Source organism: Oncorhynchus keta, chromosome 23 (genome assembly GCF_023373465.1).
Source record: "Oncorhynchus keta strain PuntledgeMale-10-30-2019 chromosome 23, Oket_V2, whole genome shotgun sequence".
Taxonomy (NCBI): Eukaryota; Metazoa; Chordata; class Actinopteri; order Salmoniformes; family Salmonidae; genus Oncorhynchus; species Oncorhynchus keta.
In genome coordinates this window covers 16,861,764-17,003,525 of record NC_068443.1, presented here as the reverse complement: position 1 = coordinate 17,003,525, position 141,762 = coordinate 16,861,764, and the positions used below count along the sequence as shown (strand labels likewise).

The 141,762-nt window shown below is 42.6% G+C and overlaps 9 protein-coding genes and 2 long non-coding RNA genes across 20 annotated transcripts in view; 6 read left to right on the top strand and 5 right to left on the bottom strand.

The window, feature by feature from the left end:
- The window catches only part of ftr66 (finTRIM family, member 66), a 5,022-nt gene extending 4,095 nt beyond the window's left edge, over positions 1-927 (top strand). Inside the window, exon 6 of the mRNA XM_035799569.2 lies at positions 1-927. This exon is cut by the window's left edge and continues 370 nt beyond it. Within this exon, the coding sequence (XP_035655462.1) occupies positions 1-160 (160 nt within the window). The 3' untranslated portion in view covers positions 161-927.
- A 14,504-nt stretch (positions 928-15,431) lies between these two features.
- Positions 15,432-23,295, bottom strand: nfatc4 (nuclear factor of activated T cells 4). The gene is made up of 13 exons (XM_035799568.2): positions 22,799-23,295; positions 20,985-21,148; positions 19,197-19,706; positions 18,930-19,105; positions 18,647-18,809; positions 18,435-18,535; positions 18,225-18,326; positions 17,874-18,061; positions 17,235-17,375; positions 17,004-17,059; positions 16,790-16,916; positions 15,916-16,614; positions 15,432-15,757 (listed from the first exon to the last, which is right to left on the bottom strand). Exons 1-13 carry the CDS (start codon positions 22,977-22,979, stop codon positions 15,687-15,689), a joined length of 2,679 nt encoding a protein of 892 aa, XP_035655461.2. The 5' UTR covers positions 22,980-23,295; the 3' UTR covers positions 15,432-15,686.
- Positions 23,296-31,432: 8,137 nt separating this feature from the next.
- On the top strand, positions 31,433-33,756 carry ltb4r2b (leukotriene B4 receptor 2b). Its single transcript, XM_035799565.2, has 5 exons — positions 31,433-31,505; positions 31,865-32,487; positions 32,790-32,990; positions 33,105-33,148; positions 33,277-33,756. The coding sequence occupies exons 1-5, from the start codon at positions 31,493-31,495 to the stop codon at positions 33,530-33,532; spliced, it is 1,137 nt and encodes a 378-aa protein (XP_035655458.1). The 5' UTR covers positions 31,433-31,492; the 3' UTR covers positions 33,533-33,756.
- Positions 33,757-45,193: 11,437 nt separating this feature from the next.
- LOC118401895 (uncharacterized) lies at positions 45,194-46,351 on the bottom strand. Its single transcript, XR_004829383.2, has 3 exons — positions 46,189-46,351; positions 45,533-45,570; positions 45,194-45,350 (listed from the first exon to the last, which is right to left on the bottom strand). It is a non-coding gene; the product is annotated as an uncharacterized LOC118401895 (long non-coding RNA).
- Positions 46,352-47,165: 814 nt separating this feature from the next.
- On the top strand, positions 47,166-50,939 carry sdr39u1 (short chain dehydrogenase/reductase family 39U, member 1). The gene is made up of 6 exons (XM_035799564.2): positions 47,166-47,542; positions 48,298-48,404; positions 48,724-48,806; positions 49,779-49,900; positions 50,024-50,176; positions 50,321-50,939. The coding sequence occupies exons 1-6, from the start codon at positions 47,527-47,529 to the stop codon at positions 50,749-50,751; spliced, it is 912 nt and encodes a 303-aa protein (XP_035655457.1). The 5' UTR covers positions 47,166-47,526; the 3' UTR covers positions 50,752-50,939.
- Positions 50,940-51,157: 218 nt separating this feature from the next.
- Positions 51,158-54,458, bottom strand: mettl17 (methyltransferase like 17). Of its 2 annotated transcripts, none has more exons than XM_035799562.2 (14): positions 54,259-54,458; positions 53,916-54,057; positions 53,602-53,751; positions 53,333-53,420; positions 53,144-53,225; positions 52,968-53,041; positions 52,787-52,881; positions 52,627-52,697; positions 52,432-52,539; positions 52,263-52,331; positions 52,113-52,163; positions 51,929-52,021; positions 51,602-51,792; positions 51,158-51,514 (listed from the first exon to the last, which is right to left on the bottom strand). In XM_035799562.2, exons 1-14 carry the CDS (start codon positions 54,325-54,327, stop codon positions 51,427-51,429), a joined length of 1,371 nt encoding a protein of 456 aa, XP_035655455.1. In that variant the 5' UTR covers positions 54,328-54,458; the 3' UTR covers positions 51,158-51,426. The 2 variants fall into 2 exon arrangements, with proteins under 2 accessions (XP_035655455.1, XP_035655456.1); XM_035799563.2 differs by having other exon boundaries at positions 53,333-53,414.
- A 33-nt stretch (positions 54,459-54,491) lies between these two features.
- parp2 (poly (ADP-ribose) polymerase 2) lies at positions 54,492-61,671 on the top strand. Its single transcript, XM_035799561.2, has 17 exons — positions 54,492-54,712; positions 55,029-55,238; positions 55,320-55,487; positions 55,740-55,810; positions 57,627-57,677; positions 57,764-57,860; positions 57,944-58,019; positions 58,143-58,245; positions 58,594-58,747; positions 58,820-58,958; positions 59,050-59,113; positions 59,266-59,400; positions 59,553-59,680; positions 59,820-59,919; positions 60,019-60,117; positions 60,421-60,545; positions 60,765-61,671. The coding sequence occupies exons 1-17, from the start codon at positions 54,637-54,639 to the stop codon at positions 60,922-60,924; spliced, it is 1,956 nt and encodes a 651-aa protein (XP_035655454.1). The 5' UTR covers positions 54,492-54,636; the 3' UTR covers positions 60,925-61,671.
- A 5,257-nt stretch (positions 61,672-66,928) lies between these two features.
- si:ch211-284o19.8 (protein lifeguard 1) lies at positions 66,929-75,866 on the bottom strand. Of its 3 annotated transcripts, none has more exons than XM_035799556.2 (8): positions 75,253-75,866; positions 73,360-73,477; positions 72,782-73,047; positions 72,458-72,540; positions 71,950-72,150; positions 71,431-71,559; positions 71,136-71,279; positions 66,929-70,991 (listed from the first exon to the last, which is right to left on the bottom strand). In XM_035799556.2, exons 3-8 carry the CDS (start codon positions 73,029-73,031, stop codon positions 70,842-70,844), a joined length of 957 nt encoding a protein of 318 aa, XP_035655449.1. In that variant the 5' UTR covers positions 73,032-73,047; positions 73,360-73,477; positions 75,253-75,866; the 3' UTR covers positions 66,929-70,841. The 3 variants fall into 3 exon arrangements, with proteins under 3 accessions (XP_035655449.1, XP_035655447.1, XP_035655450.1); XM_035799554.2 differs by having other exon boundaries at positions 73,360-73,430; XM_035799557.2 differs by having other exon boundaries at positions 73,360-73,397.
- Positions 75,867-76,002: 136 nt separating this feature from the next.
- Positions 76,003-90,181, bottom strand: zgc:66427 (uncharacterized protein LOC406256 homolog). 4 transcript variants are annotated; one of them, XM_035799559.1, is made up of 5 exons: positions 89,420-90,180; positions 87,257-87,352; positions 84,534-84,639; positions 78,295-78,394; positions 76,003-78,141 (listed from the first exon to the last, which is right to left on the bottom strand). In XM_035799559.1, exons 1-4 carry the CDS (start codon positions 89,934-89,936, stop codon positions 78,337-78,339), a joined length of 777 nt encoding a protein of 258 aa, XP_035655452.1. In that variant the 5' UTR covers positions 89,937-90,180; the 3' UTR covers positions 76,003-78,141; positions 78,295-78,336. The 4 variants fall into 4 exon arrangements, 3 of the variants coding, with proteins under 3 accessions (XP_035655452.1, XP_035655453.1, XP_035655451.1); XM_035799560.1 differs by having other exon boundaries at positions 76,003-78,126; XR_004829382.2 differs by lacking the exon at positions 76,003-78,141 and adding an exon at positions 87,065-87,138 and having other exon boundaries at positions 78,351-78,394; positions 89,420-90,181.
- Positions 90,182-103,304: 13,123 nt separating this feature from the next.
- Positions 103,305-123,571, top strand: LOC118401888 (uncharacterized). 4 transcript variants are annotated; one of them, XM_052476653.1, is made up of 17 exons: positions 103,305-104,131; positions 107,628-107,705; positions 107,812-107,875; positions 108,012-108,065; positions 109,856-109,921; positions 110,271-110,351; positions 110,430-110,489; positions 113,942-114,082; positions 117,069-117,149; positions 117,258-117,311; positions 117,423-117,539; positions 118,125-118,184; positions 118,368-118,424; positions 119,086-119,160; positions 119,343-119,382; positions 119,475-119,526; positions 119,668-123,571. In XM_052476653.1, the coding sequence occupies exons 4-17, from the start codon at positions 108,030-108,032 to the stop codon at positions 120,569-120,571; spliced, it is 1,824 nt and encodes a 607-aa protein (XP_052332613.1). In that variant the 5' UTR covers positions 103,305-104,131; positions 107,628-107,705; positions 107,812-107,875; positions 108,012-108,029; the 3' UTR covers positions 120,572-123,571. The 4 variants fall into 4 exon arrangements, with proteins under 4 accessions (XP_052332613.1, XP_052332612.1, XP_052332614.1 ...); XM_052476652.1 differs by having other exon boundaries at positions 119,340-119,382; XM_052476654.1 differs by lacking the exon at positions 108,012-108,065 and having other exon boundaries at positions 103,307-104,131; positions 119,340-119,382.
- Positions 123,572-140,823: 17,252 nt separating this feature from the next.
- On the top strand, positions 140,824-141,278 carry LOC118401665 (uncharacterized). Its single transcript, XR_004829321.2, has 2 exons — positions 140,824-140,987; positions 141,090-141,278. It is a non-coding gene; the product is annotated as an uncharacterized LOC118401665 (long non-coding RNA).
- Positions 141,279-141,762: the final 484 nt, after the last annotated feature.

The following is a 141,762-nucleotide window of genomic DNA, read 5'->3' as shown; positions in this document are numbered from 1 at the left end:
AGTGTACCTGGATCACAGGGCAGGAAGTCTGTGTTTCTACAGTGTCTCTGACACAATGACCCTGCTCCATAGAGTCCAAACCACATTCACTCAGCCCCTCTATCTTGGCTTTGAGTTTATGTGTTTCGGAGTCTTCGTTAAATTGTGCCAGATGGAGTGAAAGCGAAACAGCTGAGAGAAAGGCAGTAGCATGTGTGAGAATGTGTTTAATGGTGAAGTTAATAATTGATAGTCTCAAATCTTGCTCACCCCAGTTTGTATTTGTTTATTACTGAAGAGTTAAAGTATAGTTTAGTAGTTTAGTTACTGTAGAGTTTTTATAATTTGTATTTTGCTGGCAAAACAAAGTACAATAATTTCAATGCAAATTCTGCAAATACCTTCTTGTGAAATTAAAAGAAAAGTCTATCCTGTTCCCCCATTCTCTAATCTGACTGTCATCACATCCCCATTATGTTGATTCGAAATTGTCATATTAAGGGCAATATCAATAGCACTGATATTTGTGTTTTTAAAACACATTTATTGTGCTATGTTTTTATCAAAAGTATCACAAGAAACCTCCGTGGCAACAGCACAGCAGTGTGCAAAAGTCCAGTCTGTTGCGAAATTGTCACGCCCTGACCTTGGAGATCCTTTTTATGTCTCTATTTTGGTTTGGTCAGGGCTTGAGTTGGGGTGGGCATTTCTATGTGTTGTGTTTCTATGATTTTCTATCTCTATGTTTTGGCCTGGTATGGTTCTCAATCAGGGACAGCTGTCTATCGTTGTCTCTGATTGGGAACCATACTTAGGTGTCTTTTTTCCCCACCTGTCTTGGTGGGAAGTTAACTTTGTTTGATGGCACATAGCATGAAGCTTCATAGTTTGTTTGTGTATTGTTTAGTCGGTGTCATTTTGAGTTAATAAAGAGAAAATGTACGCTCACGACGCTGCACCTTGGTCCAGTTCCTTCAACAGCCATGACAGAAATAGACATGAACAAATGTCATACTGTCTCTCATGCACACACTCACGAACAGGGCCGGAAGTTCCTTTTTCTTTGTTACACAGTAACCACACCTCCTGTAAGTACAACATAATTCCTACATTTTCTCTATCAAAAGAAATCAATACGGTTCTCTCCCTCTCCCTCTCTGAAATGTCGCAGGCAGAGGAACTCATCTACCAAGATCAACTTCTCTGTCCAGTGTGTCTAGATGTGCTAGGAAATCAAGTGACTATCCCCTGTGGACACAGTTACTGCATGCCCAGCTAACAACAAACACTGGAGAATGGAGAATGTTCCCTTAAGAGTCTCATTAGGTCCTTAACTAACGTTTTCATAGGATGTGCAAGGTATTTTTCCAAGAGATCATTCCCTTAATGTCAAATAGAACTCACCCAGAACGTGGTTACCATGTTCTCAGAACTTAAGATATTGTTATAGACATGTTTAATGGGAACGTTTCATGAACATTCATGCCCAGTTTTCTGAGGGTTAAGAGAGTATTCCATCAACATCCACAGAACATGGTTGCCATGTTCTTAGAACGTAAGATATTAATGTTCTAGACACGTTTCATGAACATGTATGTGTCTGCCCAAAACAGCTATACACATCACTGTTGCTGAGCCAATCAAGGCCCTGATTAGTGAACCATTGATAACTTTTTTTCTGTTGGTAAGGATATTCACACACAGTGCTTTTAACTTACACATTTGGCATACATGATTACATTGTGCATGTTCATTCATACATGAATTATTATTAAACATGTACTCACCTGGGATTTGAACTCACATCCTCTTAGTTCACAGTACTCCGATCTCTACACCACCATGTCCATGTCAGGTATCAGTTAATCTGACTATTCGCTCATCATTGATTTCCTTGACTTATTTCAGCAATTAAAGTGCTTTCTGTATACAGATGGATCTTTAGTTGATCACTCTTTGGTTGATGAGAATTTTCCTCCACAGAAGGAAATGCAAACTTGTTATGTACTCAAGGTTTAAAAAGGCTTCTGAAGTTTGTAATTTTAACTATAAAATATCAGACTTGATTGGCCCTAATGTAAAATGTGTCAACCCCTACAAAAATATCCATGAATTATAATCCACATAATAATTCTCACTACCTGTAGCTGCAGGATTATTTTCCTGCTGTAGCAAACTGGCTCAAATTAACATCCTACATCTGTAGTTATCTAATATTTGTGGGGCATATTAACCTGTTTTAATAATACTCAATCACTATGATCAATAAAATATTTTCTTGAGTGTACTTTTAACAGAGCTGAGATTTAATTTAAAGTGCATTCATCCTATTGCTTACACCTATCAAGTTGTTTCAGATCTACCCAAGTACTGCCTAGGGAGGAGGGGTTAGGGTTTCTTCTGGACAGGGCCTACAGTGCCTTGAGAACGTTTTCATTCATTTTGTTGTTACAGCCTGAATTCAAAATGATTAAATATACTTTTTTCTCACCCATCTTCACACAAAACCCCCTAATGACAAAGTCAAAAAACATGTTTTTAGAAATGTTTGCAAATGTATTGAACATTAAATACAGAAATATCTAATGTATGTAAGAATTCACACCCCTGAGTCAATACTTATAAACTCTGCAAAAAAAGAAACGTCCTCTCACTGTCAACTGCGTTTATTTTCAGCAAACTTAACACGTGTAAATATTTTTATGAACATAAGATTCAACAACTGAGACATAAACTGAACAAGTTCCACAGACATGTGACTAACCGAAATTGAATAATGTTTCCCTGAACAAAGTGGGGGGGTCAAAATAAAAAATAACAGTCAATATCTGGTGTGGCCACCAGCTGCATTAAGCATTGCAGTGCATCTCCTCCTCATGGACTGCACCAGATATGCCAGTTCTTGCTGTGAGATGTTACCCCACTCTTCCACCAAGGCATCTGCAAGTTCCCAGACATTTCTGGGGGCATGGCTCTAGCCCTCACCCTCTGATCCAACAGGTCCCAGATGTGCTCAATGGGATTGAGATCCGGGCTCTTCGCTGGCCATGGCAGAACACTGACATTCCTGTCTTGCAGGAAATTACGGACAGAACGAGCAGTTTTGCTGGTGGCATTGTCATGCTGGAGGGTCATGTCAGGATGAGCCACATGAGGGAGGAGGATGTCTTTCCTGTAACGCACAGCGTTGAGATTGCCTGTAATGACAACAACCTCAGTCCGATGATACTGTGACACACCGCCCCAGACCATGACGGACCCTCCACCTCCAAATTGATCCCGCTCCGGAGTATAGGCCTCGGTGTAACACTCATTCCTTCAACGATAAACGCAAATCCGACTATCACCCCTGATGAGAGAAAACCGTGACTCGTCAGAGAAGAGCACTTTTGCCAGTCCTCTCTGGTCCAGTGAAGGTGGGTTTGTGCCCATAGGCGACATGGTTGCCGGTGATGTTTGGTGAGGACCTGCCTTACAACAGGCCTACAAGCCCTCAATCCAGCCTCTCTCAGCCTACTGCGGACAGTCTGAGCACTGATGGAGGGATTGTGCGTTCCTGGTTTAACTCGGACAGTCGTTGTTGCCATGCTGTACCTGTCCCGCAAGTGTGATGTTCGGATGTACCAATCCTGTGCAGGTGTTGTTATACGTGCTCTGCCACTGTGAGGATGATCAGCTGTCCGTCCTGTCTCCCTGTAGCGCTGTCTTAGGTGTCTCACAGTACAGACATAGCAATTTATTGCCCTGGCGACATCTGCAGTCCTCATGCCTCCTTGCAGCATGCCTAAGGCACGTTCACGCAGATGAGTAGGGACCCTGGGCATCTTTCTTTTGGTGTTTTTCAGAGTCAGTAGAAATGCCTCTTTACTAAGTTTTCATAACTTTGACTTTAATTGTCTCCTGTCTGTAAGCTGTTCGTGTCTTAACGACCATTCCACAGGTGAATGTTCATTAATTGCTTATGGTTCATTGAACAAGCATAGGAAACGGTGTTTAAACCCTTTACAATGAAGATCTGTGAAGTTATTTGGATTTTTACGAATTATCATTGAAAGACAGGGTCCTGAAAAAGGGCCGTTTCTTTTTTTGCTGAGTTTAGCATTGAATCTAAGAGCTTTCCACACCTCTGTCAAATTGGTTGTTGATCATTGCTAGAGAACCATTTTCAGCTCATGCCATAGATTTTCAAGTAGATTTAAGTCAAAACTGTAACTCAAAAACATTTTCTTCTTGGTAAGCAACGTCAGTGTAGATTTTGCCTTGTGTTTTAGGTTATTGTCCTGCTGAAAGGTGAATTCATCTCCCAGTGTCTGGTGGAAAGCAGACTGAACCAGGTTTTCCTCTAGGATTTTGCCTGTGCTTAGCTCCCTTTCATTTCTTTTTTATCCTGAAAAACTTTTACAAGCTTACCCATATCATGATGCAGTCACCACAATGCTTGAAAATACATGTAGAGTGGTACTCAGTAATGTGTTGTATTGGATTAACTGCAAACATAACACTTGTAGTGTTGCTTAAGTGCCTTGATGCAAACAGGTTGCATGTTTTGAGATATTTTGTATTCTGTTCAGGCATCCTTCTTTTCAATTTGTCAGTTGTGGTGTAACTACAATGCTGTTGCTTCATCCTCAGTTTTCTCTTATCACAGACATTAAACTATGTGACTGTACTTTTTTAAAGTAACCATTGGCCTCATGGTGAAATCCTTGAGCGGTTTCCTTGCTCAAGTTAGGAACAACGCCTGTATCTTTGTAGTGACTAGGTGTATTAATACACCATCCAAAGTATAATTAATAACTTCAACATGCTCAAATGGATATTCAATGTCTGCCTAATTTTTTTTTACCCATCTAACAATAGGTGCTCTTCTTTGCGAGGCATTGGAAAACCTCCCTGGTCTTTGTGGTTAAATCTGTGTTTGAAATTCACTGCCCGACTGAGGGACCTTACAGATACGTGTGAGGTACAGAGATGAGGTAGTCATTCAAAAATACTGTTATTAACACACTGTTATTGCACACATAGTGAGTCCATGCAACTTATGTGATTTGTTAGGCACATTTTTACTCGTGAATTTATTTAGGCTTGTCATAACAAAGGGCTTGACTACTTATTGACTGAAGATATTTCTGCTTTTCATTTCTTATGAATTTGATCTAAATTGAATCAATTTCAAATTCAGGCTGTAACACAACAATATGTGGAAGAAGTCAGGGATATTTGGACATTCAACAGACATTCGCCAAAAGCCCTTTCAAAATGTAAAAATAAATAACTTAATTCACCGTTTGTCACAGAATCATCAAACTAATTGTGTTTTATTTTATTAATGTCTAGTATACTTTACAACCTTTGTTTTGAGTAGAAATTCAAGTTGTGACTTGATAGAAATACGTAATCTATAAAATGCCATTTAAAGTGGTAAAAATCAATAACTAACTCACTGTTTGTCACAGGAACATCAAACTAGGTATGATTTATTCTATAAATGTCTAGTATACTTTTACAACCTTTGTTTTGAGGAAAAATTCCAGTTTTGATTTGATAGAAATACATAAAATCTCAAATTGTATTTAAAGATGAAGAAATGGCGAATGTCTGTTGAATGTCTGTTGAATGTGTGAATATAAAACTAACTTTACCTTGCTATTCTTTGGAGATATCCTTTATTGGGAGATTAGTTAGGGTGTTTGTCATTGGTGCTCTCAAATTCTTATAAATATATGTTAATGTCATCATTGCAGTTTGGAATAGCATTTATCAGACATTTCTATTGTTTATATGGAAATGTGTTTTTTTCCAAGAACACTTGGAAATATGATTTATGCATCTTTGTTTATTACCATAATGTCGAAAGATTTCTCCTCTTTCATACGTTTCTAGAACTTTGGCTACCAACTTTGTGCCTCTGAGAAACAGATGCTTTTCAGGTTTGATATGGTGTTTCTAGATGGAGAGATCAATGCTGCCTTTGCAGTTTGTCTAAAATGTTGATCTCTTTCTCCTCAATTAACTCAAAAATAATGGAAGCACTTCCACAAGGAAAAAGTTAAGTGTGGACACAACACATTTGACATCTTTCTTAGATTTCCGGCTTTAAGATAGTCTACAGCATGAATTCCGTTAGCATGAGACAAGACCTTAAAAAATATATATAACACGCCGGTAGAGAGATGTTTCTGAACGTAATATACGGTTTACTTGAAAAAGTAACTTTAATAATATTAAAATGTTTGAATACTGTAACTTGTCATAGTACTCCGTTACTCATAAAAGTAATACAACTGTAAGTAATATATTACCCCCAACATTGGTCCCCAGTGAATTCTTTGCAATTTGTCTATTTTGTCACGTAAAAACTTGGAGATGGACCTATGTATTGTGTATTGTTTTGGTATAACTGACATCATCATTGCTTAAATGGCAGGTGTGAGAAAGTACAGACATGCAACTGCAAAGTTATGATATTCTGAGAATATGGAAACAATGTTCTGGGTATGTTTCTATCAGAAGCAACACTACCAGCAACACTACCAGCCTCCAATTGGCTCATTCATCCCTCCTCCCTTCCCCTGTAACTATTCCCCAGGTCGTTGCTATAAATTAGAATGTGTTCTCAGTCAATTTACATGGTAAAATAATGGTTAAATAAAATAGAAATACCACCTGGGCCATGCTTCAGTTACAAATGAGGAATGTTAAAGATATAAATGCAGTGACGAGAGCTGAAGTGATTACGTATCAAAGACACGTTTGTTCTACATGGTATACTGTATGTGGTGTTGATTTCAAAAATGTTATCTTTGAGATTCTCAGTTATCTAGAGTTCTATCAATTCCCATCTTTCAATGAGAAACACATTTTAATTAGATCAGATAGGTTTGTTGTAACTGTTGCCAAATAATGACTTTAACATATAATGCTAAGAATACAATGAGTCCCTAAGTGGGTCTCTAACTGAGCCCACCAGCACCAATGACAAACACTCTAACCACTGTACCAATAAGGGATATCACTATGTGTTTTAACAGAGCTGAGATTTAATTTAAAGTGCATTCACCCTATTGCTTACACCTATCAAGTTGTTTCAGATCTACACAAGTGCCGCCTAGGAAGTAGGGGGTAGGGTATCTTCTGGACAGGGCCCAACTATACTGGCCCAATAAAAGTACACTCAAGAAAAACTTGTATTAATCATAGTGATTCAGGATTATTATTAAAACAGGTTCATATGTCCCACCAACAGCCCTTAATTATATTGTTGAAATAAGTAAATCAAATGATTGATGAGAGAACAGTCATATTAACTGATAACTAACACAGACATGGTGGCGTAGCAGGGAGATCTGAATGTTGTGAACGAAGAGGTGTTGTTTTCAAATTCCAGATGAGGACACATTGAATAATTATTACTGTTTAAATGAACATGCACAACATAATCATTTATATCAAAGTGTGTCAAATACGTAAGTTGAGAACGCTGTATGTAAAAATCACTGTGTGATTATGCCTAAACTTGCCAACAGACAAATGGAGCTGTGGGTGGTTCAGTGTTTCACCAATTATGGGCATGGCAACAGTAACAAGGCGTAATGTGTAATTTAGGGGGGGGGGGTCTCTTTGGACATCCTGACAACTGATACACAGAAATGATCTTGCAACGTACCCATGAAACATGTCTAGGACTTTAATATCTTACATTCTGAGAACTTGGCAACCAAAGTTCTGTGTATGTTTAATGTGAAAATTATTAAATATTCTCCAATCCTCAGAAAACTGGACAGAACGTGAACATTATTGTTGTTTAATCTGAGAACATTGTAACTATGTTCTAGATAAGTTATGTTTGACTTTAAGGGAATGTTCTAACTTTAATTCCAAAACATGCAACAAAAAGTCATTGCTAACATTGAGAGAATAAGGAAAAACTGGACATTCAAACATTACGGGGTAACGTTACCCCTAGAGATATTATCTAGGTGGTCTATATTGAAGGCTGCTGGGACCAGGCTGAACAAAGCTGAGGAGAATATAGCTGCCCTCAGTGCAGCGCGGAACTCCTTTTTCCAAAAGACCAGAACTGGAAAGGAATACCATTTTGGCAGAGATGGTTAGGAAAGTTAAGGCCTTAGGAGTCCAAACTCCTCCTCCTGTTCAAAGCTATGCTGGGCCTGAAGATGCTGCTGCTATGCTGGGCCTGAAGTCTTGTCCGGTGTGTCTGGCTGTATTTTGTGAGACTCACCTTCAGCGCCATTTGGAATCACCCTCTCTAAAGAAGCATTCACTGGTTGATGCCATCAGGCAACTACAGGATAATATCTGCTCTCATCTACTGTCGTACTGATCAGCAATTTGTCTGTATGCTGTGTGTGATGGATGAACACAGGAGCCATGCTACCGTCTCAGCTGCAGCAGAGAAGACAGACAGACAGACAGACAGACAGACAGACAGACAGACAGACAGACAGACAGACAGGTGGGGCTTGTCATAGCATTCACACACCCCATAGAGCCCATTGGATATGACAGGGAGACAGGGAAGTGCTGTATTTTTTAAAGGGCGTGTTCTTTTTGTGTGTAAAAGGAAATATTGTCATCAAATGCATGGTCTTAATTTGGAGACTGGAGAATAATGCATCAAACATACACGTTTATGCCTGTCTGTAACACTAAAGCTATCAATAGAGGGAGACAAATGACTGCAGTGTTTTGGGGAAATTCACAAGACAACAATCAAATCATTATTTTCAATAAATATGTGGAAATGTATATTTTCAAACAATGCCTGGAAAGCTGACATGAAATGTCTAGTTCCCTTTCAGTCGGTCACTCGGTATAAAATACTATGGGGAATCAACGACCAATCATATTCACCTGAAGAAAACTGTCACGCCCAACGGGCAAATGTTATGCCTAGCCCGCCCTCGAAGCCCCAGTATTATGCCCAGGAAGTGGGGCTTCGAGGGCAGGCTAGGCATCCATTCCCTAAATTCTTTGCTCTTCAGCTCGCCTGAAGGAAGAATGTGTCATGCAATTTGCTAACTTTTCAACATTTGTACTTAGGTGTCTGTTAGTGGGGAGAGGGTACTTGTCCCCCTAGATGTTGTGAGTTTTGGGTGTTGGTATCAGTTTTTGTGTTTGCTGAAATTGAACTACTTTTTGCACTGCTTGTGTAACCAGTGCTTCCTTGCTTGAGTAAGACAGCCAGTGGTAAGAGTAAGTTCAAAAAGGCTAACCAGCCGAGTTTGAACCTCCGACTATGGCCTAGGACAAGGGTACTCAACTCTTACCCTACGAGGCCCAGAGCCTGCTGGTTTTCTGTTCTACCTGGTAACACACCTGGTGTCCCATGTCTATATCAGTCCCTGATTAGAGGGGAACAATGAAAAAATGCAGTTGAACTGGCTTTGAGGTCCAGAGTTGAGTTTGAGAGCCCTAGGGCATGTAAAGATACTCATGAGTGCTGTCTGGGGTGGAAACACGCACAAGAGGCTTTGGCTCAGACCAGTTTGTGTGACCATTGTTTCCGGCTGGGCTCAACTTCCATTGGGTGTCGGGCTGACTTTGTGGAAAAGATTGGGGCTGCTGGCGAAGGGTCTTCGGGTTAAGCAACCTCAAGAATGGGGTTGTCGGAGGTCAGGAGAGAGCAACAGCGGTGGTCGGAGTTGATAGGGGTGTCATCCCAGGGAAGTGAGGCTCCATCCAGTGTGAATAGGATTACATCAGTCCGGGGCAGCCTAAAGCCCAGCTTTGGATTCAGTGGGGGAGAGTGACCATTGGTTGTTAATGCGCCTTTGATGGAGCTGTGTCGTAGGGCGGAAACAATCTGGGGATGGATTGTACATCTTCTCCCCCAGGTTGGGGGAAGGTATTTACTTTCTGTCCATGCAGCGGTGAAGCATTGCTTACCCCTGTTTAAAGATTTCTCTCATGACCTAAAGGCAACCTCAGATTCCCCTCATTCAGCCAGGCTGGTGCTACCAGGTTATGGGGAGTTTATGAATGTAGAGGGTATGGAGGAGGCAAGGATCGTTTGCACATCGCCAATGGATGGAAAGCTGGCGAGTTACTTAGTTCCAGAGTCTAACAATGGGGCTATTCCTAGCACGGTGCTTCTGAATAAACAATGCCGTTTATCAGCAGATCAGCTGGTTGCAGTTCTTGAGAGGAACAGGCAGATGTATTTGGATGAGTCAGTTTCGTCAACAAGGTTGTTTGGCTCAGTTATGGAGTCCTTACAGGCCCGTTTCGAGGAGGTAAAAACTGGTTCTTCCACAGCGCGGGGAAAGAGCAGATCTCATGACCCTAGCTGCAGGGCGAGGGAGGAGTTATGTTTTCGGGGCCCACCTCCCCAAGAATTTACTGTGCCAACAGTGCTCCCAAGTGGCTCGGTCAATGGGGGCAACTTACTGGTTTCCGAAGTTCCCAAATCCGGTGTGGTCTGGGTATCAGAATGGCTGTACCACGTAAGCACATTGTTTCTACCCAAGGTTCCTCAGTGTTCAGGGGTATCAAGAGTGAGGTATCGTCCAGGTGTGGACATAATAAAAACAGATCCTTCCCCACATTCAGACACATAGTTGTCAAGGGTGGTGGAGACTAAAAAAATTGATGACAAATAAATTGAATATCCCAGTCCTCAGGGTGGCGCTCTGCCTCTTAAGGACACAATGTATGGGAGACTGGGAGCATGTTCCGTCCAGTGGCGGGCATATGCAGTTTCACCTTGGGTGACAGTGACTAAGGGGTACCACCTGGACAGTGACTAAGGGGTACCACCTGGACAGTGACTAAGGGGTACCACCTGGACAGTGACTAAGGGGTACCACCTGGACAGTGACTAAGGGGTACCACCTGGACAGTGACTAAGGGGTACCACCTGGACAGTGACTAAGGCACCTGGACAGTGACTAAGTGGTACCACCTGGACAGTGACTAAGGGGTACCACCTGGACAGTGACTAAGGGGTACCACCTGGACAGTGACTAAGAGGTACCACCTGGACAGTGATTAAGGGGTACCACCTGGACAGTGACTAAGGGGTACCACCTGGACAGTGACTAAGAGGTACCACCTGGAAAGTGACTAAGAGGTACCGCCTGGACAGTGACTAAGGGGTACCACCTGGACAGTGACTAAGGGGTACCACCTGCCGTTTTCTGTGCGTCCTCCTCCTTTCATGGTGGTCCTAGCACCTGTCGTCTTCAAAAGCAGGCTATTCGGGTGGTTCCAGTGTCAGAAGTATAGAGCAGTTGGTGCAGCCGGTACTTCTTAGTTCCCAAGAGCGATGGAAAGTTGTGTCCCATCCTGGACTTGCGTGTTTTAAACAAGCACCTCAACGTCCGCAAGTTTAGGATTGACAGCCCTACCCCGGGGTCTCGTACTCTGGTGGTGCGGTTCCTGAAAGGCGTGCGCCGGTTCAGGCCAGTTTCTAAGCCTTTGGCACCTTCCATGGAGGGAAGCCTCTATTTGAACCATTGGAGTCTGTGGACCTGAAGGTCCTTTCCTACAAGACTGCCCTGCTCATGGCCTTGGTGTCGGCCAAGGGCGTTGGGGATCTCCATGCGCTCTCAGTACACGTGGAAGGGAGCCTGGCGGATAGGAGCGTTGGGCCAGTAACCGAAAGGTTGCTGGATCGAATCCCCAAGGTAAAAATCTGTTATTTTGCCCCTGAGCAAGGCAGTTAAACCGCTGTTCCACCGGTGCCAAGGACGTGGATGTCGATTATGGCAGCACCCCACACCTCTCTGATTCAGAGAGGTTGGGTTAAATGTGGAAGACACATTTCAGTTGAATGCATTCAGTTGTACAACTAACTAGGTCTTTCCTTTCCTGTTTGGAACTTGTGCCTGGCGACTCCAAAGTGATGTTACATCCTAATGCAGGTTTTGCTCCCAAGGTTATGCCTATGTCTTACAGGTCCCTGGATTTCAAGCTGTTCACTTTCTCACCTCCTTCATTTGCTTCCAGTCAACAATGGAGGTTGCATAGCCTGTGTCCGGTGCATGCTTTACGCACATACAGAGCCTTCGGAAAGTATTCAGACCCCTTGACTTTTTCCACATTTTGTTATGCTACAGCCTTATTCTAAAATTGATGAAATGTTTTTTTTTTCTCTCTCATCAATCTACACACAACACCCCACAATGGCAAACAAAAACAGGTTTAGACATTTTTGCTAATTTATCAAAATAAAAAAATGAAATATCACATTTACATAAGTATTCAGACCCTTTACTCAGTACTTTGTTGAAGCACCTTTGGTAGCGATTACAGCATTGAGTCTTCTTGGATATGACGCTACAAGCTTGGCACATCTGTATTTGGGGAGTTTCTTCCATTCTTCTCTGCAGATCCTCTCAAGCTCTGTCAGGTTGGATGGGTAGCATTGCTGCACAGCTATTTACAGGTCTCTCCAGAGATGTTCGATCAGGTTCAAGTCCGGGATCTGGCTGGGCAACTCAAGGACATTCAGAGACTTGTCCCAAAGCCACTCCTGCATTGTCTTGGCTGTGTGCATAGGGTCGTTGCCCTGTTGGAAGGTGAACCTTCGCCCCAGTCTGAGGTCCTGAGCGCTCTGGAGCAGGTTTTCATCAAGGATCTCTCTGTACTTTGATCCATTCATCTTTGCCTCGATCTTGACTAGTCTCCCAGACCCTGCTGCTGAAAAACATCCCCACAGCATGATGCTGCCACCACCATGCTTCTCCGTACGGATGGTGTCTGGTTTCCTCCAGACACTTGGCCTTCAGGCCAAATAGTTCAATCCTGGTTTCATCAGACCAGAGAATCTGGTTTCTCATGGTCTGAGTCTTTTGGTGCCTTTTGGCAAACTCCAAGCAGGCTGTCATGTGCCTTTTACTGAGGATTGGCTTCCATACGGCCGCTCTACCATAACGGCCTGATTGGTGTAGTGCTGCAGAGATGGGTTGTCCTTCTGGAAGATTTTCCCATCTCCTCAGAGGAATTTCAATGCTGCAGTCTTTTTTTGGTACCCTTCCCCAGATCGGTGCCTGTCTGGGAGCTCTACGGACAATTCCTTCGACCTCATGGCTTTGTTTTTGCTCTGACATGCACTGTCATATGTGGACCTTATAGACAGGTGTTTGCCTTTCCAAATCATGTCCAATCAATTGAATTTACCACAGGTGGACTCCAATCAAGTTGTAGAAACATCCTAAGGATGATCAATGGAAACAGGATGAACCAATTTCAAGTCTCATAGCAAGGGTCTGAATACTTATGTTAAAACCTGTTTTCACTTTGTCATTATGGGGTATTCTGTGTAGATTGCTGAGGAATTTGTTTAATTTAATCCATTTTAGAATAAGGCTGTAATGTAACAAATGTGAAAAGTCAAGGGGTCTGAATACTTTCCTGAAGGCACTGTATATGGATAGGACCAAGGATATCCCAGTTCGTGACCAACTTTTTGTGTGTTTCGCTAATCCAGCTCAAGGTAGGGTGATTTTCTAAGCAGTGTCTTTCTCATTGGATTGCGGAGGCTATCTCAATGGACTATGACAGCAAAGGACAGGGGTTGGTGTACATGCTCACTCCACTAGGGGTGTGGTGGCTGCTTGGGCGTTGTTCAGGTGCATGATGATTGGTGATATCTGTGCTGCAGCAAGTTGGGTTTCCCAACATGACTTTGAGGATTTATCGCTTGGATGTAACTGATCCCAGTGTGCCTCACATGGTTCTCATGGCTGGGTCCAGGAGTGGGTATTAGGCAGCGCACAGGTTGCGCATTTATCCTGGTTACCACAGTTTCCTCTGGGTTTGATCCTTTGGCTGCCATGGTTGCGCACGAGTACACAGTCTCCAGGTTACTGCAGGTTACTCTCTGCATCTCCCACCAGCACTCTGCACAGGCAACAATGGAGTACAGTGAGAGGATCTTTACTGAGCTGATACACTCCATAGAGAGAAGGTGCTGTGAGGTGTGAGAGCTGATCAGAGCCCAGGAGAAGACTGCAGTGAGTCAGCCTGAAGGACTCACACAGAGACTGGAGCAGGCAGCTGAGCTGAGGAAGAAACACTGAACTGGAGCATCTTTCACACACAGAGGATCACATTCCTCCAGGTATTATCAAGTATTACATGTAAAAAAAAGTTTTTTAAACACAATGATTGCATGTTGATGGATTTCTAATTTGTATCATTTTGTATCCTCTCACTGTTCCCTCTGTAGATATGGCCGTCTCTATACGCCCCTCCTGAAACTCCAGACCAATCCAGTGTCCCTGTGGGTCAGGCCTATTGGTCTGAACTAACAGAGAGACAGGAAGACATCCTGAAAGAGAATTGGCTTCAGATTTTAAGAGCAGGTGTGACACTGATATGTCTGATATTCCACACCACTACATAAATAGAACTTGGCAGTGGTACATAACCTATTTCATAAAACTGGGGGGAAAATGATATTGCTCTTCAATCGTTTTTCTAAAATGGATTGGTGCATAATTGTTGATAGCCCTTTGTTGATCAGGGGTGTGGGCATGGGTGGGCCTGGGTTGACACAGGCCCGCCCCCTGGGGAGCCAGGCCCTGCCAGGTCCACCCAATCAGATTGAGCCCTTTGTTGTTATTAATTGAAAACTTTCCACATCTGCAGTCAATACAATGGAGATTATGTACACCCCAGAGCCCCTCTCAGAGAAATACTTCACAAATATATCTAAAATCAATTATCTATTTCATTCAATTGTGCATCCATGTCTTTCTTCGCTGTCACCAGGAGACACTGTTGCTAAAAAAAACAGCTAAAACGAAAGTATAAATGTATGTTATTACACAAAATGTAAGGTCTATTCTACACTAATCACATGTCGTAAGTACCTCTGTTCTGTTTCCTCCCTCTCCTCTCTCCATAGATTTCTGTCAGCTCACATTGGATCCAAACACAGAATTCTACAATCTTCACCTGACTGAAAGAGACCAGGGAGTGACAATGAAGGAGCCCAAACCGTGCCTCAACCACACAGAGAGGTTTCACAGTATCCAGATGCTGTGTAGAGAGGCTGCTGTTACTGGGAGGTAGAGTGGAGCGGGAAGAGGCCCTACATACCAGTCTTATACAAGGACATCAGGAGGACGGGCTTTGGTCCAGAAGCCCAGTTTGGCCTCATAATGAGAAGTCCTGGAATTTACTCTGCGTCAAATAAGCCTGTAGTTTCCTACATAACAACATAGAGACTAAACTATCTGACCCCGAGTCCTCTAGGATAAGAGTGTACCTGGATCACAGGGCAGGAGATCTGTCCTTCTACAGCGTCTCTGACACAATGAGCCTCCATAGAGTCCAGACTGCATTCACTCAGCCACTCTAGCCTAGCTTTAGGCTGTATGCATACATGGGCCTAATGAAACTTACTTCTCTTCAGTGATAATAGATGTTACCCTCAGGAGGAGAGAGATCGGCTATTCAAGCACACACAAAACCATATCCACAAACAGACCAATAACACACATTTACTTGTATAATTTATATTGAAAACTGGTTAAAACATTAGTCTCCCTTATATAAACGGTAAAATGTATCTGTAATCATACTTACAACTGTGCCCTTGCCATTTAATCCCCATTCAGTATTGTCATATTTGAGCAATACATCATAAACCAAGTGCATAGAAAAAGGTGTGATATGGTAGCAATAAAGCGCTTCATACTATAACAACTGAACCAGACAGGACAGTACTGAGCTTGTCATCCTGGTTGGCTGTCCGTCTGTGAGCCCGACTGGAACGATCTGATGTCTTCTCCTATGAACTCATTCACTGTAGTCAAAAAGACACAGCAGCCAGTCAGAAGTTTAGACATTCATTTATGCTGTATATCAATCCATCAAACATGTTATATTATATGTATTGTTATTCTTGTAACAATGGAGATCAATACCAATTAGAACTTCGTACTGTACATGCAAACTTCTCACCTTCCTCTAATGTAATGTGGTGAATAGATGATGAGCTGGCAAATTCCAGGGGGGTCGTCTGCATTTTAGACCCAGCCTGAGCCTCCCTTTCCCGAGGTCCCCTGCCCTGGTGGTCCCATACCTCGTTGTGGGAGTATGGTGGTGGGTAGAAGTCCTGATACGGGCTGGAGTTGGAAGGAGGCGAGTGGCAGACCTCCTGAGGGTAGGGGTAGTGGGGGTAGGGTGAGGTAGTCATGTGGGGAAGAGAGGAGGAGGAGATGGGGCTGCCTGCGGGGAAGGGACTCAGAGAGGAGGAGTGGGAGGGAGAAGGAGAGGAGGACAGGTATGGGGAGTCCAGCCATGGGGAGGGAGAGGGAGGTTGGGAGACTCTGGGGTACAGGGGAGGCAGTAGCTCGGTGAAGCCCAGCTCCAAGTTCTCAAAGCTGGGGCGTCTTTCTGACAGAGAACCTCTGCTGTCACCCACAGCTTCAGGCTTGTGGCAGTACTCCTCCTGGTAGCCATGGCCTTGGTAGGGGGGAGAGTAGGCTGAAGGGTAGGGGGGCAGGTGCAAAGCTAGCCCTCTCTCCTTGGGCGTGGGATCATTCCTCAGGTGCAGACCCCTGTCCACCCTGCTGCCCCCCCCCATGGAGCAGAGTGTCACCTCCTCCAGGGGCAAGACAGAGGGATGCGAGAGCAGAGGGTCGTCCTCTTTAAACATGACTGAGGGCGAGAGAGAGAGCGTGAGACTGAGAGAGGGAGAGAAAATAAGTGGTAATAAGCCCCTAACCTCGTAGATAAATACCATCAGGATAAATTGTTCAAAATGAACCAAAAACAACAAAGATAGTTCCAGTTTAAGCTGAGAGACTGATGGATGAAGTGAAGGGAGACTCACCCGGCAGGTACTTGAAACAGTGAGTGCTGCTCCTTTTCCTCTTCCCGTTGGAGACATAAAGGCACACAGATACTGGGTGGTTCACAGACAGGTCACCATAGGCTGGAATTTGCACACACAGCAAGCACTGTGGGATGACAATATGAACAATGTACATTACAGTTTTAATACATATGCGCTGAAACACAAATAGACCCAGAAACATACTATTTACCTCACTACTGTTGTCACGGTCAACATGTGCCTCCTCTTCCCACTGTAGCTTTCCATCTGGTAAATATGGATATTAATTATACCTAATTTCATGGATGGTGCACATTGAAGAAAAGAAGAACACGCACACACAAATGTTATGTTATCCTATCTTTGTGGGAACCTAAGATTAATTTTAATTAAAAATTCTATATTCCCTAACTTCTAACTTCCCCTATCCCGAACCCTTTACCTGTCCCTCTTTCCATAAAAAGCACTCTGGACATGGGCAGGAAGTTAGATCCACCCAACAGTAGCTCCTCCCCTCCTTCCACAGAGCACGATATGACACTGACTGACTCCACCACTGGCAGCTCCTGAGCAGAGCGCTGGGCTGAGGAGACACAGAGAGACAGAGAAACACAGTGAGACACAGCGAGACACAGAGAAACACAGCGAGACACAGAGAGACACAGAGAGACAGAGAAACACAGCGAGACACAGCGAGACACAGAGAGACACAGAGAGACAGAGAAACACAGCGAGACACAGAGAGACACAGAGAAACACAGCGAGACACAGAGAGACACAGAGAGACAGAGAAACACAGCGAGACACAGCGAGACACAGAGAGACACAGAGAGACAGAGAAACACAGCGAGACACAGAGAGACACAGAGAAACACAGCGAGACACAGAAAGACACAGAGAGACAGAGAGACACAGAGAGAGAGGACAGAATACAGATGATTCACTAGGATATTCAGAAACCTTATCAAAATACAAGCTCAAAGTAAGAGACTGGACAGGGAGAAAAAAATAAGTTTTGCATGGTCACAATGTGTTGTTTTACAGGGTCAGCTCTAACCGTTAGGCTACCTGCCATACTCACAGCACTCAATAGGCACGGAGGTAACCTGCAGGGCCAGCATCCGTCCAGGCGGGGCCACGGGAAGGCCAAGGGGGAGGTGGGTACGGAACACTAGGCGCACACGTGTGTTTTTCCTCCCTACATCTGTCTCTCCTTTCCTCAGCTCGATGTCCGAGTTCCTCAGCTTCAGAATGCCAGCGCAGTCAATGCTGAAACAGAGATAGGCTGTTATACTCAGCACACAGACAGACACTCACACAGTGCAAAATAGCATTTACACACATACAGGAAAGCTATTCTTTCTGCCTACTCAGTTACCCCCATACAAAGCCGTTGATATCTATGAGCTTTATCTCTCTGGTAGATACTCACAGGGCAGTCATGTTGGTCTCTGGGTTGAGGGGGATGTCCAGTATTTTGGTGCCAGCCTGTACACTCTCCTGACTGGCAGTACCCACCATCTTACCTGTTACCCTGAGGATCAAAAGAAGCATCTTAACAACAAAAACAAAAACACATCAAAACACTGATGTAGCACATACTATCATAGCTTGATTGGTGTATTGTTGCACGGTAACCTACCTGTGTATCTGATAGAAAGGATGAGGCCGGATGGACCTGTCATCAGCTGTTCCCACAAACACCTGCAAAGAGAGGGGCTGTCTCTCTGTGTACCCAGTCAGCTGGGAGAGACAGAAAAAAGAGCTGTTGTTTAGATATATACTGTATATGTTAGTCTGGGATTGACGCCATAAACAAATCAAGCTTTCTTTAATTGAATCCATTTATTATACCGTAACAACCGGATGTCCCCCTGGTGATGCCTTGACGGCTCCTCTGCTTCCTTCTGTCTCGTAGTGGGCTCGGTGGTGTGGGCGGGGCTGCACCTCGATACGCAACTCATATTGGTCAAACTGAGTTGGCAGTGGCCAATCAAGTGGCGGTAGAGCATTGGATCTGTAAGAACAATGGACCTGTCAGATGTGTGGGCGGAGTAGGCTATCCTGGCCAATCCAAACAATAATAATGGCAAGTCAACACAGTGTTGAGGGATACTGTATAAACATAGTGTGTAACCTGAACATAGGGCTGTGGGCGCTGGCTCTGGTCCTCCCCCAGCCCAGAGCAGGGGGCACAGACAGGTAGTCCATGCCCATGGTTGCAACCTCTCTCCTTTGCTGCAGTGGCTCTGGCAGTGGGCAGTGGGAGCTATGGGCTGGACTCTGCTCCTGCTCCACATCCCTGGGGGAGACCTGGAGGACACAAACAATGGATTTCTGGTTGAGCATCAAGACAAACCTCTATGGAACCTAATTTCTAAGAACCACCAGCCAGCCACCTTACCTGCTCCAGTGACGTCTTCCTAGTTTTCTGTGGAATGCTCAGCTCAAAGCTGCTGTTGTGAGCTTGTGACTGAGAGGTGGAGTCTTCTCCCTCCAGGGTACAGGAGTGGTCCTCAGAGTAGCTGCTCCTGCGGGACGTGCAGGGGGAGGCCAGAGGGGAGTTCCTGCGCTTCTTACCCCCCGGTGAGGTGGGCCGGGAGGAGGGTGACAGGCAGAAATGGGAGGTGACCTCATTGAGCTCCTCCTCCTCCACCAGCAGCGAATCACAGCTGGACGCAGGACTGAGCCAGCCGCGAGAGGAGGGGCTGGAGGCAGGGCTTGGGCTCAGGGACCCAGCGCCGGTGCTGCCTTCGCGGTAGCAGAATGGGTCCATTAGGGGAAGGTAGAGGCGCTCCCTGTCCCATCCACCCCCTGTGTCCCAGAAGTTACTTCCTACTGGGGCAGTAACATCCTCTGGGGAGATAGTGGTGATCTGGATGCTAGGGCACTCCAACACATGGGACTCTGACACCTGAGAGAGAGAGAGAGAGAGAGAGAGAGAGAGAGAGAGAGAGAGAGAGACAGAGAGACAGAGAGAGAGAGAGAGAGAGAGAGAGAGAGAGAGAGAGAGAGAGAGAGAGAGAGAGAGAGAGAGAGAGAGACAGAGAGAGAGAGAGAGAGAGAGAGAGAGAGAGAGAGAGAGAGAGAGAGAGAGAGAGAGAGAGAGAGAGAGAGAGAGAGAGAGAGAGAGAGAGAGAGAGAGAGAGAGAGAGAGAGAGAGAGAGAGAGAGAGAGAGAGAGAGAGAGAGAGAGAGAGAGAGAGAGAGAGAGAGAGAAGTTAGAACATTAACAATAGAGAAATGCAGGGACCATAGTGTTTGCCTGCCCACCCAACCGGTTCCGGTCAAACGCTACGCCACGCCCACGGCCGATAGTTTCTTCTCCGCAATGAGTGGGGATCTGAGTACCTCCCCAAAAATTTCTAGAATGCAAACACATTCTAACTGTTCTGATTGCTGATTGGTCCCATAAACCGATGGGTTGGGCCAGAGCCAGAACACACATGGGTAAAGTGGCATTTAGGAAATTTGTCGGGGGCGCAGCGCTCAATGGCACTGCGTCACTACAGACCCGAGTTCGATCCCAGGCTGTGTCACAACGGCCGTGACCAGGAGTCCCATAGGGCGGTGCACAATTGGCCCAGCCTCGTCCAGGTTAGGGGAGGATTTGGCCGGGGGGGCTTTACTTGGCTCATCGCACTCTAGCGACTCCTTGTGGAGGGCCGGGCGCCTGCAGGCTGAATTCGGTCGTCAGGTGAACGGTGTTTCCTCTGACACATTGGTGCAGCTGGCTTCTGGGTTGAGAGGGCAGGTGTTAAGAAGCGCGGATTGGCAGGTCATGTTTCAGAGGACGCATGACTCAACCTTCGACTCTCCCGAGCCCGTTTTGGAGTTGCAGCGATAAGACAAGATCATAATTGAATATCACAAAATCATTCAAATAAAATATCACTCAAATAAATAAACATTCGTAATTGGCTTTTATACTCTGATTGGTTACTGATGATCCAATCGCTGATGACTTTCTTTTGTACAACACCATGAATTTTCATCACAAATGACTTCAATGATGACAGTCTCAGACTGAAGTATGTTGCGAACATAGAGCAGCGGAAGAATTGTTGGAGTCGTCAGGCAACCATACTGTAGGGAACTGTATGGCTTTTAGCATCATTTATGACATACATTTATGAGTCACTGTCCCACTCTCACTGACCAGGAGAGTAACTGGACATCTCCGATTCGCTCACCTGTACAGATCTCGCTGGAAGGCTCTCATAGGTCCCACTGAACTCCCTCACCAAGGCACGCCTGGGGGGCGGGGAATGCATCCCAGCCCTTTGACTGGCTGAAGAATACGTTGGGGTAGGGATGCCGATTGGCTGGCCTACGTGAGTGGTATCCAGGTGGCTCTCTGTGACCAAACAAAAATGTTGGAGAGGGTTGTTAGTAGTCTCCCAGTTACAGGTTGACATGGTAAGCTTTAGCCTACTGAGTTCACTGTAAAGAGATGGTACAGATCTAGAATACATTAAAGTTTCAGAGTAACCAGTTATGTCCACTACAACTATAAAAAACATACCCTAACTCTATTGCTTCAGAAATAATGTAGAGGGGGCTTAAGGTTGTTTATAAAATAGGTAAGTAAATGTTCCATATTTGTGTTTTTACATCAAACATTTCCCTGCTGTGGTGCAATAGACAGTACGGGACAGTTAGGTTCACTGTAGAGCACTGTGTGCATCACTTTCCAGTATGGATCATTGGTCAGCCTAGTGCATCAGTTATAAGGTACAATATACACTGTGGTAACATCCCTAGGTTGGGGTGTGGTATACGTGTTGTATGCCAGTGTGGGCAGGAAATAAATGCTTTAGTGGGTGAGAGGGGTGTGTATCAAAAGCTGAAAGGGGAAAGGAGTGAGGGGAGAGGAGAGGGAGAACGGAGGGAGAGGAGAGGGAGAACGGAGGGAGAGTAGAGGGAGAATGGAGGGAAAGGAGAGGCAGAACGGAGGGAGAGGAGAGGGAGAACGGAGGGAGAGTAGAGGGATAGTAAATGGAGAGCAGAGGGAGTAGAGGGAGAGGAGAGGAGAGGGAGAGGGAGAACGGAGGGAGAGTAGAGGGAGAACGGAGGGAGAGGAGAGGCAGAACGGAGGGAGAGGAGAGGGAGAACGGAAAGAGAGTAGAGGAATAGTAGATGGAGAGGAGAGGAGAGGAGAATGGAGGGAGGTGTGTATGTGGTGCATGCTCAGTAAACAGAGATTGCGGTTCCATCCAGATGGCAGCTGTTAACTCCACTCACACGCACAGCTGATTAAAACCACATTGAGTTCTGCTCTTACACACACACACACACACACACACACACACACACACACACACACACACACACACACACACACACACACACACACACACACACACACACACACACACACACACACACACACACACACACACACACACACACACACACACACACAAGCATGCAATACACAGCACACATAGTAGGCTACAGAACACAAGAACTCCATGCACATGAACACACATCCCCCAGACACAGATAAGCACGTGTGCACATACAGTACATCCAGACCGGGGCTCTCTAACCCTGTTCCTGGAGAACTACTGTCCTGTAGTTTTTCAATCCAACCCCAATCTAGCGTGTCTGATTCTAATAATAAGCTGGTTGATCAACCAAATCAGGTTAGTTACAACTGGGGTTGGAGTGAAAACCTACAGGAGGGTAGCTCTCAAAGAACAGGGTTGGAGAGCCCTGATCAGACACACAAGTCATCTATCTATACCTGGGTAGAGAGAGAGAGAACATTAGGCCAAATAATTGTACAAATAAATGATAAACGTACTCAGAACAAGTCAACTAAATCATTCACATTATATACACCACACACAGAGGAATGTCTCTACGTTGTGGATGAGTTGCCTACATTGGGGACCATTGAACGGCCTTCAATCTTCCTTTCCTTATCTGTCAATCTCTCTCTCGGTCAATCTCTCCCACATTCACAAACAGTCACACACACTATTCAAGAAAGGGTTCTAACCAGTATTGCTCGACTCTAGGAGCGACAGGGCGCTCTCTGTCCTCTCCCCCACGATAGTGTGCTCCTGGTCCGCGTTGCACAGCGGGGATGGGCCCCGGAGTTGGCGCGTCGGGTCCTCCTCAAAAACCAACTTGAACTCGAACTCCCCCTCCTCCCAACCAGAACCCGGCGCAGCCCCCATCCCCACAGCAAGCGAAAAAAAGTCTGCGAAACGGAAGAAGAGAACTCCCAGTTGAAAAGAGTGTGTGATCTGCTGTGTTATTTCATAATGATAATTTCCTTGGTCCTTTTCATTCGAAGTTTTGGAGAAGACAGATTTAAATAAATATATCGTTGAGTTCTTTGAAGTCCGTTAGCCATAGGACCGGTATCTATCTATTCCATCACAGGCTATCTATCAGTCTTTAATTCTAATACTCTGTCGCCATCCTTTCTTCTATCCGACCAGAAAAAAAAGTGTATCAAATATTTTGTCGTCCTTTACCCTTAATTGCCTTTGGGTGAGTTGCCCAGCCCAGTTTGGACCGTTACTCGATCTCAATTGGACATTTCGTTTGTCAGTCAATGAGACCCTCTCACCCTCCCCTCTCCCCTTTTCCCCCTGCCTGTGTCCATGAGCCGGGATGTTTCTTTTCACATACTGTGCTTAGTTTACGTTTAAAAAAAAACTTTTTCCCAGGTCTTAACATAACTAATATGTTAAGTAGGCTATAGCCTATAGATTATTGCCTACATTTCCTCTGACAGTTTGACAGTACATCCTTGTATTTCCAGAAGTTTTCTGTTTTCGCTCCCTCCCTCAAACACCAGACTTTTTAAAGGTATCAACTCGAGTGTAAAAAAGTAATGAAGTGACCCTCTTGAGCCAGATGTTTGGCTGGTGGGCTGTTCCTCCTTGCTGTGGCCTCACTGTATGTCCCTGTGCTCTCTGTCATAAAAAGGACCATGGTTCTTCGCTGTCATTCAGAGAGCATAAGGAGGCCAGGCTGTTTCCTGTGGTGTTTACATGATTTACCCCCTCTGTCTTGTCATTCTCCTTTCCTACTCCCATTACCCATCTCAGCCTTTTTCTTTTCCCTCCCCCATGTTACTCCCCTTGCTCTCCCAGGCTCACCCCCCTCCCTCTCTCCCTCCCTCTCTCTCCCTCCCTTGCAAGATCTGTTTCTCATTATCCTCTGTAGTCTGTACTCTGTCTGAGACGGGAGATGAAAACTTAAATAAACATGCTCTCTCCCACCCTCCCTCAATCCCTCTCTTTCCCTAGCCCCCCCCTCTCGCTCACCCCCTCCTCCAGTTCTCACAATCATCATGTTATACTGGAGCTGGATGCTTTTTTCTTTCATACTCTTGGAGATGTGGGTATCTTCTATCCAAATGAACATGATTATATTTGGTAAATGTTTATGCACAATCAATATTGACTAAAGACTGCTCATTATTTAGGGTAAAATATAGTTTATATTGTGGGGGATTGGGATTTATTCTATAGGATTGTAGAATTATCTCGCCTTCATAAGGTCTTGGCAAGAGATAAAAATAGTTTTTTGGAGTTTATATAACCAGTAGGGTTTTATTTGGGAGGCATATGAGTGTTACAAATTAAAAGGATGCTAATGTGGGTCAAATCCTCAGGCTGGTTTTCAGTTGCTGTTGGATGTCAACGGTTGAACGTCAAATTAATTGACAGAGGAAGGAGGATATAACAATGTGGATATATTGCCACCATGTGGTAGAAAGGTGGAACAGTCTTTCCACAGTATTGGAGATGATGGTGTAAATGCCTCAGTTTTCAACATATTACTACTTTATCTGAAGGAACGTTTTGAACGCAGTGAACATTCCAGACAAAATAACTCTCATCACATGTTCAGTATCTCCAAACACCAGTGGGAAGCATTTATGGTAATATTTTAATATTTCAACTCACAGAGGAAATAGGCATACAGGTGATAACGACAGAGATGGAAGGACTGAACTAAAACCAGAGAAAGATAAGAACTGGATGGATGTTTTGGTGGCTGGGTGTATGTGTTAGACGGGAACTGAAGAAAGATATCACATGTGTGTGATGCTAAGGACAATGCTTCTATACGCCTGGACAAGGGAGTATCAATTTTCACTCACTTCTTACCTTACCCTCACTGCATCCTGTTCTTACCTCGTGCCCCAAACCCAGGATATAATCAACATTCCTGCGTAAGTGTCAGAGCTCCGTGAGTGAGTGTGTGCAAATCAAAGTTTATTGGTCTTGTACACAGATTTGCAGTAATATCTAGCAAAACAATACACACATAATCCCTTTTTTTATAAAACATTTTTTATACATAATGCCGGAATATATATATATATATACAGTGCCTTGCGAAAGTATTCGGCCCCCTTGAACTTTGCGACCTTTTGCCACATTTCAGTCTTCAAACATAAAGATATAAAACTGGATTTTTTTGTGAAGAATCAACAACAAGTGGGACACAATCATGAAGTGGAACGACATTTATTGGATATTTCAAACTTTTTTAACAAATCAAAAACTGAAAAATTGGGCGTGCAAAATTATTCAGCCCCTTTACTTTCAGTGCAGCAAACTCTCTCCAGAAGTTCAGTGAGGATCTCTGAATGATCCAATGTTGACATAAATGACTAATGATGATAAATACAATCCACCTGTGTGTAATCAAGTCTCCGTATAAATGCACCTGCACTGTGATAGTCTCAGAGGTCCGTTAAAAGCGCAGAGAGCATCATGAAGAACAAGGAACACACCAGGCAGGTCCGAAATACTGTTGTGAAGAAGTTTAAAGCCGGATTTGGATACAAAAAGATTTCCCAAGCTTTAAACATCCCAAGGAGCACTGTGCAAGCGATAATATTGAAATGGAAGGAGTATCAGACCACTGCAAATCTACCAAGACCTGGCCGTCCCTCTAAACTTTCAGCTCATACAAGGAGAAGACTGATCAGAGATGCAGCCAAGAGGCCCATGATCACTCTGGATGAACTGCAGAGATCTACAGCTGAGGTGGGAGACTCTGTCCATAGGACAACAAATCTGGCCTTTATGGAAGAGTGGCAAGAAGAAAGCCATTTCTTAAAGATATCCATAAAAAGTGTCATTTAAAGTTTGCCACAAGCCACCTGGGAGACACACCAAACATGTGGAAGAAGGTGCTCTGGTCAGATGAAACCAAAATTGAACTTTTTGGCAACAATGCAAAACAGTATGTTTGGCGTAAAGCAACACAGCTCATCACCCTGAACACACCATCCCCACTGTCAAACATGGTGGTGGCAGCATCATGGTTTGGGCCTGCTTTTCTTCAGCAGGGACAGGGAAGATGGTTAAAATTGATGGGAAGATGGATGGAGCCAAATACAGGACCATTCTGGAAGAAAACCTGATGGAGTCTGCAAAAGACCTGGGACGGAGATTTGTCTTCCAACAAGACAATGATCCAAAACATAAAGCAAAATCTACAATGGATTGGTTCAAAAATAAACATATCCAGGTGTTAGAATGGTCAAGTCAAAGTCCAGACCTGAATCCAATCGAGAATCTGTGGAAAGAACTGAAAACTGCTGTTCACAAATGCTCTCCATCCAACCTCACTGAGCTCTAGCTGTTTTGCAAGGAGGAATGGGAAAAAATTTCAGTCTCTCGATGTGCAAAACTGATAGAGACATACCCCAAGCGACTTACAGCTGTAATCGCAGCAAAAGGTGGCGCTACAAAGTATTAATTTAAGGGGGCTGAATAATTTTGCACGCCCAATTTTTCAGTTTTTGATTTGTTAAAAAAGTTTTGAAATATCCAATAAATGTCGTTCCACTTCATGATTGTGTCCCACTTGTTGTTGATTCTTCACAAAAAATACAGTTTTATATCTTTATGTTTGAAGCCTGAAATGTGGCAAAAGGTCGCAAAGTTCAAGGGGGCCGAATACTTTCGCAAGGCACTGTATGGCTTTTTCTTTGCAACTCTGCCTAGAAGGCCAGCATCCCGGAGTCGCCTCTTCTGGTGACGTTGAGACTGGTGTTTTGCGCGTACTATTTAATGAAGCTGCCAGTTGAGGACTTGTGAGGAATCTGTTTCTCAAACTAGACACTCTAATGTACTTGTCCTCTTGCTCAGTTCTACACCGAGGCCTCCCACTCCTCTTTCTATTCTGGTTAGTGCCTGTATGCTCTGTTCTGAGAAGGGAGTATGCCATAGCGTGGTACGAGTTCTTGGCAATTTCTTGTATGGAATAGCCTTCATTTCTCAGAACAAGAATAGACTGATGAGTTTCAGAGGAAGGTTTTTTGTTTCTGGCCATTTTGAGCCTGTAATCAAACACACAATTGCTGATGCTCCAGATACACAACTAGTCTAAAGAAGGCCAGTTGTATTGCTTCTTTAATCAGACAACAATTTTCAGTTGTGCTAACATAATTGCAAAAGGGGTTTCTAATGATCAATTAGCCTTTTATAATGATAAACTTGGATTAGCTAACACAACATGCCATTGGAACACAGGAGTGATGATTGCTGATAATGGGTCTCTGTACGGCTATAGATAGATATTCCATTCAAAAGCAGCTGTTTCCAACTACAATAGTCATTTACAACGCCTACACTGTACTCTGATCAATTTGATGTTATTTTAATTGACAAAAAATGTGCTTTTCTTTAAAAACAAGGACATTTCTAAGTGACCCCAAACTTTTAAACAGTAGTATATATATATATATATATATATATATATATATATATATATATATAGTGGCAGACCAGGGGGTTGTGTCAAAACATTTGCACAGATCAGACACAGAGTAGGATTAGCTCAGTTTCAAAGGTGTTAATTAAAATAATAGTTCAAAAGAAAAGAATAGGTCTCCCCCAAGAGACCCTCTCCGGGATACCATCTTCTGGGCTCCGGGTCTTACTGTATCCCCCATGAGACCCTCTCCGGGATACCATCTTCTGGGCTCCGGGTCTTACTGTATCCCCCATGAGACCCTCTCCGGGATACCATCTTCTGGGCTCCGGGTCTTGCTGTGTCCTGTGGGGATCAAAATCTGAACTCACTCCTGTTACCTCTGCAACCGTCCCCAACTATACAGGTGTCCTTTCTTGCTATTTCCCTTACATAGACTGACCAGGTGAATCCTGGTGAAAGCTATGATCCCTTACTGAAGTCTCTTAAATCCACATCAATCACTGTAGATGAAAGGGAGGAGACAAGCTAAAGAAGGATTTTTAATCCTTGAGACAATTGAAACATAGTGTGCCATTTAGAGGGTAAATGGGCAAGACAAAAAATATAAGTGCCTTAGAAGGGGGTATGTCATGAGTGAGGATGTTGAATCAACGTGGAAAACTGATTGGATTTGCAAAAGTAATCGACTTTAGGGCATTTCGTATTTTTAACCTAAATCCAATGACATGGTGACATTTTTTGTTGATTTCACGTTGAATTCACGTTAGTTGACAACTCAACCAAATGTAAATCAAATCTAGACATTGAACTGATGTCTGTACCCAGTTGGCAGACACAATGCGTGCCTGACTACCTCTAAAGGTGGTCAGGAAGATCACAATCAGATCACAATGTGTCTTTTAATTTTCTACACCTGTCTGATAATGTGGGTACAATCAGAATATTGGCAAGATCAGGACAAAGGGGGGAAGGTTAGTACCAGGAAAAACACCGCTGTGGAGGGTGTGTGTGTGAAAGAGAGTGAAAGGTTGGAGACTAAAGGAAGGACACACCTCTCTCGCCCTTCAGAGCATGTTACAACTTGTGGGGCAGCACATTTATTAGACGCAGTAGCAGGGAAAGACAGGGGAAACAAGCAGTTGTAAAGAAAAAAATAGAATGAGAGAGGGAGTTGGATACAAGCTGTCAGAAAAGAGAGATAAACAAAGGGTATAGATAAACACAAAACTATTACCACCATATGGTTACACACCCTACTCAGATCCATTGCTCTTCATCACCTTCTTCGTCATCCTCTGAAGTCTTGATTGTGTAGTAAGGTGAGTGGATGCAAATATCCTCAATTATACTCGATTCTCATTTTCAGTCTCTCTCTCAGTCTCTCTCTCTCTCAGTCTCTCTCTCTCTCATTCTCTTTCCCTTTCATTCTCTCTCTCTCTCTTTCTCTTTCATTCTCTCTCTTTCATTCTCTCTCCCTCTCTCTTTCATTCTCTCTCTCTCTCTCTCTCTCTCTCTCTCTCTCTCTCTCTCTCTCATAAACATTCCTAATTCATTTCCAATTTTCTTATTTTCCAATTCCATCCTCTTCCCTCTATCTAACTTCTTTCCCTCTCATCTCCATGTGTTGATGAGTGAATCCTGTCTCTGTGTGGTTCTGTGTGTTCCTTGCTGTTGACGTAACTCTGCCTTGATTCTTATGTTGACACATAAGGTCAGCTTTTGAAATCCACTTCAAACAGTGTAGATGAAGGGGAGGAGATCATTCTTGTGATAATTGAGACAGGGATTGTGTATGTGTGCCATTCAGAGGGTGAATGAGCAAGACAACAGATTAGGTGTTCCAGATGTTTTCTACACTCAGTGTATAATACAATGCACTTTCCACTGCTGTTCACTTTTTTTATTTGTCAAAATAACTGCACAAGTGGAAACTTGTTGCCCTGTTCATAGCCTGATTGACAAAATGTCCACTTCTGTGAACCATTATTTGGTGTCCTTCCTCTTCATAGCTTTACAGAAATATATTTTTTGGGGGGTAGAAATAGAAATTACACCACGGAGGAAGACAAGCATAATGCCTGTGATGATAAGAGGAAATTATTTTGGCAATGTGGAGTACAGAGAGCGATACAGAGAGATATACAGAGAGAGATACAGAGAGAGAGAGCAGAAGGGAGGAAATCAAGAGAAGTCTATGACTATCGAAGTGGAGTCTTTTAAAGGAGCAGCGTTAATATTTGGCATGTTTTAGCACGCCATCTCTGTGTTGTGACAATATACTGTTGGCCAGGAGGGCTAATGTGAATATTTGCTTGCCTGTGTCAGTGCCAAAATGTTTTATGTGTGCTGCAAACACATTGTCTAACGCAAAGATACAACAGTGAGTGAGGGTTGAGCGACATGTAGCCCCAACCTCAAATATAATTATATCCCAAAGCTATTTCTATCAGTGTAAACATGACCTTGGATGCCCATGCTTCACTCACGTCAATGAGGTGAGATTTGGAAGGATGGACTCGTGAAACTAGTGTAAACCATATGCAAAACAATCCACCTAATTTTGAGTTGGTGACAGTTCCGTGATATGCTACATGCATGACCAAAACTATGGGGACACCTGCTCGTCGAACATCTCATTGCAAAATCATGTGCATTCATATGGAGTTAGTTCCCCCTTTGCTGCTATAAGAGCCTCCACTCTTCTGGGAAGACTTTCTCCTAGATGTTGGAACATGGCTACAGGGACTTGCTACCATTCAGCCACAAGAGCATTAGTGTGGTCGGACACTGCTGTTGGGCGATTAGGCTTGGCTCAGAGTCTGCGTTTAAATTCATCCCAAAGGTGTTTGATGGGGGTAAGGTCAGGGATCTCTGCTGGCCAGTCAAGTTATTCCACCCCTCCCTAACCCAGACAACGGTAGGCCAATTGTGCACCGCCCCATGGGTCTCCCGGTCACGGCCGGCTGTGGCACAGCCTGGGATAGAACCCAAGGCTATAGTGGCACCTCAGCACTTCGATACAGTGCCTTAAACCACTGCGCCACTCGGGAGGCCCACAGAAAGCCCTTTCCTGTTGCACATGGTGATCTTAGGCTTGTGTGCGCCTGCTCAGCCGTGGAAATCCATTTCATGAAGCCCCCCCGACGAACAGTTATTGTGCTGACGTTGCTTCCAGTGGCAGTTTGGAATTCGGTAGTAAGTATTGCAACCCGAGGGCAGACCATTTTTACGCGTCACGCACTTCAGCACTCAGTGATCCTGTTCTGTGAGCTTGTGTGACCCACCACTTCGCGGCTGAGCCATTGTTGCTCCTAAATGTTTGCACTTCACAATAACAGCACTTACAGTTGACCGGGCAGCTCTAGCAAACTGAAATTTAACAAACTATTACGGTGCCACATTGAAAGTCACTGAGCTCTTCAGTAAGGCCATTCTACTGCCAATGTTTGTCTATGGCAATTGCTAAATTTTATACACCTGTCAGCAATGGGTGTGTCTGAAATTCAGTAATTTGAAGGGGTGTCCACATAGTTTTGCATATAGAGTGTACTTCCCAAACATATGTCTCTTTCTCTCTACCCTCGTTTACACCTTGTGCTATCGTGAGTTTTGTGAGATCTGATCAATATGATCCGATCACTATCTGATCAAGGTTTATCGCGTCTACACGTTGCATTAAAATGTGCCTCTTATCCTTCCACTGTGTCAGCACTAAGTTGGTGCCTCCCTGTATGGAAACTATTTGACAGATATTCTTTAAAAATAATCGGAGTTTATTTAAGACAATGATATCATAAATCATTGGTGCTACCTGGGTCAATGATTTTAGAGTGATGATTATAATGATGATTTAAATGATTTCACCATCCAGGTCTGTTTGATATCCAGACACAATGTGTGCCTGATCACAATCAGATCACAATTTTATTGTCTACACCTGTCTAGAAATTTAGCCTGGGCACAATCAGAATGTAGAAAAGATCAAGACAAAGGGCACATGTTAGCAACAGGTATAAACAAACGGGGCTATTGTTTCACCCTTTACCTCAGAGCTAATAACTGTACAAATGGCCAATGACATTGATTTCCTCCTTTTTTCTGACTCGTCCATCTCCTTCCTTCTTTAATCACACAGAGATTGAAGATGACAGACAGCACCTTGAGCACTCAACTAAAACCTTTACATTAAAACAATATGTTCTTAGCTTAGCTTCAATAAGTAAAATATCTACTGATAACTGTGTTTTATGTAGGTCATACTCTTTGTCAATGACCCAAGCTCTGTGCTACTTTTCAACTTGAAGGTTGATAACACACAGTAGCCATTAGAGTCCATGGATAACTCTGTCTTTCTCCCTCTCTCCCTCAGAGCCAATAACCCTCACTATGGCTAAGAATGGCAGTTCCCTCCTCCATTATCTCCACAAGTCCACTTCCACCTCTATCCTCTTCACCAAAGACACTGTTGAGGATTCCAGCATCGTGAGTAATGACGCCACCACAGCCATAGGAGCCCTCATCTTGGGCCTGGTCTTCCTCCTCGGCGTCCCAGGAAACCTCTTCATCATTTGGAGCATCCTGGCCCGTGCCCGCCAACGCTCCGTTACCACCCTCCTCATCCTCAACCTTGCGTGCGCCGATGGCTTTCTCATGTGCCTTACCATCTTTTTCCTAATTTATCTGGCCAGGCAGAACTGGGACTTTGGCGACCCCATGTGCAAGGGGCTGTTTTACCTATGCAACACTAACATGTACGCCTCCATCTTCCTCATCACGCTGATGAGCCTGCACAGGCTAGTTGCAGTGGTGTGGCCCCATCGAGTGGCGGCCCTGGCCAGCAAGAAGATGGTGGTGCGGGCAATAGCTGTGCTCTGGGCCCTAGTGTTCTCAATTTCTATCCCTGCTCTGGTGTTCAGGCAGGTGAGGTATGATCATGATGAACAGAACAACACCCGCCTGGTGTGTGCCTCAAATCACTCCCGGTCTCGATATGTAAGTTCAAGAGATAAGTGAATATTAAGTTAATGAAGTTAGATACATTATATATTTTTTCTGGTTTAAGTATATAGTTATTCAGGATTAGGAAGAGGTTTACATGTTGATACAGGTACAGTCATTATATGACTACTAAAATCACAGGAGCCTCCCTTTCTTCCTGACATCATAAATCCTAACTAATCTTACATTTTAGCTTGATCTTGGTATGACAGACCCATTCGTGTTCAAATAAGCCTGGTGTTGCACCATGTCATTACATGTGTGCAGTTTATCATTACATACTTTCTCATGTTCAGGTGGTGTACCAGTACACCTTTGAGACAGTAGTGGGATTCCTGGTTCCGTATGGGGTTATAGTGAGCAGCTACGTCTGCATCCTGAGACGCCTCAGACAGACCAAGTTCCGTCGTAAGGTCCGCAGTGAGAAACTCATCCTGGCCATCGTTGTGATGTTTGGCATCTTCTGGTTGCCATATCACCTCAATAACATAATACAGGTGTGTGTGATCATATGGTATTGTTTATCTTGCAATTTCACTCAGTGTGGAGTGTAGCATAGAAAGTTATACTATTTTACAGTGAAGGAATGACTGTACTTTTTCCTCTCCTAGGTGGTGGCTGAACAGTTTGATGACAGCTCACCAACGAAAAAGAGGTATGTGCCAACCAACCCAACATCTTTCCACTCCATTTAGCCAAAGTTAAACTTAACATAAGCACCAACACCCATACAATAAGAAAAGGACTGGAACTGCAACATGAACTCTATCCCTCTCTCTGCAGACTAGATATGGTATGGCAGCCCAGTCGTGCTGTGACCTCCGCTTTAGCCTTCATCAGCAGCTGTGCTAACCCTATTCTCTACACCTTTGCTGGAAAATCCTACATCAGAGAGGACGGCATTGCCTTCATGGCTCGGCTCTTCGAGGGGACATCCCTGGACACTGGGATAAAGAAGGGAATTGGACTAAAAGATGCGTTGTCTTTTAGCAGCACTGGGGGCAATGCTGTGAAGAACGAAAAACAGACACTTGTGTAGAGTTGCACTGCATATGCTATCCACTCATCATGACGATGCACTGCTGCACACAGACTGCTTCGAAACCTTTACCTGTCCAAATGGGACCATCTGAAAGAATCCCTACAATATTCAGTGCACCTCGTGTTAGACAAGTTTCTCAGTAGACCCAAAGTCACTGCCACTAATTTTTGTAAATGCATTTTTTAAATGTGCCCCACCCAAAATTAAATACTTTTAATACACTGCTTGTACTGCTTGAATGTTTGTTGAATCCCCTGTTGTAAATAACACTTATAATACTGGGGAATATTGTGATTAAAATAAGTGTGGAAAAGTATTAATAATGTGAGTTCTGAATATGTAAACTCAACTTCAGGTTATAATTACCTAACCAAACAAATCCAATTTTAAGGGTCACATACGTGATTAGCAGATTTTTATTGCAGGTGTAGACAAATGCTTGTGCTTCGTCAGTGCAGTAATATCTAACAAATTACACAACATATACCCAATACACACAAATCTAAGGAATGAATTAAGACTATATACATGTATGGATGAGTGATGTCAGAGCGGAAAGGACTAAGATACAGTAGAATACAGTATTGGGAGAGGTGCATATGAGATGAGTAATGCACGATATGTAAACATTAAGTGACTAAGATACCGTGACTTACAGTGCCTTGCGAAAGTATTCGGCCCCCTTGAACTTTGCGACCTTTTGCCACATTTCAGGCTTCAAACAAAGATATAAAACTGTCTTTTTTTGAGAAGAATCAACAACAAGTGGGACACAATCATGAAGTGGAACGACATTTATTGGATATTTCAAACTTTTTTAACAAATCAAAAACTGAAAAATTGGGCGTGCAAAATTATTCAGCCCCTTTACTTTCAGTGCAGCAAACTCTCTCCAGAAGTTCAGTGAGGATCTCTGAATGATCCAATGTTGACCTAAATGACTAATGATGATAAATACAATCCACCTGTGTGTAATCAAGTCTCCGTATAAATGCACCTGCACTGTGATAGTCTCAGAGGTCCATTAAAAGCGCAGAGAGCATCATGAAGAACAAGGAACACACCAGGCAGGTCCGAGATACTGTTGTGAAGAAGTTTAAAGCCGGATTTGGATACAAAAAGATTTCCCAAGCTTTAAACATCCCAAGGAGCACTGTGCAAGTGATAATATTGAAATGGAAGGAGTATCAGACCACTGCAACTCTACCAAGACCTGGCCGTCCCTCTAAACTTTCAGCTCATACAAGGAGAAGACTGATCAGAGATGCAGCCAAGAGGCCCATGATCACTCTGGATGAACTGCAGAGATCTACAGCTGAGGTGGGAGACTCTGTCCATAGGACAACAATCAGTCGTATATTGCACAAATCTGGCCTTTATGGAAGAGTGGCAAGAAAGCCATTTCTTAAAGATATCCATAAAAAGTGTTGTTTAAAGTTTGCCACAAGCCACCTGGGAGACACACCAAACATGTGGAAGAAGGTGCTCTGGTCAGATGAAACCAAAATTGAACTTTTTGGCAACAATGCAAAACGTTATGTTTGGCGAAAAAGCAACACAGCTCATCACCCCTAACACACCATCGCCACTGTCAAACATGGTGGTGGCAGCATCATGGTTTGGGCCTGGTTTTCTTCAGCAGGGACAGGGAAGATGGTTAAAATTGATGGGAAGATGGATGGAGCCAAATACAGGACCATTCTGGAAGAAAACCTGATGGAGTCTGCAAAAGACCTGAGACTGGGACGGAGATTTGTCTTCCAACAAGACAATGATCCAAAACATAAAGCAAAATCTACAATGGAATGGTTCAAAAATAAACATATCCAGGTGTTAGAATGGCCAAGTCAAAGTCCAGACCTGAATCCAATCGAGAATCTGTGGAAAGAACTGAAAACTGCTGTTCACTAATGCTCTCCATCCAACCTCACTGAGTTAGAGCTGTTTTGCAAGGAGGAATGGGAAAAAATTTCAGTCTCTCGATGTGCAAAACTGATAGAGACATACCCCAAGCAACTTACAGCTGTAATCGAAGCAAAAGGTGGCGCTACAAAGTATTAACTTAAGGGGGCTGAATAATTTTGCACGCCCAATTTTTCAGTTTTTGATTTGTTAAAAAAGTTTGAAATATCCAATAAATGTTGTTCCACTTCATGATTGTGTCCCACTTGTTGTTGATTCTTCACAAAAAAATACAGTTTTATATCTTTATGTTTGAAGCCTGAAATGGGCCGAATACTTTCGCAAGGCACTGTATATGTAAACTTCATTAAGGGACCAATATACTGTCGAAGTATAGAAAACAGTATCAGATGAGTAATGCCAGATATGTAAACATTAAAGTGACTAGTGTTCCATTCCTTAAAGTGGCCAGAGACATATAGTCTATGCCTATAGGTAGCAGCCTCTAATGTGCTAGCGGCCATGAGATAGCTGGAACCAAGAGTCTGAAAAACAGCTTTTATGCACCTGTACTGACCTCGCCTTCTGAATGATAGCGGGGTGAACAGGCAGTGGCTCGGGTGGTTGATGTCCATGATATTTTTGGCCTTCCTGTGACATTGGATGCTGTACAGTAGGTGTCCTGGAGGGTGGGTAGTGTGCCCCCGGTAATGCGTTGGGTAGACCGTACCACCCTCTGGAGAGCATTGGTTGCGGGCGGTGCCAGTTGCCATACCAGGCTGTGATACAGCCCGACAGGATGCTTTCAATTGTGCTTCTGTAAAAGTTTGAGGGTTTTAGGTGACAAGAAAACTTTGTTTAGCCTCTTGAGGTTGAAGAGGCTCTGTTCCGCCTTCACCACACTGTCTGTGTGGGTGGTCCATCTCAGTTTGTCTGTGGGTGGTCAATCTCAGTGATGTGTACGCCAAGGAACTTGAAGCTTTCCACCTTCTCTGCAGTCTCGTCGATGTAGCTAGGGGGGGTGCACCCACGATCATCTCCATTGTTTTGTTGATGTTGAGTGAGGTTATTTTCCAGGCACCACACTCCCAGAACCCTCACCTCCTCCCTGTAGGCTGTCTCATCATCGTTGGTAATCAAGCCTAATACTGTTGTGTCATCTACAAACTTGATGATTGAGTTGGAGGCATGCTTGGCCACACAGTCATAGGTGAACAGGGAGTACAGGAGGGGGCTGAACATGCACCCTTGTGGGGCCCCAGTGTTGAGGATCAGCAGAGTGGAGGTGATGTTTCCTACCTTCACCACCCGAATGAGGCCTGTCAGGAAGTCAAGGATCCAGTTGCACAGGGTGGGGTTTAGACCCAGGGTTTCGAGCTTAATGATGAGCTTGCAGGGTACTATGGTGTTGGATGCTGAGCTATAGTCCCTTCTCCCGTGTGCTGCCCTTCCGCAGCTTTATGGGACTTGTCCAGCTGGTGATCAATCAGCCCTTGATTACTCACAAACCACAATCAGCCCCAATTAGTCCTTGCCAGAGAGCCCGGCAAGACCTGGCACATCCAGAAGAGGGAGCCATCGCCTTGTGATGTAGACTCCGTCTGTCACGAGGCCTTGACGAGTCTCCCCCTGGTGGCTGACCTGCTGTACGCCACAATTCCCACAATACGTTGGGTGAATTTTGGCCCATTCCTCCTGACAAAGCTGGTGTAACTGAGTCGGGTTTGTAGGCCTCCTTGCTCGCACATGCTTTTTCAGTTCTGCCCACAAATTTTCTATGGGATTGAGGTCAGGACTTGACTTGACTTTGTTGTCCTTAACCCATTTTGCCACAACTTTGGAAGTATGCTTGGGGTCATTGTCCATTTGGAAACCCCATTTGCGACCCAGCTTTAACTTCCTGAGTGGTGTCTTGAGATGTTGATTCAATATGTCCACAGAATTTTCCTGCCTCATGATGCCATCGATTTTGTGAAGTGCACCAGTTCCTCCTGCAGCAAAGCAACCCCACAACATGATGCTGCCACCCTCGTGCATCACGGTTGGGATGGTGTTCTTCGGCTTGCAAGCCTCCCCCTTTTTCCTCCAAACATAATGATGGTCATTATGGCCAAACAGTTCTATTTTTGTTTCATCAGACCAGAGGACGCTTCTACAAAAAGTACGATCTTTGTCCCCATGTGCAGTTGCAAACCGTAGTCTGGCTTTTTTATGGCGGTTGTGGACCAGTGGCTTCTTCCTTGCTGAGCGGCCTTTCAGGTTATGTCAATATAGGACTTGTTTTATTGTGGATATAGATACTTTTGTACCTGTTTCCTCCAGCATCTTCACAATGCCCTCTGTTGTTCTGGGATTGATTTGCACTTTTCGCACCAAAGTACATTCGTCTCTAGGATACAGAATGCGTCTCCTTCCTGAGGGGTATGACGGCTGAGTGGTCCCATGGTGCTTATACTTGCGTACTATTGTTTGTACAAATGAACGTGGTACCTTCAGGCATTTGGAAATTGCTCCCAAGAATGAACCAGACTTGTGGAGGTCTACAATTTTTTTTCTGAGGTCTTGGCTTATTTCTTTTGATTTTCCCATGATGAGACACTGAGTTTGAAGGTAGGTGTTGGAATACATTCACAGGTACACTGCCAATTGACTCAAATGATGTCAATTAGCCTATCAGAAGCTTCTAAAGCCATGACATCATTTTCTGGAATTTTCCAAGCTGTGAGTGTATGTAAACTTCTGACCCACTGGAATTGTGATACAGTGAATTATAAGTGAAATAATCTGTCTGTAAACAATTGTTGGAAAAATGACCTGTGTCATGCACAAAGTAGATGTCCTAACCGACTTGCCAAAAGTATAGTTTGTTAACAAGAGATTTGTGGAGTGGTTGAAAAATAACCAACCGATGTGTATGTAAACTTCCGACTTCAACTGTATGTAATAGCAATGTTTCAACTTTAACTTTGATCTTTTGTCTACCTCAGAGATGATCCTGAAGTTGATATTTGACAGGAAGCTGAACTTCCCGTTGCCTTTCCAGACAGCCTTAGCCTGAGGAAGACAGGTATTACTCTGTTTATCAACCTCAGACTCAGTGGGGAGAACAGTTGAGATGTCCACCTCTCTGTCATGGATGCTGGCCCCATCTTCAGATGTTCATTAGCGCCCAATGTACTCTTTCTGCATTACTGAATCAGAAAACTGAGAGATGTTGTCCATGACTTGATGGACCATAACCTTTGTAAACAGATTCACAGCATTGCCGTATATCTGTGAAGAGCTGTCGGAGACTGCATATCTTCCAGAAGAAATGTAGTTCTGAAAGTTAAATCAGTAAGGCTGGTCTGAATGGATGATCACTTTTAATTAATCTAGTAAACTCATAATTCACATCGCTTCCTATCTCACTCGTCAGCATTATAGGTATTTACACTGAACAAAAATATATACTCAACATACAAAAAATTGTAAGATTTTACTGAGTTACAGTTATTTGTAAATCAGTCAATTTAAATACATTTATTAGACCCTAATCTATGGATTTCACATGTCTGGGAATGCTGATATGCACCTGTTGGTCACAGATACCTTAAAAAAAAGTAGGGAGTGGGTCAGAAAACCAGTCAGTATCTGGTGTGACCACAATTTGCCTCATGGGGCACGACACGTCTCCTTTGCTTAGAGTTGATCAGGCTGTTGATTGTGGCCTGTGGAATGTTGTCCCACTCCTCTTCAATGGCTGTGCAAAGTTGCTCAATATTGGCAGGCACTCGAACATGCTGTCGTACACGTCGATCCATAGCATCCCAAACGTGCTCAATAGGTGACATATCTGGGGAGTATGCAGGACATGGAAGAACTTGCACATTTTCAGCTTCCAGGAATTGTGTAGATGCTTTCGACATAGGGCAGTGCATTATCATGCTGAAACATGAGGTGATGGAGGCGGATGAATGGCACGACAATGGGCCTCAGAATCTCGTAATGGTATCTCTGTGCGTTAAAATTGCCATTGATAAAATGCAATTGTATTCGTTGTCTGTAGCTTATAACTGCCCATACCATAACCCCACTGTCACCTTGGGGGCCACTGTGTTTTTGGGAACTTTCAATGCTGCAGAAATGTTTTGGTACCCTTCCCCAGATCTGTGCCTCGACACAAACCTGTCTCTGAGCTCTATGGACAATTATTTTAACTTCATGGCTTGGTTTTTGTTCTGGCAACTGTGGGACCTTCTTTAGACAGGTGTGCAGTGCTTAACTTGAGTCGGATCCTGTCGGAACAGGAGCCTGCACCTCTCAGATTTGGCTTTGTTTGTTCCAGCACCTATTTGCCCAGATCCGGTACCCCTCGCAGCATGATTTATTCATAATTTCATTGTTCGCACTGTAGACATTCTAATAAAACCAATAAGCATTAAATCAAGTTGTCTCCTCATCTCCCGGGTGGCGCAGTCGTTAAGGGCGCTGTACTGCAGCGAGGAGACAACTTGATTTAATGCTTATTGGTTTTATTAGAATGCCCAGGCCCAGGCTGTCGTAACCGGTCGAGACCGAGAGGTCCGTGGGGCAATGCACAATTGGCCTAGCGTCGTCCGGGTTTGGGAGGGTTTGGCCGGTAGGGAAATCCTTGTCTTATCGCGGACCAGCGACTCCTGTGGCGGGCCGGGCGCAGTGCACGCTAACCAGGTTGCCAGGTGCACGGTGTTTCCTCCGACACATTGGTGCGGCTGGCTTCCGGGTTGGATGGCGCTGTGTTAAGCAGTGCGGCTTGGTTGGGTTGTGTATTGGAGGACGCATGACTTTCAACCTTCGTCTCTCCCGAGCCCGTACGGGAGTTGTAGCAATGAGAAAAGATAGTAGCTACTAAAAAATTGGATACCACAAAAATGGGGAGAAAAAGGGGTAAAAAAAATAATAATAATGTTTTAAAGGTTGTCTCGTTATTTCTCCTGCCCCCCCAGACCATCATGTAAAAGTGTGGTGATCCTTCTATGTAATCATCCTATCCTGTACATAGAGGTTATTGGGAGGGACAGCGGGGTAAGTAACTGATCTTGACACAGGTCCTGGTAGTGGTGGTCAGCTAGTCCCTACGTAGTCACGTCACGTAGCCTAGTCTAGTTGTCTCCCTACTGAATTTGAATCATGGGAAAGCCCCCCCCAAAAAATGGATAAAAAAAGGTAATCGAGTTTGACATTTTTCAAGTCCAAAAATCCAGAGAAAGATGGTGAATTCGAACCCAGTACAAGCCAGAGAACTGTCAGTGCGTGAGAGGAGTGAGGGGCAAACTGTTCCTGATGGCAATGCTAATATACAGTGTCAAGTAAAAGTATGTGAACCCTTGGAAATACCTGGACTTCTGCATAAAATGGTCATCAAATTTGATCTGATCTTCACAAAAATAAGCAAACATAGTGTGCTTAAACTAATAACACATAAATTATTGTATTTTTCTTGTCTATATTGAATATATAATTTAAACATTCACAGTGTAGGTTGTCCAGATAATTCCAAAGGATTCATACTTTTTCTTGCCACTGTACCTGTTGCAAGACCCACTGGTTGATGCTTATTTATAAAACCCTCTTAAGCCTCACTCCCCCCTATCTGAGATATTCTGCCAGTCACATTCTGTTAAAGGTCCCCAAAGCACACACATCCCTGGGTCGCTCGTGTCTCTTCAGTTAGCTGCAGCTAGCGACTGGAACGAGCCGCAACAAACACTCAAACTGGACAGTTTTATCTCAATCTCTTCATTCAAAGACCCAATCATGGACACTCTTACTGACAGTTGTGGCTGCTTTGCGTGATGTATTGTTGTCTCTACCTTCTTGCCCTTTGTGCTCTTGTATGTGCCTAATAAAGTTTGCACCATGTTTTGTGCTGCTACCATGCTGTGTTGTCGTATGTTGCTGCCATGCCATGTTGTTGTCTTAGGTCTCTCTTTATATTGTGTTGTCTCTTGTCATGATGTGTATTTTGTCCTATATTTTTAATTGTATTTATTTTGTTAATCACAGCCCCTTGTCCCCACAGGAGGCCTTTTGACTTTTGGTAGGTGTCATTGTAAATAATAATTTATTCTTAATTAACTGACATGCCTAGTTAAATAAATAAAGTAAAAAAATTATCCCGCCAGTTCAGCATCACCACCGGCTCCTCTACTAGCTAGTATTTTATTTAGCAAGAAGTTGACTCGAGAGTTAAATGGACTTGACATGGGTAAAGTCATCGTGGGAGTTTGTAATCTGAATATGTGCTTCATATCACATAGGCAGGAGGCCTACATATTCTTATATGTGGGTTCTGCTGTAGCCTACATAGATTTATTTTAAGTTATATTCCAATATTGCAAAATTTGTCGTGAAATATGAAATACGGGTCTTGTGAGCCCCACAGCTGAGTATGTGTGCATATGGCGGGTGTTCTGCAGCGACGTCTAAAATGCTTTGAATTAATCAGCACCTTGCAGAGTGCTGTCCGTTTCACCTCCATAGATAGGTTACTTGGCTGCTACGCTGTGCTTGACACTTTTTCTCAATGTGTTATGGTACCTCAGAGACTACCCGGATACCCCCCCCCAAATCTAAAAAATAAACCTGTTTTCACTGTCATTATGGGGTATTGCATGTAGATTGATGAGGAACATTTTTTATTTAATCAATTTTTGAATAAGATAACAATGTGGAAAAAGTCAATGGGTCTGAATACTTTCCTGAATGCACTGTATTCGTTAAGGACTGGGGAGTTTTTCAGGATAAAAAATAAGCAGAACGGAGAGGCAGTCAGAATCCTTGAGGAAAACCTGGTTCAGCCTACTTTCCACCAGACATTGGGAGATGAGTTCACCTTTCAGCAGTACAATAACGTAAAACACAAGGCCAAAGCTCCACTGGAGTTGCTTACCAAGAAGACAGTGAATGTTCCTGAGTGGCCAAGTTACAATTTTGACCTGAAAATGGTTGTCTAGCAATAATTAACCAATTTGAGAGCTTGAAGAATTTTTCAAAGAATAATGGGCAAATGTTTCATAATCCAGGTGTAGAAAGCTCTTAGAGACTTAACCAGAAAGGCAACCAGCTGTAATTGCTGCCAAAGATGATTCGAACATGTATTGATTGACTCGGGGGAGTTGAAGTGTTTAATTTTTAATAAATCTTACAAATGTAAAAAAAAAAATGCCTTCCACTTTCACATGAAAGTATTGTGTATAGATAGTTGACAAAAAAACAATTAAATACATTTGAATCTTACTTTGTAACACAACAAAATGTGGAAAAAGTAAAAGGGTGTGAATACTTTCTGAAGGCACAGTATACATAGTGGCTGTAGAATTAACACATTTCAGAGAGGGGTGTGGAGAAGCACTCGATGGCTTAGTTGAGTCTTTCTGGGTAAGTAAGAGATTTGCACACCTGGATTGTACAATATATGCACATAATTTTTATAATTCTTCAAGATCTGTCAAATTGGTTGTTGATCACTGGACAGCCATGTTCAAGTCTTGCAATAGATTTTTAATCAGATTTAAGTCAAAACTGTAACTAGGTCACTCAGGAACATTCAATGTAATCTTGGTAAGCAGACTAACATCGCTGCTCAATCAGGGGTCGGGTCAGAGAGAACAGGGAGGGGGCGGTTAGGTCAGGTAGAGCACTAGAGCAGCGGCGGTGACTGAGGACAAGGCAGCTAGTGGATGCTCTGCGTCTTCTGGGCATTGTGATTGAGATATGACTGAATGACTTTTATATGGCTATAGCGGGGTCTGGTGACGCCATAGTAGCGATAAATTGTGCCGTAATTAGGCTATTGATTTAGCATTTAGCTTATTATAAAAGAGATAGCTATTAGTTTGAAATTACAACAGGATAATTTAAGAGCCAACCATTATAAAGGTACATCTATAATACCTTAACCCTCAGCTGAGGGTCCGCTCATACAATTTAGCGATTTCCCCCCCTTAAATTTTAGGATCAAAAGAATCGTGCCACCGGCAGTTTAGATATTCTGCATTTGTTAATTTTCCTTTTTCAGCTTGGAATGGCACGGTTACTATGGGGAAGTCACATGTCATAATGCACATGTAAACGTTTGTCGGACAATTTTTAATCTGTAGATTACTATATTAACTATTCCTTTTAAACTTCTACGTCATTAAAAAAGAAGTGCCATCTGGCGGCCAATCGGGCTTAGAGCCACCAGTGGATTAAAATTAGAACCCTAACAATTTAGCCCACATTGCTCCAGTCCCATTTGCATACATTTAAACATAGGGTGACAGTGAGCAAAATAACAATAGATGGGAAGTTAGTTTATTAAAAAGTATAAATTATACTAGGGTTGCAGTCCTCAGATTGAAATTGCATAGAATCAAATCCAATGATTTATCGACCATAGGACGGGGTACCGCAATTACAAAATACCACGGGTATGACGCTAAAATATGTAACTGGATTATAAATGCAATAAGGAACCCCATGGGTTTGGAAAAACGCTTCAGGTCGGTCAAAGTGCTAGCAATGCAGAGGTCAGGCCGAATTGGAAGCGGCACTCCCTAAACCAGCAGCAAGACATCCTCTACACCCCTCCCCCTCGTGGGGGCCGTTAGAACATTCTCTATTACAAGCAGCACTCGCCTAGCCACGCTAGCCTTGCCCTCATGTGGTGGCTAGAAACCGACAGCTAGTCAGCCAAGCCAGTAATGGTGAGACGCTATAGTGATGATTTTATTGGTGACTACCGTTATGGCGCGTTTGATTTAAAATTCACTCGAGTGAATTTAAATTGTTCAAACAGTTAACTCCTTGATCACAGCAACGTCGCGCAAAGTGGTACGTAGTACGCAGCAACTGGTGTGGGAAAAGTCCAAATTCACCTACCATTTATGTCAAGCCGTCAACGCAGTTTGACGCGTATGTTAGATTATCGAACGAATGCGCCACACCGAACGCACTACAAATCAAACGAGTTTCATTGTGAATTATATTCTGGTATACCTAAATGCAACGTTTCGGTTGGTGTGTTCGAATCGTAAGGCCAACACAACTACTCAAATCAGCCAATTATTCACCACTAAGATCACATTACATGCCTTTAGAGAATATAAAGCAAGCATACTTATAATGCAGTCACATTTGCTCCTGAGTGGCCAGGCAGCCTAAGGCACTGCATCGCTCGAGTCAACACTACTTTATCACAAGCCGTGATCGAGAGTCAAATTGGTCCATCGTCGTCCGGGTTAAGCAGTCATTGTAAATTAAATAGTTAACTGACGTGCCTACTTAAAATACAAATTCCTAGGACCACGTATATTATACATTTCTTAACCACTTGTCCGTGTCTGCTAGATAATATAATAATAAATCCCATTTAGCAGACGCTTTTATCCAAAGCGACTTACAGTCATGTGAGCATACATTCTACATATGGGTGGTCCCGGGGATCGAACCCACTACCCTGGCGTTACAAGCGCCATGCTCTACCAACTGAGCTACAGAAGGACATACAGTTGAGTGACTTTAAAAGGCACTATTCCACCTGTAGCGTAACCATTACACCTGATTCAGGGGGATTTGGTTAAAGGCAAACGACACATTTCAGTTGAACGCATTGCTGCAGAACTTATACTAGGTATCCCTTTCCCCGGAAAAGAGAACATATACCTACTAGCCTTCATGTCTTTGCAGGCAACCGCTGAAGTAAAGGATGTATTAACAGTTACAACTGCCAATGACATTCCATAAATGATAAACAGTTAACATTCACTGCTTTTATTGAACACTTTGAACCAAAAGTAATATTTTTGTACAATTTCGAACCAGTTCGATAGTGCCGCAGACAAAACGCATGAAGATCCAGGGGTTGAATGGAAGCGGTGATCAGTCCTAAAATGGCAGTTCACATTACCTAGAGATGGACAGATTGGAAACCATTAGTACAACACAAAATGAAGAGATTCTACAACAACTCCTTAATTTACTCAGCGCATGTGTATAATCACTAGGATTCAGGTGAAACACGGATCATGCAACAAACTCATCATAGTAAAAAAGGTTACTGAAAGGCTGGATTCAGAAAAGCTTAGTTACCCGATTTTCCAGCACAGCAAGGACTGAGTTTAGATTCTCTAAAGTGACATACAAACAAAAGTCAGTTACCGAAGTCATTGTCAGAAGTGTTAAATGTTGACATCGTCAACCCAGTCAGTGCAGTGAAATTATAATCACGAGGTTCAGCTGAAACACGGACTCACATGCAAATCATCATTTTGAGTTTGACGATACAACATTTGCAAGTATTCACAGGTAAATAACGTTGATGTAAGAATGACCAAGGTAGCAGGCAAAATGGCTAGTCCTCAGAACCAAACCCCCCAAAATAAAATAAAATAATGACGTTTAGAGATAGCGGCATCTGCTTACTGTCTATATAAGGGCCTACGGCATTCGAATTAGTGGTTAATACATTTAAATAGTTAAGCCCAATTCTTCAGGCAGGTAAAACATTAAGAATATATTTGATGTTTACCGTAGCCAAGGCCTTTGAATGGTCGGTTTAGTGAACCAATTTTTAAAAAATTAAATCGGATAAAACTGAAATGTATCAAGATATATTAGGGTGGCCAAAAGCTAGCCTAGCAAGTTTCCCACCAAAATGACTTACCAGCCAATTGCAAGCAAATGACCCAAAACTTGAGTCAAATATTACCTAATAAAAAATAGTTATAAAAAAATAACTAACTTACTGTCAAAATGAATCAATTGGTAGTTTATGGCGAAATCGTCCACATGTGCTGATGTCCACTTCTCCTCCAACCGCAGTAGGTGAGAAAGACTGATTGAGGGGACTGGGGGCGGATTTATATGTTTTACAAACCACGTGTTGTTGTGGGAAACACGCATGTTGCTTCCGGGTGTGGTATCTCCCCCTAAGACATTTCTTTGTTTCAGTTCCGCGTGGAACGAATCAACGCTGAACACTTTAAACCGCGAAAGATCATTCCCGAGTTTGACAAGATGTAATATAGAAATTGTGGTTCGCTATAATTTCCCCCTTCGATCTGGATATCTGAGAATACAACAAGTCACACTTTCTCAGAGGAAATAATTGACCCGTGTGCAGTGCTTGACTTGGGCAGGAACTCACCGGATGCTTGAGCTCATGTGCCTCTTTAAGAGCATTAGCTCAAAAGTTTTATGGAGCTCCTGGACCTTAATGTAAAACAATACCGGCACATAAAAAGAGTACCGGCACCTAGTTCAGTCCAAATCAAACATTTGGGATCAAACTATTATGTTATCATAACAAACATTTGTTCCATTAATCTGATATTGATTTATAAAGGCCAATTAACTGACAAACCAATAACTGGCTGATGACTGATCTGGTATATCCATATTTTCGAAACATGCCTATTTCTAACATATATATATATATGCCATTTAGCTGACGCTTTTATCCAAAGCGACTTACAGTCATGTGTGCATACATTCTACGTATGTGTGGTCCCGGGAATCGAACCCACTACCCTGGCGTTACAAGCGCCATGCTCTACCAACTGAGCCACAGAAGGACCACAACATTATTGCCATTTAGTTGAAAGTGTTGCTGGAAACACATTGCGTTTTTTTAAACATCTCCGCTTGTAAGCGTAATACAAGATAGTGATTGTATAATTGGATTGAAAGGACAGCAAGTTATTTTCCTTACCTCACAAAAATGGAGGAAGGCTCTGTTCAGTATGGCATGTGACATATCTACTGGACACCGTTGGACAAATTATTCTGCATACACTTTAAAATATATATTTTAACTTCATTTAACTAGGCAAGTCAGTTAAAAAACAAATTCTTATTTTCAATGGCGGTATAGGAACAGGGGTTAACTCAGGGGTTAACTGCCTTGTTCAGGGGCAGAACAACAGATTTGAACCTTGTCAGCTCGGGAATTCGATCTTCCGGTTACAAGATCAACGCTCTAAACACTAGGCTACCTGCGGCGCCGTGCCAATTTGAGTTAGTGTACTGTGCAAAATCAACACAGGAAAGCAGAATTCCAACCCTGGAACTGGAAATAGTGTGTTATGCGAGTGTTAATAGGTATGTATAAATCAGACATTTTTATTTAACTAGGCAAGTCGGTTACAATGATGGCCTAACGTTACCACTGATCTTCAATAGCCTAACCTTATACTTGGCTACTTGTAACTGAGTGTTTGTTACATTGAACGTATACTATTAGCTAGTTATAGAAATCGTTATCAAACATGCATTCTGTGGTTCCAGTTTCATGTCATGTGTGCGGTAACTGTAGAGGAACCGCGTCAGTTTTGCTAAGGACATTTCGTTCACATTTGAAAACCCTTGTAAATATAGCCAGCGACCTTGTTTTGTAATTGAGCAAAGTGCGCATGCGCGTCAATATGACGTTTCTTTGAACACTTATCTGTATTGTTTGGTGAGCTAAGATTCTTATGCCTAGAGTAATTGCTGGTTGTTAATACAGGTTCAGAGTTTTATTTATGTTCTCATCCAAATTTCTAGCATCGTCTATGTTTTGGACTGTGAAAAATAAAATACCAATTAGTAACAGCAGCTTCCCTAATCTAATCTTGTGGTTGTCAAACCTGTTCCATGTATTTGATCTATTCCAGAGTTAGCATACCTGATTGAACTTGTCAACTAATTATCAAGCCCTTGACTAGGTGAATTAGGTGAGCTACTTCAGGGCTACAACAAAATTGTGAAACATCTAGGGGTCCCCAAGGAGACGTTTGAGAACCACTGATATAATCAATCTTGTACTTATCCTGGCTTGTAATATTGTAATATTCTCTGCCTTTTATTTTCATCAGGAGGAGGATCTGGGTTTGTGGGAAGAGAGCTGACTTGTTTACTCAAGAACAAAGGTCATGAAGTCACAATAATATCTCGACAGCCAGGTCTGGGAAAGATCACATGGGTATGATTATGACCTAATTATATAGCACTGTCATGGGCAGAGCACGCACTGAAATAATTGTAATTCATTTTCCTTTAGTATTATAATACAAGTATTCCTCACTCCTACAGAGTAACCATTCTTCATATTAGCAACCATAAGTGATCTTTGTATGCACAAATGACTATAAGTCACTTTGAAGCATCTAAAAGCATCTGCTAAATGGCATTTATTATTGAAGTTATTATCTATTGGAATCTTTCAGGTTGACACCCAAACATAAAACATGGTGTCATCTAATAAACAATAATTAAAAAGCTATCTCATGCCCTGTTTGCAGGGTGAATTGGAGTCTGGTGGCCTCCCACCATGTGAGGCTGCTGTCAATCTGTCTGGGGAGAATCTTATGAACCCACTGCGATGGTGAGCAATGGAGCCCTCATTTTAAGCCTTTTCCAAAAATGAAAGCAATTGTCTGAGGATGGTGCTGGAACATCAGATTTTATTTGTCACATGTGGCAAATGCAACTGTTGTAGACTGATGTGAAATGCTTGCTTACTAGCCATTCCCAACTATACAGAGTAAAATACATGAGGAATAGAATACACAACCATGAAGATGTATACAGAGAGTATGAATAGTAGATCAATGTGCAGGGGTAAGAGGGATTTGAGGTAGATATGTAAATAAAGGCAGGATAAAGTGATTATGTATCAGGATAGATAATAATAAGAGTAAGAATAAAGAACAGAGTAGCAGCTGCATATGATGAGTGTGTTGTGTCGGTGCGTATATATAGTCTTGTGACTGTGCATAGTCATTGCAAGATAGGGTCAACGTAGAGTCCTTCTAACCATTTAATTAACTGATTAGCAGTCTTATGGCTATTTAGATGTCTTGTGGCTTGGGGGTAGAAGCTGTCTCTGAGCCTGTTGGTCCGAGAGCCAATGCTCCGGAACCATTTGCCGGATGGTAGCAGAGTGAACAAACAGCCTTTGGCTTGGGTGCCTGAAGTCTTTGGCATTTTTTTGTGCTTTCCTCTGACACCACCTGATAAAGAGGTCCTGGATTTCAGGGAGCTCGGCCCCAGTGATGTACTGGGCCGTCTGCACCACCCTCTGTAGTGCTTTGCGGTGTATTTGCCATACAAAGTGATGATGTAGCGAGTCAATATGCTCTCTGGTGCAACTGTAGAACATGAGGATCTGAGGCCCTATCTGACATAAAAAGAAAAGGGGACAGTTTGATGAAAACGTTTTAAATACAGGTTAATATCCATCATGGACTGGACTCTTTCCATACCACTCTTTGCCTCTCTCTCTCTCTTTTCTTTTTATGTTTGTCCCTCTCAACCCCACCCCCCCATTGGTTCTCCCTCCTCCATGTTGGTACAGGTGGAATGAGGGTTATAGGAAGGATCTGTTCTCCAGTCGGATTGACACAACCACAATTCTGTCTCAAGCCATTGCTGGGTCCCCCAGTCCCCCTCATGCTTGGGTCCTTGTCACAGGTGTAGGTAAGTAATCCTAGGTTCCTTGCATAAAGTTTCAGTGGCGCTTAAAGCATCCTTAGATAGTCACAAACAATATTACAATATTTTTACCACAATTGTTGGTTTGTTTTCGTCTCTTCCCCACAGCATGTTATAAACCCAGTCTAACAGCTCAGTACACAGAAGACAGTGAGTGGACGCCATTTGACCTCCTGTCAAGACTGGTGAAGGAATGGGAGTGGGCGGGGCGTCTTCCTGAAAACATTGCACAGAATACCAGACAAGTAGTAATCAGACCAGGTGAGTACTATACATTTATTATCAGAGTGTGTGTGTGTTAGATACAACTGGACAATGTTAATATGAATACGGTCCATTGAATGAGATGGCAGTCTTTTGTGATTTCACCACTGATACCCCTGCTCTACTGCCTTCCTCCAACAGGGGTAGTACTGGGCCGTGATGGTGGGGCCATGAAGCAGATGATGACTCCTTTCTGGCTAGGCCTTGGAGGCACGTTGGGGTCTGGCAGACAACCATTCCCCTGGATCCATGTCTCTGACCTGGCTGGAATCATCGCTCATGCCCTGGTGCCCTCTCCCGACACCCCCTCCTCTGCTGTCCCTCAAGTGTTTAACGGTGTCGCCCCAGCACTGAACACCAATTACGAGTTCACCAAAGAGCTGGGCCGGGTTCTGAGGAGACCCACTGTCTTCCCTGTGCCTGGATTTGTCATTGATGCCCTAATGGGTTCAGAGAGAGCCATAGTGCTAACCCAGGGTCAGAAAGTAGAACCCAAGAGGACTCTGGAGTCAGGCTTTCAGTACCAGTACCCAGACCTGAGCTCTGCCCTGAAGGAGATTGTGGGGAGCTAGATGTGAAACAGGAGATGTCAAGAGACTGAATGAGATTAGATTTTGTAACGTGAGAGAACTTCACTGATGTGAGCTTTTTCCCCTGAATAAATATGAGATGGACACTGTCTTTCAAAAAAAAAGTGTCCAGTGTCCACTGCAAGAAAGGATTATGTACATATATAAAATCTTCTACACGTTAGCCAATATTGCATTCTCAGCCTAGAGGTTTGTGACCTCAGAATGTAATGAGTAACATGATTTGAGCACTTGAACTTCACTGTTTATGAACTTTTATTTACAATATAAATATGTTATTCCCCATTACAGGAAACAACATGCAATTTATGGACCGTGGTGAGCGGAGGGTGGGGTTCTGACCAAAGTATGATGAATGTGTTTGGCACTTATTCACTTAAACACAGGATTTAACAAATCATACACTTTTATTGCCGTGTCCTTGACAGTTATATACTGAACAATGTTCACATTAACAATCTTCACCACATTCCCTTTTAGAAGGAGAGTTGCGCTTTAATCAAATGTTGGTGTTTCATGTCATGCCAGTTATCCTCAGCCTGATGATGTCAACCTGTTTTTGATCAGTCTATGAAGGGAACAGTTGATTTCACAGCACCAGGAAGAATGACCTTGGAGGGTGTTTCTATCTCGTTAATTCAAAATGGCACTGACTGGTCAGTCTAAATTACTTGAGTCATCCTCTGGCTGAATGATTGGCAGTTGATCTCCCCAATCACTACTCCGGGCACAGCGATATACGTCTCTGTGTGGAAAAGATACAATCAGTCATGTATGCAGTTTAACTTGGACAGTGGAAGTGTAATGATGATAGTTGGAGGATTCAACGTACCTGCCATGTCGATGGGCTGTCACCACAACCCGTTTAATCTCTCCACTAGAGCAGCAGACCTGACAGTGAACGTGTCTCGGCCTGCGCAGCACTGGTGCTGTGAGCCTGGCCCAGTCCAGCCCCTCTCCACCTGCCCATTCTGTTCTTGACAGAACCAGGTAGCTGAACCTCTCGGTCTGTCGGTCTGGAGCCTGTGAAAGAAATAACAGGACTAAGAAAAGGACAGGCCAGATTATCTTGCATTCATTGTTGACACCATTGTTGACACATGGTCAAGTATGCCAACAACCAGAAAATACAGTCAGATCCTTCAGAATGATCTCTTACCCCAGGTAAAGGGAGTGGGCTGTAGGCTTGAGAGAAGTTGCAGGGTACTAAGGGCAGTTGGAACAGCTTGGGACAAGGTGATTCATGGGGACACTCAAAACAAAGCAGACAAAAAAACACATGGGTGAAATAAACTGGCGAATGAGACAATGTATTATAAGGTGGTTCATGTATAATATCATACTGGGGCGAACACAGATGGTCTTCTAGGGTCATGGGCTGCTCTTTCTTGTTTCTGGGATTAGAGTAATAAAGGCATCATTATACTTTCAATAACTCATGTATTTAGATATTAAAAGCAATTGATTATAGTATATGTTTGAGAGAGTGAGACCTTAAGTAGTATGTCTCTGGCATCCATAAGTATCTGGTGGCCCTCTTTGGTCCCATTTTCTAACAGCACCTACAACAAAAGCAGAGTTCAAAGAAATGAGGTTGGGGTGATTCAAGGTAATATTACTTATTGTACAATGGATGGGGTTTGAGGGAACATTTTCACCAACCAGATAAGAGCTGGTCTTTCTCCACAAAGTGAGTATGGCATCTTCCCTCTCCTTTTGACTGGCCAATTCTGACAGAGAAAAGGCCCCCACCACCAGATCAAATTGCACCTGAAAGTATAACACCGCATCATCACTAATGCCATCACATTGTTAGTCTTGCACATAACTATACACATTGAAGGTAACTAGACTAACCTTAGGGGAGACAGGAAGGAACTGACGGAAGTATACTTGTTTGATGACAGGCTCATCTTTTTCGCTGCTGCCTGCTCAACAAAGAACAGCATAATGATTATGTAATTCTCTGTCTCGCTCCCTGTACATTGACATGAATGACTGGAGGTGCATACTGTACCTCTGAGAAGGCGATCTGCTATAGTGTTCATTGCCCCAGAATTGTCAACACACACCATCTCCTTCAACGTATCACCCCAAAATGAGTGTGATGCCCTGGGAAAAAAGGAAGGAGAATCATAAATGTGAAGTCTCACTACACAGACAGACAACTGAAATGATGTTATTGTTCTGATCCTCACCAGACAGCTGTTCCTAATCCTGAACCAAAGTCCAGGAGAGAATGAGGGGAGAAGGAGGGATCTCTTTTCTTTATCTGGAAAGAGTGATGAAAAAAAGTGAAAGGTCCCACTGTTGGCAAGAGGGGATCAGACTGTATATAAAGCATGTTGGTATGTGGTAAGACTGGTTACTTTACCTCATTTAGAACTCTTTTCACTGCAGCGTAGCCACCTGCCAGCTTAGCAACCATGTACACCACACCCAACTCTTCATCATACCTAGGACAGAGACAGAAGAGCAGAGTGAGACAGAAATATTAATTTACATGCTACTTTAAGCTTACCATGCAGAGATGTACATAGTTGAGGAAAACACACATAGCTACCTCATAGGGGACCAGTGGTATGTTATCTTCCTGAGATCGGAGAGCACTTTCTTTGTGATTTGGGTCTTCAGCAGTTGAAGATCTACATCTTAAATAAAAACAGACATTAATTTCACCTTACCACATGTTCTCCATCTTGTGTCCAATTGAGCAAGACACTTCCCTGGAAGTTGTTCATCCAGTTCACCTTTCCGTCACTCCCAACATTCCATATCGCCAATCTCTGCCCCTCTCTTTCTTTTAACATCCATTTGTATTAAGTCTGTCACCTCCACCCTTCTCTTTTGTCTTCTCCCACAGATTATTCTCCAGGGCCATGGCTCTTTCCCTTAGTGTTACATCCTCAGGTGCTCTTTTCCTGCTCCACAGGAAGTTGGTGAGACTGCGTGCTTTGTCAACCAACCCACTCACTTCTGTGCCTGCAAGTTGGGAGGATAAAAGACTAGAATAACACTGTCTCTAAATGGTAATAGATTAACACTGTCACTAAATGGTAATACTGTCTCGTGATATTTTATTACTCTAAATAAATAACATGGCAAGAAGTAACACTATTGAGATATGGATGTCAAATCTCCTCTACCATGAATGATAGCTTGTGCTGCTTTCTGGAGTTCATCTGGCAGGCGCAGTGTCTTCAGATTGGTCACCCCTGGGTGTTTCCTGTGGGGAGCACCTTTTAGGAAGTCTGCATGGGATTGTGGATGCACTTCTGCACTTAGTGCCTGTGGGTAAAGAGTAATTATTCGAGACATAACTGACATTAACATCCTCAATATTATTATTCCCAACCTCTATGAATAAGGATGGTCAGTCTTCAATTAGACTTTAAGGTCACAAAAAAATAAGGATGTAACATAGAAGAAAATGCCACATTTAAGAGAATGGATCAATGACAGGGCGAGAAGAGCAAAAACAAGACATACTCTGTACATTATCCTCACAGCAACCACCCTTTGATAAAGGACACGCGCACCATAAACTCGAAAAGCCATATCTTCGTTTTAACAATCCAAAATGTCTACATGGAATAGTAACTATACTAAATAGCTAGCTATTGGCTACCTGGCTGACACAACATGCGAAGCGATCACGTGTACGTCTACCAAATACTTCCGCATAGGCAACCGCTAAGGCGGAACCTTTATTGCCGAGCTAATTCACAGCATATCTCAACAGAGGCGCTAGCTGGTTGGGTGATTTCCCGCGTTAATCACTTTCTAGTCTGCATCTGCCTAAATTCTTTAGTGTTCTTAGATACAAAAAACGTTCTTATTTGGCAAGTAACATAAACATTGTACAACATGAGACGCACAAGAAGCTCCAGGAACACATCTCAAGGTGTAGCATCAGCAAATGCAGTGTCTCCGTCCAAAACAGGTTAGTGCTTGCTGGCAGGCTAACGTTAGCTTTGTTGTTAGCTGGCTAGCTAGCTACGCTTCGGTTGTGTGTAATTTTGCTTACCTAACGTTAATTAGCCACTAACAAAGTACTGACAGGAGCTGATAACTATTCTGCTTTTTAAAAAACTTGTTGAAAAGTTTGCTTGACTCAAAGTCTGTTGTGACATTGATTGGCTATAAAGCTGTATAGCTCTCTGTTTGACTGAAACATAGCTATGCAAAAACGTGTACGTCTAGTCTACAGCATCTGTTGCGTTGTTATATTAATATCTCGGTGACTGTTCTCTCCTCAGTGTGGCAGTGGAAGGGGGATGAGGGTCAGTGGGAGCCATACCCACCATCCGCATGTGCCCAGCTAGACTCAGCCCTCAGCTCTGGAGACGCCACGGTCTCACTGACGTTTGGCTCTGGAGCAGCATATGACGTAGACTTGAAGAAAATGGTCCAGGTCAACACAGTAACCAAGTACAAGAGGAAAATACGCTCTCACACACTGAAACCAGGTTAGTTGTCAATGTGGATATTACATGTGTCTATGTATGTGTGTTACCTACAACAAACCAACACATGCTATCCCCCTGTAGAGAGTTTAAATGGAGGAGATGCAGTGGATTTAACCCAACAAGATGCGAGTCCAGTCCAGATTAAAGTGGAGGAAATGGAGGAGCAGCCAATCGCCAAGAAGAAGCGGGGTGAGGGAAGGAGCCAGAAGAAAAGTAAAGTGATGCCCATGGATGAAACAGAGAGCAAAGGTTTTAGCATTTCCTTCCATTTTTATAATTTAAATGTGTTGTCTAAAGTGCTTTCAATGCTATAAATACCCATTGTTTTAGGACATGGAAATCTATTTTTGTTCATGTGTGATACAGTAATGTAAGGGGTTGTGTCAATTACTGTATACTGATGGCTCTTTGTAATGTGTTCATGTTCTCTTAATAATTGTGGTTAATGTCAGATGTCTTTTTGATGTGTTGTGTATTAACGGTGCTGTTTATGTTTTGCAGAGATTGTGAAGACTGTGGTCATGAAAGGAAAGGCTCCAGTTGATTCAGAATGCAAAGCCAAAGCCGGCAAGGTACAGTACACTGGGATTTCTTTTAGACTGGCAACTGAAGTGTTCTCTTATGATGCTCACCCCTCGTCTAGGTGACAAAACCACGGCATCTGTGAGCTTTTCTAAGACAAGCTTTGGTCACAGTTCTCAATGTGGTGTTTCTGTTTGAAAGTGTTTTAGTCACATGCCTCTGACACAATCTACCATGTATGCAGTATGCACAAAATCTAGAAAAAATGACTAGGGTCTGGTTTCAATGATGGGACACTTTTTGCAACTTTCACTACGGGAAAAAAATATGTTCCGGGCGGGTCCTCCTCAGACAGACGACTATTCCAACAAATAGTGAGGCAGACATGTCAGAATGGCGTGATTCAAAACCAAAGTTTGCAGGCAAAATCATTGCAGTGTTTTAGTGAAGGTAGTTGTTGCAAACTAGCCACTTGCGAAATGCACTCATTAAAAATAATCTCCATTGATCTCCATCTGGCTAGCTTCTATTTTGTATTTTAGCTTCAATGCCATACAACTCTCCTTCCGTGGCCTCCAATTCCTCTTAAATACAAGTAAAACTAAATGCATGCTCTTCAACCGATCGCTACCTGCCCGCCTGTCCAACATCACTACTCTGAACGGCTCTGACTTAGAATACGTGGACAACTACAAATACCCAGGTGTCTGGTTAGACTGTAAACTCTCCTTCCAGACCCACATCAAACATCTCCAATCCAAAGTTAAATCTAGAATTGGCTTCCTATTTCACAACAAAGCATCCTTCACTCATGCTGCCAAACACACCCTTGTAAAACTGACCATCCTACCAATCCTCGACTTCGGCGATATCATTTACAAAATAGCCTCCAATACCCTACTCAACAATTTGGATGCAGTCTATCACAGTGCCTTCTGTTTTGTCACTAACGCCCCATATACTACCCACCATTGCGACCTGTACGCTCTCGTTGGCTGCTGCTCGCTTCATACTCGTCGCCAAACCCACTGGCTCCATGTCATCTACAAGACCCTGCTAGGTAAAGTCCCCCCTTATCTCAGCTCGCTGGTCACCATAGCATCTCCCACCTGTAGCACACGATCCAGCAGGTATATCTCTCTGGTCACCCCCAAAACCAATTATTTCTTTGGCCGCCTCTCCTTCCAGTTCTCTGTTGCCAATGTTTGGAACTACAAAAATCTCTGAAACTGGAAACACTTATCTCCCTCACTAGCTTTAAGCACCAGCTGTCAGAGCAACTCACAGATTACTGCACCTGTACATAGCCCACCTATAATTTAGCCCAAACAACTACCTCTTTCCCTACTGTATTTATTGTATTTATTTATTTTGCTCTTTTGCACCCCATTATTTTTATTTCTACTTTGCACATTCTTCCACAGCAAATCTACCATTCCAGTGTTTTACTTGCTATATTGTGTTTACTTTGCCACCATGGCCTTTTTTTTGCCTTTACCTCCCTTATTTCACCTCAATTGCTCACATCGTATATAGACTTGTTTATACTGTATTATTGACTGTATGTTAGTTTATTCCATGTGTAACTCTGTGTCGTTGTATGTGTCAAACTGCTTTGCTTTATCTTGGCCAGGTCGCAATTGTAAATGAGAACTTGTTCTCAACTTGCCTACCTGGTTAAATAAAGGTGAAATAAATAAATAAATAAAAATATTCAAGCGGATAGAGTAGTGATGTAGGCAGTGACGTAGTTTCTCTATGCCAAAACAGTCCATAATTGAAAACAGTCTCTAGTCACTGTTGCCTAGTGTTGGGTATTCCAGACTTCCCTTCTCACCAATTCTAAACCCTCTCTTTTCCTCACAGGCCCATGTCTACAGTGAAGGAAATGACGTATATGATGTAATGTTAAACCAGGTAAAAACATAACGACATAGTAATAACTACATAAGTGTATTTGCTAAATGATTTGTAAGGGAGATGATTTGTTTGTTGTTTCACAGACAAATCTTCAGTTCAACAACAACAAATTTTTCCTGATCCAGCTACTTCAGGATGACAGTGTTAAGGCCTACAGTGTGTGGTTTAGATGGGGACGAGGTGGGTTCATGTCTTTGTTTTCCCAAATGTTTTGTGATATTGGGAAGTAGTGTTTTCTAACACATGGTGCCATCTCTATTTAGTTGGTAAGGTTGGACAGAACAATCTAGTTTCCTGTGGTGGAGATCTTCTTCAAGCCAAAGATCTCTTCAAAAAAAAGTGAGTGTATGTGATGGGAGTTGATTGATATTGGGTGTTTGAATGATTGGGGAAAAAAGCTACATTTTTGAACTAAGTGAATATTGCTAAGAGGATAATGTATAAATGTGTGTTTTGGTGTAGGTTTCTGGATAAGACCAAGAACGAGTGGGCACACCGAACAGACTTTGAGAAAGTGGCAGGAAAATATGACATGGTGTTTATGGACTACAGTACCAATGGAAAGGCAAGGAATAAATCATCTCAGACTTTCCTCATATCGTCAATGTTTTATCTCTCAATCAAATCAAATGTTATTGGTCACATACACATGGTTAGCAGATGTTAATGCGAGTGTAGCGAAATGCTTGTGCTTCTAGTTCCGACCGTGCAGTAATATCTAACAAGTAATCTAACAATTTCTCAAAAACTACCTTATACACACAAGTGTGAAATCATCTACATATCTCCCTGCTCTGCATTCATTAATTCTCCATTCCATATCTTCTCTCCCACCCCTCTGACCTTAATGGTCCACTGTTCTCCAGCTTTAGGCAGGTGAATCTGTGCCTAAGCAGTGTTCCTCCTTTTCCAGGAAGAGCCCCAGCCCCTGCTTGCATCACTGTCCCAGAAAAAGCCCTCCAAGCTGGATGTGAAGGTCCAGTCCCTTCTTGAACTGATCTGTGACATCAAGGCCATGGAGGAATGTGTGCTGGAGATGAAGTTTGATACCCGAAAAGCTCCTCTCGGTGAGTAGGTGTAACTGACGAAGTAAATGTGAAATGGTTTTTGTAACTTTTCATTGCGGTTTTCCTCTGTAGGCAAGCTTACAACAGAGCAGATCCGTGCAGGTTACTCAGCACTGAAGAAGATTGAGGAGTGTGTGAAGAGAAAGGGAAGCAACCGCGAGCTACTGGAGGCATGCAACCAGTTCTACACACGCATCCCCCATGACTTTGGGTCAGTAATGAATGTTCTGTATTTCAAGCTGCTCTATCCACTGGCATGTGTCCATTCATGGTAAATAACCATTTTATTATATTTTTCCCAGGTTGCGAACTCCCCCAATAATCCGCTCAGAAGAGGAGCTGAAGGAAAAAATTGCTTTATTAGAAGTGAGCATGACTTATTTGAGTACTATATTTTCTATTACCTGCAGATCCTACCATTCAATAACATGTTCTTACAAATTGAAATTGCTGGATGTTGGTTTGGTATGGAATCACGCCGTCTGCAGCCTGTTTGACAGTGTGTTGTCTATCTCCAGGCACTGAGTGACATCCAGATAGCAGTGAAGATGGTCCAGTCCAGTGCCTACGGTGATGAGCATCCTTTGGACAGACAGTACAACGCCCTCCAGTGCCAGCTACAGCCACTGTCCTCTTGTAGCCAAGAGTATCAGGTGAGCACCTGTGCTTTGCTTGAGTTTACTCGAAGTATGTTCATGTGTAGTTTAGAGGTCTGTTACAGCTGGGTTGGAACAAAAGCCTGCATATATTGATCAGGTAGGGTGTCTCTTCCTTCCACTGCTCAATTGTTGTTCTCTCGCTGAAGGTGATTGAGAGATATCTTCAGACAACCCATGCTCCCACTCACTCTGACTTCACCATGACTGTTCTGGACATCTTCTCTGTGGACAGGGAGGGGGAGAAGAATGGCTTCCTCTCACAACTACACAACAGGTACCTAATGTTTTATTGTCTGCTTACACAGGCTGTCCAATGCCACTTTAAAAGGGATTTTAAAATAAAGATGGTACCCGTGGTGAATGGTTCTCCTTCGGGGTGTGTTCTGCATTGTTATTGTGTGTGTCTCCCTCAGGACGCTGCTGTGGCATGGCTCTCGTCTGTCTAACTGGGTTGGAATCCTCAGCCAGGGCCTCAGAGTGGCCCCTCCAGAGGCTCCTGTCACTGGATACATGGTGAGATTGTGTGAGTGAGAGACTGTGAGAGAGAATATGACTGAAATGAAATGGCACCTGCTGCATAACAGGGCGATGACAATTGTTTCTTTCTCCTAGTTTGGGAAAGGTATTTACTTTGCTGACATGTCATCGAAAAGTGCCAACTACTGCTTTGCCAATCAACGCAACAAAACTGGACTCCTACTGTTGAGCGAGGTGTGAGATTTGTAGTTCTATTTTTTTCCTCTACACAAATGCGTTGTTTCCAATTTGAGAATAACCCTTCTGGAAATGATCTCATCCATATGAAGCGTTTGTTTCCATACACCTGCTATTATTCATTTGATTTATTAGGATCCCATTAGCCGATGGCGACAGCTAGTCTTACATAACGGAAAAAACATTACAATTTACATGCATGTACATTTTTTTTAAATATATATATCCCTGTGTGATGCAATATGATGTGTGTACTCCCTTGGTAACAAGTGATCTGTTTATTCGTTGTCTTGGTAACAGGTTGCCCTGGGTGACAGTAACGAGCTGTTAGCAGCTGACTATGAGGCTGCCAAACTACCTGCAGGGAAACACAGCACCAAGGGCCTTGGACAGACAAGCCCAGACCCCAGGAACGCTGTCACATTGTGAGTTTCTCTCCCTTTCACTCACTGTAAATGTTTGGTTGGTTGGTTGGTTGGTTTACTCTAACACAGATGAGTAATAAAAAAACAGACATTTCTAATAGTTTTACTTGAACCTGAATCAAGATTTCCGTCTTACATGTTGTATATGACTCGCTTGAGTCTTCCATTGTTCACTTGTCTCCTCGCTCTCTCTCTTGCCCTGTTCTGTGGTTCTCTCAGGAATGGAGTGACAGTCCCAATGGGGCCTGGAATGAAGACTGGGGTGGGAGCAGGTGGCGGCTACTCCCTCCTCTACAACGAGTTCATTGTCTATAACCCTGCCCAAACCCACATGAGGTATTTACTAAGAGTTCAGTTTAACTATTCCTCGCTGTGGTGAGACAGGGATATACTGTAAAGACGTGTGTAGCAAAAAGAGACATTAACACATGAAGTAAACTGTCGCATAATAGTAATTTGGGGGGGGTATATTTGTCCTGTTACTCACAAGTGTGTAATGGAGATGCCTTAAGGGCACAGCAACAGATTTTTTTGTTATTCTTTCGATTACTGACCCAATGCTTCAACCTCGAGGCTATCTGCTGCCCTTAAGCTTAAGCTGTGGTTATGAAAAATGAAGAGTAGACTCAGAGAAATTCTGATTAAAAAAAATTCACAACTCATGAAATGATCCCTAAGGGGTTTTAATGTCTGTGGTGTTGAGGCTGTATTACTCCCAATAGCTTTATTTCAAAGCCTTGCATTGTATGATGTCCATAAGAGGGCAGCAACAATTAACATGGGTTAAATTCATACATCTGTTGCATTCCAAGCATTTTTTAAAATACAGTGGATGATGTGTGTTTTGAAGTGATACAGCTTGTTTAGACATCAGCACAGATTTTGTTTTATGTTGTCAAATGTCACCCTGAGTGTTTCTTTCTAATGTAAATCAATATAATACAAATGCATGAATTGAAGGTTGTTTTATATATAAGCTATTGCTATAACTATCACCACAAAACTGATTTTTATTGATAACAAAAATATGAAAAGTAAGTCTGTAAGAGCGAGAGATATCACTCATCAAATATGTATGTCCAGGGGTTTCCATGTAAAACTAAATAAAGACTGTTTTCATTGTGAACAGGGGTTTTGCATGTGTGTTCGGAGTAGAGCTGGGACGATAAACCGAAAATTATCGGCACCAACCATACTGATCACTTCTCCAGGGCCAGATTAACAAGTCATAGGCCTTACACTTTGTTTTTTTATATGGGGGGTTAACTCAGTCGTGGTCTCAACTTACTGTTGAGAGTTAAAATGGTACGATACACAGGGTGCAATTTCAAAATATGAAATGCTTACTTTCAAGCCCTTAATTAACCAACAATGCAGTTCAAGAAATGGAGTTAAGAAAATACTTACTAAAGTAACACAATACAATAACAAGGCTATATACAGAGGGGCAGTGTTTCTCTGTTAGTCAATAGCTAGGTTTCCAATTGGTGACAGATTTTCATGTGAATATACTAAAATACGCATAAAAACAATATGCATTTTTTCCCACCAGAGATGTTACATTCTAATTGACTTGTTGCGGATAAAAGGATGTGCGTGATGACGTAGTGCACGTAAAAATATATTTTGCTTTTAAATTCCCATGTACCGAAACAAAACAAAAAACTGGTTAAATGGGTTTCTATCCTATCGCATTTTCACTCTACTGATGGTTTTGTCACAAAAAATGTATATAGAATGTGCCCGCTCTGGTATTGTCATGTGCGATCTGGCCAACAGCTCACATACAGTGCCTTCAGAAAATATTTACACCCTTTTACTTTTTCCACATTTTGTTGTGTTACAGCCTGAATTTAAAATGGATTAAATAGACTTCTTTTTTGTCACTGGTCTACACACAATACCATAATGTTGAAGTGGAATAATGTTTTTTTAATTAAAAAAAGAAAGAAAAAAAAGAGCTGAAATGTCATGTGTCAATAAGTATTCAGACCCTTTGTTATGGGAAGCCTAAATACGTTCAGGTGTAAAAATTAGCTTAAGTCACATAATAAGTTGCACGGACTCACTCTGTGCAATGTGTTTAACCACATAAATGTAAAGTCCCCATATTTGGGGACTCTATTAGATTTTTAAAAATTAAATTCAGTCTGGTATGAGAACAGTAGCCCCTATCTGCAAAAGCAGGGTGTCTGTGGAAAGCTGAGTATCGTGGCTATTGATCTGTGCCTTAATCTTTGGTGTTACTTACTACCATATATGGGCATACAAAAATATAATGGCATGCCAAGGTGATGACAATTCAAGATGACTGCTACATAGATTCCGGTTAGCGTTGTGTAGCATAAAGGAAATAAACACGGAATACGTTGATACACACCGAAAGCCGGGACTCCACAGATCACAAGGATGTTTTATTTGTCTGCCGGTGACCTACCGTTATTGACCACCAGCCCCAAGAGTCCAAATGTTTTATTTTACACAATTTATTTTTCACCAAACAGTAAACATAAAATTTTATTGGTCACATACACATGGGTAGCAGATGTTAATGCGAGTGTAGCGAAATGCTTGTCATTTTACAAAGTAAGCTTCGATTTGGTTTGCGCTAAAGATACATGGGTGGTATCAAATTAATCCGTAGGTTGGTAGGGACAAATCTAGCATATTGCCAATGTTATCTGATGATGTATGACTAAATGGCAACATTGAATGTCCACTGAGTGACTATCTTTGTGCATCAAAAATATGATGCTGCCCGTTTTACACGCTGAAGGCATCCATTACACGGGATTGACTACTATGGCACCTTGACGGTCTTGTAGCCAGCGAGATGAGCTTCCAGGGATATGCAATTGACCTGGGTGGGACAAAGCAAGGCCTAGAATATTTGATGCGCAATGCGAGTTATTGCTACCTGGCTCAGGGACGTGACGCACTGCGTACGCCACATTAGATTGTAAACCGATTAATCGCTTTAATTTCAACACTTTAGCATAAAATATGGCTTCTCGGGGGGGTGTAAAAACTAAGCATATTGAACAGGGAGCTAAAAAGGAGGCAGCTATGAATAAGCATATCGGCATAGAAGCTTTGGTCGGACTCGGATCGGGGAGCGATTTGGACAACGAGATTTAGACTCGGCCAACGACTATAGTTTTCTAGAAGGATTGGATCCACTTTTAGATCTGTAAGTAAATTATTTTCATGACTTTTATATAACTAATTTTATGTATTTAGTTTACCTCGGCCTATGTAACAAGTAATTTCAATGTAATATAAGTCCTAAATTTCATCCTTGTGGCCATGTTCCTTCTCATGGCCATGTTTACTTGTGGTTCTCACCTCTGCCTTTGTCTCCAAAGTGTTATTGTTTGCATTGTGTGTGTTTCACACCTATGAGACACTGTACAGATAAAGTTAAGGCATGGTGTTTTTACTTTACAGTAATGTCCTTTTTGTAAATTTAGTAAACTGTAATTCTGTGTGTCTTACAACAATATATCCCTTAATTTAATTCACCACAGAGGATTTGGATGATGACGTTTGGGAGCCCCCGGTCAAGGTCTTCACCCCCCACTGCTATGACAATCACCCCATCTGATGGTTCTACATCCACTTTTCATAGACCTCTTGAAAAGAAAATGGGGGCTTGTGGCACCATTCGTCCTAACATAATCGGTTTCCCCAGGACCAAGGTAAACAACATGACCAAGACAGCGGAGAGGGGGACCATATGTTGTATCAGGACGAACAAGCTGCTTTTTGTGAAACTAGGGAAGTAACCATGCTCACCACACAGCATAAGGCATTCAATAGCGACCATGTCTCAAGGAGGGTGAAAAAGGAGAATGTCCCCATTCCTGATTCTGTGAAGGACTACAATGCCAGCATGGTGGGTGTTGACCTACAGTTGAAGTCAGAAGTTTACATACACTTAGGTTGGAGTCATTAACTTGTTTTTCAACCACTAACAAACTATAGTATTGTCAAGTCGGTTAGGACATCTACATTGCATGACACAAGTAATTTTTCCACCAATTGTTTACAGACAGATTATTTAACTTATATTTCACTGTATCACAATTCCAGTGGGTCAGTTTTCAACCATTTCTACAAATTCATTGTTTATATATGATCAAATATTGTCACCTCCATTCTCATCCACACAACATAATGAAACCATTCTGAAAACGTGGTGTGGTATGGTATTTATTAAAGGAGAGAAAAGAGAAATAACATGTTTGACACACAGCTGGGGAACAAAGGACAAAAAACGAGTTTCATGTGAACTTAAAATGAAACTTAATTTATATATTTCAAGTAACTATTGCGTACTACATGCATTATAGCTGATTTACATTGAGGTCCTTCTCTTAGGTTTTTAAAGGCATGTACATACAATTGAGGTTGGAAGTTTACATACACTTAGGTTGGAGTCAATAAAACTTGTTTTTCAACCACTCCACAAATTTCTTGTTAACAAAATATAGTTTTGGCAAGTCGGTTAGGACATCTACTTTGTGCATGTGACACAAGTCATTTTTCTAACAATTGTTTACAGAGAGATTATTTCACTGTATCACAATTTCTGTGGGTCAGAAGTTTACATACACTAAATTGACTGCCTTTAAACAGCTTGGAAAATTCCAGAAAATGGCATGGCTTTAGAAGCTTCTGATAGGCTAATTGACGTAATTTGAGTCAGTTGGAGGTGTACCTGTGGATGTATTTCAAGGCCTACCTTCAAACTCAGTGCCTCTTTGCTTGACATCATGGGAAAATTAAAAGAAATCAGCCAAGACCTCAGAAAACAATTGTAGACCTCCACAAGTCTGGTTCATCCTTGGGAGTGGTTTCCAAACGCCTCAAGGTACCACGTTCATCTGTACAAACAATAGTACGCAAGTATAAACACCATGGGACCAGCCATCATACCGCTCAGGAAAGAGATGCGTTCTGTCTCCTAGAGATGAACGTACTTTGGTGCGAAAAGTGCAAATCACTCCCAGAACAACAGCAAAGGACCTTGTGAAGATGCTGGAGGAAACAGGTACAAAAGTATCTATATCCACAGTAAAACAAGTCCTATATCAATATAACCTAAAGGCCACTCAGCAAGGAAGAAGCCACTGCTCCAAAACCACCATTAAAAAAAGACAGACTACGGTTTGCAACTGCACATGGAGACAAAGATTGTACTTTTAGGAGAAATGTCCTCTGGTCTGATGAAACATAAATAGAACTGTTTGGCCATAATGACTATCATTATGTTTGGAGGAAAAGGGGGAGGCTTGCAAGCTGAAGAATACCATCCCAACTGTGAAGCACGGGGGTGGCAGTATCATGTTATGGGAGTGCTTTACTGCAGGAGGGACTGGTGCACTTCACAAAATAGATGGCATCACGAGGAAAGAAAATTATGTGGATATATGAAGCAACATCACAAGACATCAGCCAGGAAGTTAAAGCATGTTCGCAAATGGGTCTTCCAAATAGACAATGACCCCAAGCATACTTCCAAAGTTGTGGCAAAATGGCTTAAGAACAACAAAGTTAAGGCATTGGAGTGGCCATCACACAGCCCTGCCCTCAATCCTATAGACATTTTGTGGGCAGAACTGAAAAGGTGTGTGCGAGCAAGGAGGCCTACAAACCTGACTCAGTTACACCAGCTCTGTCTGGAGGAATGGGCCTAAATTCACCCAGCTTATTGTGGGGAGGTTGTGGAAGGCTACCCGTAACATTTGACCCAAGTTAACCAATTTAAAGGCAATGCTACCAAAAACTAATCAAGTGTATGTAAACTTCTGACCCATTGGGAATGTGATGAAAAAAATAAAAACTGAAATAAATCATTCTCTTTACTATTAATTCTGACATTTCACATTCTTAAGAATAAAGTGGTGATCCTAACTGACCTAAAACAGGGATTTTTACTAAGGATTAAATGTCATGGATTGTGAAAAACAGTTTAACTGTATTTGGCTAAGGTGTATGTAAACTTCCCACTTAATATATGCCATTTAGCAGACGCTTTTATCCAAAGCGTGGTTCGAACCCACTACCCTGGCGTTACAAGCGCCATGCTCTACCAACTGAGCTACAGAAGGACCACATCCACTGTATCAAGACAAGGAAGTGGTATACTTTTTTTCCCACGTTGTGGACATTGCTACAGTAAATGCGTTCATTCTCCACAAGCAGATGGCCAAAGCAAAAGGTCAAACCCCTTTCTCCCAGTTGGCCTTCACCAGCCACTCTATTCATACCCCTTGACCTATTTCACATTTTGTTGTGTTGTAGCCTGAATTCAAAATTGATTACATCATTTTTCTCAGGCATTTACACACAATATGCTATATTGACAAAGTGAAAACATGTTAAACATTTTTGCAAATTTATTGAAAATGAAATACAGAAATATCACATTGACATTTTTTTAAACCTTTATTTAACTAGGCAAGTTTAAGAACAAATTCTTATTTACAATGACGGCCTACACCGGCCAAACCCGGACGATGCTGGGTCAATTGTGGGCCGCCCTATGGGACTCCCAATCACGGCCGGTTGTGATACAGCCTGGATTTAAACCAGGGTGTCTATAGTAACGCCTCAAGATGCAGTGCCTTATCATCTAATTCTAGTCCTATGTTATTCAAGGATGTCAATAGAATTATAAAAAATAAGGACAACGAAACAGATTTAATTTAACTGTTGAAAGCACGGAAGGAATGAAGCAACAATAGAGAGAGAAAGAGAAGGTTGGCTAATAACATTGGAGTAACCCTGGATTGTAAACTATCATGGTCAAAACATATTGATACAACAGTAGCTAAGATGGGGAGAAGTCCTTCCATAATAAAGTGCCGCTCTGCCTCCTTAACAACACTATCAACAAGATAGGTCCTACAGGCCCTAATTTTGTCACACCTGGGACTACTGTTCAGTAGTGTGGTCAGGTACAACAAAGAGGGACTTGGGAAAATTGCAATTGGCTCAGAACAGGGCAGCACGGCTGGCCATTAAATGTACACAGAGCTAACATTAATGACATGCATGTCAATCTCTCATGGCTCAAAGTGGAGATTGACTTCATCATTACTTGTTTTTGTAAGAGGTGTTGATAAGCTGAAGGTACCGAGCTGTCTGTTTAAAATAATAGCACACAGCTCGGACACCCATGTATACCCCACAAGACATGCCACCAGAGGTCTCTTCACAGTCCTCAAGTCCAGAACAGACTATGGGAGGCGCACAGTACTACATAGAGCCATGACTACATGGAACTCTATTCCACATCAGGTAACTGATGCAAGCAATCAGATTTAAAAAGCAGGTAAAAATACACCTTATGGAACAACGGGGACTGTGACGAGACACATAAAGGTACAGACACATGCATACTCACACATTAGGATATTGCTGTATGGTGGTATTGAACATTTTGTGTTGTGGATGTGTGGTGGGGTAGGGATGTTGTATGATGCACTGTTTTATCTTTAGCTCATTCAGTACAAACAGTTCACTGTTTTATCTTTTGTTTTATATGAAATGTGGGTGCTTTGGTGTGTTTGGACCCCAGGAATATGGGGATCCCTAATAAATACAAATGAATACAAACAAGGTATATACAGTGCCTTGGGAACCTTGATTTTTTTCCCACATTTTGTTGTTACAGCCTTATTTTAAAATGGATTAAATAAAATAAAAATCTCATCAATCTACAAACAATACCCCATAATGACGAAGCAAAAACAGGTTTTTAGACATGTTTGCAAATGTATAAAAAAAAAACTGATATCACATTTACATAAGTATTCATACACTTTACTCAGTACTTTGTTGAAGAAACTTTGACAGTGATTATAGCCTCGAGTCTTCCTGGGTATGACGCTACAAGCTTGGTACACCTATATTTGGGGAGTGACTCACATTCTTTTCTGCAGATCCTCTCAAGCTCTGTCGGGTTGGGTTGGAAGCGTCGCTGGACAGCTATTTTCAGGTCTCTCCAGAGATGTTTGATCGGGTTCAAGTTCGGGGCTTTGGCTGGGCCACTCAAGGACATTCAGGAACTTGTCCCGAAGCCACTCCTGCGTTGTCTTGGCTGTGTGCTTAATGTCGTGAACCGTCGCCCCAGTCTGAGGTCCTGTGTGTTCTGGAGCAGGTTTTCATCAAAGATCTCTCTGTACCTTGCTCCGTTCATCTTTCCTTTGATCCTGACTAGTCTCCCAGTCCCTACCACTGAAAAGCATCCCCAAAGCATGATGCTGCCACCACCAGGCTTCATTGCAGGGATGGTGCCAGGTTTCTTCCAGACGTGAAGCTCGGCATTCAGGCCAAAGAGTTCAATCTTGGTTTCATCAGACCAGAGAATCTTTGGGTGCCTATTGGCAAACTCCAAGCGGGCTGTATTGTGCCTTTTACTGAGGAGTGGCTTCCGTCTGGCCACTCTACCACAAAGGCCTGATTGGTGGAGTGTTGCACAGATGGTTGTCCTTCTGGAAGGTTCTCCCATCTCCACAGACGAACTCTAGAGCTCTGTCAGAGTGACCATCAGGTTATTGGTCACCTCCCTGACCAAGGCCCTTCTCCCCCAAATGCTCAGTTTCGTTCCAAACTTCTTCCATTTAAGAATGATGGAGGCCACAGTGTTCGTGGGGACCTTCAATGCTGCAGACACTTTTTGGTACTCTTCCCCAGATCTGTGCCTCGACACAATCCTGTCTCGGAGATTTACCAACAATTCCTTCCACCTCATGGCTTGGTTTTTGCACTGACATACAATTTCAACTCTGGGACCTTATATAGACATGTGTGTGCCTTTCCAAATCATGTCCAATCAATTGAATTTACCACAGGTGGACTCCCAAGTTGTAGAAACATCTCAAGGATGATCAATGGAAACAGGATGCACCCGAACTCAATTTCAAGTCTCATAGCAAAGGGTCTGAATACTTACGTAAATAAGGTATCTGTTTTTTTTTTTTTTTTAATTTGCACAAACAAAATACTGTTTTCTCTTTGTCATCATGGGGTATTGTGTGTAGATTGATGAGGGAAAAATTAAATGTATCAATTTTAGAATAAGGCTGTAACGTAACAATGTTGAAAAAGCGAAGGGGTCTGAATACTTTCCGAATGCACTGTATATACAATGTGTGTGTAGCCTACATGATGTTATTAATATGGACTAAAGAGCAAGATTATTTTATTTGTCAAACGGCAGCTAAGCATCTGTCATCATGTCACTAGAATAAGAACCATTGTATTTATTGAAAAGGAGCATAAAGCTCATCACCTTGCACTTTCACCACCCTGTAAAGTTCATCAGAATTTATTTCACTTGTTGCCTAATAAACTGCATGGTTTCCCAAGTCGTAGTGGGAGAATAACACAACATGTCATCGCATGACTTCAAGTCTACATCGATATGATGGCTATTATATTTGTGCTTAAAAGAGTTTCCACTGCCATTTCGCGCATTATTAATTTTACCGACACAAAAAGATCCCACCTTGTCTAGCATATTTAGATTAGTCAACATTTGGAAAGTTTACCAACAAATTTGCTGTTTCCATCAGGCCTGTCATAAAATGTTTTATGTGACATGTATTTTTCTTGCAAAAAAATATTGGACGGAAACCTGTTTACTGACAGTCATTCAATAAGCCATGTCAGCTAACACTTTTTAGACAAGTTAGCTGGCTAGACTATCTAATCCTGTAATAACCATGGCTGCATGCAGGGCACATGCCCAGGGGCCCTGACCTCCTGGGGGCCTCCTTTGATTTTGTTATTCACTCTCACTCTCACTCCCCCTTCTTCCTCTCTTCCCCCATCTGATGATTAGCAGAGTGGCAGAAGGATGTCTATATTCATTGAGAGCGGGCTCCTGAGTCCTCCTGTGTTTGGTGGTTGTAGTAAAAAATACGTATATTTTACCAATATATACTGTATGTATTTCCTTTTTTTTGTGCCTCTTGGGCCCCCTACAAGCCTGGACCCAAAGGCTCAAGAAATGTGATGTTTGAAATTAAATAAGTTTGCTAATATGGATGATTGTTAATGGGACAATTGATGACTACAACCATCAAACTAGTAGTAGTAGTTTTAAAGGATACAAAAAAGAATGGCGCACATTGTTATAAACGTATCATTCTATTTATCGTTATCACATCAATTCATGCAATTTATCGCAATATGGATTTTTGTCAATATCGCCCAGCTCTAGTTTGGAGTGCTACGGACTATAGCTACATATGTGTGTCATTGTAGGTTTCTGCCAGGTGTTGACTATTTGCTGGAGCCTCCCATTATGATGAGCAGATAGAGGAAGATGTTAATGATGTCCAGGTACAGGATCAGGGCAGCAAACACATACTCCTCTGGATCTAGAGCGTACTTCTGCCTGCCCATCACCAGCTGGCAGTCAATCGCCAAGAACTGAGGGAGAGACACAGAAAGGGAAAAGGTGGCGGAGGAAAGAAAGCGTTTAGGGTGCAATGGATGGAGGCATTCATTCTGGCTATAAGGCTGGATAAACAGAAATGGCCTAAAAGGAGAAGTAACATTGAGTGAGTTCTGTACCAGTGAGAAGAGCAGGGCTCCCAGAGATCCGTAGACTATCTGCAGCACATTGGAGTAGAAGAAACAGCAGAAGAAGCTAAACATGAGAAGGTCCACTGCCAGCACCAGCAGGATGCCATTACAAATTGTGAAGTCCACTCGAGTCTGCAGACCAAAGAGAGGACAGTGAGTAAGGCTAGATAGGCTTGGTCACTGATCAGCCTGACCACATTAAACACACGTGGTAGGTACTACAGTAATGGTCCAATTAAGCATAATATCATGTTTTTTGTTATTTGAAAAGACTGAGTCTGACCTGGGCTGAGAAGATGATGATGGTGAAGGAGATCGCCACTGTTGCTCCCATGGCGATGACTACAGCAGTGGTATTGTGAAATGAGGCCACAGTGCCAACCAAGTATGATAGGGTGAGAGTGACCACTGACTAAAGGTAGTACATTACACAGTTAGAATAACACTCACCCAACCACAAATCACACTGTATCTTTGTCTTATGTGTTTAAGACAGTTGTTCTCATTAGTCATGCAACTAGGTTCTAGTAGAATGGCTTTGGCATTAACTAACAGGGAACTGTGAATACAGGAAGAAGCATTTATAACCATCACAGGTAAGTTCTCTTTTTCAATAACGTTTGGGAACATTTAAAGAACAATTGCGTAGTTTATATACAGTATATCAGTCAACAGATTAACCTTGAGCTCAATTCAATCTAACCCACACTTCAGTATTAACTCATTGACTGCATTAGCCAGTATGTCAGTCACTGCTCTACCTAGCTGCGAAAGGGGTTGTGTTTGTCTGTGTGTGACCTACCAGTCCCACCAGGTTCCAGGGATGGCTTCTGCTGAAGGAATTGGAGAAGCTAAGGGAGATGGCCACCACAGCAAACAGGATGTATGAGCTGAGGTAGATCCAGATGTTGCTCTGCACCGCCGCCCTCACCACACTGGAGAACGTGAACACACACACGATGCTGAAGGTCACCAGCAACTGCAGGGTCACGACACTGAACACCTGCACAGGTAGAAAGACAGGGTTACCGTTAGCCACTTTGCTTGCCAGGTATACTGGTGAGGTCACCATGAAACCTGGGGGTCAAAGACTAAGGGCTCTATTCAATCCGTAGTGCTCAAGTTCCGAATTTTAGCCCGATTTACATTTAAAGACAATGTTCCCATGGTAGCAGACTGCATTTGTGTTAAACACTGTATATGTCGACTAAATTGGAAATTACCTTTACATTTCAAGCACGCTATAGCACTGAACTTTGGCGATATGGATTGAATAAAGCCCCAAATCTCTGAGACTCATCAGTACAGACCTTTCTGATAAACGCCTTCCTTATGGTCTTGTCATCAAAAGATGACACCAATAGGGCGGCGTCTGCCTCTGGTGAAGACGATCCTTTGTGAGTGACAGAACAACAGTCCCATGTTGTTATTGGACACAACACTGGAATACTGTAGTGACCAGACTTTGCAGACTTTTCAGTGGTTATGTAACACAAGTGAATTTAGCGGACATTAATTATTCAATCAGAAATGTTCAATGTTATAGTAATTGGCAGTAATATGAGGAAAGACATGAATAATCTATCCGCATGATCGATTCCCTCTTTCCTTGCTATAGCAGGACAGATACATACCTGGCTCTCCCAAAGGGTTACACTCTCCAGGGGGGAGAGTTCCCATGTCTACCCCTGCCTGTGGTGGGTACAGGACTGGGGGGTAGGGGGATGGAGGATACATGGCTGGAGCTGCAGAGTAGGAGGGTGGCATGTAGTATGGTGGCATGGGGTCCACTTGAGTTTCCCCATGGGGGTAAGGGGGTGGCAGGTTAGAGTTCAGGGCATCCTGAGACTCTGTGGGCATGGAGTAGTTCTGAGCATCTGTCATTCTGGCAGAGTGTCGTCTGAAAAGGAGGAGTGGTTAGAAGACACTGATGTTGAAAGGAAAGTACCGAGGATGTTGATATCAAAAGGTCAGTAAGAAAATAGAGGTGCAAAACTTAATTTTGAAAGTAAAAATGTGTTGCAGGCATATTGCCTCATTGGGGGGGTTCCACATAAGGAGAAACCTGGGTTGAGTAAACCATGTATAGTAGAAGAAATATAACAGCCATGTATCGGAAAAATCATGCAACAATAACATCCTTGCATTTACGACCAATCGAACATACTGTGCATGTTACTACCAGATAATTTTTTTGTATTAGTGTACTCACTGACACAGGTGGTTTTGTCTTTGTGTGTGAAGGCAGTTCTTAGTAGCAGGAACAAGAAGAAGGTCAAACCACTGTGACAGAGTTCAGCGGTGAACACATCAAAATGACAACTGGAAAGCTAAGCCCAAAAAGCAATCACTTTTACTGTATCAGTTATACAAAATTAGACAAAATGTTTGTGTTGTCCAATTCATCATCAGATATACAGTACCAGTCAAAGTTTGGACACCTACTCATTCAAAAGTTTTTCTTAATTTGTACTATTTTCTACATTGTAGAATAATAGTGAAGACATCAAAACTATGAAATAACACATGGAACCATGCAGTAACCAAAAATAGTCTTAAACAAATCTAAATATATTTTAGACTCTTCAAAGTAGCCACCCTTTGCCTTGATGACAGCTTTGCACACTCTTGGCATTCTCTCAACCAGCTTCATGAGGAATGCTTTTCCAGCAGTCTTGAAGGAGTTCCCACATACGCTGAGCACTTGTTGGCTGCTTTTCCTTCACTCTGCGGTCCAACTCATCTCAATTTGGTTGCGGTCAGGAGTTTATGGAGGCCAGGTCATCTGATGCAGCACTCCATCACTCTCCAAAAATAAATGATAGTCCCACTAAACACAAACCAGATGGGATGGCGTATCACTGCGGAATGCTGTGATAGCCATGCTGTTTAAGTGTACCTTGAAATCTAAATAAATCACTGATAGTGTCACCAGCAAAGCACCCCCACACCATCTCCTCCCTGCTTCACGATGGGAACCACACATGCGGAGAACATCCGTTTACCTACTCTGTGTCTGACAAAGACATTGCGGTTGGAACCAAAAATGTCACATTTGGACTCATCAGACCAAAGGACAGATTTCCACAGGTCTAATGTCCATTGCTCGTGTTTCTTGTCCCAAGCAAATCTCTTATTATTATTGGTGTCCTTTAGTAGTGGTTTCTTCAGCAATTCGACCATGAAGGCCTGATTCACAGTCTCCTCTGAACAGTTGATGTTGAGATGTGTTAATTCCCGATTTCTGAGGCTGCTTAACTCTAATGAACTTACCCTCTGCAGAAGAGGTAACTCTGGGCCTTGCTTTCCTGTGGCGGTCCTCATGAGCCAGTTTCATCATAGAGCTTGGTTTTTGCAACTGCACTTGAAGAAACTCAAAGTTCTTGAAATTTTCCACATTGTCTGACAGACATGTCATAAAGCAATGATGGACTTTCATTTATTTTTGCTTATTTGAGCTGTTCCTTGCCATAATATGGTCTTGTTTTCTTTTTACCAAATAGGGCTATCTTCTGTATACCACCCCTATCTTGTCACAACACAACTGATTGGCTCAAACGCATTAAGAAGGAAAGAGATTCCACAAATGAACATTTAACAAGGCACCTGTTAATTTAAATGCATTCCAGGTGACTACCTCATGAACCTGGTTGAGAGAATGCCACGAGTGTGCAAAGCTGTCAAGGCAAAGGGTTGCTACTTTGAAGAATCTCAAATATAAAATATATTTGGATTTGTTTAACGTTTTTTTGGTTTCAACATGATTCCATGTGTATTTCATAGTTTTGATTTCTTCACTATTTTTCTAAAATGTAGAAAATAGTAAAAATAAAAACCCTGGAATGGGTAGGTGTGTCCAAACCTTTGACTGGTACTGCATCTTACTACATTTTTTTTATCCAAACTGACACATACTATATGTCATCCACAACAGCCTGAGATCTTTGACATCCCCAAAATTCTGTCATCTGGTTCAGTCAATGAATTGGCTGTTTACAAAGGCAGCCCAATTCTGACTTTTCTTCCCCCCAGTATTGGTCTTTTAACTAATCACATCATATTTGTTTCCAATTCAATTTGGTAGACAAAACAGGAGATAACTTACCTCCTTTACACCTGGGTTTCACTTGAACTTCAATGACCGTACTGTCCTTCCTGTTGATCTAGCCTACACACAGACTGTCAATTGCTGCTTGGCTCAGACAGACTCTGGAACATCTACCTTTAGCAGCCTGTGCCCATTTTTGTTATTTCCTGAACCTAACTGTCACTGACAGTGATGGTGATTAGAGGAACTAAGGCTGCGTTTACACAAGCAGCCCAATTGTTTTGACCGATCACATATTTTTCAGATCTGATTGGCCAAAATACCAATTAGTGAAAAAAAGATCAGAATTGGGCTGCCTGTGTAAACCCAGCGTGTGACAGAACAAACCAACATACATTTTCAGATCTGTAGCTTGGGGAAATGGAAAACCACAAAGTTTCTCCACTGTTCTTTTCCACAAATGTAGTCAGAAGGGGATGTACTTTAATCGTTAAGAGGCCTAACAACAGGAAATGCAATAATGTAATCTGGTGCTCGTAAAGGTTTGAGTAACCATCTTTGGTAAATCTAAAGAATGCAACCAGTTAGGAATATACATAATTGTGAAACTGACCCCCAAATTTCACATGGTCGAGAGAAAAAATGTAGAACAGTCATTTACAATGAATAACTTAACTGTAGAAATCAGTATATAAAAATGAGTGTCACACCATTACCTCTTTAGCAATGACCATTGCAGACATTCCACAAAACACTTATGAACACTGCAGTACTCACATATGCAAACAAGGACAATGACAAAACATGTCTCACACAAGTATATTTATTACATACAAAATACATATAAAAATACATATAAAAACAACTTTGAGACATACAAAAGATTGGAGCTTAGAAACAGTATAATGAACAGACAAAGACCAAGCCATTTTGAATTGCAATACATATGTACACTTTAATAAATAAACTGATTGTTCTGTTATACCAGAGAAGGCAGATTGCATCCCAAGATATGGACAGATATCACCATGGTGACCTTAAAAACATTATCATTGAATATATCAATTATCGTCCTTGGAGAAAAGCTATGCTGCCGAGTAATAACATATGTAAAAATGGAGGTATTGCACCACACAGCTAAAAGGGAAGAGTAGTAAAGTAAAGGAACATTTGGGGCTTCAGATTGTCCATATTTTCACTGACAACCCCTCCGCTCCCTCCTCAAAAGTACACAACATCATTATTCATCATCACCACGAATATTGTAACATTTATGTCTAATGATCAATTTCTCTCTGTTTCACACACATCCCCTACCACTGATTCATGTACACAGACATGCATACATACTTTTGGCGGAATAGTTCTTTCTTATTTTTTGGGGACGAAAGAGTAACATGCACCAGGCTGCCATCTAGGGGCAGGAAAGGTCGTAGCACCTCAGTTCAGAATGCAAGATGTGGGGCAGGAACTCGGGGATATCATCCAATAGGAATGCTGAACAGTGCTGATCCTCATGCTGGTAGCATCACCACTGATCCCCAGAGTACACCACACCAGAGGAGCCTGGACAGACACATCTCACCAGGCAAAGGCAACCAAAACACAGGCAAATGTATCTGCTTAGCACATTTAGTAGTAATAATAATAACTGGAATAATACAATGTCTATAAATCCTCTTATGAGGAAAGGGGGGTGGGGTAATATAAGAATCACCCCATCAGCTGTTCTTTGCTTCCAGCGACAGGAATCATGGGATAGGCAAGGCAGCTGCCTTATGGAGTAATCATGCCATTAAATACATCATCCCTCCCATTCAGACATGAATGCAGGGAGCCAGATGGCCAGACTAGCGCACAGGGCCTGGTCCAACAATCCGGACAACACCCTTGAGAGGCAGGGGGACATGAAGACCCACAAACACCACCACATGCCTTCAGCACAACAGGCGAGGTGGGTCTCACAGAGGGAGGCCATGTCAAAGTAGCAGAATGTTTTTAATCACACAGATACTTTTAGGAACAAAGTATCACAATGATTAAAACTATCGCTTTCACCCAGGGCACTAAGCACACACACCTCTCATGTATACAGCCAGTGAGAGGACTGCAGTTCACTTTTGCGGTCCAGTAGGCGGTGTCATCTCAACATTAGCTGGCCCCATTCGTCCACACCGCTATCGCACGCACACACACACAAACAACCGTATGGAAATATCAACAACCTGCTACCGCTGCAGTAAAGGACCTAATACAGTGGTGTCAGCACCAACCAAACAAACTGACCTAAACTGACCAAACTATCAATCAACTCACACCCACCATCCTTCTCCTGAAATGTGTCATGGTGACAACAGAAAAACACCTACAATCACTATGACAACCCCACCCACAAAATAAAGCCCTGCGTTCCAACATATGGCTTTTAAAAACAATACATTGCAATATTTACACATAATCAACTCATTTATTTTTTCCCGGAACTGGGCTGTTTTTTTATGAACAGAAACATTTATCCACTGTAACGTGAATCTCTGCACAATATTGTTTTGCAGCATCAGGAAAGAGAACATTACCTTTTCATATGGATAGTCCACATTAGGGTAAGAAGAATGCAGGGAGCACAGAAACACATTTTCCTCTCCTTGAGTTCCAAAGGTCTTTCAGGGTACTGCCAACCTGGTATGATATTATATCCCCTCCAGCAGTTTAGGCTATAGTTTCGGCTACATTGACAGAGGAGAGGTGCCATCTATTCCAGGGGTGATTATAGTGGTCTGCATTGAGTTCAAATGGACTAAACCAGGTCCAAGATGGTAAAGTGGTCATTGGTCGCATCTTTGTGGGGTTGTGTCGTTATTAGGAGGCTTGCCTCTGGTATTAATCTTTGTCGTAGTATATTTTCTGCAATTGTAGATACATTGCAGTCTCCTGTGGGGTAAAAATCTAAAGTACGGCAGAAACATTTGGAATGTGTAATCCTTCATATAAAAATATCTTCATATTCAAGTACATAATCATGTCCACACTAACTTCTACCCAGTTGGGTAATGTGACATCATGAGGATGGAACAAATGTGGTTATGAACATGTACATACCTGAGTCAGGTGTGTCACTGAGCAGGACATGTGACCCATGAGTCAATCAAAAGGGTGTTCAGGACAGCAGGTCTTCACCTTCGCCCAGGAGTCAATACAGCTGGACAGAGAAACAAATGTCTATTTTCCCTTTTGATTATCACATATTCACTTATTTGTCAGGGACCATGCATAATATGTCTATTACAACAGAGTTTTAGATACATAACTAAGTTCCATCTGTGGTCCCGGGGTGGGACTTAACTATGACAATGGTGCAGCTGACTCACTTTGAGACAGCCTGATTAGAAACACTTGTTGTGGTTAGGGGTGTGAACGTTTAAAGGAAATTGGGATCATTGGCATTTAAAAATCCCTAAGGCCCAGGGAAAGTTGAATAATATCTATAAAACAAATAATATTTATAAAACCAGGGATGAAGAGGCAAACTTTAGGCTACTTTGGTGAATGTGAGATACAGATTACCAAGACATATGGAGTTCTTTCTGCCTGCCCCTCCTCTCTCTTCCTCACGCTGGCTCGCCTGCTTGTTCTCTTTGTTAATGATGCGAATGGGTGTTCAGTTTGAGTTTTTTTGTGTGTAGAATATCATAGCCTGGCGCAACAATTTAAGGCTCTGCATCGTAGTGCTTGAGGCATCACTGCAGACCTGGGTTCGATCTCAGGCTGTCTCACAGCCGGCTGTGACCGGGAGACCCATGAGGCGGCATACAATTGGCCCAGCATCTTCCGGGATAGGGGAGGGTTTGGCCAACCGGGATTTCCTTGTCCCATCGCGCTCTAGCGACTCCTTGTGGCGGGCTGGGCTCCTGCAAGCTGACTTCGGTCGCCAGCTGGACGGTGTTTCCTCTGACACATTGGTCCGGCTGGCTTTCGGGTTAAGCGAGCAGTGCGTCAAGAAGCAACGCGGCTTGGCAGGGTCCTGTTTTCGGAGGACGCACGGCTCTCGACCTTCACCTCTCCAGAGTCCATAAGGGAGTTGCAGCGATGGGACAAGACTAACAACCAATTGGATATCACGAAATTGGGGAGAAAAAGGGGTACAAAGTACAAAATCAAATCAAATAAAACAATATGGTCCTAGCCTATTCATTGATAATAGGGCCTTGCTTTACAGAAGTTGCAAGACATGTGCAAGCCAAGAAATTGCGAGATACAGCTTTTGATTACCGATAAATAGGCCGAGTGAACGGTTCGGATAGTCTGTCTGGTAGCCGACCTGCCTATAACCGTGCCCCTCCCCTCTCTATCCGTTCCTTCGCTAACTCGCTATGAAATATGGAAGTGTTTGTGTTCTCGAAAGTACAGGAACTAATCAGTCTCCTCTGTTCCAAAAATACAAAATCTTAGGAGTCAATTGTGTGTGGAATTGAATCGTGACACTCAGAAATGGGAGTTGACACCGGGAGTCGACATGCAAGGAGTAGAGGAATCTATTATTTTGGAGTTGACTATCCACCACTACGTCATCGTCGTCAACAGTTGGAAAAATAGCAGAGAAAGGCACGCGATAGCAGCAAAGTCCTGTATGGCAATACTTTCAGAAGTTAAATACAAACTTAGAAGAATTGTAGTCCAGGTGCAATGCTTAACCATCTGAATGAGACGCACCATGAGACCCAAACTGTAGCGGGCAGGAGCTCAGGCCCCCAACAACAGACATAAGACAGCTTCACACGAAGGAAGAGTGATCAGGGATGAAGTAGCCATGACTGCAGTAAAAGGAGCTGCATTGCCCTCCAGAGGTCATATGCAGGACAATATTGTGCCTTTTGAATTCACATGCAATTTCATACATTTTTTCGTATATTTTTAACAAAGAAAAAACTGGTATTTTAAACGTAAAATCTTTCCCCATTTGTCACAGGCCTAGTTGTGGTTACACGCCTAGAGGTTCACACCTCAAGAGACTTCCTGGTCTTAAAGAGGTGAATGACTTACAATAAGGTTAGGTCTTTCAGGGGAAAAAAGAACAAGGTTATTAGACGCTCATTGTTTGCTGCTAGCACAAGAGTTCTTCAGTGGAGCTTTTAGTGATATACTTTTGGTCATTTAGTGTTTATTTTCTATATCAACTTTATTTAACCAGGTAGGCCAGTTGAGAACAAGTTCTCATTTACAACTGCGACCTGGCCAAGATAAAGCAAAGCAGTGCGACAAAAAACACCAACACAGACTTACACATGGGATAAACAAAAGTACAGTCAACAACAATAGAAAAATATATATACAGTGTGAAAATGGGAGTAAGGAGGTAAGGCCTAGGCAATAAATAGGCCATAGTAGCGAAGTAATTACAATTTAGCAAATTAACACTGGAGTGATAGATGTGCAGATGATGATGTACAAGTAGAAATACTGGTGTGCAAAAGAGCAAAAAAAGTCCTTAAAAACAATATGGAGATGAGATAGATAGTTGGATGGGCTATTTACAGATGGGCTGTGTACAGCTGCAGCGATCGGTGAGCTGCTCAGATAGCTGATGCTTAAAGTTAGTGAGGGAGATATAGGTCTCCAACTTCAGCGATTTTTGCAATTTGTTCCAGTCATTGGCAGCAGAGAACTGGAAGGAAAGGCGGCCAAAGTAGGTGTTGGCTTTGGGGATGACCAGTGTGATATACCTGCTGGAGCGTGTGCTACGGCTGGGTGTTGTTATGGTGACCAGTGAACTGAGAAAAGGCGGACCTTTACCTAGCAAAGACTTAGATGACCTGGAGCCAGTGGGTCTGACGACGAATATGTAGCGAGGGCCAGCCGACGAGAGCATACAGGTCAGTGGTGGGTGGTATATGGGGCTTTGGTGTCAAAACAAATGGCACTATGATAGACTGCATCCAAGAGTAGAGTGTTGGAGGCTATTTTGTAAATGACATCGACGAAGTCAGGGATCGGTAAGATAGTCAGTTTTACGAGGGATGTTTGGCATCGTGAGTGAAGGAGGCTTTGTTGCGAAATAGGAAGCCGATTCTAGATTTAATTTTGGATTGAAGATGCTTAATATGAGTCTGGAAGGAGAGTTTACAGTCTAGCCTGACACCTAGGTATTTGCAGTTGTCCACATATTCTAAGTCAGAACCGTCCAGAGTAGTGATGTTAATCGGGCGGGCGGGTGCGGGCAGCGATCGGTTGAAGAGCATGCATTTAGTTTAACTAGCGTTTAAGAGCAGTTGGAGACCACGGAAGGAGTGTTGTAAGGCGTTGAAGCTCGTTTGGAGGTTTGTTAACACAGTGTCCAAAAAAGGGCCAGATGTATACAGAATGGTGTCATCTGCGTAGAGGTGGATCAAGGAATCACCCGTAGCAAAAGAGCGACATCATTGATATATACAGAGAAAAGAGTCGGCCCGAGAATTGAACCCCGTGGTACCCCCATAGAGACTGCCAGAGGTCCGGACAACAGGCCCTCCGATTTGACACACGGAACTCTATCCGAGAAGTAGTTGGTGAACCAGGCGAGGCAGTCATTTGAGAAACCAGGGCTGTTGAGTCTGCCAATAAGAATATGGTGATTGACAGAGTCGAAAGCCTTGGCCAGGTCGATGAAGACGGCTGCACAGTACCGTCTCTTATCGATGGCGGTTATGATATCGTTTAGTACCGTCAGCGTGGCTGAGGTGCACCCGTGACCAGCTCAGAAACCGGATTGCACAGCGGAGAAGGTAAGGTAGGATTCAAAAGGGTCAATGATCTGTTTGTTAACTTGACATTCGAAGACTTTGGAAAGGCAGGGCAGGATGGATATAGGTCTGTAACAGTTTGGGTCTAGAGTGTCACCCCCTTTGAAGAGGGGGATGACCGCGGGAGCTTTCCAATCTTTAGGAATCTCAGACGATATGAAAGGGAGGTTGAAAAGACTAGTAGGGGTTGCAACAATGGCGGCGGATAATTTTAGAAAGAGAGGGTCCAGATTCTCTAGCCCAGCTGATTTGTACAAGTCCAGGTTTTGCAGCTCTTTCAGAACATCTGCTATCTGGATTTGGGTAAAGGAGAAGCTGGGGAGGCTTGGGTAAGTAGCTGCGGGTGGGTGCGGAGCTGATGGTAGCCAGGAGGAAAGCTTGGCCAGCCGTAGAGAAATTCTCATTGATATTCTTGACTATCGTGGATTTATCGGTGGTGACAGTGTTTCCTAGCCTCAGTGCAGTGGGCAGCTAGGAGGAGGTGCTCTTATTCTCCATGGACTTTGCACTGTCCCAGATCTTTTGGGAGTTAGAGCTGCAGGATGTAAATTTCTGTTTGAAAAAGCTAGCCTTTGCTTTCCTAACAGACTGTGTGTATTGGTTCCTGACTTCTCTAAAAAGTTGCATATCGCGGGGACTATTCGATGCTCGTGCAGTACGCCAAAGGATGTTTCTGTGCTGGTCGAGGGCAGTCAGGTCTGGAGTGAACCAAGGGCTATATCTGTTCTTAGTTCAATTATTTTTGAAAGGGGCATGCTTATTTAAGATGGTGAGGAAATTACTTTTAAAGAACATATGGACGGACACCTGCTCGTCAAAAATCTGGGGCAGGAAGTGTTCTCCTGGAATCTGCCAAACCCCGATTCATCCTTCAGACTGCTAGATGGTGAAACGTGATTCATCACACCAGAGAACGCGTTTCCACTGCTCCAGAGTCCAATGGTGGCGAACATTACACCTCTCCAGGCGTAGATTGGCATTGTGCGTGGTGATCTTAGGCTTGTGTGCAGCTGCTCAGACATGGAAACCAATTTCATGAAGCTCTCGACAAACAGTTATTGTGCTGACGTTGCTTTCAGAGGCAGTTCGGAACTCGGTAGTGAGTGTTGCAACCGAGGACAGACGATTTTTACGCACTATGCACTTCGGCATTTGTCGGCCCTGTTCACAGCTGTGCCTTTGTTGCTCCTAGATGTTTCCACTTCACAATAACAGCACTTAAAGTTAACTGGAGCAGCTCTAGCAGGGAAGAAATTTGACAAACTTTTTGACAAAAAAAAATTGCCACGTTGAAAGTCACTGAGTTCCTCAGTAAGGCCATTCTATTGCCAATTCACGAGTCATGACCGCAGTCAAATTCCAAGTGACCGCTGAGTAACAATAACTAGGCTACTCCAAAACTGTTCTCTGTAAATAATGATGCTGATGGTCGTTAGTAGCCAACCAAACTTGTTAATGGCCCTCAAGTCACAAATGGCCTGGTACTCAGCACTCCATTGTCCCTCCATCACTCTGACATCAATGCAAATACAATTGAAAATCAATTCAACCACTTCATGATTGAATTTGAATATCACCTGTCACGCAGCGAGAGCCAGCTCCTCAGCTTTTTGATGTGTGTAATAAAATAGTGCATGCATTTTTTGGCGACTTTTTCACATCATCAAAATTCCCGTCATGCAGCCCATATATGTTTGATTTTTCAAAAACATTCTAAAGTTTGGATTACAACTAAAGTTGCCAAATAACTCTATAATAAGCATATAGGACATGTTAAAATGTATCACTTCTTATAACCGCCCAATACAGAGCACACACACTGCAATTGATTGCGGAAAATATACTTTCTATTTCATGCAGCTATGTTCAATTGTATTATTTTAAATTGTATTCTTCTTACTATAAAAATAATATAATATGAAATAATGGCATGGGAATTATAAGCAAATCATGTCTTCTAAATGAACTGCCAGATCAGTAATCATGTTCTTCTGAAATACATTTTCTTCATACCATAGGTTCTTAAGACTTGCCTAAAATAAATCAATCATGGATTTAATTTGATGGTGTGTATTAAATGGATTTATTAAACTTTTTAAAAAATGTAGATGTTCCAAGGGTCTGCATCACTGGCTTAATGCGTGTAAGCCCATAGATGCTTTAAAGTGTTTGTTAATTAACCGCCAATTACCATGAGGTGGGCGGTGATTTGCATGACAGTTACCAGCTCACAAATTGTCATAACTGCTACAGTCCTAAATGAGATTTCAAAAGAATACAACTCATGATTGTATCACATGCATCACAGTTGCATAATTGCTTCCTGGTAGATGGAATAATGAATTATCAGATCTGTGCTCTTGTGTGTGAGAAATGTCACCCCTTTCCCTACTGGGCAAAGTGTATGCCTGCATCCCAAAATGGCACACTATTCCCTATATAGTGAAATACTTTCGACCAGAGCCCTATGGGGGGCCCTGGTCAAAATAAGTGCACTATATAGGGACTAGGGTTCCATTTGAGACAGATATATTGTGTGTATTAAATCATCAGTGTAATTACCTCTTGTGGTAGACACAAAGGCAGGCCAGCCGGGCGATGGTCTCTCCCTGCTGCAGCTCGTCCAGACAGATGGAACACTCACCGCTGTCCTTACTCAGCACATCCACTGAGACCACCACACACATCACAGAAATGACAGTTAGACAAAGCACATCCGCTGAGACCACAGTTTGTGTAATAGACTGTAATAACACCATAATAACACCACTCATGACCCAACGTGAGTATTACATTTAGCATGCAATGTCAACCCTTTCTCTGGGTGAATGTAAAGACAGTAGGGCTGGGAATTTCCAGGGACCTCACGATACAATATTATCACGATACTTAGTTGCCGATACTAGGGTTGAATGGCAGGAATGCGGTTACCGGGATTTACCGTCCAAAACCACTCCCTTTTCCCAAGATAAATAACTGCAAGAAACCAGTAAATTATAATTAATAATTTATATGAACACCATGACATGAAATTGAACTGTTAAATGATATGCAATATCTAAATCTGGTTTCTCTACGGCCTCTGCATGTTGAATCAACGCTCAGGGTGGGGACATACAGCCCATCTCAGAACAGGCATAAACATTTTTTTGAAGTTGGTGATCACTAGATAGATATCTCTAAGGCTCTGCTGGGCATAATTGGGAATGCAATTGATAATGCTTTATTATCACTATGGGGAATTTTTTTGTTCTGTGTTGAATCAAATCAAATGTATTTGTCACATTGTGGTCCTTCTGTAGCTCAGTTGGTAGAGCATGGTGCTTGTAACGCCAGGGTAGTGGGTTCGATTCCCGGGACCACCCATACGTAGAATGTATGCACACATGACTGTAAGTCGCTTTGGATAAAAGCGTCTGCTAAATGGCATATATTATTATCTCGGTATGGAGCGCAGTTCACAATGCATGTAGACCTACAGTATCATCTCATGAAAAAAAATGGCATCAATATCTGCAGTAATATAAAGACCGAATGCGTGTCTAATTTACATATCTCCATCTGAATTTCAGGGCTCACCTTGTTTTGAACTGTAAGATAATCATTTTTTTGCAGCTGCAGAGTTTTAAAACAGCCTATCACTCGAATATCGTTGCTTTAAATAAGTGCACGCGGGAGTACTCTCACAGTCTTTCTTTCTCTCTCTCTCGCTCTCTCTACATCAACTCCATTCAAATTGCTTCCAAAATACATAATTCTGTTCTAGATTGATATACATGTCCTAGCCTCTCTCTTTCAGGCAATATATTCAATGCAGTACTAGCTTATATTTATCAAATTAATGATGGGTTATGCAAAATATGCTTCTTACATATAGCCTCTGTCTCTTGAGCAAAACACAAGCACCTGTGCTCCACTGACCTCTCTCCTTAAAAAAACACTCCGTAGCTCTTGGAGTCCCAGGCAGGAAAAACTAGACCAGAATAGCTTGCTGGACATAATTATTTTTAGCATTTCTTATACCAATTTGAAGAGAGACGCAAACTATTTTTTTGCTGAATGTTAAATACTGCAGCCAATAGAACTCATGGGTAGTTTGAAAGAATGTGAACACGAGATGGTGGTAAGCTATAGCAGTTATTTATTCAGACCCATAACCATTCAATCTTCATGAAGAGAAATGAATGCCTTCTGCATCTAATTGTAGTCCTATATTATTCAAGGATGTCTTTAGAATGATTAAGATAAGGACAACAAAACGTATTTAATTTAACTGTTGAACGCGAGGAAAGAATGAAGCAACAATAGAGAAAATGGTAGGCTAATAACATTAGGTCTAAATATTATAAAAGGTATAAATGCGTCAGCCTACTAATTATACAAACAGCCCCTATTATATTTAAAAATTAAAATCAAATTCGCCAACCTATACTTTGTAGGCCGCATGTGCTGCACCAGAATCGCATGTTTTCTTCTGCTTTATCATGGTTTGAACAATGTGCGCAATTCCAGTCCATATAATACAGTATAATACAGTACAGTAATACAGTTCACACTCAAAAAGATGAGCCTACAGGACTTGGGCTTTTATGTTTTAATGTCGTGCGTAATGTGCAGTAGCCTATATCATATATGTATTGCATAACGGCACAATCATTTTGGCTTTTTTGGGCTTGGGCTCATTAAATGTCATAAATGTATGGCTCGTAAAATGTATTTAATATATGTCTCATCAGGCTCAGCTAGCATCAGGTTTGAATGTTCATGCTGATCAAATCTCTAATCAAATCCAGACATTTATATGCCTCTTTCAATGACAGGAAATACTGGGTTATCCGGGTGAAAAGTGATTTATTCTCGTGATGGAACATTTGTAAAAAACCTGGAAAATATTTAACCCTAGCTGATACGATATGTATTGCAATTCTCCCGTTTCTATATGTATTGCGAGTCGATACTGCGATTTTATTTGATGTTTCAAACATATTAGGGTAGCTTAGCGGTTAAGAGAGTTGGGCCAGTGACTGAAAGGTCGCTGGTTTAATCCCTGAGCTGGCAAGGTGGAAATATCTGCTGTTCTGCATGGCAGTTACCCCCAACAACAACTTTTCCTCGGGCGCAGATGGCTTGGACGTCGATTAAGGCAGCCCCCCGCAACTCTCCGATTCTGGGGGGGTTGGGTTCAATACGTAAGACACAGTCCAGTTGAATGCATTCGGTTGTACTGACTAGGTATCCCCATTCTTTTATTACTCACTATATATTTGTTGAAGAGAGATACTTACTGTTGTAAGGGAGAGGGGGAGATGTGAGACAGCTCAACAGGTGATCCTCAATTCTGCCACCCGGGAAAGGCTTGGAGCAGAACGGACAGCGGATATCTGGGAAGGAGACGACAACATGCTCATGTTTAACAACACATTAGAAAAACAAAAGAGGGGAGTTGATCAAATCAACTAGTCAACTAATGAAATCAACTTGTCCATCATGCATGCCATTGGTCTTCAGTAGATGTTGACATTTGCGTGATCAGCGTGTCATGACGAATGATTAAGGTCAACTGACCCGTGATTAGTTTTCTAGTGATCATCATTCTAACAGACCAGGCAATCACGCATAAGAAGAGGAGTCCAGCCTCGGGGATGGGACGACGTGGGGGAGAGCGTTCCCAGTTAGCCTACATTCCTCTCTGGCCCTCCTGTCAGCCATGCCCAAGTGAGGACTTTGACCCATTTCCTAGACTTGCTCTGAGCTGTGTTTGTGTGTTATGGCGCATGGGAAAATAAATCCAACGTTGTGTTTGGGCAGGGGTCTCACTCATATACAACCACATCTGTTCATCTGTCTAATTAATAACATAACATAGGTCTACACTGAGAATCTCTCTCAGTCTGGGACGGGTCATATTGGAAACGTCCCTAGCTACCGTAAGTCAATGGATTTTGTTGAGAGTGATGCATGGGCTATTGTTAGAGAGCTCATTGATGAATCTCGAATGAATTCATGGGTGTGCTACATTCTGAAATGGTCAAAGCAGTCAGTTTGTAGTACTACTGTATTAGCTAGCTAATCTATTAACAGCAGCCTGATTGTTACAACTTAAAACAATGGGTTCTGCTGTAATAAGTCAAGTAGCTTGTAAGCACGAGAGAAGATCATACCCCCAAGAATGCAGGTTCAGTAGTAAGCCTGGACAATTTGTGTCACCATAAAACTGATTGTTGAGCCCTAGCCTAATAGAGAACGGAGTATTTTTGTTGGCACTAACTTCATCATGGCTCTTTGGCCAAAGCATATAGGGAAATTAAATGGGGGGTTTGAGGGGTTTTGGATAAACACAGAAAGAAAGTTAAATACAGGCCTAGATCTTATACATTTTGTTCTATGAGATTTTGTTCAATCAGCTAACGGCACTTTTTGTGAATTTTGAAGCATTTATGTAATCAAAACAAGCACATAAAGGCTTCATAATGGTCATGTTAACTGACTGATATTATCTCATAGAACAAAATGTATAAGACCTCCTAGCCTGTGTTAAACTCAGACCTTATTTTAGGTGTTTATCTAATCAAATCCAGCTTTATTTATACAGCACATTTCAGACATAGAATGCAACGCAATGTGTTTTACAGGAAAGATATATATAACAAAACAATGAAAATAAAAGCTGAAATGTATACTACACAACATAAAAAACTAAATGACACAAACTTAACAACTAAAAAGCACAATCCAAGCTAAAAAAATGTGTTTTAAGATCTCTTTTAAATATGTCCACAGTTTCAGCCACCCTGACTGGCAGGTTATTCCAGAGGCTGGAGGCATAATAAGGCGTAAAAAGCTATTTTGATCACAATCCTAACGTGTGATTCAGAATTGAGTTCAGAATCTAAAATAACACCTAGGTTTTTTACCTGGTGTTGTATCTTTATTGCCTGTGAATTAAAATGTGCGGCTAGATTCTCTCTCGGTGCTTTGGCTCCAACAATAAGTACCTCAGTCTTGTCTTGATTTGGCTGGAGGAAGTTGTGAGCCACCCAGGTATTTAAATCACTAATAGTCTAATTTATTTATGAAGATAAAATCATCTGGTGACACAGGAATGTAAAGTTTTATAACGTCTGCGTAGCAGTGAAAATCAATGCTGTGCTTTCTGATAATGCTGCCAAGGGGTAACATATATAAACTGAAGAGTACACCAGACCCAAAATACCCAACCCCCATTTATTTCCCCTACGGGAATGGCTGGACGAACCAGATCTAACTCATTTCAAGTTTTTTGGACCACAAGCTGGCAAGCTCTATACCAATGGGGCATTTCACTGTGTTTTTGTTCACACTGTGTGTGTAATAATGTATGGTTGTCAAATCTGCGAGAGAAAATAGGAACAGCAACTTAAACAATACACACACAAAAACACAAAATGGGTGGTCTCGTATAAACTTACTGCCATGTCGGTTGTTGACACGGTAGAGGCCAATCCAAGCCTCCGACACTGGGCGCTGATGGATGCCTCTCATCCGTGCGGATCTTGCGCTGACGTTGCGCCCAGAAGAGTGTCGATTACCGGGTAAACGTTCAGAGAAAGTGCGGTGAGGCACTTGGCCGGTCTCCTCTCCAGGCAGATGTTCCCCGTTTACAGCACCCGCAGGACTGCTATTGCAGTCTTCCTCGCGTTTGCATTCGCTGTTGTCTTCTGCTGGTGATGATGGGCTGATGGACGGGTGGCTCTTGTGGTCGACGGGGCTTCCACCGGTGCTCGCCTGTTGCCCCATGTCCGAATCGCTGCCCTCCTCCGATCGGCTATGGTTGGTCTCTGAATCGTCAAAACTCCCCAAAAAGTCTACCATAATACTGGTGGGCCTACTGCACCGGGGTCGTCGATAGGAATCCCGGGTGATGCCATCTTTCTCGAAAGTCGAAGGCACTGGGTCCTCTTGTAAACGACTAGCTCTTGTCCCCATCTCTTTCGTTGAGAGCAGTTAGCTAGCCAGCTAACTCACCTATCTAACGTTAGATAAACTAGCCTTCTCAGTACCTTTACGGACCATAAAACAGGATATTTTAGATGGTGTTATTCTCGAAAAGTGTATTTAAAATTCTTCCCACGATCTCTTAAATGATATTTGTTCTATAAATAGAGTATTGTCTACCGGTTGATATCCGTCGTCTGTCTATGCTGCAGCTGGCAGCAGCGGAAGTGAATTCAGTTTCTTCTTCGGTTATCATGGCGTTTTCACATTTTGTTTGTGCATGCCGCCACCTACTGTGCGGAAGTGTGTGTTCAATCACGTTGCATTTTGTGAAAATGAAAAATTGCACCACCAACTAACTCTACACCTACATACCACTATTTAATAAAAATTAAAATCCCCACCCTATTCCACTACTTTGACCCTTACTGATCCTACGCCAGGCCAACGGCATGAGAGGATGGCACTCTTTAGTTCAACACACCTTGCAACTCTTCTGCCGTAAAACCTTGTGCACCCAAGTACATCGCTGCAGCTGCCACCACATCTATTTTTTGTGATTTCGTTCCATTTCTGCGGTACAGTTGATAACCATGGCAATGAATGCTAAGAAGCCAACGTTACTGAAGCATAAATTCTATCACTCTGTATTGGCTTAGGCCTACTACTCACCCTTGACCCATCATCATCTACTCTCTCCACTGCCTCAGCATACAACATCTGTTCTACTCTGACCCTGACAACCTAAACCCGTCTCTCTCGCACTGGTCACTTCTGATCCCCAGCAACATGGTCACCTCCACAATTGACCGTTTTTTCCACCGATACTACACATTTGTCCCATGCACCCCTACATACTTCTCACATCTCGGAATCTCCCTCCTACACACTGCTGTAACATGACCCTCAGCTTGGCATCTGAAACGCCTTAGTGGGTTCAGCACCAAAGCTCTCACTGGATAGCTGACATATCCTAACAGGAATATATCAGGTAAAGACTCTGCTTCAAAACTCGAAAGGGCAGTGTCTTCTCAGTTTCATCACACTCGCCACCGGGTCTAAGTCGCACCAAACGGCCAGTATCACAACAGAGACAGCAGAATATGGTTTGTACTTGGCGCCATTTTTCCTCAACACACATCTTCCCTCTGCACTCGGCTCTTCTCCTTCTTCCTCGCTGTCCATAACCACGTCTATCAGTTCACCACGCTCATCTTCATTCGCTATACTGCTTGCAAAACAAATACTGATGGCCTTTCTTCAATACCCACCTTCTGTTTCTTAGCCCAATTTACTAGTCTATCTATCTCTGGCCTCTCCATGCTCCTAAACGTGCCACAGTCATCAAAACCTATAAATCTCTACTGAATAAAAATATAAACACAACATGTAAAGTGTTGGTCCCATGTTTCATGAGCTGAAATAAAAGATCCCAGAAATGTTCCATATGCACAAACAGCATGACCAACCGCAGACCATTTCTAACCACGCTAGCCCAGGACCTCCACATCTAGCTTCTTAATCTGTGGAATATTGCGAGACCAGCCACCTGGACAGCTGATGAAACGGTAGGTTTGCACAACCAAAGAATTTCTGCACAAACTGTCATAAACCGTCTCAGGGCAGCTCATCTGCGTGCTCGTTTACCTCACCAGGGTCTTGACCTGACTGAGGTTCTGTCACGCCCTGACCTTAGAGAGCCGTTTTATTTCTCTATTTGGTTAGGTCAGGGTGTGATTTGGGGTGGGCATTCTGTGTTGTCTATTTCTTTGTTTTTGTCCGAGTATGGTTCCCACTCAGAGGCAGCTGTCTATTGTTGTCTCTTCTGATTCGGGATCATACTTAGGCAGCCCTTTTGCCTACTTTCTGTTGTGGGATCTTGTTTTTGTTAGTTGCTGGTTTAGCGCTACATTACTTTACGCATCGTTTATCTTTCTTGTTTTGTTGGGTTGTTCATTCAATAACTTCAAAATGTAACCCTACCACGCTGCACCTTGGTCTCATTACGACGACAGCCGTAACAGGTTCGGCATCGTAACCGACTTCAGTGGGCAAATGCTCTCCTTCGATGGCCACTGGCAAGCTAGAGATGTGTGCTCTTCATGGATGTTTCAACTGTACCGGGCAGATGATGTTAACATTGTGAACAGCGTGCCCCATGGTAGCGGTGGGGTTATGGTATGGGCAGGCATAAGTTACGGACAACGAAAACAATTGCATTTTATCAATGTCAATTTTAATGCAGAGATACCGCGACGAGATCCTGAGGCCCATTGTCATGCCATTCATTCGCCATCACCTCATGTTTCAGCATGATAATGCACAGCCCCATGACGCAAGGATCTGTACACAATTCCTGGAAGCTGAAAATTTCCCATTTCTTCCATGGCCTGCATACTCACCAGACATATCACCCATTGAGCATGTTAGGGATGCTCTGGATCAACATGTGTGACAGTGTGTTCCAGTTCCCGCCAATATCCAGCAACAGCCATTGAAGAGGAGTGGGACAACATTCCACAGGCCACAATCAACAGCCTGATCAACTCTATGCAAAGGAGATGTGTTGCACTGCATGAGTCAAATGGTGGTCACACCATACTGACTGGTTTTATGATCCATGCCCCTACCTTTTTTTAAATGTATCTGTGACCAACAGATGCATATATGTATTCCCAGTCATGTGAAATCCATAGATTAGTGCCTAATTTATTTATTTAAATGAGCTGATTTCCTTGTATGAACTGTAACTCAGTCAAATCTTTGAAATTGTTGTATGTTGCGTTTCTATTTTTGTTCAGTGTAATAACAATCTCTTCCTTTCCCTCCCATATTGCTGGCACTGAAATAGAACGTGTTCCACTGTAGTGTCCATCTCCCCCTGACATTGATCACACTTCCCAGTCTGATGTTTTTCTACCAATTTCAATGTACTGTTTAGCCTTGTGTGGACTTCAGTTTCATTTGTGCTTCTAGAATACACCATTAGAATCATTTCAAGCACACCCTTCATTCTTCCCTACCTTTAATTATCACTGGTCTGATGACTGGACAGTAAATGTTATACTCTCTCCCCCTCTTTTTCTCTTCACATCCCTCTCATCTCATGCCCCCTCTCTAAATCTCTCTCTCGCTCTAAATCTGTAATAAATTGACTAAGACTGACAGCTATGTTTATTAACCAAGAGTAATATACTATACGATATACTATTGACCATACAATTTATTTGGAAAGATTGACATCTCACCTGACCAGATTTTGAAGAAAGTCCCATAATCTCAATTGGTTGTCCTAATCTCTGGACAGTTATTAGAACCAGAACTGGACAGATTTGGTAGGAAACATACAGGGGTGGATTTAGAAATGTGGGGGTCCATTGCAATATACATTTACATTTACATTTAAGTCATTTAGCAGACGAAGGGCCCCTACAAAAGGGACATTTTCACACAGACTTAACCTGGTGATTGATTATTAATATGACATTATTACAAATATTTATTTCATGTACATTTAGCAATTATAAAATGTATAAGCCATATAATGTTTAATTCTTTTATAAACATTGAAACCCCTGAAACATAGCAAAGTCCAACCTTGGAAACATCGGCAGGCCTAATCTATCACATTCTTTTGTCATTTTTTAAACATTTATTAGGAGGGTTGGGAGACTCAACTCTCTTATTGTAACCTATTATATGTTAGAACTTGCACCCTCTATTAACTAGCTTCACAGATTATTTATCCAGGGTTGGATCTCAATTCTGACTTCCTTTCCACTTCTGCTTTAATAATCTACACTAATTTGAAATAACTGAACAGTTGAAACCAAAATCCCAGTATCCACCATATTGCTGTTTCACCTTTGTGTTTTCAGATCTGTGCAGGTGAAGTGAAGGAGACAAGGAGATTAAGCCACTTTACTAACGTATTAAGATGCACCCAGGTTTGTATAAACTATGCTTTGTACAAAATTATGTTCTGTACTGCACGAGGCAGTTCCTCGTCATTTTACTGCCATACATCTAGCATTTCCGAGCATCTTTGTAGTCGTTTCTATGGGACCTGGGTGAGTAGATTTAGCCTAGAAGGGATACAGCTTTTGTCTAAATTGTACTTTTCATAGCAGGGTTAGGGGAAATTACGCAGCAGGTTAGGATAATTAATGAAGCAGGTTAGGAGAATTATGTCAATATTAGGGAAAAGGGTTAGGTAAAATGCAAATAAAGAATAAACTTTTGGCGTCAAAAGCTGTATCCCATCAACACATGACCCGTTTAGAATTGATTTAAAGCGCATCCAACATTTTTTATAACTAGCTCCTTGTTCTATCTATACAATTTTTATAACTAGCTCCTTGTTCTATGTGTAAGATTTTTTATAACTAGCTCTTTGTTCCATCTGTGGCGCATTAAACAGTGCGTCCACAACAAAGATCTACACACATGCAAGAGGCATTTCTCATTCGGTACAAAACTTTTATTTAATATATTTTTGAAATTTCTCTGGTTTTTGTAGAACCATCTGCAACTGGACACAGACATTTTATGAGATACACTTTTTTCCGAATGGAACGAAGTAAGTATTCCCAAGAGCAGGTAAATTGAGCTTCAGTTGTTTAGCAACAAAACTGATGTGTGTGCAACTATGGGGTAAAACAGATGGGGTCAGTTTAGATTGTAGACAACATATCAACTATATTTAGTCTCCAAATGTCTATTGAAAACATAAATACATTTTCACAATGACCACTTGTTGTCTCTCAAATACATCATTACAGTTGTTGATTAGCTAGCTAGCGAATTTGATCCTTATTAGTGTTGACATGAAATCAGTCACAACATCTCAAAACAAGACATGGGGTGTAATCATTATGCCAATTCTGTTACCAAAGGTTTTGCAAATAAAAACAGTTGCTCCAAACAGAAAAAGCAAACAAGAGTTTCTATTGGACATATTCAGGTATGGAAGTCCCTCCCTAAACGTTTCGTTCAGTTTGCTCTATTTGCTTCAGTTCAGTTTGCTCTATTTGCTTCCGTTCGGTTCTTAAACTGTAAATGGTTTCCATAATGAATTCAATTCTTCTTCTTCAAATCCCATTTTATTTGTCACATGCGCCGAAAGCAAGCCCTTAACCAACAATGCAGTTTTAAGAAAATAGAGTTAAGACAATATTTACTAAATAAAGGGAAAAAAGGAACACAATAAAAGAACAATAAACAGGGGGTACCGGTACCGAGTCAATGTACAGGCGTACAGGTTAGTCGAGGTAATTTGTAAATGTAAGTAGGGGTAAAGTGACAATGCATAGATAATAAACAGTGAATAGCAGCAGTGTAAAAACAAAATGGGGGGTTGCCTATGCAAATAGTCCACGTGGCCATTTGATTAATTGTACAACAGTCTTATGGCTTGGGGGTAGAAGCTGTTAAGGAGCCTTTTGGACCTAGACTTGGCGCTCCAGTACCGCTGGCCGTGCAGTAGCAGAGAAAACAGTCTATGACTTGGGTGACTGGAGTCTTTGACAGTTGTTTGGGCCTTCCTCTGACACCGCCTAGTATATAGGTCCTGGATGGCAGGAAGCTCGACCCCATACGCACAAACCCGCCTTACGCTCTGATGCCGAGCATTTGCCATACCAGGCGGTGATGCAACCGGCCAGGATGCACTCACTGGTGCAGCTGTAGATCTTTTTGAGGATCTGGGGACACATACCAAATCTTTTCAGTCTCCTGAGGGGGAAAAGGCGTTGTCATGCCCTCTTCACAACTTTTTTGGTTTGTTTGGACCATGATAGTTTGTTGGTGATGTGGACATCAAGGAACTTTGAACTCTCGACCCGATCCACTACAGCCCCATTGATGTGAATGGGTGCCTGTTCGGGCCTCCTTTTCCTGTAGTCCACGTCTCCTTTGTCTTGCTCACGTTGTTGGAGAGGTTGTTGTCCTGGCACCACACTGCCAGGTCTCTGACCTCTGGCTGTTGCATCGTTGTCAGTAATCAGGCCTACCACCGTTGTGTTGTCAGTAAACTTAATGATGGTGTTGGAGTTGTGCTTGGCCACACAATCATAGGTGAACAGGGAGTACAGAAGGGGACTAAGCACGCACCCCTGAGGGGCCACCATGTTAAGGATCAGCATGGGAGATGTGTTGTTGCCTACACTTACCACCTGGGGGCGGCCAGTCAGGAAGTCCAGGATCCAGTTGCAGAGGGAGGTGACTCTAGTCCCAGGGTCCTTAACTTAGTGATGAGCTTTTTGGGCTCTATGGAGTTGAACGCTGAGCTGTAGTCAATTAACAGCATTCTCACATACTGTAGGTGTTCCTTTGGTGGGAAAGTGTGGAGTGCTTTTGAGATTGTGTTGTCTTTGAATCTGTTGGGGCGGTATGTGAATTGGAGTGGGTCTAGGGTTTCCGGGTTGATAGTGTTGATGTGAGCCATGATCAGCCTTTCAAAGCACTTCATGGCTATAGATGTGAGTGCTACCAGGCGGTGGTCATTTAGGCAGGTTACCATCGCTTTCTTGGGCTATGGGACTATGGTGGTCTGCATAGACTATGGTCTGCTTGAAACATGTAGGTATTACAGTCTCTGTCAGGGAGAGGTTGAAAATGTCAGTGAATGCACTTGCCAGTTGGTCCGTGCATGCTCTGAGTACACGTCCTGGTTATCCGTTTGGCCCCGCGGCCTTGTGAATGTTGACCTGTTTAAAGGTCTTGCTCACATCGGCTATGGACAGTGTGATCACAATATAATAGCCATATCTTGTAAAACCAAATTTCCAAATGCTGGGCCTAATATAGTGTATAAGAGGTCATACAATAAGTTTTGTAGTGATTTATATGTTGATGATGTAAAGAATATTTGCTGGTCTGTGCTGTGTAATGAGGAGCAACCAGACGCTGCACTTGACACATTTATGAAATAGCTTATTCCAGTTACTAATAAGCACGCACCCATTAAAAAAATGACTGTAAAAACTGTTAAATCCCCTTGGATTGATGAGGAATTGAACTGTGTGGTTGAGAGGGATGAGGCAAAAAGGTCTGGCAGCCCAATGAGGCAAAAAGGTCTGGCAGCCCAAATAACTGGCAAATTAAGAAATCATGTGACTAAGCTAAATAAAAATAAAACAATACTATGAAACAAAGATAAAAGATATAAAGAATGATAGTAAATGTCACGACTTCCGCCGAGGTCGGTCCCTCTCCATGTTCGGGCGGCGTTCGGCGGTTGACGTCACCGGCCGTCTAGCCAACGCCGATCCACCTTTCATTTTCCATTTGTTTTGTCTTGTTTTCCCGCACACCTGGTTTGCATTCCCTCATTACTCGTCTTGCATATAACCCTCTGTTTCCCCCCATGTCTGTGTGTGGAATTGTTATGTGTAAATGTATGTGTACTCCAGGCTGGTTTACGCCGGGTTATTGTAACCCATGTGTCAATAAAGGGCTCCATTTGCTATCAATTTCTGCTCTCCTGCGCCTGACTTCCCTGCAGCCAGTTACGCACTCCAGTAAAAAGCTTTAGAGCACCTTAAATGACATTTTGGGGGAAAAAGCCAACTCGGCTCCATCATTCATTGAATCAGATGGCTCATTTATCACAAAACCCACTGATCTTGCCAACTACTTTAATTACTTTTTCCTTGGCAAGATAAACAAACGGAGGGATGTCATGCCAGCAACAAACGCTGGCACTACACATCCAAGTATATCCGACCAAATTATGAAAGACAACAATTGTACTTTTGAATTCCGTAAAGTCAGTGTGGAAGAGGTGAAAAAATGATTGTCTATCAAAAATGACAAGCCAAAGGGCTTTGATAATCTGGATGGAAAATGACTGAGGATAATAGCAGACGATATTCCCGCTCTTATTTGCCACATCTTCAATTTAAGCCTACTAGAAAGTGTGTGCCCTCAGGCCTAGAGGAAAGCTGAAGTCATTCCACTACCCAAGAATAGTAAAGCCCCCCTTACTGGCTTGGTGAACTTCGGGGAAATTAATTGTGTTTGACCAGATACAATGCTATTTCACAGTAAACAAATTGACAACAGACTTTCTCACATATAGGGAAGGACACTCAACAAACACAGCACATACACAAATGACTGATGATTGTCTGAGAGAAATTGATGATAAAATGATTGTGAGGGCTGTTAGACTTCAGTGCAGCTTTTGACATTATCGATCATAGTTTGCTGCAGGAAAAACGGATGTGTCATGGCTTTACACACCCTGCTATAATGTCAATAAAGAGTTACTTGTCGAATAGAACACAGAGGGTGTTCTTAACGGAAGCATCTCAAACATAATCCATGTAGAATCATGAATTCTTCAAGGTAGCTGTTTAGGCCCATTGAAAAAGGCCATCTTTACTAACGACATGCCACAGGCTTTGAGTAAGGCCACTGTGTCTATGTATGCGGATGACTCAATGCCATACACGTCAGCTACTAAAAGACTGCAACACTTAATAACAAAGAGCCGCAGTTAGTTTCGGAATTGGTAGCAAGGAATAAGTTAGTTGTAATGGTCTTTTTCCTCCTCTGATGAGGTGTAGTAGGAAGGATCGGAGGACCAATGCGCAGCAAGTGTCCATATTTTTAATAAAGAAATTGAACACTGAACAAAAACAACAAAGTGCACAAATGAAACACTTCTGTCTGGTGCAGAATACAAACACTCAACAGAAAATAATCACCCACACTACACAGGTGGGAAAAGGCTACCTATGTATGATTCTCAATCAGAGACAACTAACGACACCTGCCTCTGATTGAGAACCATACCAGGCCAAACACAAAAACACCACATAGAAAAAGGAACATAGACAACCCACCCAACTCACACCCTGACCATACTAAAACAAAGACATAACAAAAGAACTAAGGTCAGAATGTGACATTAGTCCTAAATATTTCCAAAACTAAAAGCATTGTATTGGAACAAATCACTCACTAAACCCTAAATCTCAATTACATCTCGTAATGAATAATGTGGAAATTGAGCAAGTTCAGGTGACTAAACAACTTGGAGTTACCCTGGATTGTAAACTGTCATGGTCAAAACATATTGAAACAACAGTAGCTAAGATGGGGAGAAGTCTGTCCATAATAAAGCGTTGCTCTGCCTTAACAACACTATCAACAAGGCAGGTCCTACAGGCCCTGGTTTTATTGCACCTGGACTACTGTTCAGTCGTGTGGTCTGGTGCCACAAAGAGGGACTTGGGAAAATATCAGTTGGCTCGGAACAGGGCAGCATGGCTGGCCATTAAAAGTACACGGAGAGCTAACATTTATGACATGCATGTCAATCTCTCATGGCTAAAAGTGGAAGAGAGATTGACTTCCTCATTACTTGTTTTTGTAAGAGGTGTTGACAAGCTGAAGGTACCAACCTGTATGTTTAAAATATTAGCACGGTCACCCATGCATACCCCACAAGACATCCCACCAGAGATACGCACTATACACACACGTACACATAGATTTGCATTGTAGATATGTGATCGTGTAGAGTATGGATAGAGTATGGGCCTGAAAGCACACACATAGTGTGTTGTGAGTTCTGTAATTAATGTATTGTAATGTTTTTAAAATTGTATAACTGCCTTAATTTTGCCGGACACCAGGAAGAGTAGCTGCTGCCTTGCCTTGGTGCTCTCAGGATTCAATCTTAGTCCTGTATTGACACTTTGCCTGTTTGATTGTTCGTCTGAGGGCATCTGATTTCTTAATATCGTCCGGATTAGTGTCCCGCTCCTTGAAAGCGGCAGCTCTAGCCTTTAGCTTGGTGCGGATGTTGCCTGTATACATGGCTTCTGTTTGGGATATGTCATACGGTCACTGTGAGGACGACGTCATCAATGCACTTATTGATGATGCTGGTGACTGAGGTGGTATACTCCTCAATGCCATTGGATGAATCCTGGAACATATTCCAGTCTTTACTAGCAAAACAGTCCTGTAGCGTAGCATCTGCGTCATCTGACCACTTCCGTATTGAGTGAGTCACTGAGACTTCCTGCTTTAGTTTTTGCTTGTAAACAGGAATTAGGAGGATATAATTATGGTCAGATTTGCCAAATGGAGGGCGAGGAAGAGCTTTACGCGTCTCTGTGTGTGGAGTAAAGGTGATCTCGAGTTTTTTTTCATCTAGTTGCACGTGGCATGCTGAAATAAATTAGGCTGAAAACGGATTTAAGTTTGCCTGCATTAAAGTCCCTGGCCACTAGGAGCGCCGCTTCTAGATGATAATTTTCTTGCTCGCTTGCCTTATACAGGTTCTTGAGTGCAGTCTTAGTGCCAGCATCGGTTTGTGGTGGTAAATAGACGGCTACGAAAAATATAGATGAAAACACTCTTAGTAGATAATGTGGTCTACAGCTTATCATGAGGTACTCTACCTCAGGCGAGCAATACCTCGAGACTTCCTTAATATTGGACATCGCACACCAGCTGTTATTGACAAATACAGTGGCAAGAAAAAGTATGTGAACCCTGGAATTACCTGGATTTCTGCATAAATTAGTCATAAAATTTGATCTGAGCTTCATCTTAGTCACAACAATAGACAAACACAATGTGCTTAAACTAACAACACACAAATTATTGTATTTTCTTGTCTATATTGAATAAAGAATTTAAACATTCACAGTATAGGTTAGGAAAAGTATGTGAACCCCTAGTCTAATTACTTTTCAAAAAGCTAATTGGAGTCAGGAGTCAGCTAACCTGGAGTCCAATCAATGAGACAAGATTGGAGATGTTGGTTAGAGCTGCCCTGCCCGATTAAAAACACTCACAAAATTTGAGTTTGCCATTCACAAGAAGCATTGCCTGATGAACCATGCCTCGAACAAAAGAGATCTCAGAAGACCTAAGATTAAGAATTGTTGACTTGCATAAAGCTGGAAAGGGTTACAAAAGTATCTCTAAAAGTCTTGATGTTTATCAGTCCACGGAAAGACAAATTGTCTATAAATGGATAAAGTTCAGCACTGTTGCTACTCTCCCTAGGAGTGGCCGTCACCACGGAAGAAGCCACTGCTGTCCAAAAAAACTGCAAAAGAGCAATTGAATGTTCCACAGCGCTTCTGGCAAAATATTCTGTGGGCAGATTACACTAAAGTTGAGTTTTTGGAAGGAACACAAAACACTATGTGTGGAGAAAAAAAGGCAGAGCACACCAACATTAAAACCTTATCCCAACTGTAAAGTATGGTGGAGGGAGCATCATGGTTTGGGGCTGCCTCAGGGCCTGGACAGCTTGCTATCATTGACGGAAAAATGAATTCCAAAGTTTACCAAGACATTTTGCAGGAGAATGTAGGCCTATCTGTCCGCCAATTGAAGCTCAACAGAAGTTAGTTGATGCAACAGGACAATGACCCAAAACACAGAAGTAAATCAACAACAGAATTGCTTCAACAGAAGAAAATACACCTTCTGGAGTGGCCCAGTCAGAGTTCTGACCTCAACCCGATTTAAAATGCTGTGGCATGACCTCGAGAGCGGTTCATAAAAGACATCCTAAGAATAATATTGCTGAACTGAAACAGTTTTGTAAAGATGACTGGTCCAAAATTCCTCCTGAACGTTGTGCAGGCCTGATCCTCAACTACAGAAAACGTTTGGTTGAGCTTATTGCTGCCAAAGGAGGGTTAACTGTCAACCAGTTATTAAATCCAAGGGTTCACCTACTTTTTCCACCCTACACTGTGAATGTTTACACGGTGTGTTCAATAAAGACATGAATACATATAATTGTTTGTGTGTTATTAGTTTAACTGTGTTTGTCTATTGTTTTGACTTAGATGAAGATCAGATCAAATTTTATTACCAATTTATGCAGAAATCCAGGTAATTCCAAAGGCTTCGCATACTTTTCCTTGCAGGTGTAACAGTATACTTTTAAACCGTCCCCTCGCCCATACACGGGCGCGAACCAGGGACCTTCTGCACACAACGACAACAGTCACCCTCGAAGCATCGTTACCCATCGCTCCACAAAAGCCGCAGCCCTTGCAGAGCAAGGGGAACTACTACTTCAAGGTCTCAGAGCAAGTGACGTAAACGATTGAAACGCTATTTAGCGCACACCGCTAACTAAGCTAGCCGTTTCACATCCGTTACACTCACCCCCCTTTTGACCTTCCTCCTTTTTCCGCAGCAACCAGTAATCCGGGTCAACAGCATCAATGTAACAGTATACTTTTAAACCGTCCCCTCGCCCATACCCGGGCGCGAACCAGGGACCTTCTGCTCACAACGACAACAGTCACCCTCGAAGCATCGTTACCCATCGCACCACAAAAGCCGCGGCCCTTGCAGAGCAAGGGGAACTACTACTTCAAGGTCTCAGAGCAAGTGACGTAACCGATTGAAACGCTATTTAGCGCACACCGCTAACTAAGCTAGCCGTTTCACATCCGTTACACAGGCCTGATTATCCTTTGCGTCAGACTCATTAAAGAAAAATCTTCTTCCAGCTCGAGGTGAGCAATCACTGTTCTCATATCCAAAACCTATTTTCGGTCATAAGAGACGGTAGCATCAAAAATATGTACAAAATAAGCACAATTGGTTAGGAGCCCGTAAAACTGCAGCCATCCCCTCCGGCACCATTAATCAACAGTGTCTGGTGTGGTTGTCAAGAGATCAAGAACCTTGAGGATTTAAAGACACTCATACTTCTCGAGCAGCCCCTTTTGATGAGTTCAGATTTTTTGTGGCCCCCACCCCCATCAAAGTTGCCCATCCCTGTCCTATGCGGAGGCAACCAAAATAGTTTTGAAAGCAAACTACTGTGTTGAAGATATGGGCTGCAGTCCAAACTCAAAGTAGACAGCCCGACTTGGCCCTAAACCCTCAGCCCTTGAATGACGTTTTACATCGTCACATCCGAATGAACCTTAAATGTCCCTTGCCCAAGCGAGGGAGAGTGATGATCGGAGAGGCAACGTCCTTGGTGAAAATGTTGAAATTGAGGCTAAAAACAACCAACCTGAAGCTATTAATGTACTTAGCAAGCTAACCTAGCTAGCCTGCACTCCTGTCAGGGAGTTACAGTTACACATAGCTGGCTAGCTAGTTTCAGTTTGCTCATTTATTCCAATAAATGTCAGAATTCCAAAAAACACGTATATGAAGCTAGCTATGTTTTATAGGCTCCCCAGGATGAGACTAAGCCAATTTGCAAACGCTACAATCAATTTAATCTAAAAACATTTTTTAGCAAGCTAGCATCACAATTTTATCTGACATGACTAAAATGCAGCCATGTTGATTAAATGTGACACTTTGCGGCCACCGGAGTATGACACGTGACTACAGTTTACATTGAATTGTTTGTCAGATCAACCCCACAAGTGATCAAAGTTCTTTACCTGCTCCCTCGAGCTAAATTGAGGGCCAAGGGGGTAACGTTGGTGAATTGCACCTCCACTTAAAATGGCAATCAAACTGCATTCGTTTGCGACAGGGATTCCCCGAGGGAAACTGGCTAGTACGAGAGCAGGGGGGAGAAAACAACCTGTTTGGACTGTAGCCAAGGTCGCTTTTGTGTCAAACAAGAGAAACGGTTACGCTGTGGGTTAAAAAGGTGGATTTTGGAGCATTCATTGCAACTGTTCTTTACTGTATGGCACAAATTACGAAGAAGTTGGACATCATTGTGGCTGCAGCTTGAAAAGTATCTAGTACTTCAGGAGTTCACAGCGGAAGATCTCCAAGGGGTATTGCCAATGGAAGATGTCACCCATTTTTTTGGTGTGTTTTTGTATGTAGTGTAGTTTGTATGGATATTTCCCCCAACCCAAGAATGTTCCCATTTTTGGGATCTTTTTGTTTTCATCCCGCACATTAGGTGGCAGCAATACACATTTTTGGGTGTAGACTGCCAATAAATCTTAAAGAAGAAGTAATGGAAGCGAACATAGTTATTATTACATATGTGACGTAACACACTTTAGCTAGTGTTACACCCTAGAAAGAAAAGTTCAACAACTGGTATAAAGAATCAAGCCAACTGCTAGTCTAATAAACCGAAGAACAACTACTCAGCACAGCCTACATTTCAGCAACCACAGCAACCTCTTTTACGATCGAAAAAGGCTTTCAACGCGTATATTGCTTGAAGATCACAGACAAACAACCAGTAGGCAGTTGTAATGGTAAGCGTCGAATCATGTTGAAACGGTTTTGATTATACGTTTAAGTGATGTTTTGATCTGTGGTGTCCGCAACAATGGTGTACATTTTTAAACTTACCATAAAGTGCCCCTGGTATAATAGCGATAGTTAACATTTGTGTTGACAGGATCGGAAAGGGCGATGCCATTGTGGATTTGGAGTGTGAGGGAGAAGTCATGGTTAGCCCATCATACCCCAATAACGCACTAAAGAAGCCTAAAGTTACTCCTTATCATCAAAGGACATTAAATGTTCCGTTTATAGGCGAAATGCCTCTGGAAGCAAAACCCGCTAAATACTCAATCCTAACATGAATCGATTCTCAATTGCCTTACAGTTCTATGAACATAAATCCCTCGACTTTCCTAGCACATTAAAACCATTTCACAAACGCAAAATACACACGGTTTATTTATATGATTTTATTAAGCGTCACACCTACCAGTGCCCAGCCCACATGGGTTTACATTTTTCCTTGTACTAAAAACAAAATAACATTTGACAAATTATAATAATCATGGCAGGTACAGCTACACTACACAAAAAAATACATTGTTTAATTTTTTTTGCAGCAGTCAGTATTTTTTAGTGTCGACAGTCTTCCGTTTACACACAGGTGTTCAGAGACGCAGATAGCTAATTAGCACAGGTAGTCCACTCTGTCTTCCGTCATTGGGGGCTATTCTATGGGTGCTGAAACCAGTTGTTTCTTTTTAAAAACGAAATTGTTTTGTCGGAGCTTCAGTAGTTGTTTCTCAACTCCATCCTAAATCGTTTGAGTTTAATCATCTACTTATCGTGGGTCTTCTTAAGAGCCCCAATGCCTTCTCTAAAAGGTAACGCAAATTACGGTACGGTTTTGGAAACATAAGGAATGTATTTTTCATATCGGAAAAAGAGGGTATATTAAGACATCATGTAGGGTTTCCGCACAGCCATATCTCCATGTTGCTACGCGTGTTAACGGAAAACCGAGGCAGCCATCTAGCGTGCTCGGAACATCTGTGTGTAAGCATACAGTGCGTTCGGAAAATACTCAGACCCCTTGCCTTATTCTAAAATTGATTAAAGTTTTTATTTATCATCAATCTACACACAATACCCCATAATGACAAAGAAAAAATAGGTTTCTAGAAAACGTATAAAAAAAACTGAAATCACATTTACATAGGTATTCAGACCATTTACTCAGTACTTTGTTGAAGCATCTTTGGCAGCGATTACAGCCTCGATTCTTCCTGGGTATGACGCTACAAGCTTGGCACACCTGTATTTGGGGAGCTTCCCATTCTTCTCTGCAGATCCTCTCAATCTGTATCAGCTTGGATGGGTACTGTCGCTGCACAGCTATTTTCAGGTCACTCCCGACATGTTCGATCAGGTTCAAATCCGGGCTCTGGCTGGGCCTCTCAAGGACATTCCAAGACATGTCCCGAAGCCACTCCTGCATTCTCTTGTCTGTTTCCTTAAAGTTGTCCTCCTGATGGAAGGTGAACCTTTGCCCCAGTCCGAGGTCCTAAGCGCTCTGGAGTAGTCTTTTAATTTTTTTAATTTAATTTTTAAAACTTTAATCTGTTCATATTTGCCTTGATCCTGACTAGTCTCCCAGTCCCTGCCACTGAAAATCCCCACAGCATGATGCTGCCACTACCATGCTACACTGTAGGGATGGTGCCAGGTTTCCTCCAGATGTGACGCTTTGCATTCAGGCCAAAGAGTTCAATCTTGATTTCATCAGACCTGATAATCTTGTTTCTCATGGTCTGAGAGTCCTTTAGGTGCCTCTTGGCAAACTCCAAGTGGGCAGTCATGTGCCTTTTTTTTACTGAGGAGTGGCTTCCATCTGACCACTAACATAGATGCCTGATTGGTGCTGCAGAGATGATTGTCCTTCTGGAAAGTTCTCACATCTCCACAGAGGAAGTCTGGAACTCTGTCAGAGTGACCATCGGGTTCTTGGTCACCTCCCTGACCAAGGCCCTTCTCCCCCGATTGCTCAGTTTGGCCGGCGGCTAGCTCTAGGAAGAGTCTTGGTGATTCCAAACTTCTTCCATTTAATAATGATGGAGGCCCCTGTGGGGACTTTCAATGCTGCAGATTTCTTTTGATACCTTTCGCCAGATTTGTGCTTCAACACAATCCTGTCTCGGAGCTCTACGGACAATTCCTTTAGCCTCATGGCTTGGTTTTTTTCTCTGACATGCACTGTCAATTGTGGGACATTTATATAGACAGGTGTGTTCCTTTCCAAATCATGTCTGATCAATTGAATTTACCCCAGGTGGACTCAAACATTTCAAGCATAATCAATTGAAACCAGATGCACCTGAGCTCAATTTCGAGTCTCATAGCAAAGGGTCTGAATACTTAAGGTATTTCTGTTTATTTGTAATACATTTGCAAAACAATTATAAAAACTTTTTTCGCTTTGTCGTTAATGGGGTAGTGTGTGTAGATTGAGGAAAAAAATTAAAATAATTTAAAAATAAGGCTAACAAAAGGTGGATAATGTCAAGGGGTCTGAATACTTTCTGAATGCACTGTAACTGGGGAGGGAGTGTAGTTCATCAACTGGAGGCACACAGAGCATATGGATCTGTGCAAAACTGCTACAGTAAGTGTGTATTTTTATTTTAAATTATTTCTCGCTGTTATGCCCCTTATCTTTCATATCATCATATGTTTCGAAAACCGCTTTGCAAGCTATGATTAACGCGTTTTTCTAAACTATAAAACTTTGCGTCGGAATTGTAGTTCACACTTAGCCAACCGTGGGCAATTTTTTTTTTTTTTTTGAGAGTTAAATTATGGTGAAACTGAGTGGCCTACATATTGATACGAACAATCCAAGACCTAGCGGCCTCTTCAAGGGGTTAATTGTTGCTGGACCTGGGTTCGAGTCCTGGTCGGGGCTACCCCGCAAATTCACTACACTGGTGTCGGAAGTGGGAGGGTGCCCGTTAGGCCATCGGAGAGGCGTGCACACGAGGGACTTGGTATAGTATTGAAACGCGGCGACATTCTTTCCCAAAGGAAGAGAGTATAATGTAGTGACCAACCCAACACCTAGCAATCTCGTCAAGACCTCTTGGCATAACGGTTAAGGTGTTGGCTTGACAAACGGTTAAGGTGTTGGCTTGACAAACCGGGCTCGAGACCCGGTTTGGGCTACACCCAAATTCGCTACAATAGGTTTTCTTTAATACAAGAACCATAACCATTGACCAATCCTTCTGTGTATTTTTCTAAATCCTCTGAATTAATCCACAATGAGCCGCCTAGTGTAGAAAGAGGGCAGTGCTGTTATGTGACACAATGTATATTTCTCCCCCACACACACACACTATTTACCAGGAAAAACAACAAAAATTCACTGGGATCCTCTACACCAGCAGAATGCTCAGGACCTGTGCAGGTGATAGTGCTATCAATATTTATACTTTTTTTTAATGATATTGATGGCATCTTTAATTGCAGGAAAAGTAGAAGGCTGAAAACACATCAGGATCAAAGGAGAATCTCACTTCTTCTGAAAAACACTCTAAAACCAAAGAGGTAAGCATTTTGGTTGAATTTGTTGCTGTACTCTTTATTCATCAGTATGGAATCTCAACTCAGAATGTACTTAACTGTAAAACATGTGTCCCTTTCTTTGTTTCAGGATAACCTATCTACACAGTGATCTGTCAGCCAGCAGTGACAGTCTCTCAGACAAGACCTCAAAGGTGAGGCTGGTGTTACACAATGCAACTTGCCTCCAATTTGTTTTGCATGCAACTAGGTTGCATTTGGATCGCTTAATTTAACACCCCCAGCAAATAATAAGCAGCTTTTAATTTATTTTTTGTCTTTATCTGTCAGAACAAACTGGTTGGAGCCATGAACAAGCTGAATCCTTTTAAATCAACTCCCAAAGTAAGACGACATAGATGTTGTACTAGCCAATGAGATTACACTAATAAGATCCCTCCAGAAAAAAATAGATTTCACTTGTAGAAATTCACATGATTTCGCATGAAATTCATGTGGTTTTTCCATAGGTTGTTTTCTTTCACTATCATATGACAGTTTGAACTATGACGATAGAGTAATTACATTTATAACGATGCTTGAGACTGATAGTTTGAGCTGAATATGGTGGCAACATCTACAGCCCGAGGACAAACATACTGAACAAAATATAAATGCAACATGCAACCATTTCTATGATTTTACTGAGTTACAGTTTATATAAGGAAATTAGTCCATTTAAATAAATCAATTAGGCCCGAATCCATAGATTTCACATGACTGGGGATACAGATATGCATCTGGTGGTCACAAAAATGTGTCAACTAACTTTTTGTCCTGAATACGAAGTCTTATGTTTGGGGCAAATTGAATACAATACATTACTGAGTACCGCTCTCTGTATTTTCAAGCATAATGGTGGCTGCATCATGTTATTGGTATGCTTGTAATCGTTAAGGGCAGGGGAGTTTTTCAGGATAAACAAAGAAATGGAATGGAGCTAAGCACAGGCAAAATCCTAGAGGAAACCTGGTTGTCTGCTTTCCACCAGACACTGGGAGATACATTTACTTTTCAGCAGGATAATAACCTAAAACACAAGGCCAAATCTACAGTGGAGTTGATTACCAAGAAGACAGTAAATGTTTGAGTGGCAGAGTTAGTTTTGACATAAATCTGCTTGAAAAACTATGGCAAGACTTAAATGATTGTCTAGCAATAATCAACCAATTTAACAGAACTTGAAGAACTTTGAAAATAATAACTGGCAAATATTGTACAATCCAGGTGTGCAAGGCTCTTAGAGACTTACCCAGAAAGATTCACAGCTGTAATCACTGCCAAAGTTGGCAGCGTAGCTTAGTGGTTAGACCGTTGGACTAGTAACCAGAAGGTTGTGAGTTCAAACCCCCGAGCTGACAAGGTACAAATCTGTCGTTCTGCCCCTGAACAGGCAGTTAACCCACTGTTCCCAGGCCGTCATTGAAAATAAGAATGTGTTCTTAACTGACTTGCCTGGTTAAATAAAGGTTAAAACATTTTTTTTTAAAAGGTGACTCTAACATGTATTTACTCAGGGGTGTGAATACTTATGTAAATTATATTTCTTTTTCATTTTCAATAAATTAGCTAACATTTCTAAAAACATGTTTTCACTTTGTCATGATGCGTTTTTGTGTGTATATATAAAAAAATAAGTTTTAATCCATTTTGAATTCAGGCTGTAACACAACAAAATGTGGAGTAAGTCAAGGGTTATGAATACTTTCTGAAGGCACTGTATATAAGGAACCAGGATCAGATGTTGCCACCTGCCACCACAGAAAATCTTCCCAACCACAGACATTCCTATGTACGGCCCTGTTCATCTGTTACTGTTCCTGTTTCATTATGTAATTCAAGTCGTATTGCATGTAATTTCTGTCAGAATTACCAATGGAGCCATATAAAAAATGAATCCATTCTGCTCTTTAACTACAGTAAAAATTACAATGAATTTAACTGTTGTTGGTGGTGTTGGTGATTTTTGTGAAATGTTCGTTAGGATTATGATGGCGTGATGTTTTCAAAGTTGTGATAGTGGCGGTTTGTGTTGGTGGTTTTGAGTTCAGTGCAAGTGGTGATGCTGCAGAGATGTTAATCAATATGGCGAGCAGAATGATCCCTTTAAAATAACAATGTCTTTCCTTGTTCAGAAGGACAATGAAGATGCAAAGTTACTCGGGGACAAGGAGAGGCAGGAAGAGGAAAAGCAAAAAACAGTGAGTTTGTTACATTTATACCACACACACTTGTTCTACTATCCTAGCGGAGACCTAAAATTGATTTCCATTCTAAATCTTATTTACCCTAAACCTAACCATAATTCTAAACATAACTGAAAATAGCCTTTGATTGTGGGGGACATTGGAAATGTTCTTTGTTTTACTATCCTTGTGGGAAGGATAGAAGATCAAGACCATACACAGAATCAAAGTTGCTTCTCTCTTTCGAAAGTCCTCTCTCTTCCTTGTCTCCACCTTTTCCTAAAGTTCCCACCAGCCTTTGCTTCTCTAACTCCCACAAAGTCACAGGAACAGAACAGTGATTGACTGTGAGTGTCCTTGTCAGGTCAAAAGCAATCTGATCCAGAGGGAGAAGAAGGAGAGAACTGCAACACAGCCGGCAGTTCCTCCCAGACCCACTGAAGAGGTAGGCAAACTGCTCCTCCTTACCGTATGTCAAATGTTTTATATATCTCTACTGAGGTTGTCTGTCACCCCTCCACAGGAGCTGAAGGATACAGCCTTACATGACAGACTGAAGAAGAGGGAGACGAACGACAATCAGGTATGGTTTACACCAGTCATGTTCATTTTTGGATGTGTGTTATCTATAGTGGGGTCTGAATTTAATTTGAGGGTCAAAGATCATACTTCCAAGACTTGCTAACCTCTCACCGTTAACATGGGGAGGTTAGCATGTCTTGGGGGTATGATCTTTGATCCTCTTGTAACTATTCACGATTCATTCAGGATTATCCATAATCATTGAAGCATCCACATTAGGGCTGTCCCGGACCAAAAAATAAATACTTAGTCGCCTGAAAGTCATCTGTTCGATATGCCAATTTAACATTTTTTTTTTAGTATTTTCCCCTATATAGACACTCTGTGTTTTAATATAATCAACTATATGCATTGAGCTTGTCTAATGCTTTTTTAATGAAATAAAACACAAAAGACTCGGGAGCCAGAAATCTAGCTAGATAAGCCGAAGGAAAAACATACATTTGACCAAACCATTCTCATCCCTCTCCTGCTGGCTTTTGCAGATTCTGCCATTACTCTCCTGAAGTTGCCGGTAATAGGCTAAAAGAGGAGTCGGCAACCTTTCTCATGTGGCATGCCAATTTATCTTACTATTTCTACCTATCTGTGTGCCAGTTGTGGTTTTCATAAGCACATTTTTGTGAAACAGTTTTGTTTTTTAATAACATCTTCATATCTCAGTCATTGTCATGTGATTAATCAAAATTCTATCCAAATTTGAATAAAAATGATAACCTAAAGTGACTCCTATTGCCATTGCCAACTATGTAAAAAAATTTACCTACATAAAGACAACAAATAAAAACATTGCAGCCTGCAAGTAGAAAATATTCTGATTTAAGAAATAAATAACCTATAAATCACATTGGCTACGCATGGCCTGTCTGCAACCAACTTGAAACATTGTATTAACTTTGGTCTGGCACAATGTTTGCCTAACAAACTTGCAACATTGTATAAAATATTCTGGGCCCTCAGTTTCTGTGCCAGTGAGCTCAGGACAGACACAGCTGTAGGCTATTTACGCAAGGGATATGAAGCAGTGCTTGACTTGGGCAGGAGCTCACTAGAGCTGAGTACCGACACCTCAAATGCTCTACTGCTTGAGCTTCTGTTCCTCTTATAGAATATTATCTCAAAAGTATTGTGGAGCTCCTGTACTTATACAGTACCAGCACCAAAAATGAGAACCGGAACCTATTTGTCTAAGTCAAGCACTGATAAGTTATCAGGTAGGTCTGTTTGATGACGTTTCCACTGGATCGGAGCATGACATTTTTCCCTTTCACGCTGAGTGGTTATCGAAAGGGAGAGAGCTGGAAAGATTTTAAAAATACATTGAGGAACTATTGTCATTCTCAATGGATGTAAAAACATACTTTGTTTGCTTGCTATTTAGGTGAAGAAAACATTGGCTGTAGAGCTTCTCAAAGTAATCAGAAATACTATCAGATCCCCAAATGGGCACATTCCTATTCCTACATTTGCGAGCAGGCCAGGTAGCCTACAGGCCTACTTCTAAGGGTAGTCAAACTCCAAGCGGGCTGTCATGTGCCTTTTACTGAGGAGTGGCTTCCGTCTGGCCACTACCATAAAGGCGTGAATGGTGGAGTGCTGCAGGGATGGTTGTCCTTCTGGAAGGTTCTCCCGTCTCCACAGATGAACTCTAACTCTGTCAGTGACCATTGAGTTCTTGGCCACCTCCCTGACCAAGGCTCTTCTCCCCCAATTGCTCAGTTTGGCCAAGTAGCCAACTCTAGGTAGAGTCTCTGTGGTTCCAAACTTCTTCCATTTAAGAAAGATGGCGGAAACTGTGTTTTTGGTGACCTTCAATGCTGTAGACATTTTTTGGTACCCTTCCCCAGACAAAATCTTCTCTCTGAGCTCTACAGACAATTCCTTTGACCTCATGGCTTGGTTTTTGCTCTGACATGAACTGTCAATGGTGGGACCTTTTATTTAGACAGGTGTGTGCCTTTCCAAATCATGTCCAATCAATTGAATTTACCACAGGTGGACACCAAGTTGTAGAAACATCCCAAGTATGATCAATGGAAACAGGATGCACCTGAGCTCAATTTCGAGTCTCATAGGCAAAGGGTCTGAATACGTACAGTACCAGTTAATGGTTTTTCTTTGTGTTTACTATTTTCTATATTGTATTATATATATATATATGCCATTTAGCAGACGCTTTTATCCAAAGCGACTTACAGTCATGTGTGCATACATTCTACGTATGGGTGGTCCCGGGAATCGAACCCACTACCCTGGCGTTACAAGCGCCATGCTCTACCAACTGAGCCACAGAAGGACTGTAGAATAATAGTGAAGACATCAAAACTATGAAATAACACATATGGAATCATGTAGTAAACAAGTGTTAAACAAATCAACATATTTTATATTTGAGATTCTTCAAAGTAGCCACCCTTTGCGTTGATGACAGCTTTGCACACTCTGAGGTCAGTTAGGATCACTTTATTTTAAGAATGTGAAATGTCAGAATAATAGTTAATTTATTTAAGCTTTTATTTATTTATTCATATTCCCAGTGGGTCAGAAGTTTACATACACTCAATAAGTATTTGATAGCATTGCCTTTCAATTGTTTAACTTGGGTCAAATGTTTCGGTGTAGGCTTCCACAAGCTTCCCACAATAAGTTCCTCCTGACAGAGCTGGTGTAACTGAGTCAGGTTTGTAAGCCTCCTTGCTCGCACATGCTTTTTCAGTTCTGTGCACAAATGTTCTATAGGATTGAAGACAGGGCTTTGTGATGGCCACTCCAATGCCTTAACTTTGTTGTCCTTAAGCCGTTTTGCCACAACTTTGGAAGTATGCTTGTGGTCGTTGTCCATTTGGAAGACCCATTTGCGACCAAGCTTTAACTTCCTGACTGATGTCTTGAGATGTTGCTTCAATATATCAACATCATTTTCCTGCCTCATGATGCCATCTATTTGTGAAGTGCACCAGTCCCTACTGCAGCAAAAGGATCCCCACAACATGATGCTGCCACCCCTGTGCTTCACGGTTGGGATGGTGTTCTTTGGCTTGTAAGCCTCCCCCTTTTCCCTCCAAACATAACGATGGTCATTATGACCAAACAGTTCTATTTTTGTTTCATCAGACCAGAGGACATTTCTCAAAAAAGTACGATCTTTGTCAACATGTGCAGTTGCATACCGTAGTCTGGCTTTTTTATGGCGGATTTGAAGTAGTGGATTTTCTTTGCTGAGTGGCCTTTCAGGTTATGTCGACATAGTACCCGTTTGACTGTGGATATAGATACATCTGTACCTGTGAAGATGCTGAAAGTTACAAGGTCCTTTGCTGTTCTGGGATTGATTTGCACTTTTCGCACCAAATTATGTTCATATCTAGGAGACAGAACGCGTCTCCTTCCTGAGTGGTATGGCAGCTGTGTGTTCCCATGGTGTTTATACGTGCGTACTATTTTTTTGTACAGATGAACGTGGTACCTTCAGGTGTTTGGAAATTGCTCCCAAGGATGAACCAGAATTGTGGAGCTCTACAATTATTTCTGAGGTCTTGGCTGATTTCTTATGATTTTCCCATGATGTCAAGCAAAGAGGCACTGAGTTTGAAGGTAGGCCTTGAAATACATCCACAGGTACACCTCCAATTGACTCAAATGATGTGAATTAGCCCATCAGAAGCTTCTAAAGCCATGACCTCATTTTCTGGAATTGTCCAAGCTGTTTAAAGGCACAGTCAACTTTATGTATGTAAACTTCTGACCTACTGGAATTGATACAGTGAAATAATCTGCACAAAGTAGATGTCCTAACCGACTTACCAAAACTATTGTTTGTCAACAAGAGATGTTTGGAGTGGTTGAAAAATGAGTTTTAATGACTCCAACCTTTGTGTGTGTGTGTATATCAGCAAAAAAAGAAACCACCTCTCACTGTCAACTGTTTTATTTTCAGCAAACTTAACATGTATAAATATTTGTATGAACATAAGATTCAACAACTGAGACACAAACTGAACAAGTTCCACAGACACGTAACTAACAGATATGGAATAATGTGTCCCTGAGCAAAGGCGTGGTCAAAATCAAATTAACAGTCAGTATCTGGTGTGGTCACCAGCTGCATTAAGTACTGCAGTGTATCTCCTCCTCATGGACTACACCAGATTTGCCAGTTCTTGCCGTGAGATGTTTCCCCACTCTTCCACCAAGGCACCTGCAAGTTCCCGGACATTTCTGGGGTGAATGGCCCTAGCCTTCACCCTCCGATCTATCAGGTCCCAGACGTGCGCAATGGGATTGAGATCCGGGCTTTTCGCTGGCCATGGCAGAACACTGACATTCCTATCTTGCAGGCATTCCTATCATACACAGACATTCCTATCATACACAGAACGAGCAGTATGGCTGGTGGCATTTTTATGCTAGAGGGTCATCTCAGGATGAGCCTCTTTTAGTGTCATAAGTTTTCATAACTGTGACTTTAATTGCCTACTGTCTGTAAACTGTTAGTGTCTTAATGACTGTTCCACAGGTGCATGTTCATGTTTATGGTTCAAGCATAGGAAACAGTGCTTAAACCCTTCACAATGAAGATCTGTGAAGTTATTTGGATTTTTACGAAGTATCTTTGTAAGACCTTGTCCTGAAAAAGGGACATTTCTTTTTTTGGTGTGTGTATATGTACATACAGTGGGGCAATAGTCAGCCACCAATTGTGCAAGTTCTCCCACTTAAAACAATGAGAGGCCTGTAATTTTAATCATATGTACACTTCAACTATGAGAGACAAAATGAGAGAAAAAATCCAGAAAAATCACATTGTAGGATTTTTAATGAATTTATTTGCAAATTATGGTGGAAAATAAGTTTGCTGTGTCTGTCAGCGTATTGTCCAGAGCATGAAGGCGCTACCAGGAGACCGGCCAGTACATCAGGAGACGTGGAGGAGGCCGTAGGAGTGCAACAACCCAGCAGCATGACCGCAACCTCCGCCTTTGCAAGGAGGAGCAGGAGGCGCACTGCCAGAGCCCTGCAAAATGACCTCCAGCAGGCCACAAATGTGCATGTGTCTGCTCAAACGGTCAGAAACAGACTCCATGAGGGTAGTATGAGGGCCCGACGTCCACAGGTGGGGGTTGTGCTTACAGCCCAACACCGTGCAGGACGTTTGGCATTTGCCAGAGAACACCAAGATTGGCTAATTCGCCACTGGCGCCCTGTGCTCTACACAGATGAAAGCCGGTTCACACTGAGCACATGTGACAGAGTCTGGAGATGCCGTGGAGAACGTTCTGCTGCCTGCAACATCCTCCAGCATGACCGGTTTGGCGGTGGGTCAGTCATGGTGTGGGGTGGCATTTCTTTGGGGGGCCGCACAGCCCTCCATGTGCTCGCCAGAGGTAGCCTGACTGCCACTAGGTACCGAGACCCCTTGTGAGACCATATGCTGGTGCGGTTGGCCCTGGGTTCCTCCTAATGCAAGACAATGCTAGACCTCATGTGGCTGGAGTGTGTCAGCAGTTCCTGCAAGAGGAAGGCATTGATGCTATGGACTGGCCCGCGTGTTCCCCAGACCTGAATTTAATTGAGCACATCTGGGACATCATGTCTCGCTCCATCCACCAACGCCATGTTACACCACAGACTGTCCAGGAGTTGGCGGATGCTTTAGTCCAGGTCTGGGAGGAGATCCCTCAGGAGACCATCCGCCACCTCATCAGGAGCATGCCCAGGTGTTGTAGGGAGGTCATACAGGCACGTGGAGGCCACACACACACGACTGAGCCTCATTTTGACTTGTTTTAAGGACATTACATCAAAGTTGGATCAGCCTGTAGTGTGGTTTTCCACTTTAAATCCAGACCTCCATGGGTTGATAAATTAGATTTCCATTTGTTCATTTTTGTGTCATTTTGTTGTCAGCACATTCAACTATGTAAAGAAAATAAGAATATTTCATTAATTCAGATCTAGGATGTGTTATTTTATTGTTCCTTTTATTTTTTTGAGGTGTGTGTGTGTGTGTGTGTGTGTGTGTGTGTGTGTGTGTGTGTGTGAAAATCTTGGTCGACCAACAACCAATCGACCCGTTGACTAATTGGGGTCGTCCCTAATTCACATGAATGTATTTAGAAACATATATTATATTCTTATTTACAATACAAATGACTCTAATGACACACTACATTATATACCATTAATTTCTATTGGGCACTAAATCTGAAACCCAACTAAAATAAACTGCAAATGCATCCAAGCTTGATGTTGTCATTGCATTCTAGGACCAAATGCTAAACTTTTGACGACTTCAATTGAAGATTATTTAGGGGTGTCAATTTTGACCCCTACCCTTTTTGAGAAAAAACAAGTATTACTTGTTAACAGTCTTTCTCTGAGCAATTGTTTTAGTATAAAATATAATGGAGCATACAATATAGCTCAGTATTTGAATTGTTTATTTTATACAGTTATTACTGCTCATCTTTATCAAGGATGTCAATCATTTCTGACCCCTCTGTATATGTAGTGTACCGGTATCTCTGTTTAATTAATGCACAATTCAGATGGTGACTATATTCGTCCTTCTGACTTTCAGGCTAACCGTAATATGATGCAGAGTGAGAGGAAAGGGAAAACTGCTGAAACTCCAGTGGTTCCTCCTAGACCCACAGAAGAGGTAGGCTTGGATGATTGACTGGTCAGGATTTATAATCTAAATTATCTGTATCTCAGTTATCCTGTGTCATGGTGGCTCATATAGGAGGATTTTGTCTTATGTTTCCAGGAGATAAACAGACCAGCCAGACGTGGTCAGCAAAATACAAAAAAAGACAATCTGGTAAGCGCATGCACACACGCACACGCACGCACGCACATGCACACACACGCAAACACATGCACACACACACGCAAACACATGCACACTCCTTATCTGTAATTTATTTTCTAGGACCAATGTGTTGATGAATGCCTTAAAGAGGGTGAATCTCTCTTCCCGGTGGTAAAAGAGGAGGGAGAGGACAAGGATGAAGAAGAGGCCGTGGTTAAACTTACAGATAGCACATCAGTAAGTTTGTTTTCATCTTATATTCTACATCCCCCTAGACCTGTATCCACAAAGCTTCTCGGAGTAGGAGCGCTGATCTAGGATTAGTTTGGGCTTTTAGACCGTAATGATTATATTGACAGGTGGAGTCCTGATCCTAGATAAGCACTCATACTCTGATACGCTTTAGGAATATGGGCACAGTACTCTATCCTTGCTGTGTTCATGCAAATATCAGGGTTTCACTTCAATTCAGTTAAGGTTATTCCATGATTAAATGCTGGTGTTTTTCCAGATTTTCTCACCGTGTTTCTAACAGACACTATGAGTGCTTTTTTTATTTGAGCTTTTATTTAACTAGGCAAGTCAGTTAAGAGCATTCTTATTTTCAATGACGGCCTAGGAACAGTGGGTTTAACTGCCTTGTTCAGGGGCAGAATGACAGATTTGTACCTTGTCAGCTCAGGGATTTGAACTTGCAACCTTTCGGTTACTAGTCCAACACTCTAACCACTAGGCTACCCTAACCACTAGGTGAACCAAATTAACACTTCCCTTTACTTGCCCTTTGTGTTAATGTATTGATTTGCATTCTATTGTTCTTAGGCCAAGATGCGAGAACCCACGAGACACAATCCTTTCATGCCACGCGGTGCTGGAGGCAAGGTAACGTTCAAACCTCCTAGTTTCATGCACACACATCTGTTGATCTCCCATTGTGTAGATTGTAGTTCCCTTCCTCCAGGTGTTAACTATGGTTTACAATATGCATATTATGGTTCCGTTGTGGGATAACTGTTATAGTCCTCTCGTGTAAAAGTTGTTATATTTGATTATTGTCTGTTTCAGGGTAAAACCAAGAAGCGTGAACCCCAGCAGGGAGTTTCAGTCAGTGACTCAACAGAGGTAGCTCTGCACCCTGACACTCCTACTAACACTGTTCTGCCAAATACCCGTGCTGTTTTCTCTGAAATCTACAGTACAACCGTCACTCCTGAGGTTTTGTTTGTGTATGTGATTGCTTGACTGCCACAGCTAACAGACTGTAAAGTGGCCCAGGATTGCAAAATGGCTGTCACATGAGGTCTATTAGATGACTAGCTCTTTTTTTTCTTGGTCACTGGAAGGATTTTCCCACACGGTATTCTCTGACTCCCAACTAAGATTTACATTTTTTTTAAATCTTCTGTTCTTTTTATCTCTACATACCAAACACCCAGCCACACCACCTCACCCCTTACTTTGCATTGTGAATTAATTAGATTGCTATTTGCCTAAACCTGTTCCCCTGCTTCCTGTTTCTTTGAACCCTGGAAGATTTTAGATGCTCCACTTCTGCAAAACAGCAGAGAAAGGAACTGAAATCCAAAATCGCAACTTGAAATCTGAAACTGACCACGTATTTTCTCAGTTCTGGCCTGTGAATCTGATCTCTGATTAATTGTCTATATATCTTGGTTGCTACACTGGCAGCAAAAACATTGGTTTGCCAAGAAATGTTCTACTTTTCTTTAGTGTGTAGAATGTATACATAACAGCATGTCATTTATCACCCCTGCCCTCTCAGAACAAAGGTGGAAATAAATCATTATTCGACCAATTGGAGGTATTCCGTATTACTCCAGCGGAGCCAGAGCAGCAGGTTGGTTGGTTTCTGTAAACAATGTTAATAATATCAATCTGTGCTCTTAAATACCCACAGATTTACTTTTCACTCTTGGTTTCCTCGAACTGCCATGGAGTTGTGCATTTTATTTTAAATAGATTTTTGATTGAAAAGTTTGACTTTCTGAAGCTGATTTAGGAAAATGTGTGTCTCAGCAGAATATGGATGGCCTGATGGAGTGGTGGAGCACAGTGGAGCGTGAGTCCGAAACATGTACACATACACACAGTACTGGAGTAGGGGTATTCCTTCAACTTGATCCAAATGAAGCCCTTTCTCTTTTGCTGCAGAGTGGGAAGACATGCCTCAAGAGCATGACATGACTGAGAAAGAGGAGGCCAAGTAAGTTATTCCTTATGTTGGGTGTTACCTTATGTGTGTGCAGCTGTATAGAACAGCCATGTTATAAAGCTGGTAAATGGGTAAATCATACTATAGTAAGTAAGCATGGATAATACTAATTCATCTGAACTTGTTTTCCAGGGTGTTTGCAGTGACAGCTGAGAAGGTGCAGAAAGGTATCCGTGTGTTCAACAAGCTGTTCTCAGAGCGTGCAGAGAGCCTGTGGCAGCACGTCATTGACCTTAACAGCATTGCAGACGCCCTCGACTGTTTCAACAAGAAGACTAAGATCGCCCAAATCACTGGTGGTTCCACCAGCGCGGTAGGAGGCGTATGTACCATTGTAGGCCTCGCCCTGGCCCCCGTCACCTTCGGAACCTCTCTGATTGTCACGGCGGTGGGGCTGGGCGTGGCCACGGCGGGCGGCCTCACCACGGCTGGAGCCGGAATCTCCAACACGGTGAACAACTCCATGGACCGCAAGAAGGTGGAGGCCATCGTGACAGACTACCAGGAGAAGATAACCGACATCAACAAGTGCATGCTGTTCATCAAGCAGGGGATTGAGAGTCTGCGCAGGTTCGACCTGCTGAAGATGAAGAAGCATGCGTACAACCGCGACTTCCCGGGCCTCAACAACATCTACGAGGATGGTGCCATGGCCGGGAAGGCCATCCTCATTAATGCCAATGAGATGATGCGTGTGGTGCAGATAGCCAACGTGGCGGGCAGCACCGCTGCCAGAGCTGTCCAGATTGCCAGCATGGCCACCGGAGTGCTCACCGGCCTCTTTGTGGGCATGGACATCTACTTTGTGGCTAAGGACTCCAAGGAGCTGAAGAAGGGAGCCAAGTCAGAGTTTGCAGCCAAGATCAGGGAGGTGGCGACACAGCTGCATGATGGACTGGTGGAGCTCAATGGCATACGGGTTGAGCTGCAGTCCTCAGATCCAGGCAACACCAATGAGACCAACACCCAAAACACAGATAATACCAATTACAGCAAAAAAACACACATCTCTGATGACGATATTAACAACTATTAAACCTCTATCAACAAAAGCAATGTTGATAACAGCAATACTTCAGATAACAGCCATAAGACCAGAAAAATCCTAAACTGTATTTCCAACCCATCTCTACAACGACACATCCTGTCAGCATTAACACTACTAGTAGCAACGTTGAGGCTCTCATTCCCCAGTCTCTCTTTCATAGCACCCATGCCTGAAACATTTTTTTTAGACTGCAAAAATAGAACCAGATGATATCTCCAGTCATCACTGGCTTGGGTTAAGAACTGTTATTAAAACTTACCTCTAAAATTTAGCAAAATAGTATATTGTATGACGAGCTCATGTCCACATTTTCCCTTGTCTTGCCCCAAAGAGTTGTATTGTAGTTGTGCGCATTGTGCCTGTCTCGACAATATTATCCACAGGACTTTATGAAAAGTAAGGGTTGAAAGTTAAATCAGTTTGTTCATGGGGGCAGGAAACAGTTCACAGATGAAAATGATGGAAATATGTTTTTTTTTAAATATTACAAATACATTCTCATACACATTATGGAAGGGATAGTTGTGTCTATATTTTCTAATACAGACTAATGTAAAAAGCAAAATGTAATATTTTAAAGTTAAGGCAAATTTTTGATGGTTTCGATTTTTGATAGATACACACACACACACACACACACACACACACACACAATATTTGTACATACCTATGGTACTTATACATACAGTACCAGTCAAAGGTTTGGACACACCTACTCATTCAAGGGTTTTTCTTTATTTTTATTGAATTATATTATTGTAGAATAATAGTGAATATATCAAAACTATGAAATAACACATATGGAATCATGTAGTAACCAAAAAAGTGTTTAAATATATTTTGATTTGTTTAAGCATACAGTGCCTTCGGAAAGTATTCAGACCACTTTACTTTTTCCACATTTTGTTACATTATAGCCTTATTCTAAAATTGATTAGTTTTTCCCCTTAATCAACACACAATACCCCATAATGACAAAGCAAAAAAAGGTTTTTAGAACATTTTGCTAATTTATTAAAAATATAAAACATTGCAAGTATTCAGACCCTTTACTCAGTACTTTGTTGAAGCACCTTCAGCAGCAATTACAGCCTTGAGTCTTCTTGGGTGTGACGCTACAAGCTTGGCACACCTGTATTTGGGGAGTTGCATATCCTTTCAAGCTCTGTCAGGTTGGATGGGGAGCATGGCTGCACAGCTATTTTAGGTCTCTCCAGAGACGTTCGATCGAGTTAAAGTCCGAGCTCTGGCGGGGCCACTCAAGGACATTCAGAGACTTGTCCCGAAGCCAATCCTGCGTTATCTTGGCTGTGTGCTTAGGTTCATTGTTCTGTTGGAAGGTGAACCTTTGCCCCAGTCTAAGGTCCTGAGTGTTCTGGAACAGTGTTTCATTAAGGATCTCTCTGTACTTTGCGCCGTACATCTTTGCCTTGATCCTGACTAGTCTCCCAGTCCCTGCTGCTGAAAAACATTCCCACAGCATGATGCCACCACCATGCTTCACCGTAGGTATGGTGCCAGGTGTCTTCCAGATGTGATGCTTGGCATTCAGGCCAAAGAGTTCAATCTTGGTTTCATCAGACCAGAGAATCTTGTTTCTCATAGTCTGAGAGTCTTTAGGTGCCTTTAGGCAAACTACAAGCGGGCTGTCATGTGCCTTTTACTGAGTGGTGGCTTCCATCTGGCCACTCTTTCATAAAAGCCTGATTTGGTGGAGTGCTGCAGAGATGGTTGTCCTTCTGGAAGGTTCTCCTATCTCCACAGAGGAACTCTAGAGCACTGTCGGAGTGACCATCGGGTTCTTGGTCACCTCCCTGACCAAGGTCCTTCTCCCCCGATTGCTCCGTTTGGCAGGGCAGCCAGCTGTAGGAAGAGTCTTGGTGGTTCCATTTAAGAAAGATGGAGGCAACTGTTTAGAAAGCACTTTCGCTACACCTGCCATGAATATCGGAATATCTGCTAAGTATGTGTATGTGAACAATACAATTTGATTTCTTGGGGACCTTCAATGCTGCAGAATATTTTTGGTATCCTTCACCAGATCTGTGCCTCAACACAATCCTGTCTCGGAGCTCTACGGACAATTCCTTCGACCTCGTGGCTTGGTTTTTGCTCTGACATGCACCGTATATGGTGGGACCTTATATAGGCAGGTGTGTGCCTTTCCAAATGATGTCAAATCAATTCAATTGAACACCGGTGTACTCCAAGTTGTAGAAACATGTCAAGTATGATCAATGGAAACACCATTCACCTGAGCTTAATTTCGATTCTCATAGCAAAGGGTCTGAATACTTATGTAAACAAGGTATTTGATTTTTGTTTTTAATAAACTAGCAAAAATGTATAAACCTGTTTTCACTTTGTCATTATGGGGTATTCTGTGTAGATTTCTGAGGAATTTGTTTTATTGAATCAATTTTAGAATAAGGCTTGTAACGTAACAAAATTTGGAAAAAGTCAAGGGGTCTGAATACTTTCCGAAGCCACTGTGGGGTAGGGGTTTTGTCATCTTATTCCAAAGAAAACATTGCTTATTGCATTGCTTCATTTTTAGGTCTGTTTGGGGGAATATTAATTTATATTGAAACATTCAGGTTTTTAATTAAGTCTAACTTTTATTTTAGGATTGTTCTATTACTGAGTAGTGCCTTACTAATTTATATTAAGTCATATATAAATGAGGTCTCACTTTAGGATTATTCTATTTTCCTGTCTTAGACTGGAAAGGTCTCAGCTGCTATGCAATTCAGTCCCTGTGTCTCCCCTGTCTCCTTCACTTGTGTGTGGTACTGATGCTGGATAAGTGATCTCGCCCTCTTTCTCTTTTACTCACTGACAAACTGGAGATGCCTCTTACAAAGGGCAGGGTCAGATATTATTTTTCATTGGTCAATTTTAGTAACAATTTTTGTTTTGCAATGTAGTATTTATCTAAAGAGTATATATGAAATGTAATAAGTTGCTAATAAACTTACGTATTATACAGTTGAATCTGTTTAATTTTAAGGAACAGGGTGGCAGACATTTCCCTCGTTCTGCCTCTGCTGCTGTGTCATGCCTTAGATACTGTATTTGTTCAACACATCAAATCAAATTTTATTTGTCACATACACATGGTTAGCAGATGTTAATGCGAGTGCAGCGAAATGCTTGTGCTTCTAGTTCCGACAATGCAGTAATAACCAACAAGTAGTCTAACTAACAATTCCAAAACTACTGTCTTATTTACATTTAAGTCATTTAGCAGACGCTCTTATCCAGAGCGACTTACAAATTGGTGCATTCACCTTATGACATCCAGTCTTATACACAGTGTAAGGGGATAAAGAATATGTACATAAAGATATATGAATGAGTGATGGTACGGTGCAGCATAGGCTCTACAGTAGATGGTATCGAGTACAGTATATACATATGAGATGAGTATGTAAACAAAGTGGCATAGTTAGTGGCTAGTGATACATGTATTGCATAAGGATGCAGTAGATGATATAGAGTACAGTATATACGTATGCATATGAGATGAATAATGTAGGGTATGTAACATTATAAGGTAGCATTGTGTAAAGTGGCTAGTGATATATTTTACATTTCCCATCAATTCCCATTATTAAAGTGGCTGGAGTTGTGTCAGTGTGTTGGAAGCAGCCACTCAATGTTAGTGGTGGCTGTTTAACAGTCTGATGGCCTTGAGATAGAAGCTGTTTTTCAGTCTCTCGGTCCCAGCTTTGATGCACCTGTACTGACCTCGCCTTCTGGATGATAGCGGGGTGAACAGGCAGTAGCTCGGGTGGTTGTTGTCCTTGATGATCTTTATGGCCTTCCTGTAACATCGGGTGGTGTAGGTGTCCTGGAGGGCAGGTAGTTTGCCCCCGGTGATGCGTTGTGCAGACCTCACTACCCTCTGGAGAGCCTTACGGTTGTGGGCGGAGCAGTTGCCGTACCAGGCGATGATACAGCCCGCCAGGATGCTCTTGATTGTGCATCTGTAGAAGTTTGAGTGCTTTTGGTGACAAGCCGAATTTCTTCAGCATCCTGATGTTGAAGAGGCGCTGCTGCGCCTTCTTCACGATGCTGTCTGTGTGAGTGGACCAATTCAGTTTGTCTGTGATGTGTATGCCGAGGAACTTAACTTGCTACCCTCTCCACTACTGTTCCATCGACGTGGATAGGGGGGTGTTCCCTCTGCTGTTTCCTGAAGTCCACAATCATCTCCTTAGTTTTGTTGATGTTGAGTGTGAGGTTATTTTCCTGACACCACACTCCTAGGGCCCTCACCTCCTCCCTGTAGGCCGTCTCGTCGTTGTTGGTAATCAAGCCTACCACTGTTGTGTCGTCCGCAAACTTGATGATTGAGTTGGAGGCGTGCGTGGCCACGCAGTCGTGGGTGAACAGGGAGTACAGGAGAGGGCTCAGAACGCACCCTTGTGGGGCCCCAGTGTTGAGGATCAGCGGGGTGGAGATGTTGTTGTCTACCCTCACCACCTGGGGGCGGCCCGTCAGGAAGTCCAGTACCCAGTTGCACAGGGCGGGGTCGAGACCCAGGGTCTCGAGCTTGATGACGAGCTTGGAGGGTACTATGGTGTTGAATGCCGAGCTGTAAGTCGATGAACAGCATTCTCACATAGGTATTCCTCTTGTCCAGATGGGTTAGGGCAGTGTGCAGTGTGGTTGCGATTGCATCGTCTGTGGACCTATTTGGGTGGTAAGCAAATTGGAGTGGGTCTAGGGTGTCAGGTAGGGTGGAGGTGATATGGTCCTTGACTAGTCTCTCAAAGCACTTCATGATGACGGAAGTGAGTGCTACGGGGCAGTAGTCGTTTAGCTCAGTTACCTTAGCTTTCTTGGGAACAGGAACAATGGTGGCCCTCTTGAAGCATGTGGGAACAGCAGACTGGTATAGGGATTGATTGAATATGTCCATAAACACACCGGCCAGCTGGTCTGCGCATGCTCTGAGGGCGCGGCTGGGGATGCCGTCTGGGCCTTCAGCCTTGTGAGGGTTAACACGTTTAAATCTCTTACTCACCTCGGCTGCAGTGAAGGAGAGTCCGCATGTTTTCATTGCAGGCCGTGTCAGTGGCACTGTATTGTCCTCAAAGCGGGCCAAAAAGTTATTTAGTCTGCCTGGGAGCAAGACATCCTGGTCCGTGACTGGGCTGGTTTTCTTCTTGTAGTCCGTGATTGACTGTAGACCCTGCCACATGCCTCTTGTGTCTGAGCCGTTGAATTGAGATTCTACTTTGTCTCTGTACTGATGCTTAGCTAGTTTGATAGCCTTGCGGAGGGAATAGCTGCACTGTTTGTATTCGGTCATGTTACCAGTCACCTTGCCCTGATTAAAAGCAGTGGTTCGCGCTTTCAGTTTCACGCGAATGCTGCCATCAATCCACGGTTTCTGGTTAGGGAATGTTTTAATCGTTGCTATGGGAACGACATCTTCAACGCACGTTCTAATGAACTCGCACACCGAATCAGCGTATTCGTCAATATTGTTATCTGACGCAATACGAAACATATCCCAGTCCACGTGATGGAAGCAGTCTTGGAGTTTGGAATCAGATTGGTCGGACCAACGTTGAACAGACCTCAGCGTGGGAGCTTCTTTTTTTAGTTTCTGTCTGTAGGCAGGGATCAACAAAATGGAGTCGTGGTCAGCTTTTCCGAAAGGGGGGCGGGGCAGGGCCTTATATGCGTCGCGGAAGTTAGAGTAACAATGATCCAAGGTTTTTCCACCCCTGGTTGCGCAATCGATATGCTGATAAAATTTAGGGAGTCTTGTTTTCAGATTAGCCTTGTTAAAATCACCAGCTACAATGAATGCAGCCTCCGGATAAATGGATTCCAGTTTGCAAGGAGTCAAATAAAGTTTGTTCAGAGCCATCGATGTGTCTGCATGGGGGGGGGGATATATACGGCTGTGAGTATAATCGAAGAGAATTCTCTTGGTAGATAATGTGGTCGACATTTGATTGTGAGGAATTCTAAATCAGGTGAACAGAAGGATTTGAGTTCCTGTATGTTTCTTTCATCACACCATGTCTCGTTAGCCATAAGGCATACGCCTCCGCCCCTGTTCTTACCAGAAAGATGTTTGTTTCTGTCGGCGCGATGCGTGGAGAAACCCGCTGGCTGCACCGCCTCCGATAGCGTCTCTCCAGTGAGCCATGTTTCTGTGAAGCAAAGAACGTTACAGTCTCTGATGTCCCTCTGAAATGCTACCCTTGCTTGGATTTCATCAACCTTGTTGTCAAGAGACTGGACATTGGCGAGAAGAATGCTAGGGAGTGGTGCATGATGTGCCCGTCTCCGGAGTCTGACCAGAAGACTGCCTCGTTTCCCTCTTTTTCGAAGTTGGTTTTTTGGGTTGCTGCATGGGATCCATTCCGTTGTCCTGTTTGAAAGGCAGAACACAGGATCCGCGTCGCGAAAATCATATTCTTTGTCGTACTGATGGTGAGTTGACGCTGATCTTATATTCAGTAGTTCTTCTCGACTGTATGTAATGAAACCTAAGATGACCTGGGGTACTAATGTAAGAAATAACACGTGAAAAAACAAAAAACTGCATAGTTTCCTAGGAACGCGAAGCGAGGCGGCCATCTCTGTCGGCGCCGGAAGTTACTCAACAAGTGGCCAAGCTCATTTATCAAATTGTCCTCTATAGCAATGTTTTCTGTAGCAAGGTGGAAGGCAGTGTGTATATCTCTGTGTGTTGGACTTGAAAGGCAAAGATTGTAAAAAAGATAAGCCATTGATTTAGTGGCTGCAGGGAAAGGGGACATGTATGGTTGAAGTCGGAAGTTTACATACAGCTAAGCCAAATACATTTAAACTCCGTTTCTCACAATTCCTGACAATTAATCCTCGTAAAAATTCACCATCTTAGGTTCGTTAGGATCACCACTTTATTTTAAGAATGTTAACTGTCAGCATAATAGTAGAGAATTATGTATTTCAGCTTTTATTTCTTTCATCACATTCCCAGTGGGTCAGAAGTTTACATACTAATTGAGTGTATTTGGTAGAATTGCCTTTAAATTGTTTAACTTGGGTCAAATGTTTCAGGTACCCTTCCACAAGCTTCCCACAATAAGTTGGGTGAATTTTGGCCCATTCCTCCTGACGGAGATGGTGTAACTGAGACCTGTTTGTAGGCCTCCTTGCTCGCACACGCTTTTTCAGTTCTGCCCAAAAATGTTCTATAGGATTAAAGTCTGGGCGTTGTGATGGCCACTCCAATACCTTGACTTTGTTTTTCTTAAGCCATTTTGTCGCAACTCTGGAAGTATGCTTGGGGTCATTGTCAATTTGGAAGACCCATTTGTGACCATGCTTTAACTTTCTGACTGATGTCTTGAGATGTTGGGGCGGCAGTGTAGCCTAGTGGTTAGAGCGTTGGACTAGTAACCGGAAGGTTGCGAGTTCAAACCCCCGAGCTGACAAGGTACAAATCTGTCGTTCTGCCCTGAACAGGCAGTTAACTGTTCCCAGGCCGTCATTGAAAATAAGAATATGTTCTTAACTGACTTGCCTGGTTAAATAAAGGTAAAATTAAAATAAAAAATAAAAAATGTTGCTTCAATATATCCACATTAATTTTCCTGCCTATTTTGTGAAGTGCACCTACTGCAGCAAAAGGACCACCACAACATGATGCTGACACCCCCGTGCTTCACGGTTGGGATGGTGTTCTTCAGCTTGCAAGCCTCCCCCTTTTTCCTCCAAAACATAGGTTGGTCATTATGACCAAACAGTTCTATTTTTGTTTCATCAGACCAGAGGACATTTCTCCAAAAAGTACGATCTTTGTCCCCATGTGCGGTTGCAAACCTGTCTGGCTTTTTTATGGCGGTTTTGGAGCAGTGGCTTCTTCCTTGCTGAGCAGCCTTTCAGGTTATGTCGATATAGGACTCGTTTTACTGTGGATATAGATACTTTTGTACCTGTTTCTTCCAGCATCTTCACAAGGTCCTTTGCTGTTGTTCTGGGATTGATTTGCACTTTTCGCACCAAAGCATGTTCATCTCTAGGAGACAGAACGCGTCTCTTTCCTGAGCGGTAGGACGGCTGTGTGGTCCCATGGTAATTTATACGTGTGTACTATTGTTTGAACAGATGAACGTGGTACCTTTAGGCATTTTGAAATTGCTCCCAAAGATGAAGCAGACTTGTGGAGGTCTACCATTTTTTTTTGAGGTCTTGGCTGATTTCTTTTGGATTTTCCCATGATGTCAAGTAAAGACACACTGAGTTTGAAGGTAGGCCTTGAAATACATGCAAAGGTACACCTCCAATTGAATCAAATGATGTCAATTAGCCTATCAGAAGCTTCTAAAATCATGACAATTTTCTGGAATTTTCCAAGCTCTTTAAAGGCACAGTCAACTTAGTGTATGTAAACTTCTGACTTCAACTGTAAGTCAAAGAACACAACCACCTATCTCTTTGTTTTGATTCTACAAATCTAAGTTAAGGCCAGACCTATGTTTAACAGAACATTTGATCAGAAGCACAGTACAGTTTCTACAGCAGCATCCTCATCACGACTGACACTGACTTGGACACATCTTGACTTTCTCCACATTTTGTTGTTACGGCCTGAATTTTAAATGGATGAAATTGAGATTTTGTGTCACTGGCCTACACACACTACCCCATAATGAGTCAATAACTATTCAACCCCTTTGTTATGACAAGACTAAATACGTTTAGGAGTAAAAATGTGCAATAAGGGTTTAACATGATTTTTGTAATGACTACCCTCATCTCTGTCCCACACACATACAATTAGCTGTAAGGTCCCTCATTCGAGCAGTGAATTTCAAACACAGATTCAACTACATAGACCAGGGAGGTTTTCCAATGCCTCGCAAAGAAGGGCTCCTATAGGTATATGGGTTAAAAGAAAATTAATGCAGACATTGGATATCCCTTTGAGCATGGTGACGTTATTAATTACATTTTGGATGGTGCATCAATACACCCAGTTACTGCAAAGATACAGGTGTCCTTCCTAACTCTGTAAAAAGGGAAAACAGATATCTCTTTTACATAAGTATTCACACCCCGGCGTAAATCAGACACAGCAGTTTTCACTACATGTTTTTTGAGGATCTGTGCGAACCGTGTTAATGGTGATGACAGCTATTCTGTGGCTGTCTGTGAGGTATTTCTGTCCCTCACTCTCTGTTTCAATACCCTTTACAGGAGAGCCAGAAGTGTCAGTCAGATACACCTGGAGAGAGAGAAAAAGAGAGGGTGTGTTTAACAGGTTGAGAGCGCATGAGTGTGAGAAAGGTTTGCATGAACACAGGGCCATAACAGGGGTTTGAGTTTTAGTGAGGTCCGGAAGGGACACAGGTCATTTTTTAAAAGTTGAAGTTAGAACTTAAATGTTATTTGGAGAACAGTAAAAACAAGCAAAATGACCCCAGCCATTATCACCTTGGCTGCTGTAGGTTCATTCACCTACAGAAACAGCCTATTAGCTATACAATTGTAACGTATTTTAAAAAACGTATCACCTATTTACACACACAACCCCACATTGACAAAGTGAAAACATGTTTCAGTATTTTTTTTATTTTTTTGAAAATAAAATACAGAAACATCTTCCTTACATAAGTTTTCACACCCTTGAGTCAATACATGTTAGAATCACATTTGGCAGCAAATACAGCTGTGAGTCTTTCTGGGTACATCTCTAAGAGCTTTGCACACCTGGATTGTACAATATTTTCACATTATTTTTTAAAATTCAAGCTCTGTCAAATTGGTTGTTAATCATTGCTCGACAACCATTTAAGTCTTTCCATAGATTTTCAAGTAAATTTATGTAAAAACTGTAACTAGTCCACTCTGTAACATTCAATGTTGTCTTGATAAGAAACTCCAGTGTACACTGAGTGTACAAAACATTAGGAACACATTATTGCGTTGCACCCACTTTTGCCCTCAGAACAGCCTCAATTCGTCAGGGCATGAACGAAAGCGTTCCAAAGGGATGACGGCCCATGTTGATTCCAATGCGTCCCACAGTTGTGTCAAGTTGGCTGGATGTCCTTTGGGTGGTGAACCATTCTTGATACACATGGGAAACGGTTGAGCATGAAAAACCCAACTGCGATGCAGTTCTTGACACATCATTGTGCCTAGCACCTACTACCATACCCTGTTCAAAGGCACTTAAATATTTTGTCTTGCCCATTCACCCTGTGAATGGCATACATACACAATCCATGTCTCAAGACTTAAAAATCAATCTGTAACCGGTCTCCTCCCCTTCATCCACACTGATTGAAGTGGATTTAACAAGTGACATCAATAAGGGATCATAGCTTTCATCTAGATTCCCCTGGTCAGTCTATGTCATGGAAAGAGCGGGTTTTCTTAATGTTTTGTATGCTCAGTGGGTATGTATTCCACATCACATTTAGATTTTTTTTCAATAACGTTCTTTACATCTGTCCATGTTAAGATTTTTTGCTAAATATATCCATAAAAAATAGATTTTGAGACCTTCGCCCAAGAGAAGAGTTCTCTCTGAACGTGGAAGGAGACCCAGGTGCCAAGGTTGGGCTGGTGGTAGTTGACAAGGCTGCTACATGCTGAGTAAAAAGGGCAATCTCAGGCAGGCCAACGTGACTCACTGAAATCTTGTTACATTTTTATATTCTGCTGCTTGAACCATTTTTACACCCTTCTTCTATTTCACTTTATTCCAGATCTGCACCCCCAGATCATCACCGATCCTCCACCAAATTTCATAGTGGGTGCGAGACACTGTGGCTTGTAGGCCTCTCCAGGTCTCGTACCCACTGTCAAATTTGGTGGAGGATCTATGATGCCTGGGGGTGCTTCAGCAAGGCTGGAATCGGGCAGATAGATTTGTCTTTGTGAAGGACATATGAATCAAGCCACGTACAAGTTTGTCCTGGAGGAAAAGTTGCTTCTTTCTCCTCTGACAATGTTCCCCAACTCTGAGGATTGGTTTTTCCAACAGGACAATGCTCCATGCCACACAGCCAGGTCAATCAAGGTGTGGATGGAGGACCACCAGATCAAGACCCTGTCAGGGCCAGCCCAATCTCCAGATCTGAACACCTCTGGAATGTGATCAAGAGGAAGATGGATGGTCACAAGCCATCAAACAAGACCAAGCTGCTTTAATTTTTGCGCCAGGAGTGGCATAATGTCACCCAACATCAAGAACAAGTATTTGATACACTGCCAATTTTGCAGGTTTTCCTACTTACAAAGCATGTAGAGGTCTGTAATTTTTATCATAGGTAGTACACTTCAACTGTGAGAGATGGAATCTAAAACAAAAATCCAGAAAATCACATTGTATGATTTTTAAGTAATTAATGTGCATTTTATTGCATGACATGAGTATTTGATCACCTACCAACCAGTAAGAATTCCTGCTCTCACAGACCTATTAGTTTTTCTTTAAGAAACCCTCCTGTTCTCCACTCATTACCTGTATTAACTGCACCTGTTTGAACTCGTTACCTGTATAAAACACACCTGTCCACACACTCAATCAAACAGACTCCAACCTCTCCACAATGGCCAAGACCAGAGAGCTGTGTAGGGATATCAGGGGTAAAATTGCAGACCTGCACAGAGCTTGGATGGGCTACAGGACAATAGGCAAGCAGCTTGGTGAGAATGCAACAACTGTTGGCGCAATTATTAGAAAATGGAAGAAGTTCAAGATGACGGTCAATCACCCTCGGTCTGGGGCTCCATACAAGATCTCACCTCGTGGGGCATCAATGATCATGAGGAAGGTGAGGGTTCAGCCCAGAACTACACGGGAGGATCTGGTCAATGACCTGAAGAGAGCTGGGACCACAGTCTCAAAGAAAACCATTAGTAACACACTACGCCGTCATGGATTAAAATCCTGCAGCGCACGCAAGGTCCCCCTGCTCAAGCCAGCGCATGTCCAGGCCTGTCTGAAGTTTGCAAATGACCATCTGGATGATCCAGAGGAGGAATAGGAGAAGGTCATGTGGTCTGATGAGACAAAAATAGAGATTTTTGGTCTAAACTCCACTCGCTGTGTTTGGAGGGAGAAGAAGGATGAGTCCAACCCCAAGAACACCATTCCAATCGTGAAGCATGGAGGTGGAAACATCATTCTTTGGGGATGCTTTTCTGCAAAGGGGACAGGACAACTGCACTGTATTGAGGGGAGGATGGATGGGGCCATGTATCGTGAGATCTTGGCCAACAACCTCCTTCCCTCAGTAAGAGCATTAAAGATGGGTCGTGGCTGGGTCTTCCAGCATGACAACGACCCGAAACACACAGCCAGGGCAACTAAGGAGTGGCTCCGTAAGAAGCATCTCAAGGTCCTGGAGTGGCCTAGCCAGTCTCCAGCCCTGAACCCAATAGAACATCTTTGGAGGGAGCTGAAAGTCCGTATTGCCCAGCGACAGCCCCGAAACCTGAAGGATCTGGAGAAGGTCTGTATGGAGGAATGGGCCAAAATCCCTGCTGCAGTGTGTGCAAACCTGGTCAAGAACTACAGGAAACGTATGATCTGTAGGTTTCTGTACCAAATATTAAGTTCTGTTTTTCTGATGTGTCAAATACTTATGTCATGCAATAAAATGCTAATTAATTACTTAAAAATCATACAATGTGAGTTTCTGGATTTTTGTTTTAGATTCTGAAGTGTACCTATGATAAAAAATTACAGACCTCTACATGCTTTGTAAGTAGGAAACACTGCCGATTTTGCAGGTTATCAAATACTTGTTCTCCCCACTGTATCATTAATTTATAAGTCTGATAATGGATGTAGCAACTAAGGATTCTAGCTTTAAACTCTACTTATTTGATTCTCTGATAACTTCATGTTGATGTTCTGTGTAAACGGCCCTCTGCATGTTTCAGGAGAAAGAAGGCATCTTCAGTGGAATGTTCAAGAAGTTTTCCAAACTTGAACAGAACCATCTCAAGAAGTAGAGGTGAAGTAGCCGAATGTAAGAACAAAGGAAAAGGTGCTTTCATGAGTCCATTAAACTTGATTTTATATCAATGAACTGTAAAGCGAACCAATTCATAATTAAATGGTCACTGTGCAGGTAACATCATTTGATCGTTGTGTTGCCTGTAATTTGTTCCAAACTAGCTTCTGTTGTCATACAGGACCAGCAGTCATTACACAGTGAACACTCAGCCAGAAATGACAGTCTCTCTGAAAACAACAACATTAAGGTGATACAGAGTTGAACTATTCACCTGTTAAGTAAAAAGATGGACTTTTAAATGTATTTAACCAGGTAGGCTAGTTGAGAACAAGTTCTCATTTACAACTGCGACATGGCCAAGATAAAGCAAAGCAGTGTGACACAGACAACAACACAGAGTTGAATAACATGGAATAAACAAACCAATAACACAAACAAGTCGATGACACAGTAAAAAAAAGTCTAACAGTGTGTGCGAAAGGCATGAGGAGGTAGGCAATAAATAGGCCATAGTAGCGACGAATTACAATTTAGCAGATTAACACTGGAGTGATACATGAGCAGATGATGATGCGCAAGTAGAGATACTGGTGTGCAAAAGAACAGAAAAGTAAACAAAAACAGTATGGGGATGAGGTAGGTAGATTGGGTGGGCTATTTACAGATGGACTATGTACAGCTGCAGCGATCGGTTAGCTGCTCAGATAGCTTATGTTTAAGGTTGGTGAGGGAAATATAAGTCTCCAGCTTCAACGATGTTTCCAATTTGTTCCAGTCACTGGCAGCAGAGAACTGGAAGGAAAGGCGGCCAAATGAGGTGTTGGCTTTGGGGATGCTCAGTGAGATATACCTGTTGGAACGTGTGCTACGGGTGGGTGTAGTTATCCTGACCAGTGAGCTGAGATTAGGCGGAGCTTTACCTAGCATAGACTTATAGATGACCTGGAGCCAGTGGGTCTGGCGATGAATATGTAGCGAGGGCTAGCCGACTAGAGCATACAGGTCGCAGTGGTGGGTGGTATAAGGTGATTTGGTAACTAAATGGATGGCACTGTGATAGACTGCATCCAGTTTGCTGAGTAGAGTATTGGAAGCAATTTTGTAGATGACATTGCCGAAGTCGAGGATTGGTAGGATAGTCAGTTTTACTAGGGTAAGTTTGGCGGCGTGAGTGAAGGAGGCTTTGTTGCGAAATAGAAAGCCGATTCTAGATTTGATTTTGGATTGTAGATATTTAATATGAGTATGGAAGGAGAGTTTACAGTGTAGCCAGACACCTAGGTATTTATAGTTTTCCACATATTCTAGGTCAGAACCATCCAGGTTGGTGATGCTGGTCGGACGGGCGGGTGAGGGCAGCGAACGTTTGAAAAGCATGCATTTGGTTTTACTAGCGTTTAAGAGCAGTTGGAGGCCACGGAAGGAGTGTTGTATGGCATTGAAGCTCGACTCCAGTATTATGGATATTACCATGTAAATAGTTGACAACCTGAACCGTTCTGATGTCAATGAGGAAGACGTTCCAGTGAAATCCTAAAGCAATCCCCCAAACCTCCTCGAGTGGGCACACCTCTTCTGAAGAATGACACGTGACTCGTATTAGGTGAACAATAGGTAAGTAAAGAAATAAAAACAACAGTAAAAAGACAGTGAAAAAATAACAATAGCGAGGCTATAACAGTAGCAAGGCTACATAAAGGCACCGGTTAGTGGGGCTGATTGAAGTAGTATGTACAGTCGTGGCCAAAAGTTTTGAGAATGACACAAATATACATTTTCACAAAGTTTGCTGCTTCAGTGTCTTTAGATATTTTTGTCAGATGTTACTATGGAATACTGAAGATAATTACAAGCATTTCATAAGTGTCAAAGGATTTTATTGACAATTACATGAAGTTGATGCAAAGAGTCAATATTTGCAGTGTTGACCCTTCTTTTTCAAGACCTCTGCAATCCGCCCTGGCATAATGTCAATTAACTTCTGGGCCACATCCTGACTGATGGCAGCCCATTCTTGCATAATCAATGCTTGGAGTTTGTCAGAATTTGTGGGTTCTTGTTTGTCCACCTGCCTCTTGAGGATTGACCACAAGTTCTCAATGGGATTAAGGTCTGGGGAGTTTCCTGGCCATGGACAAGAAATATTGATGTTTTGTTCCCCAAGCCACTTAGCTATCACTTTTTCCTTATGGCAAGGTGCTCCATCATGCTGGAAAAGGCATTGTTCGTCACCAAACTGTTCCTGGATGGTTGGGAGAAGTTGCTCTCAGAGGATGTGTTGGTACCATTCTTTATTCATGGCTGTGTTCTTAGGCAAAATTGTGAGTCAGCCCATTCCCTTGGCTGAGAAGCAACCCCACACATGAATGGTCTCAGGATGCTTTACTGTTGGCATGACACAGGACTGATGGTAGTGCTCACCTTGTCTTCTCCGGACATGCTTTTTTCCAGATGCCCCAAACAACCGGAAAGGGGATTCATCAGAGAAAATGACTTTACCCCAATCCATGTACCTTTTGCAGAATATCAGTCTGTCCCTGATGTTTTTCCTGGAGAGAAGTGGCTTCTTTGCTGCCCTTCTTGACACCATGCCATCCTCCAAAAGTCTTTGCCTCACTGTGCATGCAGGTGTACTCACACCTGCCTGCTGCCATTCCTGAGCAAGCTCTGTACTGGTGGTGCCCCGATCCCGCAGTTGAATCAACTAGGAGATGGTCCCGGCACTTGCTGGACTTTCTTGGGAGCCCTGAAGTATTCTTAACAACAATTGAACCGCTCTCCTTGAAGTTCTTGATGATCCAATAAATGGTTGATTTAGGTGCAATCTTACTGGCAGCAATATCCTTGCCTGTGAAGCCCTTTTTTGTGCAAAGCAATGATGACGGCACGTGTTTCCTTGCAAGTAACCATGCTTGACAGAGGAAGAACAGTGATTCCAAGCACCACCCTCCTTTCGAAGCTTCCAGTCTGTTGTTCGAACTCAATCAGCATGACAGAGTGATCTCCAGCCTTGTCCTCGTCAACACTCACACCTGTGTTAACAGGAGAATCACTGACATGATGTCAGCTGGTCCTTTTGTGGCAGGGCTGAAATGCAGTGGAAATGTTTTTGAGGGATTCAGTTCATTTGCATGGCAAAGAGGGACTTTGCAATTAATTGCAATTCATCTTATCACTCTTCATAACATTCTGGAGTATATGCAAATTGCCATCATACAAACTGAAGCAACAGACTTTGTGAAAATTAATATTTGTGTCATTCTCAAAACTTTTGGCCACGACTGTAAATGTAGATATGTTTAAAGTGACTATGCATATATGATGAACAGAGAATAGCAGTAGCGTAAAAGAGGGGTTGGCAGGTGGTGACACAATGTAGATAGCCCGGTTAGCCAATGTGCGGGGGCACTGGTTGGTCGGGCCAATTGAGGTAGTATGTACATGAATGTATAGTTAAAGTGACTATGCATATATGATAAACAGGGAGTAGCAGCAGCGTAAAAGAGGGGTTGGGGGGGGACGGGGGTCACACAATGCAAATAGTCCGGGTAGCCATTTGATTACCTGTTCAAGAGTCTTATGGCTAGGGGGTAAAAACAGTTGAGAAGCCTTTTTGTCCTAGACTTGGCACACCGGTACCGCTTGCCATGCGGTAGTAGAGAGAACAGTCTATGACTGGGTGGCTGGGGTCTTTGACAATTTTTTGACACTGCCTGGTGTAGAGGTCCTGGATGGCAGGCGGCTTAGCCCCAGTGATGTACTGGGCCGTACACACTACTACCCTCTGTAGTGCCTTGCGTTTGGAGGCCAAGCAATTGCCATACCAGGCTGTAGAACCTTTTGAGGATCTGAGACCCATGCCAAATTTTTAAAGTTTCCTGAGGGGGAATAGGCTTTGTCGTGCCCTCTTCACGACTGTCTTGGTGTGTTTGGACCATTCTAGTTTGTTGGTGATGTGAACACCAAGGAACTTGAAGCTCTCAACCTGCTCCACTACCACCCAGTCGTTGAGAATGGGTGCGTGCTCGGCCCTCCTTTTCCTGTAGTCCACAATCATCTCCTTAGTCTTGGTTACATTGAGGGATAGGTTGTTATTCTGGCACCACCCGGCCAGGTCTCTGACCTCCTCCCTATAAGCTGTCATGTCGTTGTCGGTGATCAGGCTGTTGTGTCGTCTGCAAAATGAATGATGGTGTTGGAGTCGTGCCTGGCCATGCAGTCGTGGGTTAACAGGGAGTACAGGAGGGGACTGAGCACGCACCCCTGGGGGGCTCCGTGTTGAGGATCAGCGTGGCAGATGTGTTGCTACCTACCCTCACCACCTGGGGGCGGCCCATCAGGAAGTCCAGGATCCAGTTGCAGAGGGAGGTGTTTAGTCCCAGGGTTCTTAGCTTAGTGATGAGCTATGAGGGCACTATGGTGTGGAATGCTGAGCTGTAGTCAATGAATAGCATTCTCACACAGGTGTTCCTTTTGTCCTTGTGGGAAAGGGCAGTGTGGAGTGCAATAGAGATTGCATCATCCGTTTGGGCGGTATGCAAATTGAGTGGGTCTAGGATTACTGGGATAATGGGGTTGACGTGAGCCATTACCAGCCTTTCAAAGCACTTCATGGCTACGGACGTGAGTGCTACGGGTCTCTAGTCATTTAGGCAGGTTGCCTTCGTGTTCTTGGGCACAGGGACTATGGCGGTCTGCTTGAAACATGTTGGTATTACAGACTCAGTCAGGGACATGTTGAAAATGTCAGTGAAGACACCTGCCAGTTGGTCAGCACATGCCCGGAGCACACCTCCTGGTAATCCGTCTGGCCCCGCAGTCTTGTGAATGTTGACCTCTTTAAAGGTCTTACTCACGTCGGCTATGGAGAGCGTGATTACACAGTCGTCCTGAACAGCTGATGCTCTCATGCATGCCTCAGTGTTGCTTGCCTCGAAGCGAGCATGAAGTGATTTAGCTCGTCTGGTAGGCTCGTGTCACTGGGCAGCTTGCGACTGTGATTCCCTTTGTAGTCTGTAATAGTTTGCAAGCCCTGCCACATAAGACAAGCGTCGGAGCCGGTGTAGTACGATTCAATCTTAGCCCTGTATTGACGCTTTGCCTGTTTGATGGTTCGTCGCAGGGCATAGCAGGATTTCTTATAAACTTCTGTGTTAGAAGCCTGCACCTTGAAAGCGGCAGCTCTACCCTTTAGCTCAGTGCGAATGTTTCCTGTAATACATGGCTTCCGGTTGGGGTATGTACGTATAGTCACTGTAGGGATGATGTCCTTGATACACTTATTAATAAAGACAGTGACTGATGTGGTGTACTCCTCAATGCCATCGGAAGAATCCGGGAACATTTTCCAGTCTATGATAGCAAAACAGTCCTGTAGTTTAGCATCTGCTTCATCTGACCACTTTTTTATAGACCGAGTCACTGGTGCTTCCTGCTTTAATTTTTGCTTGTAAGCAGGAATCAGGAGGATAGAGTTGTGGTTGGATTTACCAAATGGAGGGCGGGGGATAGCTTTGTACGCATCTCTGTGTGTGGAGTACAGGTGATCTAGAATTTTCCCCCCTCTGTTTGCACATTTAACATGTTGATAAAATTAGGTAGAACTGATTTAAGTTGCCTGTATTAAAGTTTCCAGTCACTAAGAGTACCGCCTCTGGGTGAGTGGTTTCCTGTTTGCTTATTTCCTTATACAACTGACTGAGTGCGGTCTTAGTGCCCGCAATCCGTCTGTAGTGGTAAATACAGTGAGGGAAAAAAGTATTTGATCCCCTGCTGATTTTGTACGTTTGCCCACTGACAAAGAAATGATCAGTCTATAATTTTAATGGTAGGTTTATTTGAACAGTGAGAGACAGAATAACAACAAAAAAATCCAGAAAAACGCATGTCAAAAATGTTATAAATTGATTTGCATTTTAATGAGGGAAATAAGTATTTGACCCCCTCTCAATCAGAAAGATTTCTGGCTTCCAGGTGTCTTTTATACAGGTAACGAGCTGAGATTAGGAGCACACTCCACCATGGCCAAGACCAAAGAGCTCTCCAAGGATGTCAGGGGCAAGATTGTAGACCTACACAAGGCTGAAATGGGCTACAAGACCATTGCCAAGCAGCTTGGTGAGAAGGTAACAACAGTTGGTGCGATTATTCGCAAATGGAAGAAACACAAAAGATCTGTCAATCTCCCTCGGCCTGGGGCTCCATGCAAGATCTCACCTCGTGGAGTTGCAATGATCATGAGAATGGTGAGGAATCAGCCCAGAACTACACGGGAGGATTTTGTCAATGATCTCAAGGCAGCTGGGACCATAGTCGCCAAGAAAACAATTGGTCCCCCTGCTCAAGAAAGCACATGTACATGCCCGTCTGAAGTTTGCCAATGAACATCTGAATGATTCAGAGGACAACTGGGTGAAAGTGTTGTGGTCAGATGAGACCAAAATGGAGCTCCTTAACATCAACTCAACTCGTCGTGTTTGGAGGAGGAGGAATGCTGCCTATGACCCCAAGAACACCATCCCCACCTTCAAACATGGAGGTGGAAACATTATGCTTTGGGGGTGTTTTTCTGCTAAGGGGACAGGACAACTTCACCGCATCAAAGGGACGATGGACGGGGCCATGTACCGTCAAATCTTGGGTGAGAACCTCCTTCCCTCTGCCAGGGCATTGAAAATGGGCCGTGGATGGGTTTTCCAGCATGACAATGACCCAAAACACACGGGCCAAGGCAACAAAGGGGTGGCTCAAGAAGAAGCACATCTCATCTCACGTCTCTTCCGCTTGCAAATAACTGGGATGTTGGTCTTGTCGGGTGTTCGGAGAATGTCCTGTGCGCCCTGCTTGCTGAAGAAAAAATATTTGTCTAATCCGAGGTGAGTGATCGCTGTCCTGATATCCAGAAGCTCTTTTTTGCCGTAAGATACGGTTGCAGAAACATTATGTACAAATGTACATAATAGCACAATTGGTTGGGCGCCCATAAAACTGCTGCCATTTCTTCCGGCACCATTTTGTTACCAACCTACCTATAAATATGCTGACTTGAATAGCATGTACCCCATAGCAAATGTTATTATGCATTCTCACTGGCCAAATAGGTGTCTCGATCTGTTTCTCAGGACAACCAAACATTGCACAATGAACTATCAGCCAGCAACTACTAGAATGAGGCACCTTAAATTGAAGCACTGTTGTTAAGGTAACTGTTGTTCAGGAAAAGCAGTCATTACACAGTGAGCTGTCAGCCAGCAACAACAGTCAATCTGACAACAACCCTAAGGTGAGGCAGAGTAACTGCATTAGACTTTTAAAAAAACACTTGTGTCTTCTGCATGGAAAGATTCTAATAATTATGAACATGAGTATACATGTGGAGAAAGAGGGATGTTTAGTGGAATCCTCAGTAAAAGGTGAGTCTAAGATCATCTGTTAAACAAATGTGTTTGTTTGCTTTAGTTACTTACAGTAAGAGTCTGTTCATTTTATAACTGCTCTACTGTTTTGTGTTCCAGGAAAAACCTCTCTGCACATAGTGAACTCTCAGCCAGCAATCACAGTCTGTCTAACAACAACAACCTTAAGGTGGCAGAGTTACTGCAATTAGACTTCGACAAAACCACCTGGGTCAGAAAAGATTGTCATCATTATGCACATGACATAAGTATATATGTTTATACTCATTAAAATGGTTATTCAAATTACACTGTGTCGTGACGTTGTATTAGTTAATGTGACGACTGTTGTTCATCAAATGATTAAAGTTTCTAATTGCGTGATTAACTGAATCAAGCAATTATTAACTCATTAACCTGGGGCACCATGGGAAAACTAGTTTTTATTGAGTTTCTATTTCCCAAATGAACTCAAAGAATATCGATTTTACAACAGCCGCTAATTAACCAGTTGCCTCTACCAATCTCGTTCTGAACGTCGTATAGCCCGTGAATCTGCACGGACCTGGGTCTCACCAATGAGTTCGTACCACACCAATCTTAGTTGAATATTTATTTACTAAAAAGCTAAAATGATGATAAAAGATACACATAGACAAAACACATTATAGGCTATTGATTAGAACTTAGTATAACGGGCCAACATGCTATGGCGCGTGTTACCGACAATGGGGATTTCAAAAGAGAGAGAAAAAAGAAAGTATGCGAGATATACATTTGGGTGAATTTGTCA

Bases quoted from the DNA above. Each gene is read 5' to 3' on its own strand.
- nfatc4 (XM_035799568.2), bottom strand. From the start codon at position 22,979: ATGGGGGCTGCGCCGGGTTCTGGTTGGGAGGAGGGGGAGTTCGAGTTC. The intron at 19,106-19,196 runs GTAAGGTGGCTG...TGTGTCCTCCAG, and splicing joins GGAAGACGTCACTGGAGCAG to GTCTCCCCCAGGGATGTGGA. The intron at 16,615-16,789 runs GTGAGTCTCCCT...TCTCGCCCTCAG, and splicing joins CTGTTTCAAGTACCTGCCGG to TCATGTTTAAAGAGGACGAC.
- ltb4r2b (XM_035799565.2), top strand. The intron at 32,488-32,789 runs GTAAGTTCAAGA...TCTCATGTTCAG, and splicing joins ATCACTCCCGGTCTCGATAT to GTGGTGTACCAGTACACCTT. The intron at 32,991-33,104 runs GTGTGTGTGATC...TTCCTCTCCTAG, and splicing joins ACCTCAATAACATAATACAG to GTGGTGGCTGAACAGTTTGA.
- sdr39u1 (XM_035799564.2), top strand. The intron at 48,807-49,778 runs GTGAGCAATGGA...ATGTTGGTACAG, and splicing joins CTTATGAACCCACTGCGATG to GTGGAATGAGGGTTATAGGA. The intron at 50,177-50,320 runs GTGAGTACTATA...TTCCTCCAACAG, and splicing joins ACAAGTAGTAATCAGACCAG to GGGTAGTACTGGGCCGTGAT.
- mettl17 (XM_035799562.2), bottom strand. From the start codon at position 54,327: ATGGCTTTTCGAGTTTATGGTGCGCGTGTCCTTTATCAAAGGGTGGTT. The intron at 52,540-52,626 runs GTTAGTCTAGTT...TTATACTTTCAG, and splicing joins TCCTTCCTGTCTCCCCTAAG to GTGCAATTTGATCTGGTGGT. The intron at 51,793-51,928 runs GTAAGAGATCAT...TTTCTTTCACAG, and splicing joins GCCCACTCCCTTTACCTGGG to GCTCCAGACCGACAGACCGA.
- parp2 (XM_035799561.2), top strand. From the start codon at position 54,637: ATGAGACGCACAAGAAGCTCCAGGAACACATCTCAAGGTGTAGCATCA. The intron at 54,713-55,028 runs GTTAGTGCTTGC...TTCTCTCCTCAG, and splicing joins AGTGTCTCCGTCCAAAACAG to TGTGGCAGTGGAAGGGGGAT. The intron at 59,401-59,552 runs GTGAGCACCTGT...CTCTCGCTGAAG, and splicing joins CTTGTAGCCAAGAGTATCAG to GTGATTGAGAGATATCTTCA.
- si:ch211-284o19.8 (XM_035799556.2), bottom strand. From the start codon at position 73,031: ATGACAGATGCTCAGAACTACTCCATGCCCACAGAGTCTCAGGATGCC. The intron at 71,560-71,949 runs GTAGGTCACACA...TACTACCTTTAG, and splicing joins CCTGGAACCTGGTGGGACTG to TCAGTGGTCACTCTCACCCT. The intron at 71,280-71,430 runs GTCAGACTCAGT...TTTGGTCTGCAG, and splicing joins TCATCATCTTCTCAGCCCAG to ACTCGAGTGGACTTCACAAT.
- zgc:66427 (XM_035799558.1), bottom strand. From the start codon at position 89,936: ATGGGGACAAGAGCTAGTCGTTTACAAGAGGACCCAGTGCCTTCGACT. The intron at 84,640-87,256 runs GTAAGTATCTCT...TGGTGGTCTCAG, and splicing joins TCCCCCTCTCCCTTACAACA to TGGATGTGCTGAGTAAGGAC. The intron at 78,395-84,533 runs GTAATTACACTG...TTCTCTGTCCAG, and splicing joins CTTTGTGTCTACCACAAGAG to CTGTATTGACTCCTGGGCGA.
- LOC118401888 (XM_052476652.1), top strand. From the start codon at position 108,030: ATGAACAAGCTGAATCCTTTTAAATCAACTCCCAAA. The intron at 118,185-118,367 runs GTAACGTTCAAA...TGTCTGTTTCAG, and splicing joins CACGCGGTGCTGGAGGCAAG to GGTAAAACCAAGAAGCGTGA. The intron at 118,425-119,085 runs GTAGCTCTGCAC...CTGCCCTCTCAG, and splicing joins CAGTCAGTGACTCAACAGAG to AACAAAGGTGGAAATAAATC.